This window comes from Dipteris shenzhenensis, chromosome 29 (genome assembly GCF_047967505.1).
Source record: "Dipteris shenzhenensis isolate YYH24624 ecotype China chromosome 29, Dip_SZ_1.0, whole genome shotgun sequence".
In the NCBI taxonomy this organism is placed as follows: domain Eukaryota; kingdom Viridiplantae; phylum Streptophyta; class Polypodiopsida; order Gleicheniales; family Dipteridaceae; genus Dipteris; species Dipteris shenzhenensis.
Window position 1 is genome coordinate 30,691,992 of NC_141624.1, and position 144,179 is coordinate 30,836,170.

Genomic DNA, 144,179 nt, shown 5'->3' on the forward strand with positions numbered 1-144,179 from the left:
CTCATGGGATACCTTCCGTACAGCTGTCAGTAACTCTGCACCTGGTGGAGTACTGAAATTTGATGATGTTGTGGGTAGCTTGTTGGCCGAGGAGATTAGACAGAAGTCTATGGATGGCAACAAGCAGGATGCAGCCTTAAATGTGCAAAGGGGTAGATCACAGTTCAGGGGGAAGTCCCAAGAAAGAGGGAAGTCTCGTAGCAAATCCAGGGCACGAAACATTGAGTGTTACCACTGTGGCAAGAAGGGCCATATGAAAAAGGATTGCTACAAGCTGAAAAGAGAGCAAAAGGATAAGAAAAAGAATGCAAATTGGGGTGCAAATCAAAAGGAGGAGAGTCCAAGGGAGGACAAAGGAAAAGTGAAGATCGAGGAGATCAATGCAGTCACACATGATAGTGACAATGATGTTCTCTTCATGTCTGCTTTATCTGCAGAGTTGCTTACCACTTCAGATGATGCATATTCCTAGGATTGGATTTTGGATTCTGGTGCTTCATTCCATGTTACTCCCCATAGGGAATGGTTCTCCACTTATGATAGTGGAAAGACAGGTTGTGTGCATCTTGGAAATGACTATGCATGTGACATAGTGGGAGCAGGTGACATAAAGTTTTCTTTTGGAAATGGGTCTGCATTTGTTTTGAAACATGTGAGACATGTGCCTAAGCTAACCAAGAGTCTTATTTCAGTGGGTCAGCTAGATGATGCTGGTTTTCACACCACTTTTGGCTTTCAAAGTTGGAAAATTCAGAAGGGCTCTATGCTTTTGGCCAGGGGTGCCAAGTGTGGGACTTTGTATCCCTTACATGTATCAGGGGTATTTGATCATGTTGTTGCAATAACCGAGCAGCCAAGCACTTCTTTGTGGCATTGCAGGTTGGGGCACATGAGCCAGAATGGAATGAAACTCTTATGCCGTTTGGGTTATGTACCGCATTTGAGTTTCTCTGATTTTGAATTTTGTGAGCACTGTCTCTATGGGAAGCAAACTAAATCAGCCCATAAAATAAGGGGAAAGAAAGAGTTTGAAAAGCTTGATTTGGTGCATTCAGATGTATGCACTCCCATGCCTACACGGTCATTAGGCGGGGCTGAATGCTATGTGACATTCATTGATGATGCAACTAGGAAAGTGTGGGCTTATGCTATAGCTCGGAAGAGTGATGTGTTCCAGGTATTTCAGAAATGTCTAGCCTTGGTTGAGAATCAGTCAGGTAGAACGCTTAAATGCCTACGGACTGACAATGGTGGAGAGTATCTCTCTCATGCCTTTCAGCATTTCTGTGATACACGTGGGATTAAGAGGGAGCTCACATCCCCTCGCACTCCAGAGCAAAATCCAGTTGTAGAAAAGATGAACCGTACCATTCAATAAAGGTTGCAATGCATGCTTTCCAATGCAAGTCTTTCTGGTGGTTTTTGGGTTGAGGCAATGAAGACTGCAGTGCATGTGATCAATAGATCACCTAGTAAGAGTTTGGATGGTGGTATTCCTGAAGAGGCATGGAGTGGCAAGAAGCCCTCTTACTCTCATTTGCATATGTTTGGGTGTGAGGCATATGCACATGTGCCAAAAGAGCTTCGAAAGAAGCTAGATCCTAAGTCTAGGAAATGCATCTTTCTGGGTTATGGTGAAAATGGAGAGATGGGCTATTGTCTCTAGGATCCAGAAGCAAAGAAGATCATACGCAGCCATGATGTGGTCTTCAATGAGAAGAAGATGCATAAGGCACCCATGAGGGATGTGGAAATGAGGAGAATCACTTTCCAGGATGTGAATCCACCTGCATATGTTGATAGACAACAAGCTGTCCATGCACCAAATGTACAAGAAATGGTACCACCAAGTACTCCCACAGGTATACAATCAAGGGTAGATGATGGATCATCTATTGGTGGAAATGATGAGCCAAATGTGGCTGATATGCAAGTGGGACAACAAGCTGAAATGCCATTGAGAAGATCATCTAGAGTGTCTAGACCGCCTGATAGGTTTGTTCCAGGGGTAGACTATGTGATGCTTACTGATTGCGGGGAGCCTTCTTGCTATAGAGAGGCTATGATGCGTGAGGATCAACGCAAGTGGGAGTATGCTATGCAATCAGATATGAGTTCACTTATGAAGAATAAGACTTGGGACTTGGTTCCTTTGCCACATGGAAAGAAAGCATTGCCATGTAAATGGGTCTACAAAATGAAGGTCACAGGTGATGATGTGCCTAGGTACAAGGCCCGTTTGGTTGCTAAAGGGTTCAAGCAAGAGAAGGGTGTGGACTTTGATGAGATATTCTCTCTGGTTGTGAAGATGACCACACTTAGATGCATGCTTGGACTAGTGGCAGTAGAGGATATGGAGCTTATGCAAATGGATGTCAAGACAGCTTTCTTGCATGGGGATTTGCATGAGGAAATTTACATGGTGCAGCTGGAAGGCTTTGAAGAAAAGGGCAAAGAGCATTTAGTTTGCAAGCTAAAGAAGAGTCTCTATGGTCTTAAGCAAGCGCCTAGAGAATGGTATCAGAAGTTTGATGCTTTCATTCGGTCCCAGGATTTTAGGAGGAGTGAAATTGATCACTGCCTCTACACTAAAAGGGCTAAGGATAAAAGCCTGATAATCTTGGCACTATATGTGGATGATATGCTATTGGCTAGCAAGAATACTTATGAGCTAGATGCATTAAAGGCCAAGTTGCATGAGGCCTTTGATATGAAGGATTTGGGACTTGCAGGTCATATTCTTGGTATGTGCATCACGCGTGATCGGAGTAGGAAACTCCTTTGGCTTTCACAAAAAGAGTATGTTACAAAAGTATTGCAGCATTTCAATATGGAGGGGGGGAAGGTAGTGAGTACTCCATTGCCTCCATATGTGAAACTGAGTCATACAGATAGTCCCAAATCAGATGAGGAGAGGGCCATGATGGCCAAGATTCCTTATGCATCAGTAGTTAGGAGTCTTAGGTATGCTATGATAGCTACTAGACCAGACATTGCATTTGCAGTGGGAGTTGTTAGCCGGTATATGGCTAATCCAAGAAAGAGGCATTGGGAGGCAGTTAAGTGCATCATCAGGTACATGAAGGGTACCAAGGAGATGTGCATTTGCTTTGGTAAAGGAGACATGCATGTACTTGGGTACACAGATTCAGACTATGCAGGGCATGTGGATAGTAGGAGATCCACTTCTGGTTATGTGTTCACCTTTGCAGGTGGTGCAGTGTCGTGGATGTCTCGCGCACAGAATTGCGTTGCTTTGTCTACCACAGAGGTTGAGTATGTTGCAGCCACAGAGGGTTGCAAAGAGGCTATATGGCTTGATCGGCTAGTGGGAGATTTGGGGATTCATACAGGTGTACCGACATTGCATAGTGATTCCATGAGTGCTATTTAGCTAGCACGGAATCCGGTCTTTCATGCAAAGACCAAACACATTGAGGTCAGGTACCATTTCATCAGGGAGGTACTTGAGGACAAGCGCATAGAGCTTGTCAAGATTCATACAGATGATAACCCTGCAGATATGCTGACGAAGAGTCTACCTAGTCAGCGGTTTGAGTATTGTCGTGTATTGATGGGCATTGGATAGTATGCTCACTGGTTGTTCTCCCTTAAAGGCACATTGTCCTTTAAGTGGGAGGTTGTGCGGGTTAAAGGTCATTGTGCCTTTACCCCGGTTATGTACAATACTCAAACACATATATAAATGAATGAAAAAGAAGATTAGGTTGGTTCTGCACCCACCAAAACTTGTGTGGCTCTCTGTCTCTCTCTCTCCTTCTTCCGTTCTTGCTTCCGTTGAGAGCACTCTCATAAACTTGCACAGCTTCGCTGCACCCAATGCCTTCATGAGTATGTCAGCTACCTGATCCTCTGTGCTGGCATAAACTAGATCAATAAGACCTAGTAAAACCTTCTCTCACACATAGTGATAATGCACCTCAGTGTGCTTTGTTCTAGCATGATAGACTGGGTTATTTGCCAAGTGTATACTGCTCATGTTGTCACAATAAATGACAACTCGCCCATCTGTAGACTGATGCATATCATAAAGTAGCTTATGCAACCAAGCTACCTCACATGTAGCCATTGCTGCACCACTATACTCAGCCTCTGTGCTCGACAAGGCACTGTAGGTTGTTTCTTGCTGCTCCAAGTGACTGCAGCACTCCCAAAAGAGAACACATATCCACTGGTAGATTGTCTATTAGAAATACTACCAGCCCAATCAGCATCAGTGTATCCATGCAACTGTATTTGAACCCCAGCCTCATAAAATAGTTATACTGCAATGTGGACTTCACATACCTGAGTATGCGTCTAGTCGCATCCAAATGCGGTTTCCTTGGAGCCTGCATAAACTGACTTACCAATCCAACAGCATAGCTCAAATCTGGCCTGGTAATAGTCATATAAATCAAACTTCCTACTATGCGTCTGTATATAGTAGGGTCTTCCAGAAGCTCACTTGCATTTGCACTCAGCTTCACATTCTACTCCAAAGGAACTGAAATAGGCTTACAACCTGTCATCCCATATTTGGACAGCATGTCCAATCCATACTGCCTCTGCAAGAGATGTATCCCACTTGGTGATCTAATCACCTCAATGCCCAAGAAATAACACAGCTCTCCCAAATCCTTCATCTCAAACTTCTGCTTCAATAGCATTTTCACATGAAGGATATCCTCATCACTATCACCTGTGATGATCAAATCATCAACATAGATGACAAGCAGCATAATACCTTTCTCTTTTTTTCTCACATAAATTGAGAAATCTGCCTTGGAAATCTGAAAGCCAATAGTGACAAGATACTGTCCTAGCTTGTCAGACCATGCTCTAGGTGCTTGCTTCAAGCCATACAATGCTTTCTTCAACCTGCAAACAAACTCAAGATGGACAGCATGAACATAACCTCGTGGCTGCTCCATAAAGAACTCTTCTTGCAAATCACCATGCAAGAAGGCATTCTTTACATCCATCTGATGTAAAGACCATCCCTTTGATGCAGCCATAGCAATAATTGCTCTTACGGTTGCCATCCTTGCAACCGGACCGAATGTTTCTTCATAATCAATCCCATATGTTTGTGCATACCCCTTGACAACTAATCTTGCCTTGTATCTGTTCACAGAACCATCTGCATTGTGCTTCACCTTATAAACCCACTTACAGCCAATTGCATTCTTGTCTTTAGGCAAAGGCACCAATTCCCATGTAGCATTTGCTTCCAAGGTATCCATTTCTTCATCCATGGCTTTCTCCCATTTTTCTTTTCCCATGGCTTGCTCAAAAGAAGTGGGTTCTAGTTCCTGTATCACTTTGATCATATAGGCATAGTGAATGGCTGTAAATCCATCATATTTCAGCCTATCCACATGATACCTAGCTCTGGTAGACCTGCGCAAAATAGGCTCACTTCCAGGTGCTCTCAAAACATCCCTGATCTTCCTTACTCCAGGTATAACAATAGAAGGAATACCCAACTCATCATCAATGCTCTGTTCTGAGCCACTGGATTCACCATCCACATAATAGTGACCTGCATTCACATCAAACATGGGCTGATCTACCTTCTCTTTTCCTTTTTGTGATACCTGCATACCACTATCTGCATTGCTTTGAGAAGATTCTCCTGATCTCAATTTACCTGTCCATGGTGAAGTATGTGAACCACTGCTAGAGGACACTGCAGGTCCACTAATATTTTATGATTGCTGCTGTGAATTCTGTGCAGCATTACCATTTTGTGCATCTATATCATCAATCACATTTACTGGTTTATACCAGCTGCTCATCTCATAAAAAACAACATCTCTGCTCACTATAAACTTACGAGTAGAAGGGTTATAGCATCTATACCCTTTCTGCTGCAGAGAATAACCAATAAAGATGCACTTCTCAGCTTTTGGATCCAACTTGAACCTCAACTCATCTGGCACATGAACATAGGCAATGCAACCAAAATTTTTCAAATGAGAAATATCTGGTTTCCTACTAGTATACATCTCCTCTGGCGTCATGCCATGTATTGCTGCAGTGGGAGTCCTGTTCATTATGTAAACTGCTGTAGCAACTGCTTCAGCCCAATAATAATCTGGTAGGTATTTTTCATTTAGCATGGCCCGAGATACCTCTCCAATATGCCTGTTTTTCCTTTCTGCAAGTCCATTTTGCTGTGGGGTATGACTACATGAATATTGTTGCTTTATGCCATGCTCCTGCAGGAACCTTGCAAACTCATTTGAGAGGTACTCTCCCCCTCCATCTGACCTTAGGCATTTTATTTGCAGGCCTGATTCTTTTTCAACCTAGCTTTAAAAGCTTTAAAATGCCCAAACACTTCACTTTTCTTTTTCATAAAATGCACCCAAAATTTTCTGCTGTAGTCATCAATAAAAGTGACAAAATAATGATAGCCTCCAACAGATGCAGCTTTAGTAGTCCATACATCAGAGTGGATTAATTCCAATGGCTTCTTACTCTCTTGAACATGCCTAGGAAATGGTTTCCTTGCCAATTTTCCAAATTGACAGGCTTCACATACCTTATGCATTTTTGCAACCTTGAATTTAGGCAATCCTGCAATAATATTTTGGGCCTGCATTGATTTAAGTCGCTGTACATTAACATGACCAATGCGTTTATGCCAGATATCAATATCTGCAACTACACCGGTCCCATGTGCAAACATTGCTGCACTCAATTCACGCATGTCCGCATCCAACATAAACATCATGTCCTTCTTCTTTCCTTTTGTTATCAAGCGACCATGATTTTTCATATCCTCAACAAAGCATCCATGAGGGTTAAATCTGACCTGCAAGCCCCGCTCAACCATTTGACCAACAGAAACTAGATTCTTGGTGATGTTCGAGACATGAAATACATTAGACAGGTATTTCTTTTTCCCACATGCATAGACAAAGGAATTTTACCAATCTGCACAATAGGATGTGCAGTATCATCACCAGTCTCCACCAATCCTGGTCTTTCCATTTTCCTTGCATCCTGCATCCATTCTGCATGACCTGTCATGTGGTTTGATGCAACTGAGTCAACATACCACACATCATTTCTTTCTTCTGCACTTGTCACAGAATTGGTCATGTGCTGTACCATAAACAGATGCTTATTTCTGTCATCACCTTGTCTACTAGAAGATGCATAATTCCCTTGCTGTAATTTTCCATTCATGATGTCATTCTACTTTTTGTAGTAGTCTTTAGCCGTATGACCCATTTTACCACAATAGTAGCATTCAGCATTGTTGTTTGCATTTTGACCTCTCTGCCATCCACCACGGCCTCTTTGGCTCCCCCTGCCTCTAGAGTTACCACGTCCTCCTCCATAGGACTGGTTTTCTTGAGTTTGCTGCATATTTTGATTTCTACCACGGCCTCCAAATTGGCCTCCTCTACCTCTGCCTCTGCCTCTGCCTCTATCTCTTCCAGCATTTGAGTAGAAGACAGTTTCTTTTGAAGTTCCTCCTAAAGAAGATGCACCACCATTTCTCTGCTCTTCAGAAATTAGAAGAGCAAACAACTCCTCAAAATCAAGAAATTTTTCACGAACAGCAATGGATGTCCGAAACTGTGCATAATCCTTTCCTAGACCACTCAAGGTCACAGAAACCAAATCATCATCTTTCGCTGGCGACCCAATGGAAGCAAGTGCATCTGCAATTTTCTTCACCTTCATGTGGTAGTCATTGATGCTCATATTTTCTCTCTGCACATTGTGTAACTCCTGCTTGAGCTGCATTTTCCTGGCTTGCATATTTGTGCCGTACATTTTTGCCAAAGTATCCCATGCCTCCTTTGGCGTACTTGCATCCTGAATATGCACAATCATAGAATCTGAAATACTGATAGACAGCCAATACATAACTTTTCTGGCTCTCTCATGCCATCCTTTAAATGCCTGCATTTCCTGTTGATTGGGAACATTAGGAAGAATTGGTTCTTCTTCATTTCCTGTAATGAACTCCCAATAGCCTTTTCCCATAAGGAAATTCGTCATTCTAAACTTCCATGCTTGGAAGTTGTTCTTGTCAAGCTTTTCGTGACAATCTGTGAAAGAGAATTAGACGCCATTACATAACACTGCAAAAAAGTCTGTCATTGCAAAAAAACACAGCTTCTGCGTCGCACAGGCAAATCTGCAAAACTGACAAAAGTGGTATTTGACCACACAGTCACTTCCTAGTGACGATTTTGCATGAACAGGCAATAAGGATGATTCTGTAACTCCCAATATCTCTGCGCATAGGCATATGATGCAATTTCTGCGATAACTTTTCATTGACCTACAGAGTAGTGGTCGCACAGCAAAAACGACGCCTTTTTCTGAGTGCCTGCGAAGAACTTCCACCTTCAAAACAGGCCCCAAAATGGCCTCGAATAAAAAAAATAAAGTCACCAAGGGCGTCGCCCTCTCCCCAGCATATAAAGCCCTTTCGTCACACCGTGAAGGGCGTCTCAATCTAAGACAGTGCACTCTTGCACTTCCAGTTGTGCTACCTGTAGAGATTTTCTCCCAAACTCAAAAAAAGGAAAGCAACACTGGTCCTCTTACCAAGACACTGCGAACTTGGTTTGCTTTCTTGAGCTCCTTACCACGAACCAGGCTCTGATACCATGTGAAGATAGTGGGAGAGAAGAAAGGAGTCTCACTTACAGCTTTCTCACATACACAATGGGGGAATACATACAAAGGTAGAGGCTGAAAACAGTTTTCCTCTTCTTAGTTGTGAAAGCCAAAAGAACTCTAGTACAAAGAAATAGAAGAACCCTATATGTGGGTCTCAAACCAAACTCAGCTAACTAAGGTGGCATACTAACTGAGCCACGAACTAGAGTAGATAAGGATAGCTATCATCTAGCTATTATTCATGGGCGGTGTACCAACCACATCTGCAGCTAACAAGTCGGTGACATAAATACACAACGGTTACCCTGGCATATCACGCGTGGAGCTCGATATCTCAACACCAACTACCACCACCGGACTTGCATGCATGATTACTTCGAGTGCAGTAAATTACCAATCACCGAGCTTGCATGCTCAGGAGAGTACTAGAGTGCATGGTAATGAGGGATTAGAGATGATTAGGCTTCATGATTTACTTTTGTGGGAATTACTACCCCGTGGTGGTGGCTATCATCAGCCACATCTATTGTGGCTACAAGTCCACTGGGCTGGCAGTTAAAATTACTAGCCACCGCTCACCCACCACCAGGCTTAAGCATGCATCTTAAGCATGCATGATCACTATGAGTAGTAAAACTTACCAGTCATAACCGGGCTCGCATGCTCAGTAGAGTACTAGAGTGAATGGTAATGAGTGATTATGGTCACGTCTATTGTGGCTACAATTCTAGCAAGCTGGTAGTTAAAATTACCAACCACCGCTCACCCCACCACCGCGCTTAAGCATGCATGATCACTAGGAGTATGGCTAAGATTCCACCGAGCTAGCAATTTATTACCAGCCACCAAAGTGGCCTGCTCACCCACCACATGGCATCTGCTTCATGATTACCATCCCATCTAGGGTGGTGCCTAAGATTCCACTGCAGTGGCCTGCAATTAATATGGATGGAACCCCAGGCTCCAGCCACCACAATAACTCGAATTTTATTATATATATAAGATCCATGGCATTTGGCATTTTACTACATTTCTCTCATCCACCCCTATTCTGCTACTTTGCTCCACACCCCTCCTCCACCTCTTTTTCACCCTTGCTCTACTTTGGTCCATGCTCCCTCCTCCAACTCTCGTCACTCATCTGCTCCCCTGCTCATCTGCTGCTCACCCACTCATCTTCACCATGTGTACTACCACCCACCCTTGATGCTTTGTGATCCTAATGTTATCTGCCTTCTCATATAAAGTGATTGTGTTGCACTCACTTGGAGTAGAAATCCTAGCACTAGTGGAGACCCTTCGTTCTCACAGTTGATTCCCCCCACATCTACATGTCACCACCTTAGATGACATGCTAGCAGAGGGCCTCTTTATGGCTGTGCTGTATGGGTTCCCCCTAGATGTTGACAAAGGCCTCAGTATTTTCAGAGCATAGTACTCTCGACTTGTTGGGGGGGGCATAATCTGAGTCCTAGCAATGTGCATGGTCTTCGGCCTCTCCATCGTATCCTCCTTTTGTTCGCTAAAAAATTTTGATGCAACAACATAGATTGGCAGAAAACTAAGTTGTTCAAATTCCCTCTTGCTTAGACAAGGCTCTCAGCAATGGCTGGATGTAATCTTTTGGCCTCTAAGGCTCTCAACGATCTTTTGGCTCACTGGATGTAATGTTTTGGTCTCTAAGGCTCTCAGCAATTACTGAGTTTTTATTACTTTTATGTAATCTCTTTTTGTTCAATTTGAGGCTCTTAGTATGCACTATTGTTTACTTTTATATCTTTAAGGCCCTCAGCAATTACCGAGTTTTTATAAATGTAAGATCCTATGTTCAATTTTTTCTTGGTATAAGTTGTTAATTTTTATATAACCTGTTATTGGATGTAGATGTACATTGTAATCTCTTTTCTCAATTTTCACTCAATAAATTGTATTTTTGCCCTCATTTATATTTACTACAAGGAGGACTGAAATACCAGGAAAGAAGGACTACAATCTCCTTGGTTTATGACCAAAATTTGAGGCTCTCAGTATGCACTGTTGTTTACTTTTATATTTGAATGGTTATGGTTGCTAGCTGTAATTTTTTGGCCTTTAAGGCTCTCAGCAATTGCTGAGTTTTTATAAATGTAGATCCTCTGTTCAATTTTTTCTCAGTATAAGTTGCAGTCTCAAAGGGTGTGATTGCTTTTAAGGCATTGGTTGGGAATGACAAAATATGAAGAGGGGAGAGGAGAAGAGTGGAGATGAGGAGAGAGGGCACAGCTAGAGAGCACACCACAAATGAATAACTGTACATTAGATTTAGTTGAAAAAATAGAATATATACAAACCCATTTAGGGTTAGGGTTAGGGTTAGGGGATCTAACCCTTTCCTTTATAGCACTCTATAAGGTTAGTGCTATGCACATATGATCACGTGATGGTGCTATGCACACATAATCACATGATGTTGAGCGTGAACTCTCAACACCTTCCCTCAAGATCAACATCATGAAGTAGGCCTTCCCTCAAGATGATGATTCTGGGGAATCGAAGAAGGACTGAGCATTACATTCCATCACACCCCTTTGATGGGAATGTCCTTCCTCTACATCAAACCAAAAGCTAGTCGGTGTTTCTCGAATAGCTCTTTACCGAGTGGTTTGGTAAAGATGTCTACAACGTTTTCTTTGCTATCACAATGCTGCAGTGTGATGTCACCAAGTAACACTCTTTCTTTGATAAAGTGCTCTCTGACATCAATGTGCTTTGTCTTGGAGTGATATACTGGATTTTTGGCCAGTGCTTGAGCCGATTGATTATCACAGTATATTGTTGTTGGCTTTGACTCATCAAAGTAATCTATTGCTGACAATAGTCTTATGAGCCATATAGCCTCACATGCACCTGTAGTGAGTGCTCTATATTCTACTTCAGTCGAAGACAAAGAAACAATTGGCTGTTTGTTAAACAACCATGATATAGCACCTTAACCAAGGAAAAATGCATATCCCTGTGTCGATCTCCTGGTCTCATGATCTCCGACATAGTCACTGTCACAGTATCCATGCAACTGTGGATGACTTCCTCTATATTCTATCCCAAACTATCTTGTACCTCTTATGTATCTCAAGACTCTTTTGGCTGCATTCCAGTGAGACTATTTTGGATTTGCCATAAACTGTGCTAGTGAGCTTACTGCATAATAAATATCTGGCCGTGTGATTATCAGATATATAAGAGATCCGATGAGCTGCCTGTAGTATCTGTCATTGACTGTAGGCTTTTCTGAATCTTTAGGAAGTTTTAAAATTTGTTCCATGGGAGTGGCTGCAATCTTGCAATCTGCCATATGAAACTTCTTCAAGAGACTGTCAACATACTTGAGCTAACTCATGAATGTGATATCTGAATCTCTCCATAATTCAATTCCAAGACAATAGTGCATAAGTCCAAGATCTTTCATGTCGAACTCTACAAACAAGACTTCTTATGAAGCTATCCTTGTTTCCTGTCACAATCAGATCATCTACGTACAAAAGTGCAATAGTAATGTCTTCCCCTTGAACTTTGTAGTACAGAGTATGATCTGCATTGGACTTCATGTATCCCAGATTAGCAAAATACTTGTCGATTCTGCTGTACCAACTTCTGAATGCTTGTTTTAAGCCGTAGAGACTTTTCTTGATATGGCAAACCTTATTCTCCTTTCCTGGTTCAACATAACCTATTGGTTGTTGCATGTAGACTTCCTCGTCTAGATAACCATTGAGAAATGCATTCTTGACATCGAGCTGATACACATTCCATCTACTGAGTGTCGCTAGTGATATCAAGAACCATATGGAATCCATCTTTGCTATTGGAGCATAAGTCTCATTATACTCTTGACCATATTGATGTGCAAATCCTTTTGCAACTAATCTGGCTTTGTATCTCTGAATACTACCATCTGGATTGTACTTCACTTTGTATACCTATTTGTTTACTATGGCCTTCTTTCCTGGTGGAAGGTCACATAATTCCCAAGTATTATTTTTATACAAAGCATCCATTTCTTCATTCATAGCAGTTTGCCATTCTGGCTTGTCTACTGCGTCTTCAAAGTACACTGGCTCTTCTGTAGCCATGATGGTAGTCATAAGAGCATAGTTGGTGGTTTCCACCTGAATTGCTTTGCCTTTTTGAGCATATGTCAATCTGGCTAAAGGTCTGCTTTCCCTAGTAGACCATCTGAGCTGCTGTGGCTCTACTTGGGGTGTTGCTGGCAATTCTTGCTCTTCTTCATCAACTTGTTCTGTAGATGACTGTGAAGTCGATGCTTCTATCTCCTGTGTAGGTGAGGTTTTCCATTCTGATTCCTCATCATATATTACATCTCTAGAGATAATGACCTTGCAGTTGATGGGATCATACAACTTGTATGCTTTGCTTTCTTCACTGTAGCCAACCATGATGCATTTGCGTGACTTTGCATCCAATTTCCTGCAATGATCATCATGTATGTGGGCATATGCTATGCAACCAAATATGCGGAGATGCCCAATGTGTGGCTTGTGTCCAGTGAATGCTTCATAAGGAGTCATACCCTGTATCGGTTCGGTAGGAAGCCGATTAAGCAAGTAGTTTACTGTAGCTATTGCTTCTGTCCAATACTGATCCGAAAGATGCTTTTCACTAAGCATTGCTCTAGCACTGTCTACTAAAGTCCCATTCTTCCTTTAAGCTCTTGCATTTTGCTGAGGAGTATCTACACATGTGAATTGTCTTCAAATGCCGTGATTTTTGCAAAAGTTCATGAATGCTGAAGACATGTATTCACCTCCTCTATCTGATCTCATGACCTTGATCTTTCTGCCTGTCTAGTTTTCTACCATGGCTTTGAATTCTTGAAATATGGAAAACACTTCAGATTTCTCTTTTAGAAAGTAGACCCAACAATATCTATTGAAGTCGTCGATGAGAGTCAAGTAGTAAAATTAACCATTGATGCTACAGGTCTGGGCATAACCTCATACATCTGTATGAATCAAATCAAGAATACCTTGTGCACGAGAGGTACTTCTGACAAAGTTGGTTCGCTTTTGTTTGCAGAAGTAGCATGCTTCACAAACTTTTCCAAGAAACTGTAGCTTTGAAATCCCAATTGCCATATTCTGATTCCTGAGATCTAACAAGTACTTGAAGTTGACATGACCATATCTCTTATACCATTTTGTAGATAGTGGCATCTATTGCGGTTGAGCTGACATGGCATGCTTATCTGGTACTGTAGCTAGCATTCTGTATAAGTGTCCTTCCTTGACACCTTTTGCTACTAGCTGACATCTTTTGGATTTATCTCTGATAGTGCATTCATCACCATCGAAGATGACTTTGTAATTGTGTTCCATCATTTGACCTATTGACAAAAGGTTCTTGCTGAGCTTCGGAACATAGAGCACATCTTTCACTAATCCTTTTGTACTAGTGAAATTGCTCATAGGGATAATGCCTATCCCTTGAATTGGATTCGGTGTATTGTCTGCTGTGTAGATGACATTTTTCTGACCTTCTAATGGTTTCATCTCTGTGAACCATTCCTGATGATTTGTCATGTGAGATGATGCACCGCTATCGATGTACCAAGGATCCTGTTCCACTTGGTCCACTTGATAGCTGAAATCCTCTTTGGGATTGAAATCAGTGTTGTCTAGGTACACTGTATCACTCTGATTTAATTACTCGCTTGCAAGAAACATATTTCCATGTTCATTTGCAAAATGACTGTGACTAGAATGTCCACCACGATGATTTCCTCTGCCTCAGGAATTCCCTCGATTACTGCTAGATTGACCACCTTAGTCGTACTGCTTCTTGCGGCAATCTCTTTCATAGTGTCCAAACCTGTGATAGTAGTTGCACTGAATGTTTGACACATTGGTGGATGCATTCCCTCGTCCTTGGAATCTTCTTTGATTGGAATGATTTCCTCTTTGATGATTTTGATGTTGCTAAGGATGAGATCCTGATGCTGATGCTGATGCTGATGCTGATTCTGATGTTGATGCTGACTTTGATTTTGTTGCTGATGATGACCACTTTTTTGATATGATCTACCTCTACCTTTGCCTCTACTTCTGCTTCTATTTGAAGTAGAACTGACTGAAGTTCTTCCAGTGTCAAAATTTGCCATTGAATGGCAATACTCTGGACTAGATTCTCTTATCCCTCTCCTAGTCCATTCAGAATGACTTGAACCATTTTTGTGGGGTTCATAGACTCTCCTGCCTGCAAGTTGATTGTTGTAGTCTTTTATGCGAAGTACATAAGCATGACCGGTTTCACTGCTGTTGTAGAAACTCTGGTTGATTTGGTTTCTCAAGGTGAGAATCCTGGATGTGTTCTTGGACTCGTAGAGAGCTGCGAACATATCCCATGCTTCTTTTGATGTCTTGACTGTGTTGAGCTGTCCTAGCATGACATCTTGCACATTCTGCTTGATTAGGTGATAGGCATACTTGTCTTTCTTATCTCATTCTGCCTGAGCTCGGGCAATGGCAGGATCTGCTATTGTTGCGAAAACTGTTTGTGTAGATGTAGATCCCATTGCTGGTGTTGTGACAATAGATGGAGTAGAGCGACTTGTGGCTGGATCGGCCAATGGTCTAGGTGTAGACCCATCGACATACCCCCATTTGTTCTGAAGTACAAGAATGGTCTCCATTCGGTATTTCCATGTACCATAATTGGAGTTGTCTAACTTAGCAGATGCCTCCATATTGAGGTTGCTAGTCATAGACATGGTGCAAGAAATGTACTCAAAAGTGTCATGAAAATCTATGTATGAATCAACTGCAAATACACTAACTATGCCAAGTGAAATCTCTGAACTGTCGATGAAGATAGAACTGCAATATATAAAATCTGATCTATATTACAAGGCTTGTGGCAATGATGCCGGGAATAGCCAAGAGGCTTTACAAGGATGAAATGATCTGCACGATGCTGTGAGATAGCTGAATAGGCTTTACAATGGTGACATGCGTGTGTGAAATCAAATCCTATCTGCCCACTGAAACAATCTGCAATGCCTTTGAACTCTAAAGTCTGCTCACTGAACTGATGAACGTAAGGTTTTAGGTAATGTAATGACGTGAAACCGTATGTGAGCGTATGGACTGACTCCGAGTAGGTACTAGCCACGAATTTCGGGCATGGCTTAGATTGGCAACTTGGGGAAATTCAAAGCGTCCCCTCTATGGCGATCTAGTCTACTCTAATCTAGATCTATACCAACCGTCGATCGATGAAAGAACAGCAAATAATTCCTTTTGTATTGTTCTTTTTAAGTGCTGGGTCAGATGCGTTAATGTAGAGGCAAATGTGCGTGAAGGAAGTGGTTTTGTCGGCGAGGCCCAAATGTGAGTGTTACTTGCACTGAAATGTGCATGTGATGTGATGAGCGCGTAGAGCACAAAAAAATGAGCGACTTTTCTTTTTGGAGCACCCTCAAATTCTTCCTATATCAAGAGATATGACTTGATCTAGATGGAGGGGCAAAAGGAGTGCAAATGTGCTCAATGATGATGTGTCACTGTGGGTCACATGCAGTGATGATGTGGCACTGTGCCTAGTAAGAGGTGTGCCAGTGAAGCCCTGTGCTGAGGTGGTAGAAGTGGTCACATGCAGTGACTGTGAAGCACTGTGTGTGCCTGCAGAGGTCAATGCTGACTGGACAGCTGAGGTGGCACTACTGAGGTGGCATAGATGATGATGTCAACAGATGATGTGGTAGATGGCGTGGTAGTGATGACGTGGACTGCTGACGTGGTAGTGATGACGTGGATTGACATGTGGCAGTCGGTGACAACTGGCAAATAAGATAAGATTGCCACGTGGCTAAACTCTGACCATTGACCAAAACCAGGTTCCACTGACCTAACCCGGGCAAGGCCTATCTGCCACATGTCAGAACGTGAGGCACCAAAATCTTTCGAAATTTCAACCTGTGGATTTTCGTCAATGTTGGCTCCCGTGGATCGCAGAGGGCCATTTGAAGGTCGTTGTAGACTTTGGCACTGATCGTTGTGCTGTACACGTTTGTTGCAAGGATGCGTTAGAGCAGCCGTTGAAGCTTCAGGTGTGTGAAGACTGCCCGTCGTTTTAGTTGTTGGACGTAGCCTTTGGGAGGCTCGTGGCTATGCTTGCTGGCCATCGCTGAGCTCTGTGAAGCTAGTTTTGCAGCACGGTGTAGGAGCCTTGCGCACGAGCTGTTGTCGAGAGGTCACGCTACTAGGGAGCCGATTGAAAGAGACGTTAGTGGGCTGCCTTAGAGGTGCTGCAAGGCCTTTGCTGTCGTCTGTTCTCCATTGAAGGAGAAGGTCCGTGAGTACATGGTGGTAGTCGTAGAGCTTGTGTGCTTCGTTGAGGTTGGGCATAGGCGTTGAAGCTGTAGATGGCGTTGGCACTGTTCTGAGTTAGAGGCATTGCTGGTCAATGAAGCAATCGTTGGAGCTTGGTTGTGTCGCTGCAATTCGTATAGGTGGCCGTTGAGAGGCTCTATGGAGCCTTGTGCATAGAATGGCTGATTCGAGCCTGTACAGGAGTTGTTACGTGCGCGCTGCCTCTAGCGTGATTGGAGAGGCCGTTGAGCAAGGCTTGGCGAGTGGCTGTATGTGTAGTTCGCCCATCAACTAGGAGTTGAGGGTTAGCCGTTGTAGGCTGCTAGTTGTTTGTTATTGATCACTTTGTTGCTTGCTTGCTGCAGTTGATGTAGTCGCTTGGTGCTATGTCTGGGTCGTAGTAGGCTAAAGGTAGATGCGTGTTGTTGTAGGTCACATGTAGAGGCTACTGTAGGTCAAGTCATTAGATAGGAGGATTGAAAGGCATGTTAAGCCGCTCCTCCCAAAGACAGACGAGCAACAAACGGAGAAAAAGAATGGACACCTGAGAACCAAGAAATCCAATCCCCCTCAACAAGATCTCTTAATAATCTCTCAAGAGAATGAAGAACTCTTTCTCGTAAGAAGAACTCTCAAAGGCTCTTGGAAACTCTCTCAAAAGAATGGAAATGTATTTCAAAGAACTCTGAAGAATGAAATGAATGGAATAAGAACTCTCACTACTGTCATACAAAGAAAATCTCTCAAGAATGAGCAAAGGAGATTAATGGAAATCTCTCATGAACACAAATGGACGGAAATTTCTATCATCAACGGAAAGAAAGAATGAATGCTCAATCTCTCTCAATCTCTCTCATGCTCTCAAGGATCTCGATGTCTCAGCGGAAGACAAGGGAGCTCTGATACCATGACAAAATATGAAGAGGGGAGAGGAGAAGAGTGGAGATGAGGAGAGAGGGCATAGCTAGAGAGCACACCACAAATGACTAACTGTACACTAGATTTAGTTGAAAAAATAGAATAGATACAAACCCATTTAGGGTTAGGGTTAGGGGATCTAACCCTTTCCTTTATAGCACTCTATAAGGTTAGTGCTATGCACATATGATCACGTGATGGTGCTATCCACACATGATCACATGATGTTGAGCATGAACTCTCAACAGGGAACCCGTTCAAAATGTGTATAAAATGCATAATGTCTTCCATATAGAGTCTATGAGGCAATCTTCTAGCATTTATCCTCCACCTAGCCATCTCCATCATAGATCGATTCTTCCTCTTAACAACACCATTTTCCTAAGGTGTATATGGCACTTTGCAATACTGGATAAATGTTTTTTTCCTGAAATTCTTGACATATACTCCCCCCTTTGTCTGACTTAGTGTCTACACTTATAGTGTGATTGGTTTTGGCAACGGACTTCTAAAAACACATCAATACTTCATAGTACTACTCCCTCAAAGGATAGACCCATGTATATCTAGAAAGTAGTCTAGAAAATCACAGGATACAAATACTTCCCCATAGATGGTGTCCTCATGGGACTACACACGTCACTGTGTATAAACTACATTTCTAATAGCCCAAACAGATGCATCCCTTGGAGAGGCATTCCTATGGATCTTTCCAAAATGATTCCAAAACACAATTTCTAGAAAATTAGTCTATAAATGTCACAAGGTACAAATACTTTCCCATAGATGGTGTCCTCTTGGGACTACACACGTCACTGAGCCCAAATAGATACATCCCTTGGAAAGGCATTCCCATGCATTATCCTTCATTGACATGTTTTTTAGGGGTCTCTAATGTCGGCATAGTCAAAACCTTATGATGTTTTTGTAGAAGCTTCAAACTCCCATAGTCTAAGTGGCCAAATTTGGCATGTCCCAATTTTGAATCTCTCATTTTAGATGTTATTGTTGCTAAAAAGCATTTTTCTTATTGCTATCATTTGCATCCAACTCATACAAGCCATGACAAAGAGTGCATGTGGCTCGCATGTGGTAACTATTTGATAGTCCTTTGTCATATCTATAACAATGCACTAATCATCCTAAAAAATGATAGCATATCGTCTTCTACCACAAAAAAGAAAAGAGAAAGAAGATCTTCTTTATGCATGAAACATAAAGGACATGTAGAAGACACAAGTCAATAGCATGATGATGATAGATAACCTTTTAAACTCGTTTCATAGAATAAACAAAAAACTTAGCACATGTCATGGTTTTGCCAATAGGAGAAGGCTACTGATAGGAGATTCTTCTTTATGGCTAGAACTTAAAGGACATATAGAAGAAACAAATCAGTACCATCTACTAATGTTAGAATAATCTACCCAACTCCTTTCATAGAAAAAGAAGAATTATTGGCACAGGACACAATTTTGCAAATATGAGGTGGCAAATTTCCAAACAATTATTTCTTGGAATTAGCATGCCTTGAATGCACCACACTCAAAATAAAAAACTATTTTTCTAGTACCACTCACACTAACTGAATTGTCCTCTAGATGGGGATTATAGCTACATACAAGAAAAGACTACTCTTTAGCCACATAGTTTGCTGAAGCATTGTCTTTGTCAACATTTGAAGCATTAGAAACTAACTCTGACATTCCAAGTCCTTCTCCTTTTCCAATATTTTCTTGCATTCATGGGTAGCTTATTGTAGTAGTGGCATCCGACCTTTCTTCTTCCTTTTTCCTACTTCATCCATTCGATTGTGAGATGGTTGTCTAAAACCAACTTTAAACTATGCACCACCTTTAGGCTTGCCACTACTCTTCTCACCGGCAACAAGTGCTTCATCCATGTTCGAGGAAGAACTATTCGTCCTTGTCTATTCCTCTTGTAAGAATAAGCCTGAAATTATAGATGTTGAGCATTTCCTCTCAAAGATAGTATGAGAGAATTATAGCAGCTCAGGTAGGAGTATTGATTGCAATGTCCTAGATTTTTTTTTCCTGAATTGATATCATCAATATTGAAGATTCAATCTCTAGGATCTGCAATCTTAGTCACATGATCTGATATACAATCTCCATCATGCATACTCAAGTTCTCAATGTCCTTCTTGAGAAACAAGACTCTTGCCTCATTCTTAGTTTGATACATTGTTTGCAAACATCCCATGTTTGTAAAAGGGCTGGCAACACACTAATGCATCCAACTCATTCCAATCATCCTCAGAAATATTTGCAGGCTTAGCTTCAATCCCTGCCAAGGGTTTAATCTGCTTCTCTTGAACGAGAAGACAACTTCCTACCAACAAGATCTCCATTGATGTCTTAGTGACACTTCTTCCCAGTTATTATTAGACTAATATGATGATGCTCTTGATTGACAAAGAATTCAAGGCTAGAGCTTGTGCATCACATGCATCCCATCGTCTATGATCACTTATAATAGGAGCAACAATTACTATATGGTAGGTATAGTGGATTCAAGGAGTTGGATGGAATCGATGACTAGGACCATGGAGTTAGGGAGCTAGAGCAAGATGGATTTGAGGAGCCAAATGGAATCGGGAAACGATATGGGACAATATAAAAAACAAATCTAGATGAATTTGGTAAGTCTAGAAGCAAAATCTAGAAGAATTTGGGAAGAACCTAGGCATTGCCTAAAAATGTAGACAAAGATAAAGGTAGCCATAGAATGAGCCTGTCAATGCTCCTCCAATGATGACCATGCAAAGAAAGGCCTCAACAATAGATATGATTCTTCCAAGCATTGTCTACCTGAGCTCGAATGGTAGCTAGGCCTCAAGATGAGCAATAGCTTGAAAAACGAACCAAGAGCACACGCAATTGAGACGGAATTGCTCCAAGTAGGTTTGCAACTGAGCTAAATAGCAACAAGAACTACAAACTAGTTCTACTAGTCTACAAATAGATGCAAAAGCTCCAAAATAGTGATGAAATGTTGGTCTTGCTAAATTCCCAAGAAGTAAAAACAAACAAAGCTTAGTCCAACAAGCTAGATAGAGATAGCAGGTCAAACCTTACAAACAAAATCTTCTCCCAATTGATAATGTGATGAGTGATGCTGAGCACGAGACAGATGGAGTTAATATACATAACCCTACTCTGATATATATAATGCTGAGAATGAGAGAGATGGAGTTAATATATATAACGTTGCTCTAATACCAAATGTTGGAAATATTTCTGAATACATCGAGAGATGAATATTAATCCCAACGTGTGTGTTACACACAAAAAAACCAGAATGGGATATATCTCCTCTACATAGGTACGCTAACCCTACAGAAAAATACCTCCTAAGTAGAGAGGAAAAGTTCCCGAAGGGGAGGTTCACACTACACTACTCACAATTAAACATGACACAGTAACAAAACCTTGTACTTGCCCAAAAAATAATCAATAGAAATTTGTATTTATTGCTAATGAGAACACATATGCAATGTGCATGCTTTAAAAAATGATTTAAAAAATAAATAAATAATGTGCATGGTTGTCAAAGTTGTTTTGTTGCAAAGACACACGCTTCCCTTCTATGACTCCATTAAATTTTGTATCCTTCAAGATCCACCTTTGAAGAATGCCAAATTTTCTCTTGATTTTTTACTTGATTGGGCCCAATATTCTCTTACTAGACTAGCAAATAAGGTGGACCCCCTCTCCAATAACTTTTTAGGTGGGTCAAACTCGATCAAATGACCTATATCCAAAGATCAACCAATCCACCATTAGTAACAAGTTCATAAACTTGGGACATGTATTAATTATGTTAAAGTATTTTAATGAACGATATATTTGATGCATTCAATCACATTTGTTAAAAGACTTGCATATTACGATCTGATGAGAGGAAATCATGTAGTGCATTCCACAAGATTGGGTATAATTTATTGAAAAGTGTAACAACATAGGCAAGAGAAAAATATAGATAGAAAAGGGATAATTCAATATAACTAGAAGGAAACTAAGAGAGATGAGAATACCAATGTGGTGTGCTTGCATGTGTGCATGTATGCACATGCATGCATCCATCCACATGTGCATGGGTGTGCATGTGCGTGCGTGTGCACGAGTGCATGCGTGGGTGCGAGCACATGCACACATGTGTATGTGTGTATGCGCACGTGCACATGCCTATGCGTGTGCATGTTGTGTGCATGTACACATGCATGCGTGTGTGTGTGTACGGGTGCACATGCGCATGCACGTAGCCTTTGTAAATTACCTTTTCATATCCCATGTAAAAGGGATGTAAAATGATTAGATTTGTATAAACTTTGAATAAAAATTATAAAAACTCAAGGTTCCCTCCCAGTCGAGGATCTAGTGTGTGTGCTTTCATGGAAGCAGCAAAGACATTTAGTGAACCGCACGGAGCATGAACATTGCATTGTGCAATAATATCATGTAGTGGTTATTGTTGGTTGCAGTCATTGCACAAGCAATTGGTGCACAAGGAAACACACTTTCCTTGATTTTAGGACTTAGACATGAGCAACTTCAAAAAAATAGTTCACCCTCATACGAGTCTATAGCAACCTCATCAATTTTTTTGAGATAGATGAGAATGGAAGCCATGAGAGGGGAAGAGGGAGATCTATGAGCTGAAGTAAAAACCTCTGGGTACCATGTGTTAGGGTCATTGTCTCCGACCCTAACATCACGCATCATGCTCCAACGTCTAGACGGCTCATTTTTCAAGCAGAGTCAAGATCGTTAGGAGACAAGATCAATGTAGGATTTGCAGGACCCCTGGGAACTTTTCCAGAGATTGCCCAAGGAAGAGAAAAAGGAAAAGGCCTAAAAGGTCCACGGGTGTAGCGCCTCATAGCACCACCTAGGCTGGACCTACTTCTTGATCTACTGCACATCCGACCCCTTCTCGGGCTACTGGACCTTCCACCTCTCGCCCAAGACTGTCGGCTATAGTCTCTCATCTTGGACCTTCTTCTACAGCGCGACTAGGTTCGTTAACACATCATGTTCGAGTCATCCCCCGTTGGGTGCTAGTCAAAGTTGTTCCTCAGGAGGCTGATGGCGCCATGGACCCTTCCTTGCAAGTAGGAGATATTCCTGTCATAGTTCCTAGTGCTGATGTGGTTACTCCTGTCCCCTCAAATATTCATGTGAAGGAGCTTCCATCTATGGAAAAATTTGTTGCCGAAACCCGTGCCATACTAATAATACTCCATGCTAATAATACTTATTTGGCCGAGCTTCATCAGCACCAGGCCTCAGCAGCGCCCTTCAATACCCTCTATTTTAACTTGATGTCGATTGTAGCATGAAGAAAATTGAGGCAATTGCAATGGTAGCATGACTCTCAAGAAAAGCATCAACTATTGGAGTTACCGTTAGCAATTCAATTCAACTTTTATGATTATCACCCATAGGGTTGGAAAACTTTAACACAATCATGCAAAATAGTGACTAGCTACTATGACATCCCCAGCAATGTCATCAATGCCGAATGATGGGTGCAAATCAATGGATAAAGTTAATCTCATAAGATCATGTCCACATATCCATGAGTAGTTGTCGATATAAAGGACTTCATGCCAAAGTTTCTATCAACACTTGAAGGTGAGATGCAAACTCAACCATGATGAAGGCTAGCATCCAAAAGGGTGAGAGCTTAAAGATGGGTGAGATCATGAATAAGTGTTGACAAGTCAAGTGAGTCAAAGTTGGGCATTGACAAGGTTGATCAAAGTCAACCCTTTGACGTTTTGAACAAAAAAACACAACACGTTGAACTTTTGACCAAAAAATCAACTTCACATATTTTTAGGTTCTTAGGTTCTGACATGTTTTTAATGTTTTGGACTCCTCCCAAAAGCTAGCTTAGAAAATATATTGTAAGACTCCTTAATCCTTGATGAATATGAAGCTAATAATATAGGTTTTATGTGAAATATGTGTTCATGTGTATCGACATATAATACTTATACCATGTTGGAAAATGTGGCTTCAATAAGAGGTTCACATATAATAAACAACACCGACAATCTATGAAAATAGCAACTCTTATTGGAGGTGATAAAATAAAAGCTAATCAATACAATCCAAGGTTGATAGATAAAGGCCTATCACTACTCAGCCTTTCCTACTCAACCCTTCCACGAGTATAGGCTCCCCAAGAGATGAGAATCTAATCGATTGAGAGCCATGAATAAGAATCAAATAAAAATTTGATGGACGCTTTAATAGCAAAGAGCTCACATATGTACTTGAGAAAAGGACACAAGAAAGACAATGTTTTGAACTAAGGATTTAAAGCATGAGTTTGGCATTAATTCATATATTCTAAATCATCCTTAGCTTGTCGATGTAAACATTGAATAAATATTATAAAAACCCTAAAAGGGAAAGCACCAATCTTCTAGTATCTACTAATCACAAAGAATAGTTTTGTTTTTTCGTTTTTGTTGCGGGGGTGGGGGGTGAGGGGATGGGATGGGGGGCTTAGAAATAATATATTGAAAGGCCCAAGTAAGGAGGTTTCCTCTTGCGTTTTGGGTCTTTTGGCATGATTATGACTCTATAAGACTTGGTGGAAGTAAATGTTATGTAAATTGAAATTCTAAGCAAACAAACTGGTGGAGTGAAACATATTAGGCCAAGTTGTAGACATGGAAATATTTGAAGTCTAACTTCCATAGATGATAAGATTGCAAGACCAAAAAATCCAATTTTCTTGCAATATTGATGTCTTTCCTTGCTTGTGGCATTCCACCCTCGCGTAATCCATTTACACAAATATAATCCTATGGTCCTAATACTCAATTGTCAATTTAATGGGAAAACATAAATTGTTAGGATGATGCCTTATGCCTTTGAAAAGCGTAAGGTCGAAAGATGATGTGTCTCTTACCTCACAATTTGTGGATTATTTTGCCATGTTAGCATTTTTAGAAAGTCAACTTGATGAGTTTTAAAAGCTAAGGTGATGCATTTCCATAGCTTTTGAAAATACAACTGTGATGCATTCACCTTGCTACTCTCCACGCTTGAGAATTGCATGGAATTGGAGATTCTAACATTAAAGATTGGAGATTCTTACTCTGTTTTGGGACCATGTGGGTGAAATGTTTCAAATTCCTCCTTTATAAAGAGACAACCTATAGCTTTCCAAAAAGGCTAATGTGGTGAATGTTTGAGAAGTGTAAGATTGAAGCTTTTGGCTTTGCTTTAACACAACACATGGCCAAGATCTTCTTCCTTGGCAATGCTCAACTACATAGAGGTTTAGGGTATGGAGGAGAAATCTCCAAAATCCAGCTTAGGAATATTAATATGCAAAATTGAAATCGAGAGTGGACAAGCAATCTCCACCATCCAATGTACGGAGATTCGATGCAAAATTTAAATCAAGCCGCAATTTTATTTTCTCTATGGTGTCATCATTTTAGTTCTTGCATCGCTTTTTCATTTTCCATCGCCCCACAATATTGGATCCCCTCACTCCTCCAATTCGTGGCAATACATCTTGGGAGTAGGGAAAGGCGAGGAGTAGGCCTCTCCTCCTCAAAAAATGGCTAGTGGGAGGTACCCATGAGCCAATTTCTAGGGGGGAGAGTTCAACTTCCATAAGTTTTCCAACCGTTAAGGGCTTGGGGAGGTGAGTATAAGCAAATGATAAATTATGTTATGAACTTGATTGTGTTTATAGAATTAATGGGTAGCATTGAGACAAGTGGTGTTGAGCACTGTGTAGTGACAATCATCAATGACAGTGTGACAAGTTGCAAATTAGGATAATGAAAGAGTTCAAATCGGATGGTGTAGATTTAAACTCCACCAACCCAAGCTTTCATGGAGATTTAATGGCCTATCCTTTCCACCTCTCCCAAACCTTGAAGTCAGGAAAGGATTCCTAGTCAGCCACCTAGGTGCCCAAGGCCTATGGCTACTCACGCAAGCTTGGAAATTTCTAGGATGATTCCTCTCTACATCACTACCACCCATTTGAATTCAAAATTATAGTTGCCATGTTCATTTGTGCATGTGTTTTTTTGGTTCACATAAACCCCCCACTCACACACCCATGACTAGCTATGAGGGGCCAACTACTCTTCCCTACGTTGAAAGCCAGTAGAGGAACTCCCTTGATAGATAATGGAGAATCGCCCACGCCGAGCACAAGGGAACTTCCCTCTGGAATGGAATGTGGGTAGCAAACTCAAGTGGGCGAACATCCAAATCGCCTAAGATGTGCAATTTTTGCATGTGTTTTACAAACATCACAAGGTATTTGTGCACTAATCAAGCTATTGGAACGACACTATGTGTGATATTATCATGAGACATCATTGTTGTAAAACTGGGCGCAGTGATGATGGATCTATAAGCACAAGGAACGTAAAGGTACGAGGTTGGCCAAGATTTAATCTTTGCCATCCGATCCGAACACATTATTAGACAAAAAATGCTTCTCAAATGACAAACCAAATTCCACCTTACTAAACTACTCTTAATTATTTCTAACTAAGGAAATCCACCGCCCACAATTCAAGTTTTGACCAGGGTTGATTATTCAAGCCTTCGCTCTGGGTCTTCACATGAGGGGAGGGTCGTGGTCTTTTGAGGGTCTTCTTGGGTCAAAAATTTGGCTCACGGTGCCACTTGCCAAATTTTGGCAGTTTCCTTCCCGCAAAGTCCTCCCTTGCTCAATGGAGATTTAATCTCTGGGTAATTTCATAGAGGGAATGTGGCTCCTCGATTCCTATCCTAACTAATTCCATAACATCATATTCTAACAAAAGTGGTTTTCCACAATTAATTTAACTGACATTGGACCCTTAATAAGAACCCTTAAATCACCGCCCACAATCACAATTTTGACCTAAGATTAACCATTCAACCCCTTCCTCTGGCCCTCTAGTTGGGGGAATGGGTATTGGTTGGACTTTTGGGGTCAAAAATATGGCTCGCAGTGTCGCTTGCCAGATTCAAGGTACTTTCCTTCTCAGAAAGTCCCCAATATGTAAAGTGCCAAAGTTGGCTAAGATTGAATCTCAGTCGTTCGATGATGGCACTTCAGAATGGCAAAGTGTTGGCCCTATTTTTTATCATCGCGAAGCCTGTAATTGGTCTAAGATCGAACGGCCCAAAAATACGTGTTGCAAGCGCACTATCCAATGGAATTCACAAAAATATGGCACCACGTGAGCCATCATTCGACCACAACCTTCTTTTAATCTTGCCCATACATGCGGCATATTGACATCTCCCCATGGCCCTCTACGTGGGGGAATGCACCATGGTTGGGCATACTCCCTTAACGCATTCCCCAATACATCATGCTCTAGGTGTACAAGTTATTTTTTTGGGGGGGCAAAAGAGGAACCAACATTGTATGAAGTCAAAAAGGAAAATTCCAGCCTCCCATAAAGGTAGGCAATTACATAGCAACTTCGTGAGTAGGCATCTTGTCAAGAACTTCATAGGCTTGGCAAAGAAAGCCATTTCTTTTGCCAAAGGCTATAAAATAGATGCTCAAATCATCCAAAACTTCCTGAATCAGAAGCTCACTTCTATGGTGGTTCCTTAAAGCATTGTTGTTGCAATATTTTCAGATCCTTTGAATGACCACACTTTGACAAGCTGCCAAATCTCATACAGAGCCGCATAGGAGTCTCATTTGACTTTCCTCTATCCCTTAGCAGAGCTTGGTGTAACAAAAATGGAAGCAATCATGAGCCACTTGCAAACTTTCTTCCATATACCACGTTTGACGTAGCATTCCCACAAAACATGGTAGTGAGTCTTGCAAAATAGACATAAAGGGGAAACTCTCGAGTTCCATTTCACCAATCTGGTTTTAGCACTGGCATCTTTCCCAGTAACACTTTCCATAAAAGCATATTCAGTTTGAAAGATGGTGTGGCATTCCACACCCTTGCTAATCTATGTAATCATGTTGCAATCCGATCAAATGGTGCATTATAAGCCACTGCCTACATGCCATGCAGGCAAATTCCTTTCATGAATCTTTAGGCTTGCATTTTTGTAGCAATTTACCTGAGCAATACATGAAACCTTCGAAATCATTGCTGTCTTTGAAAATGACACTAGTAGGCCATTCATCCTTAATCCTATTCATCAATTCATGCATAAATTTTCTTTCTCTACGTGCTAATACAAATGTTGTTTAACATCTTGCATTTGCAACCAACAATCCCCACTAGGATCCCACACATCATTAAAAGTTCGTATGCCTTTGTTAAACAACTCTTGGGGACATCTTAAAAGGAAGGAATTCATCCTTAAGATCCCAATTTGATAGCCATGATGATCTTCCTAATGAACCATCACCATACAATTTGCAGTAACTTCCAAATTTGAGCCGTTCTCGATAGCAGCTCTGACTGAGGAATCTTCAAGCGACAGCCACTTAAAAGCACATCTTGCTAGGGAGGCCTAATACTATAAGCATGAGTTGGCAGACTGAGTTGGCGAGAGGTCATTACCAGTCTCGCCAACTCATTGAATTTATGGTAATGCCTTGGAGATTTGCGTCTCACTATAAACATTACCATGAATTCAAAACATCATAGTTTTCAAGGATAACTGGCCGTGTTTCTATTATGCTAGATAAATGCTCAATTAGCACTTCAACAATCCACTTATCATCATAAACGGGGTTCTTTATCGTGCACAGATCATGATGCTTCCTTAACGCCTATTATCACGAATAGCCTTAAAGAATAAGGCTAAGGGACTTTCCCCCTCTTCTAGCCATCTAAACCCCTTCTAAACCTCGTTTGAACTATGGTTGCCTACTAGTTTCGCGTGCTCTATGAACTGCCGCACTTGCTTCTAATAGGTAGCACTGTGCCCACCTAGCCGATCTTTCCTCCTTTCTCATCGTCTTGCTCCGCTTTACCAAATTCCTTGGCAAACTTGATGACTGTGTCCACACACTTAATCTATCTCACAATCGGACAGACATATTTCCTCGCTTTTATACACCATGCATTCACAATCCTTGCATCAAATCTTTCCTTTTTCAGAAAGTATGTATATTAATTTGAAAGGAATAGGGTCCTTAAGAGTCGAAGAGACAGCAACAAGGTTAAAATTTATCAACAAAGGAAAGTGATCAGAGCATACACTCTCTATTATGTCTCTATCTTGTATCTCCAGTCTTAACGACCATCCTTTCTGAGTAAAATAAATACTATCAAGGTGAGCTGCTCTCCACATCTCATTCGAGTGTCTATTATGCTAAGTAAAGACCTTATGTCCACCAAGGGCTTCAAAATCGACCTAGTCAACAAGGAAACAAACAGAAACTAAGCTACTCCATGCTTTTACTTCATGGATAGACATTTGCACACCATTGTGAGACTGATCCCCAAGGTCTAGAATGTTATTTGGTCTCCACGACATATAGATTGCTTATCTTTCAAAAGACTCAACTCTTTTCCCATAACTCCATCCGTTTCAAGGGTTGATTAGGAGCATAAATTGAAAGCACAAAGGGGAATCCTAAAATTTTACCTTTGTTAGGATGAACTCTCTGTCTTCATCACAAGTCTCAGATATCATTGCTAAAGAGGAATGAATCAGCAATGTAGTAGTGCCGCTCCTCCCCTACCAGGGAAAAGGCAATTAGTCACCAATTGGTATCCAGGTACTTGTAAACCGTTGATATTGTTAGAACATGCCTTGAGTTATTGCAAAGTGAAGACATGTGGCTTAAAAGACTTATCCGGGCCACTCCACCTCTCTTCCACTCCAAAAAGACTCCTCTAATGTTCCATGTCATCTTGGGGCATTTTCGTGAATCACTATTCATTAAGAGGAGCATCCTCTTATTCCATTTCCTCAACGAGTGGCACAAATACGTTAACAAACGAATTACCTTTCCTAGCTTTACCCTTCACTATTCTAAGGGTTTCGTGCTTAAAGCTGCTAACTAGAATGGGACCCCCTTGTATGATCGCCACATTGCTATCATGCTTCAGCTTTCCACCTTCTGTTCTAACTCTTGCTCGACCAATAGATGGCTCCTCGTTTCGACCCTTAGATTGCTACTTCTCACTTCTGTTCAAGACAACCGCCCTGTTTTGAGCTTGAGACTTTTTTGGCTTGCCTTTCAAAGCTTCACTTTCATTCCTTTTTAGAGACTTCCTTTTGTTGAAACTCCTGCTCCTTGCCTTCCCCAAGCATTTCATTTTGTAGAGGTGGAGACACTGATTGGACTTCTTTATTAGTCGCACTAGGCTTGGACGCCTCCACATTATCCTATTGCTTTGACGAACATTCTCTCGAAAAATGCTTGCAACAATTACAAAGGTAGCAAGCATTTGGAAAGATTCCAAAACGCACTTCAACAAAAGCATTCTAGCCATTGGGGAGTGTAAGCGCAAGTGCAAAGTGTAAGCTGAAGTCCGGGTCTTTCCTCTTGTCCCACAGAATACAAACCCTAGGAGATGCCTTCTTAGCTAGAGCCATTGGAGTGTACAAAACCCTTCCCAAAAGAGAAGCGATTTTCTCCAACTCAACTAGAAGCAACTCCTTAATGTTTTGAAACTGTATCCACACTAAAGGCTCAGACTAAAAGACCTCATCAGGAGCGAACGAAGCACTCCATGGTATGGCATACACATGTTCCCCCTATAACTAACTGTATTCAATACGAGCCAATCTCATTCACCCACTGGACCAAAAGTTGCCAAAAAAACCCATGACCAATGAAACAAGAGAGCATGTACATTGGTAGGTAGACAGGAACTAGCTCTTCCAATGGCACTCTCCCAAGAGAGAACATTAAGAATCCACAATCTTGTAGTATGTTATATTCCTTGCACAGAGCCTCCGGCTAGATATTGATAGGAAGTCACAATGCACGTTTTCTAAATCTCAAAACAGTCGAATGCGATGCCTTGCAGAATCATAATTTGCCCACAGAACTGCCCCACTGGCTACGCTCCCCATAATGTGTAATTATTATGCACATCACCCGTCCATCACAGGCGTCATGAGAAAACCACGAAATCCACTCCTGTCACCACCACATGGCATTGGTGCGCCATGTGCCCGGCGTTAACGTGCGCACACGATGCACACATGTGCCCGCCGCCTCACCATCCTGCCTCCCAGTGTCGATGATGGCCGAGAATTTGTGCTGGTTGCCATGTACAGTCATAAACTGGCAAAACTTGCTTTTGGCCTAAAGGCCGATCGCCAGGTTTGCCAGTTTCCTCCTGGTAATGGCTACTGGGAGCTGATTCCCTACTCTGTCAATGGCTGAGGTTGATGGAAGATCAATCCCAGCCGTCCCCGAGAGTCTCTGTAATCGGAGTGAGTCTCCCACATGTTGACCGTCGCCATCATCATCAACTGGTAAAATAAGACCGCTTCATCTAATGGTTCGCAATGACTAGCGCCTCCTTACAACCATTAGATCATCAAAGGCACATTAAATATGGCGAGACTAGCTTATTATAAACTGTGTTAGATTTGAAGATCTAATGGCACACGATCACTGCCATTTCCAAGCTGTTAGATCCTCATTAGATCTAACGACGAAGGCCATAATTCCGCTGACGCACGTTGCGGAGTACTAAAAGATATGACCTTGAAATTGTGTGATCCGTCCGATGTTTGCCAAGTGTCCGTTGCAGCCTCCCCAACCGTAAGATATGACCTTGAAATTGCATGATCCAACCGATGTTTGCCAAGTGTCTGTTGACGGTCGGGAATCCGAACGGGGCACCGATACCGATGGGAAACATCGGGGGGTGGCCAGGAATTCCTCGAGGTAATTGGCTAGGGTAAAGGGGCCAGCAAAGAGGCGGGTGCCTTTAAAATGTCATCAACCCCCCCGATACAGAGGCAGGCCACCCGATGCTCTTCATAGAAAAAGATGATGTGTCAAGCTCTCCTTTCACCATTTTTTGGACACAGAGTGCCTTAGGGCCTTAGCACATGGATGGGGCTAGCATGGGTTTAGGATGAGAATATTTTTGTCATCATTACTCCCATCCTACACCAAGTGGTCTAAGATGGATTTAGAATGGGAGTAGCCACTTTTTCTCCCATCCTGGACCATGCCCTCTGGTTTCCCTTTTTTAGGGATTCAAAACATGGAAGGATGACATGTGTCCTTGTCCCCACCTCTTAAACACATGAAATGATGCCATGTGTCCTCTTCTTCCTAAACCCATCTATAGTTCTTTTTTGTTAGCACATGGTGGGATGGGAATAGGATAAAAATATGCATGGGACCACTTGGGACCACCTTTTCCCATTCCCATCCTATTTCTTCCCATGTGCTTATAAGCCCCTTAGTACTGGCCCTCACGTGAGCTAAGCACTAGCACTCATAGATTTCTATCTTCCACAATTTTTTTTGAAAAGTTTGAAAATAAAAATTAGCGCGCATCAAATCTGAATTCTGATTTTAGGAAGGCCAATTGCAGTGGCTAAACAGTTAGAGTTGAGATGGCTATTGGGTATTTTCAAACCAAATCGAAAGATGAAACCAAGAAATCAAAGTCGAAGCGATGGAGCATCTGAAGATTACCGTCTTGCAATCCCACGATCATGTCGCTTTCGATCACCGTCGGAATTCTGTGAGCTACCGTCATCACTGTGCAGTTCGCGAATTCCTCCCTTATCACCTTCTGCAGTAGCGCATCCGTTGCTGAGTCCACCGACGCTGTCGCCTCGTCCAATACCAGAATTCGCGTCCGCTTCAGTAACACCCTCCCCAGACAGAAGAGCTGCCTCTGTCCTGCGCTCCAATTGTCACCCTCGTCGCTCACTGCATTCTCCATCATTGACGCATGTTCATGTTTCTTTTGTGCCCACAATTCTAAGTTCAAAGCAAGCGTAGAGTATTACTTGAGAGGAAAGATTTAGTACCAGGAGACTCAAGCCGTAATGGTAGCTCACGGATGATATCTCGCAACTGGCTTTTGTCGAGTGCCTGTTTCGTCAACGATTTGATCACAAGCGAGCTTTTACAGGAACAAACATCACCTCAGAAAGGCCTCCAAATTTGGGCTTGGAGAATGCCATACCTCCCAGATGTCCGAGTCTGAATAATGTGCTAAAGGATCAAGATTACTGCGGACGGTGCCTCGAAAAAGAACCGGCTCTTGCGGTATGATACCCAATCTCATGCGAAGGTCGTGCAAACCCAAAGAGACGAGATCCACGCCATCAATGTGGATCGTGCCACCTGAAGGATCAACGAGTCGAAAGAGTGCACTTATTAGAGTTGTCTTTCCGCTTCCAGTTCGACCCACAATCCCAACTTTGTGACCTCCTTGAAAAGTGCAAGTTATGCCTTTGAGTACCGGTGGAGAATTAATTCTGTATCGGATCTGCGACAAGATAGAGAAACCATTATCTTGAAAAATGGTGTTCCCAGACTATATCTTTTTTGAAAGGCAAAAGAATTGTATCACTTAACAAATATTTTGTTATCTATTGAAGCTTACTATGAAACTGAAGCCCTTTTAAAAAACAACAGACTTGGTTATTTAAGCACCAAAAACCATCAATCCTGGTACTGCTCATCTACTCAATATCTAAATTGCCTCCCTGTGGGAAAACCACGTTCACTTCATTTGATATGTCAGATAAATAAAATCTTGTTCAATATTTCTTTACAGGATGTGTAGTTTTCCTTTTATGTTCAGAGATGCTGAAATTAGAATGTTTAAGCTCTTGGAGGCTAACTTGGAGAATGCTTTTGTTCTGAAGATTCTTGTGACAAGCTTTAATTTATATTTGGGACTAGTTAGTATCCGTGGCTCAAGGTCACATGCTGTTATAGGATGTGGCTGAACTTTCAAGGTCATATGCTGTTATAGATGTATTTATAGCGCAGGAACACAAGATTTTCTTTGACGTGGTGCATTTTCATCAGAATTATAAGCATCCCATTGGAAGGCTGTATGGGCTATATGCTAAGTTTTTTCTATGGTAGATTTGGATGAATGAGATTGTAGGTTTCGTATTACTTAGCTGTGCTCTTTGTCTGCCCTGCCCCTCTTTACAGAGCATGCTGCTTTATACACAACTCTATAAGACTAAGGCAACCGACCTGTCAGCCCACAGCTGGTTGTAGGTGCATCTTTTGTCAGGCCCAGTCTGATGTCCTAAGCCCGCCGGGCATAGTGGCCACAAGGCTGGCAAAATACTGCCCAAATAGCATTCCCAAGACGGTATTCCAAGGGCATCCATGTGGGAGGCTATTGCAAACTTCACAGTTCTACATGTGGACAGCATGCTCTGCCCATGTTGCAGTATCCCCAACAAAACCATAATGAGGGTCACCTTCGGTCAAGCCCTGTTGTCCTCCTCATATGGGGGCCAATAGGTAGGGCATTGACCCTCCCCTAAATCTAATAGGCCCTCTCAAGTACCAAATGTGGGCCTATGCCTATGCCATGTGCGAGATGCTTCATGTGCCCAGAGCTCTGATAAGCACATCGAGGTGATGTCAGGCAGAAGACTGCCTGCATTGTTTGTCCTGGCACAGCTCCCTGATGAAATGGTGATGAGTCTCTATGTGCTCCATCTGAAATGTTCAGGTGTAGTGAATCACCACCCTGTTTTCCGTACCGTCTGCGCAGGACAGAATTGCATTGCATCGCTCTTAACTCTGTTGAAGAAGTATTGACCATCTGATGTCTCTTGCCGAAGCCATGTGATGGCCCCTAACTCCAGCCAGGCCCTCTGCGTAGTCACAGATCTGTATGAATATCTCAGATGCCAACTTTTGCTGTGCTGTCAATCCAATTAGTCAATTAAGGATGAACTCACTCCCAAGCCATCGTCGTCGAACATGTGCAGGACCATCCATCTATCCTCCTTTGAAAGTAGGGAACAGGCTGGAACTTGACAGACTACCAGAATGAATGATCCTTGTAATTGTCTGGTACCAAGCAAGGGTGGGCTTGTTTTTAGCCCATCCACCATCTAGCAATGCACATACTTAACATCCTCTTTGTTGTTGCCTCATTGTCTTCAACTGTATCTATCACAAGAATCTCACATCTTATGCACTTGAGAATCTACGGGATGGCCTCATAAACAACTCTCTCTGTTAGAAACTCCATTGTCTTGAAGACCATGTCTCTGTGTCCATATTCTTCTTGCAGCAGGCATTGAATGGCTTTGCAATGAAGCCTGGCCCTTATGTCTGTCCTCAGTGTCCTCCCTCATGCCCCGAAGACTTGACAATATCTGAACAAACCATGTACCCAAAACATGCACTACTGAAAGCACCAATGAAAGTGAGAGACTACTGACCCTGATGTAATGTTCAAGTGGGACATTGGCTAGCGGTGAGCCTTGTTAAAGAACAGATTCCACTGTTGCCTACTACCAAACCAGGCTAGGCACATATCTGAAGTGCCCACCAATCTTAAAAACATCCACCCGATCAATCTGCTGTACCTTTGAAGCATTGCAGGAGCTGATGTACCCAAGCCCGTCAAGCATTAACCTGGAGCGATCAGCCTGATTCTAGACCAATGCAGTCGTAACTTTGTATAGGTTTCTCTCCTTTGTCCCTTGAGAAAAAACTCCCTGTTGTCTTTTGACCTGGTGACCACTTCATACATCTTCTACTTTGTCAAAGCCTTCACAGGGTTCAGGGCCTTACAAACGTCGAGTCCATGAAAATCTTTGTCACCTTGACAAGTAGTGACTTGGATATTACCAATTCCATTTACTTAGCAACTCCTGCTAGGTGGCTCAAGTATGTCTAAAGATTCCACAAGCGGAAAGTGTACACATAGTCAATAAAAAGCTCTTTAGTTACAACCAAATGTGCAACATGTGAATTCGACCCTCTTCGGCTTGTCTTCACTTTTCTTGTTCTTGGTCCATCTTCTTCTTGCATCTCTTGCAAAGTGACCAGGTTAGTCACAATAGAAACATGTCTTTTTCATCTTGTCCCCACTGTTGCAGACTTATCACTTGTCTTAAGAATTATTGGCTTGCCTTGTTGGGGTTAGCCTTGCCTTTGCTCTTGCCAGATGCAGCAAGGGCTTCCCATCCTCTTTGCCGTACATCTTTGGCTTGCTTCATCCTATAACAGAATCACCACCATCTGCTAGAAGATGGTTGGCCTCGACCATCGAACATTCTACTCTTGTGATGCTGTGGTTGCAAATCCCGTGCAGCTCCATGGAAGCATGCTTACAAAGCATCACTATTACATTACTGTCCATCTTTTGGCCTACTATAGCCAATTGATCTTGTACCACCTTAACCTTCGTGGTGTCATGAACCATGCCCCCTTCCTCCATCCTCATTCATGCATGCGGTTGTGGGGGTTGAGCACCCGTGTAGAGTTGTTCGCCTCACAAGTTGGATTGTCCATGCTTCGAAGTATTGGAGTTATGTGCATCTCATGATGAGGGCTGATTTATGGGTGTGCCTGCCCTGTTCAGGCTAGGTTTACCTCTGAGTGCAGGCTTATTCCAAAGCTGTTGGTAGGGCTGAATGGCTCAGCCTCTAGGGCTTAGGGCTTGCTGACCAGGTCAGTTTAGGGCCTGACCCTGATCGGGCAACCGACCTGCAAGTCAGCTCAACTGACCAGACTTGGGTCGCTTGACTGACCCTGGGTCGGCCACATGGCAGGCCTATATAAGGCCCTGCCCTACTTCTTTGATGTGTATCACTTGGAGCATTCTACTCCTCCTTGTTTGGTTGGTTCCTTCACTGTATATATAGTTGTCATTGCCTTATACATGTGTCGACTCTCCCCCCTTCTCTCTCTTCTTTGATGTATGCTTCCGCACTGCACCACTCTCACATGATATCACATGTTAGGTTGGCCGGTTTTTTGAAGCACATTCACATGTGCACAAGAGTGTACGAAGGATGTGCCACTCCAATGAGAAGCAGGGTCACTTGGCACGGGATTGCTGGAACAAGGGCAAATTCAAGACTAGAGATAAGTCTTCCACAATGTACAGTGACCCGATCGAGGATTCGAGTTCCTCTTCAAGGGTTTCTGTGTTTCCACAAAACAAATATGGTTCATTTTGTATGTGTGTAGACTATCACACACTAAACAAGATGACCATCAATAACATATTCTCGATTCTGCGCATCGATGATGTGCTGGAGCAGCTCAATGGAGCCTCAATTTTCAGCAGGATTGATTTGAAGAGTGGTTGTCATCAAGTTAGAATACAGCCACAAGATGTGCCCAAGGCATCGTTTCGCACTACATTTGAGTTGTATGAGTATTTGGTTGCCTTTTGGGTTAACGAATGTTCCAGCTACCTTCAACTGAATGATGTATCTTCCGACCTTATAAACTATTCATAGGTACCTTCTTCGATGACATAATCGTCTTCTCTAAATCCGAAGAAGAGGATAAAGAGCATCTTGCTATTGTTTTCCAAGAGCTATGAAATCTCTATGCAAACAGCAAGAAAAGTGATTTTTTGGGAAAAGATCCACTATTCAAGGCATATAATATCCAAGGATGGAATTCGGATGGATCCGGCAAAGATCAAAGCCATCCAGGAATGGCTAGAGCTGAAAACTGTGCATGAAGTCTGTAGTTTCCTAGGCCTGCACTCATACTACAGAAGATTCATCAGGCACTTTGTGGATCTGCTGCTCCACTTTCAGCCTTTTGATGTGGATTGTAATGCCTGTGGAGAGTGTGTAGGGGCTGCATTGCACTAGAATGGTCATGTAGTGGCTTACGAAAGCCGGAGACTATGGGATGCCGAGAGATACTTGGTAATCTACGAGAAAGAGTTGTTGGCTGTGATTCATGCCATTAATACTTGGAAGTACCTTTTGGGTGCAGATTTTACTGTAAAGACCGATCACCCAAGTCTGAGATATTTCTTTAACTCAGACTAAGCTCTCCGAGAAGCACATGAAATGGGCAAGTATGCTGTCAATGTATCATTTCAGATCGTGCATACTCCAGGAGCACAGAACAAAGTCGTAGATGCTTCGTTTCGAAGACCCCAGGTGAATAATGTGACTATTGGCTATCATAGGGATCTGGAAGACATGAGAGACAATATGCCAATGACGCAGATTTTGGTGAAATTTTGCAGCAAGTGCAAGAGGGGCAGTCCACCAGTCACTATTCCTTAAAAGATGGGTATCTAATGAAAGATGGCTGCTTATGCATCACCCGAGAGATGAGGCAAAAGATTCTGGAGGAATGCCATGCACCTCCATATGCTGGGCATAGAGGAATTGCAGCCACTCAGGCTTTAGAGAGGTATTTAAATTGGCCAGCGATGCGCAAAGATATACACCAATTTGTCATAGAATGCCTCACTTGTCAAAAGCTCAAATATGACAGGCGAAAGGCACCTGGCCTACTTATGCCTCTTCCCATGCCTCAGGCACCATGGGAACGTATTGCAATGGACTCCATTTTTTATTTGCCAAGATCAAAATCAGGGAATGATGGGATTTGGACTATCATTGATTAAGCAGGCTCATTTCATTCCAGTACACAAAACTATAAAGGCAGATCATATGGCTAAGGTTTTCATGGCACAGATCTTTAAGCAACATGGTATGCCCAAGTCCATTGTTAGTGACCAAGATCCCAGAATGACCAGTCTATTCTGGAGAGCCCTTTTTGATAATGTGGGGACGAATTTGATTTTTTCTTTTTCTTTCCATCCCCAGACAGATGGTCAAAGCGAAGTAGCGAATTCAACAATGTTGGATTTATTGAAAGGCTACGTGGCTGACCAAAAATCAGACTGGGAAAACTACAGCTCACAACTCCACAGGGAAAGCCCCCTTTGAGGTCATTTATGGAAAGGTGATTCTGCTACCTATCCCGAGACCAAAGATGAGATTTTTGAAGCTGATTAGTTTGTTAGAGACCTCCATACAGCTTTCAGCCTGGTCCGGACACCAATAGAAAGGTCTCAAGAAAAGCATAAGAAGGTTGCAGATAAGCACAGGAGATGGCGGTACTTTTGAAGCTCGAAAAGGCTAGGCTCCGCAAGCTTAAGGGCAAAGAAAAAGTGCATGCAAAGTTATCTGTGAGGTATTATGGCACTTTCAGGGTTACAGATGAGATTAATGAGGTTGCATACAGCTTGGCACTGCCAGAGCATTGGAGGATTCACAATGCCTTTCATGCGAGTCTTCTAAAGAAATATCAAGGATCGAAGCCTACAGAGCTAGTAATAGAGGATCAACCAAAAGTGGATGAGCTGGAGGAGGTCCTTCAGCCAGAGCAGATTGTGTACCATACTGTATGCAAAGGCCCCCAAGGCAAGGAATTTTATAGGGACCTTGTAAAATTTAAGAATTATTTGGCATTGGATGCCAAGTGGATGGATGAAGACATGTTGTCTGATCATCCACAACCCCTGGATATTTACAAGAAAGCTATTGGGGTCAACTGAGTAGAAGCCGAGGGGAATGTCACCAAATTGTAAATACTCCAACTCAAAGTTTCAGTTGATCATTTATTTGATCATAATTAAAGAGTTCTTCGTTTATTTAACTATGTTCAAAAAGATATCTTTTATTGGTCAAAGTATTGACTACGGTCAAAGATACTTAACTCTGGTTAAGTAACCCTAACCCCTGTTAAGAAGATTTGGCTTAGGCCAAGAGGAGGAGCTACGGTTACCAAAGAACCAGAGCGCTAACCTTGGTTAGAGAGTGTTGACTTCGATCAGCGAGACTTTGGCTTATGCCAAGAGGGCTAACTATGGTTAACCAAGATGTGCCAACTTCAGTTGGCGAGACTTGGCCATAATTAAGGCTCTTCAACTGTTGGTCAAGTCTCAATTATGATCAAGAGGGTTGACCTTGGTCGACCTGAGAAATTGTAATAGGTTATGTGCAAGTCCACAAATATTATAGTGCTAACCATTAATGGGTGCCATGGTTGTGCGCTTTAGTTAATTGTTGTAGGTACTAAGAGGGATTGAAGACCCAAGCAATATGGAGCTTAGCAAGCAACTAGGAGATCCCCCGCATGACCAAGTGCTTCGAAGACTCTAGAGTTGCCCTTAGGTGGCATGTAATTAGGAAAGTTATTTAAAATTTGACATTTGGCATGTTGCCAAAGAAATGAGCTATGAGCTCCTTTGTAATTGGATTCACAAATGAATTTTTGTAAGCAGCTAGCCTGCTGAAATCATGTACTCAAAAATTCTGTTGATAATAAAATCCTTCCAAGGGGGGGTCCAGCCGGACATGATGTCCTCCTGGGACCTAGTGCTCTGTGTGTGTGAGAGAGAGAAATAGAGAGAGAGAGATTGACCAAGATACACACAGATCCACCTCCTCCACTCCATGAGGATTTTGACTGGGTAGTTCTGGGTCTCATCAAACGGTCTCCGTATTGAGAGTGGTGGGGCAATTCTCAAGAGATCGAGTCAGAGAAGCATTTTGCTTTCATTGCCCTGTGTACTACGAGATCAGGGGTTGGTATCTTTGCCTTTTCAAAGACGGTTTGGGATCCCTACCCAGCTTCTTGTCCTACCCAGACTAGAGATGCTTGACAGCCTTCATCCATGAGGCCTTACGACATAGGGAGCGGTGGCTTAGGGCACGCAGGGGAGATCACGACAGACAGCCAAACTCCACTCTGAGCATGATCACTAAGTTCTTCCAATAAGACAGCACTGACCAACAGGACTCACGGAGGCTGCGAGGACCCAAGCCAGCGTTTGAGACATGCCAAACTGGTCAGCGTACTGAGGCACATATCACATTAGGAGACCTTCCTTTCATGCTCACTAGAGCGGATGCATGACCCATAGCAATGATCATGGCACTTGTTCGCTACAAGGCTACAGCTTGGCTGCACATGTTGATAGCCGCCAGCGCTCTATTACCAGGTCTATGTCACCATAAGAGCCCCACACATTGACGCCCTCCTCCTAGGGTTGATGCTCTCGTTGGCTTTCATTCATGAGCTCAGACAGTTTTTCTCTTTATGTATCGACGCCGTTGATGAGCAGTATGGATTTTCTTTTGTATTTGTTGTGGGTGTTGATGCCCGCTTAGTGGCCCCACTCCTTAGCTCATTGTATCACCTCCTTTTAGTCTCATAGACCCTTTTTGGTCTTCCGAAGACTTCTAATAAACTTCTTTCTTTCTTTGCATTCAGAAGCCATGTGTACTGTGAGATCTGTGGGCGACATCATTGTCTATTCATTAGCGGTTTTGGCCCACTCAAAGATTTTTTGGCACATCTTGTTCAATAGAGTGTGGCCATTTTTCTTCTTGAGGCCTGGAGACATAGAGATCAGCTCATATGAACATAGAGGAAAGCATAGGATGGCCAGGCAGAGCCCAGTCACAGCATGACCACAGTTTTTTCCTCTAGTGACCAGAGTAAGAACAGCAAGGGATCATATGTACTATAGAGGAGAGGGAAGGAGTTGAACAGGTCGAGCATCAATAGGATCCATCTCTGGTTTTCTTCCTTGATGCCAGCACTCACCAGACCCAGATCCACTATCAAGCGAGCTCCTCTTGTCTCTTCTTAGTCATCCAATGGAATTGATCCCACTGAAGAATATACGTAGGCCCGGCCACCCAGATGAATAGCTATCCGATTGGGAGATGACCAGGGCCCCCCCTTGTTGTTTGTCCCTTTTGGGGGTTTTCCTTCTCGTGCAGCAACAGCGTATTGCATCTACTTTTTTCTCATCACAGAAAGAAGCCTTGGGTATGGGTGCCCGTTTAGAGGTCCTACCCTTAGCTTTCATTGTATTTGGTTTTTTTCAGTTTCGTTGACCCTTCGGTCTTTCATAGATGCTAATAAAGTTTCTTTCTTTTTTTTTCTCTCCCCCTCTTGTTCCATTGTCCTTCCTTCCAACGTGCTGTGTTACTAGACCACAGGTTGCAAACTGTTCTGGCATAGGTTACCAAGCAAAGGAGAGAGCATTTAGCAATTCGTCAGACAGTAATTCAGCCATGCAGCATCAAAATCCAGGACTGACAAGACAAACAAGAAAACAGAGATCGTCTCTGTTGTTGGAGGTCAACATCTCTTGATGTCACATTGTAGGGAGAGGGGGCCTTGCTTGTGGGTGTTCCCGCCCTGTGAGAGGTTAGGGTAGGCTGAGTGAGAGCCTTTGTTTTGGGTGTGCCTGCCCCCCGTGAGGTTTAGCCTACTGCTGGATAGGGTATTGGAGGATCCAGTACCCCTTGTTCTAGGAGGGGTCCGCACTGTTCAGGGCCGTCCTTGGACGCGCTTGCAGGCTGCTTTGATGGCGCACAGGAGGCGGATGCCTGGGGGGGGGGGCAGGTCAGGTCGTGGCTGTAGGGCTACCCTTTGAGGCAGGTTATCAGGCCCCAGCAGCCCTCTTAGAGGCTGAGGTGGTCTGACCTGCAGGTCGGCCACCTAGGCCCTTGGACCGGCTTGTAGGCAGGGGGGGTCAGCCCCCTTGAATGGCGATGTGCAGCCCTCATGTGGGGCAGGCTGATGCGGCTTGGTCGGCCCATATTGGGCAGGAGGGGAACGAATGTCTTTATTTTGGAAATCATATTTATGTGAGATGATTGTCTGTTGATTTTCAAGCCACATTAGGTTGGGAGAATGTGTGTCACATTATCTTGTAATGATCGACAAATACATTGCTCATATCTGGATTTGCTCATCGATTTGTTTTTTTTATAGCTACATATGCTATTTGCCTGTTGAAAAATAGGACTGCATATTTTATATTTGCGACATGTAATTTAATAGCAGCTAGGTCACAACAAGTGAATGAATGAATTGAGAATAACAGCATTTTGTTCACCTCTAAAGAATTTAATTGTACTTCACCCCTGCTTGGCCACTCTTGTGTTGGTCTGTTGTCTTCAATCACAACAGGACCTTCAGTAGGTAATTGCATGTACTGTTTGATGCGTTCTACAGATACAATATAGTTTGAGAAATTGCATTGCCACCAAACTAGAAGGACCAGGGTTTGATTGAGTCCAAAAGAGTATGATATAGCCAATCCAGTGTAGCCTGCATATTTTTGGTACAGCTTGTTAAAACTAAATCTTATTTGATAAATCTAAAAGCATGTAAGTACTAAAATCAAATATATTACATATCTCACATACCAGGGGATATTGAGGGAAGCAGTACAAGAAGAAGTGTTGACACACACAAAACTATATTTCCGATTGCTTCAAGACGCATTGTTAACCATTCTATGGCTGCTTGAGAGTGAAAATATAGACTCGTATCCCTGTCAACTAGCTGCGAATTATGTGCCTTAAAAGCTCCCACCATCTGATAAGCTCGAATCGTCACTGCACCACTGACTGTCTCACTGGTATAGCTGACTATGGGTGCCTTCGATACTGCATTCATTCTCATCAATTCCCGAGAAGAAGCCACATAGAAGTTCTGCACCGTAGGCATCCTACAGGTTAATACATTGGTGTGATTTTAAGAAACATGACAAAGGAATCATTACATCTTCTCTACAGTTTTGGGGGAAACCTGTATTTTATATGCAAGGACTAGTAGAGGAATGGCAATAATCAAGATCTCCCATGTTACAGCAGCCATAACAATTAGAATTCCAGTCATATCAAATATTCCCGCCACCACATATCCAAAACAGAATGGGATGTCAAGATCCACGACACTCATATCTGCAGAGACCTATTGAAAAACCAACATATTATACGGTATCGTAGCATGGCCTGCCAAGTTTTAACACTGCCATAAATAAAGTATACATTTTATTATTTTTCACATTCTTGAGTACGATTTTTCAAAATTCAGTCTGCAAAGAGAGTTAACTTACCCGATTAAGTATTCTACCTGTAGGTGTTGAATCAAAGAATGCCATTGGTGCCTGTATTAGAGAACTCATCATACCCTCAAAAAATGCTTTTGATGCTTTCAGACCCAGAATCACCGTGAATTGGGTCCTCACAAAGATAAACAGCACACAAACAACTGAAAGTGCTGCATAAACACCTACAAGTAGTTGGGCAGAAATACGCCTATTGGAAACTTCTCTGGCTAACCAAAAGTTACTTGCAATTTGTGAAGTAACAAATGTTCCTTGTCCGATCATCATTGCCAAAAGAGCAAATAATCCTCCTGCAACAATAATATATTGCTTGTATGGCTTGATACCCATCTCCCCACTTTCCATCTGTTCTTCTTGTATCAACTGGGATTCTCTTGGGACAATACTTGCCATGCTCTTTTTTCTAATTATTTCGACTCCACTGTATTTTCTTTCAACAGTTGACACCTGAGTTTCAGAGTTATCTTTCTTGCTTCCCTTAGTGGCACTTTCTAATGCCTCTTCATGTGCGATTACAAGCTCCTGAAATGTGGCAGTTGTTCTAAGAAGCTGCTCATAAGTTCCTGCCTGTTTGATTTCACCTTCGTGCATTACCTGTGGACAAGGGAAATGTCCAGAATTCCTAAGCTCAAGAATTCCAAAGCATGATTTAAAAAACTGTTATGTAAAAAAACACCTTTACTTTGTATTTGGACAACCTTTACAGTTTGAGAACAGCAAAAGCAATTGGTATCTGATTAGTTCCCACTTCTTTTTTTTTTGCGCAAAAAGTAGTGCTAGTTATATTACTTGAAAGCGAGAGTACAAGAAGGCCTAAAGGCCAGCGGGCTGCAATCACAAAACGGATTCAGCCCGAGGAGTCAAAATGCTAAATACAAGCCTCTCAGGGCATAATCATCGGAGAGTGGACAAACAGCCACGGTGGAGGGGCGTAATGCCACTGAAGACTCTGAGTAGAGTGCTGGAAGAACAACTCCTGGTGGTCCCAGTCGCGAAGGAAGCGTCGTCTCTTTTCCTTCCCTGCCCGGGACTCTCCCTGAATCTGATCCCACTGACCCTTGAGCGTGTGAACGATCGTGCTCCAAATGTCTGCTAGGGTCTGGGTAGCAGAAGTCTGAGCTCCTACAGTCTGCGCGTATCTGGAAGTCCAGATATGCCAGCCTGCAATGCTCCCTATGATCTCCCAAACTAGGTGCCGAGGCATCGCTCTTGCATCTGTCTCTGTCAGATGCCAAGGGAAGCTGTCCATGTATGCCCAGGTGGCCTGCGTGATGAAAAAGACGGGATCCTGTCTAGAGAACTCATAAGCCAAGTGGTGTCCCGTCTCAGTGCTGCACCAGCAAATGGCTCCCCAAGTGACCGGTCCTAGCTCGGGTGTAGCCCTCGCTAAGATCCCCATGACTCCCTTCCAAACCGTCTGCGCATGCGAGCAGCTCCAAAGGCAGTGCTTCAGGGACGACGACTCCTGAAAACACATCTGGCAATGCCCCTCCTGCCCCATCTGCCTCAGCCAGCTGCCAACTGGTAGCCCCTTGTGTGCCACCATCCAAAGGAAGTAGGAGATCTTCCTCGGCCGCCAGCTAGCCCAAAGAGTCTTCCAGAAAGTGCGAAGAAAGACCAAAGATATCCCTTGGGCATACCATCTAAGTGCCTGTGTGGGTAACCCGCGTTGGAGAGCCCCAAGAGCACGCCTACCCGTGCGTGCACTGTAAGAAAAGAAGGGGGTAGGGTTCTCTGAGGTCTCCGATGGTGGCCAGCGCCACTCTCCTGGGTCCCACTCCACCTCTGTCAAGGAACGGCCCTCCCATATCCAGAGTCTCCAATCCTGGTCCTGCATAATGAGGGGGTCTATATGCCGCGTCTTCCCTTGCAGCCCTACAATGCGAAGGCGCTGCTAGGGAAGCTGGGGGTCGATCACGGCCTCTCTGCTCTGTAGGCGGCTATCATCAGTGACAGAGAAGAAGTGTATCGAGGAGTCCGAGAAAAGGCCTGCAACCACCAAAGGAATGCCTCGTGGAGTAAACTGTCCTAGCCACCTCTCATCTCCCGGGAAGAGCTATCCGGTGACTATGGGAATCCTCCAACCTGCAGGAATGGCAACATCAATCTCCGCTCGTCAAGCCTGGATCCCACGTGTCGTACCTACTGCTGCTGCCAGCTCGCCTGGGCTCAGCTGGCTGTAGACGTCCCTCCAAACTCGGAGCGAGCGCGCGGGTCCACGCGCCCAGAGCGCCCAAGGGATATGGGATCTCTCTCCAAGCTGGCGACCTGTAGCATCTGTCACCTGGTTGCTCCAGATCAGGGGCTGTCTGTCTATCTCCTCTCGGCAGCTAGGGGGAACCTGGGAGAGGCTGTGTCGCAACTTCCTCCAGACCGAGATGAGGCTACGGAGGAAGGGGGAACGGGGCTGAGTCAAAGGAGCAGAGGTGAAGATCCATCGGATAGAAGGCTGCCAAACACCCCCTCTCTGGGGAGTACACGCGCTGAGACCATGCTGTAGCGAGAGCTTCCACGTCTGCCCTCCTGGGGTCAAACCGCGGATGACTAACTTGCCAAGAAGTGCCCGACTCTACAGTTCTGGATCTATGATGCTGAGGCCGCCCTCTGTCTGGGGGAGAATGACCGTCTGCCAGGCGACCCTGGCTCTAGTGGTGCCGAACCATCTGAAGCAGACCATAGGAAGTTCCGCACCAGTCTCCTCAGCTGGGCTACACATGATCTCGAGAAACACCAGCAAGAGGCCACATACCAAGCAGTGGCAAGAAGGACCTGGTTGACCACAAGGGCCCTGCTTGCCAAGGAAAGCCGAGCCGTGCTCCAGAAAGCAAGCTTTCGTCGTATGGAGGCTAGGACCGGCAAGAACTGCTGAACCGGTGTGATGTCCAGGCCTACCTGGAATCCCAGGTAACGTGTCGTCTGTCCTCTAGGGATCCAGCGAAACCCCAGGAAAATACCCCACTGTGAGCTGGCTCCCGGATCCGTAAGAAAACCAACTGACTTATGCCAGTTGATTTTCGCCCCAGCCGCAAGGCAAAACATCTCTAGGGACAGTCTCACTCGCTCCAGTGACTCGACATCATCTTGCACATATAGGGCTGTGTCGTCTGCATACTCGGAGACCAAATGCTCTGCATCATCTCAAATAAGGAGACGCATCCCGCGAAGACCAGTGGTACGGGCTCGAAGGAAGTGGGTCATGGCCTCTGCAAAAAATAGGAAGAGGTAGGGCGCTAACGGACAGCCCTGACGCACCGAGCGCTCGAGTGTAAATCTCTCCCCCATCCTGCCATTGATGATAACCCGATTGGAGGCCGACCTGTAAAGGCTAGCAATACCTCTGATCCACTCGTTCGGGAAACCAAACCGAGAGAGTGTACCTTCCAAGAAGGACCAGTCTACCCTGTCGTACGCCTTCTCAAAGTTGAGAAGGAGTATGGCAAGGTGCTGGCCACTGTGCTGGGCCCATTCCATCGCCTCTGAGAAAGTGAAGATGTTGTCCAAAATGCTGCGATCTTGGACAAAACCAGTCTGGGTGTCATGAATCAAGTCGTGTAGCAGGGGGCGGATGCGGCTACTAATCATCTTGGCGAGGATTTTGTAGGCGGTCGGGAGGAGGTGCTTTGAGTTGCAACTTCTCCAATGTCACAAAGCACGACACTGCTGCCTGACCTGAATCGCCTCCTGCTGGCAGATGAGGCTAGACTCAGCAAGCGCCTGAGCTACTTGTGCTGCCATATCCCTGGTGGGGTCCCAATCCTGCTCCCACAGGTCCACTATCCTGCTGTGAACCGCTGCTCTGGAGTAGATGGAGTCTGGGATCCGGCATGAGCGTGGAGGTGAGGCTGAGTCCAGGACTAGGATGACTGGGACATGGTCTCAGAGTGTCGTCCCTAGAACCACTCCTGACTCTCCTCCTCTGCCAAGCGCCCAATCGCTGACATAGAAACAGTCCAGCCGCTCCAAAAGTCTGCCTCCCTTCCTCCTGTAACCCCAAGAGAAGTCCAGACTCCCTGACCATCTGCGAAAGGAAGGCTCCCTCCAGCTGTCCCGACCTCCCACTGCGAAGAGGAAGGAGTCCCAATTTGCCTGCTCTGCTTGAGCTATACCGAGGAACTCTGGGCCCCGTCCCTGCTGATCCTCTAGGGTCTCAAGGTTGTTGAAGTCCCCTCCTACAATCCAAGAGTCCATCTCTGGCAACAAGTCTGTCAAGGACCTCCAAAAAACGGCTCTCGGTCTGAGATCGGTTGGGGCATAGATATTGAGGATGCCGATACGGGATCCCTCAATATGCAAGCCCACCCAAAGCGCACATCCTGGGATCAGAGTGCCAAAACCACACACATGCTGAACTAGAGAAGCGTCGATGGAGGTACAGACACCCCTGCTCCTCCCCTGCTCGCCAATCGAAGGTTCCCAGTAGGTGTGGGAGCAACCTGTGAAGACCTTCCCACAAATACTGGTCTGAGAAGCCGAAAGCTTGTGTTCTTGTAGTAGGAGCACATCTACCCTTCCCACCAAGGCTGGCTGGAGCTCCTGTCTGAGCACCATCTTCCTGGGGCCACGGGTTCCTGATGAGTGGAACCCGTTGACATTCCAAGAGATAATGCGTATACTCATGAGGAGGGAAGGTGGGCCACAAACAACTGTCTGCTTGCGGTCGATGTCGAAGTGGTCGGAGGATGTCATGTGTGGAGACGAAGGCGCTTCTGTGAAGGTTTCGAAGGAGAGGCCGGATCATCGGACCCATCCTCTAAAACCTTCAGCAGAGGGGAGAGGCCCTTCGTCCCGTGGTGGTAGGCTCTCTCTAACTAGCTCGACGCCTTTGCCAGGGAAATACCGTAGAAGCCCGGAGGAGGTAGGGAGTTCGCAGGAGCAGCCGGGGTAAGCCGTTGTTATTTCAGAGAAATGATTCAACTAGTTCCCACTTCATAGTTTTCATAACGCTACATCTTCAATAGCAAACTTGGATCCTATGTAACAGCACCATACACTTCCAAGTTGTAATTACAACAAACGCCTACCAGAGCGTGCTTGATTTGCGTATCCAACTCTGCTCTGCCTCTTGTTGGAAAGGTCACATCCCCATCTGTAAGCCCCCATATGAGGAGAGCATGGGGGCGGGAGACCTAGGGCATGTGCCCAAAAGAAAAGGTTAGGGAGGGGGCTGCCACATGGGCAGCACCTCACAAGGAAAGGACAGCCATAAGGGGCTGCCACATGGGCAGCACATGAGCTGTCATGTGGGCAGCACAGCAGCCTGGCAGAGGTGCTTCAAGGACTGTCTGTACGGGCTGGCCGACTATTGTGACCCGCCTACCATTTATTTGCCCCTTCTGATCCACATACCACTTTCTTCTCTTTTTATTTATATTTGCAGGCCATCACAGCTCCAAACCACTTGCCTCTTACTTATGCTCAATGACTTGTTCCCACTCCTATCACCTTGTGTCCCTCTTTTACCCTCTTTCCGTCATTTTCCTCCTTCCACTTTATTCCTGTTCCCCTTGCTGGCTAAACCCTTGGAGGACCTTTAAAGAGGCTCTGCCCCAGCCAGATCCCTTCTTTATACATTGAGGCCCTCTGCAACATGTCTGCATATTCTTTTCCCACGCTAGATTTCATTTGAAAGGTATTCAGCTGTTCTCTTCTGTATTGTTACTTCTTCTTTATGTGGTTTTTCTTTTTCTTTTCTTCTTTTTCAAAGTTTATTCTTTCTATTTCTTTTCTCTTATTCTCACCCTATTTCGTACTTACTATAAACACACACTTTTTTTTAGCAATATCCAGTGCAGTATATTTATATGCTCATGAATGTACATGATGGGAGGTCTCCGAGATGGAGAGTATCCCAAAGATACAGAAAAGCTCTATGCAAGAAGCATCCATATCACCCTCATGGCAGGCATCATATAAGGATTGCCGCAATGAGGCTCGGAAAGATTCATATGACTTGTGAATCTGCCGACCCAAGTAAGTCAAATTATGCTCACTCCAGATTGTCCAAAGAGCCCAATATCTCACCCAAGAGAGAAATAGTGAGTATTGAGACAAAGACCTCATAAATCTGCCAAAGAGCCAGAAATGTTTCCCAAATTTGTGACTCGGGAAACGGAGCCGAAGATGATCTGAAATTCTCCTGGGGAGGATCCTAGAACACGGGCAGTGCCAAAGCAAATGAAGAACAGTCTCTGAAGGAGCCTGACATCTTAAACATGTGGATGGTGCAATGCGAGCAAGTGTGACCCCCACTGACAATGTGCCTGTCATACATCTCCCAAAAAAAAGTCTTTGTTTCAATGGCATTTTACACTTCCATAATATCCTGAGATTCTTCCGCCACCATGAGAGGGGCTTCCTTATATGCCACGGAGAATTAGCATATTGCTGAATCCATGGAGCAGGCTGAAGAAGCCTGTAGGCTTTGATGGAGGTTAAGGCAGAAAGAGGAACAGGATGGGTGCATGTAGTAGAGGGTTGCAATTGCCAATCCGTAAGCCTGTCTGTGTCAGCCACAGGAGGAATAGGTAGAAAAGGATGTAACAAATCAGCAATTTTCTTCCATATAGACCTATGATGCATTCCCAATGCATAGGAAGCAGTGGCCTGAGGAAAAGATAAAACATAGCCCTGATCATCTACCACATCATGTATGTATCTAATTTCCAATTTCATGAGATTGTATGCCCGAATAGGTTCCTGTAAAGCGAGTGGAATGTCAAAGAAGGCACTCCAATGAATACTTTCTTTCCTCATTGAGTTTGTCCCTGAGCAATTATCAGGAGCCCATTTGACCTTAGAAAGTACTTGTTTCCAGTCAAGTATCAGAGCAGTAGAGAAAGGACAGCCATGTATCTTCCCTATAAATCTCCCAATGACAACCTCCCAATGATCAGTAGTCCAATGACCATAAGCACAAGTCCTCATGTTGAGACACATGGATGCTAGCATACAAGTCCATGGCTGTTGTTGGCGGAAAAAAGTATGCAGCATAGTCGCCTTCCTTGCAAGTACATGATGTCTTATATTGAGGACATTAAGTCCACCATGCATCCTAGGAGAGCACACCATTTCCATCTTCATCAGTCTCAATGCTTTCACAACAGTTTTTGTCCTCCATAACATCTCCATAGCTTGAGACATAAAGGCTGAAATATCCTTGGAGGACCAATGCAGCAAAGGCAAATAGAACTGGACATAGGACATTACAATGGACTGTACTATTCTGAGCCTGACATGAAGAGGCCAAGTAGAAATCTTCCAGTATTCCAGTTTATGTTGAAGTCTTTGGAAGATCCATTTTAGCTGCTGCTTCCTGGTGATATGCCATCCTATGGGATATCCCAAATGCCTGACTACATCTTTGGAATGCACCACCTGACCTCGCCAAAGAATAGAATGCCAGTCACATTGTTTCATGGGAAGTAATTTAGATTTGTCAAAATTGACATGCAATCCCGCTGCCAAACCATACAATGAAAGAGTGGTCATAAGCATGTGAACTTCCCGAGGAGAACTCTGTGGCATAAAGAAGGAATCATCAGCATATGCTTGTGCCAAAAAAGATGCAGCCCCAGGGATTTTAAGACCAGTTATCTGTCCTGTGTTTGTAAGATGATCAAGATACATTAAAAGGGGATGGGTCGCAATGGCATAGAAGAGAGCACTGAGAGGGCAGCCCTGTCTGACTGATCGACCCAATGTCCATGACCGAGACAGATGACCCCCAAGAATGCACTAAAAAGTAGAGCCAGAGTAAAGCCAGTAAACTGCATTTGCTATCTTGGGACCAAAGCCCAACTTTATCATGATTTGAGAGATAAAATCCCATTGAACAGTGTCAAATGCCTTAGCAATATCCTCCTGCAATATGAGCACATCTTGATGCGAATACTTAGCATATTCAATTGCAGTCAAGGCATTGGATATATTGTCATGGATTTGTCTTCGCGGCACAAACCCATACTGATGAGGATGAAGTCTTGCATCCAGTATCCTGTGAAGCCTATGCACAATCATTTTGGCAATGAGTTTATAAACTACAGGCATCAAAGTAATAGGCCTCCAATCTGACATATGGTCACACAGATGTTTTTTGGGCACAAGTTTGACTATGCCATGCATCCAAGAGTGCGGCAACTGATTTTCTTGCTAGGCAACATTGATCATTTGCAAGAGGACTTCTTTCAAATCATCCCAAAAAGAAATATAAAATTCCACCGTAAGACCATCCCAGCCAGGGGACTTGTATTTGCTGAGGTGGAACAATGCATTATCAAGTTCTGTGTCAGTAAAAGGTCTCTCCAAGATAAGAGCATCATCCATTTCCACTATTCCAGAAACATATTGGAGAAATTCAGTCCTAGCATCAATCATTTGATTTGATGGGGAACCAAGAGCAGAGAACAATTTTTGGAAATAATTTTGGCATTCATCTTGGAGATCAGAGAAAGAGTGCGTCCAAGAGCCATTGAGCTTCCTTACCCTTAGACATGAGTTTTTCTTTCGAGTAGCATGCAAGCCCTAGAAGAAGGCTTTTGATGAACAGCCCTTATCCATGAGGGGCTTCATTCTTGCCCTAATCTGCCATTGGTGCAATTTCCTCTGATCATTAACAGTCAATTTAATCTGAGCATGTGAAAGGGAATCGTTTTCTGAATTAGAGAGAGGCCTTAACTGAGAAAATTCAGTCAATTGTTGTGCTGTCCTTTTTGCCCATTTAACCTCATTCCTCCATTCAGTCATCTGCCAGTTGCCCATACTCCCTAATGACATTCTGCATACGAGAGACAAAACTGTCCCAAGCATAATCCATGTCCTCCTGGGCATGCAAAGACAAGGGATGAATTGCAAGTCAGATCATTTGCTGGAAATAGTGATGTCGGAAATAAGCCTGATTAACATGCAATAATCTACTGGAAAGGGGTGGCAAATCATCCAGAGGCATGCCAAGCTGCAAATTCATCCACAATGGGGCATGACCTGACAAGCCCAATGAGAAATCTATAAGGAGATGAGGGCTAAAATCTGCAAATTGTTGTGGGTAAAACAAATACCATCTGTCAAGCCTTGCCCAGTATGTAGTAAGTGCATTATGATGAAAAGTATATCCAGGCACTGACCCTTGGAGAAGCAGCCATAAATCTTCAGCCTGCACAGAAAGAAGCACACACACACACACACACACACACACACACACACACACACACACACACACTATCCCCAATTACACATTATTCAGTCTTCTACACTTGTTCTCTCATTCTTATCACTTATACATCCCAATGCTCTTTCCTATCCTTTTCTCTCATGACTATTGGGCATAATGCTTAATATCCTTCTAAGCTTTGATCCTTGGGTTGTTATAGGAATGCCCACATTTCTTCATTATGAGTGGCATGAATATAATCCTCAAACGACTTCTTGCTTTCATATGCTAAAACTCCATGGCTTTTTAGCACCTCCACTAGCATTTGCTCCAATTAGAAATGATTGAGGGAACCTTGGCGAGAGTCACAGTCTAGAGAACTCCCACATCATTGACGTATTTTTGCTACGAGGAACATACTTTGAGGTGCGCTTTGTCTCACTTGAACATACTTCCATGGTCAGTCTTATTCTTGAGGCAGTCACTCTATTAAAACCCATATAACACGCAAGCCACTTGCATGCATGTTTTTCTTGTTTGGCAAAGCAATGAACTTCTATAAGTATGACCAAAATATGAAATTAGGATAAAATCCTATGAAAACCCTCAAATACAACAAGTAGTCATGAAGTGTGGCTAGCGTAGCCAATCTGGAAAGTGGAATTGCCATAAGGCCTTGTAGCTATGAATGTGAAGAATAAAGCATAAAAGCCACTCTCCTAGCCACTGCTATTTGTGAAGAACCATGGAATCTACTCCAAGGCCATGAGGGTGTGTGTATGATATCTTGCATGTGGAAGAAGTCAATCCAAAATCTGTAGATGTACAAAGGCTGGAGTGATAGATGCACTCGAGGAACCGGTACCCTTCCCTTGTGATCATTGAGGGAACTTCCTCTAGTAGTGACCTTTTTGGCCACAATTGTTGCACACAACATCAAATTTCTTCTTTGAGGGAGTTCCACTTCCCTTTGCTCCGGCTTTCATTCTGCAGGGCGGCCAATGCCTTCACATCTCCCCCTTGCAGGGGATTCTAAAAGCGCTCCTCCTAAGCAAGCACCATTGGCACGAATTCTTCCCACGTGAGAGTGTTTAACCTCCCACTCATGATTAGGGAAGAATAAAAAGCAAAATAGTGGGAGGAAAGATGAGACAAGAGCGTAATGGCCATGTCCTCAGAGGAAATCTCTTCTTGGCCTGAAGGACATCTTGCTGTAGTGCTTAGAGCTTGTTGATGTCTTACCGCATCGTAGCAAACGTGGTAGGAATCGACACTGGCATCTGTACCTCAAGAGGCACCCTCTTCATGGGGGAAACACGATTGTAGAGTGACATCAGATGGTCCCATATCCCTTTCGTCAATATCATATGCTTGATGTGGTTGACGACTTAAGAAGTGCAACTCAAGAAAATAAAAAACTTACCCATGCATTTACCCTATTCTAGAGCTGAGCCATTATCTGGGCGTCCTTTTGCTTAAGGCTTCCAAGGTTTGCATCAATTGGATCTGGCTTTGGAACTCCCACGAGGATGAAGTCTACTAGGTCGTATGACTACAGAACTGACTCCATCATCAATTTCCATCCATGTGCTAGTCCACTGGAGAGGTGGGTAAGACCATGGATCTTGACCTTGTTCTCAGCCATCTCGAGTAAAGTCGAGATCTCGAAGGAAAGGGTGAGTGGGAAAAGAGGAGTTGGAAATAAACCAACAGGGAAGAGAGGAGGTGGCTCAAAGAGGAAGAAGATAATGGAAGAGAGGAAGCAGTTGCTCCATTGCTTCTGCCTTCAATTTTGTTGATCCACACACTTGCTTCCTCTGCCTTTGGTATCTTTGCACAAAATTGTCTTTAGCTCCCTTGCTTGATCTGCTCCAATAGCTCCTGCGATCGCGAAGAGCCCACCTCTTCCAGCAGCTAACTCTGTCAGCCCCAACTGGATCTTTATACGATCTTGTTCAAGACACAATCGATGGTTTCGTCCATGCGTGATGCAGTAATGGTGGGTGTGATGTAGGCCATAGTAAGGGTGGGTAGGATATGGGCCAGAACAATATCCTGAAACGCCCGTGAACTATTCACGCCTCAAACGCTTGCAAGCAGCACTCTCCGCTAGTCCCTCGATGACCTCCAAACAGCAGCGAATTCCCTTCGTGCTGGTCGCTTGCTTCTGCAGCTCTCCTAGTCTTAGGTTCTAGTTGTCTTGTCACTCTGACACCATGTGAAAGTGCAGCGGATTGTAAAAAGCAAACCGAGAGCAAAAATAGCAAACTCATAGGCAATAAATTATGATGAGGGAGAGAGACTTTGACACCCGATATCTAGGAGAAACCCTGCTGAAGTGTTGAGAAAGAGACCCTGGCATAGGATGCTGAAAAGAGGGTAGGGAGGGGCCTATATATAGGTCCCCAAGCCCTACAATCCGTAGAGTCTGATTTGACTCGCCCTAGGAATGTATACAACCGCCCAATTGTCACTAGGTTGGGGGCCAACCAAGTTCCCAACCTAGTCAATTGAACCGACTAGCCTAGTTAGGTTAACTTGACCCGACCAACCCTATTGGGTCGGGTTAGGCTGACCCAAGGATCGGTCCAGGTGGTTAGGCTGACTGCAGGGTTTGGGGACCTGTAGGCTGTATATAGGCCCCTCCCTACTCTCTTTCCAGCATCTTGTGCCAGGGTTTTTCTCAGCAGTTCAGCATGGTTTTTTCCTAGATATCGGGTGTTGAAGTCTCTCTACCTCCATGGCAATTTCTTGCCTGTGCGTTTGCTCTCAGTTTGCTGTTCACAAAGCTGCTGCACTTTCAGACAAACATTTTGAAGATCGTGGCCTTGGTTTTATCAAGGTTGATCGTAGATCATGTGTCTCATTGATGTTTGGAGTGCATCCAAGTGTCACTCCTAGGTGCAATCAATAGCCTTTGTGCATCTAGCTCTCCAACCATTTCATACCATAATTCTCGCTAAGCTCTCTCACCAATTATCCAATGAGGTATGTGCAAGTTTGTAAGAAGCGAAAGCAAGAGTTTCACTAAGACAAAATCTGCAAGGAATGTGGGCGAATATCATTTCAGCAGGTGCATGCTGATTTGAATGATAAAGGGCTAACTAGCTAGTGGTGCAAGTTCTACGGGCCAGGGCAACAAATTGCAATTTCACAATCATTGCCAGGTATAGTAGGCATGAAGGAGGCTTCTGGACATATCAACAATGAACCTATTTCATTGAAACGTCAAAATAAAGTGCACATTTTAAAACGTTTTATGTTCACAAAACGTATTTTCCCTCTCCCCACACACACAAAAAAAAGTTATGTATACATGTATACAATGTACATACATGTATGTATATATACATATGTACGCGTTTATATAGGTACATATATAGATGTACATGTGTGTGTGTGTGTGTGTGAGAGAGAGAGAGAGAGAGAGAGAGAGAGAGAGAGAGCGAGCTATGGAGTTTGCTTGCTGCTGCAGCCCCGTCTAGGGTTTTTGTGCCCTCCTTGAAGGCCCGTCTAGGTTTCCGTGCCCTTCTCCGCGAGCTTGTCAAGGTCCAGTGCCTTCCAGCCACCGTCGCGACCTTTGCAACATCCCGTACTTGCTGTATGGCTACCCGTATGGCTGCTCCATACAAGTCCTAGCTTGCCTTTGTTGTTCTGTACAGCTCTGCACCTGTTGTTGCTCTTCCGTATCTGCTGTACGATTTCTCCTCGGTGTGTGTGCATTGCTCGCTGCTAGTCAGCAGCCCTTCTTTGCTCTCTCTCCCCTTCGCTTCTTTGTTTTGTTCCTCGCCAGTGCTGTGTGTGGTTTTTCTTCTTGCTTTTCCTTGCTGTCTTCCCTTGCCCTGTGCATAAGCTTTGTGTCTACTATCCTTTTTCCTCTCCTTCTGGGTTTTCTTTTCTTGCTGTCTTTTATCCTCAGCTTGTTGTTCTACATGGTTTCAATGAAGACTTATATGGACAAGAAGCACTGTGCATGCCTCGCTTGAGGCTCAACTGGTTTATGATGTTATGCATGAGGGATTTGAAGATACCCACAAGGATTGGAAAGACTCCGGTCCCACTGTTGGGATAATGGTGGAGGTTGATGATATTGTGGATCCGATGCGTGAATATGCCAAGCACGCATTGGTTATTTTCTTTCCAGGGCGTATGCCAGTTGTTGCAGCTGATGTGGGTAACTAGTTGACATGCATGTTAGGTGGTGGTTTTGTTCGCAAAGTGCATTATGTAGCTAGGGGATTTTTTGAAGTTATTAGGGTGGATGAGTAGCATAAACAGATGCTCTTGGAACACTCCACTTTTCTGTGGACAGCAAATGTTCTCCCATGGACACCCACCAGGGACTATCAAGCTTTGATTAGACATCGCTGTCCGATGTGGGTGGATGTAGTGGATTTTCCTCAATGCCTAGCTTCTTTGTTGCCAAAAATTGCAGCCTCTTTGGGCAAGGTGGTGTGTCCACCACAGCCAAATGGCAATTCCAATAGATTTTGTATCTTGTGGGACACTGATAACCCCACTCCAGAATCTTATTTTGTTACTGTCAATCATGTTGTGCCTTTAATAAGCTTAAATGGGGATTATTTACATTGAATGCAAGAAGCTTGAGCACATGGCCTCGCAATGCCCTCTGGTTTTACACAAAATGCCTCTAGATGCTATGCCTGCCCAGATGCCAAATAAGGACACTGGTGGCACTTCAACGGTAAAAAATAAGAGCAATAAACCAGTCATTGCAGCCCAAGATAAGGGGCAAGCGCAGATTGTTTTGAATGGGAATGTTTCTACCCCAATGCCTTCCACATCTCAATCAAAAGGAAAAGAAAAAACCTTGCAGGCTTGGCAGACTCCAAGAAAAAGTGTCCTAGTCAGAAGACCTTTACCTCCTCACACATGGAATGGTACTTCCTCTACCTGAAGAAAATTCAGGTGTTGGTATTACATGGGCTGCTGTGATAGCCAATTGTACTCTCTTCCCTGAAGAGGATATTGCAGGTTTGCTGTCTTCTCAACAAGCGCTTGTGTCACCTCAGGGTAGAGGCCCTGATCCTGAGGTGGATATGCAGACTTGATTCAGCTTTGCTTCAGCTATATATAAACTGTAAATATGCTGTCACAAGCAGATGTTTGACACTTAATGTATAGGGTTTGTGTGATGCTAGGAAATGGAAGCTAGTATGGGTGTATCTCAATAATTTGCAGCCTGATATAGTGGCTCTACAAGAGCACAATCAGCATATGTATGCAGGACAACACGGTCACTTTGCTGGCTATGACATCTTTTATGCGGGAGAGCACTCTTTTTCAAGTGTGGTCTTTTTGGTGAAGCATGATCTTCAACCAATTGTTGCCTTTAATGATACTAAGGCAGATGGATTGTTATGCAGTGTCTTGTTCAGGTGAATTTGCTTCAGTTTATGCACCACAATCGTCTCGTTGTAGAGGGATGATTTGGGACGATATGCAGCGGTATCCCTGGAGACACCATGCTTTCCTTTGTGGAGACTTTAATAATGCACCTCAACAGGGAGATAATACATCTGGTTGTACTCATATGTTGACCTCCGAAAGGCATTCTTGGTCTCAATTACTGCTTCGGCTTAGTTTAGTGGATCTTTGGAAGGAATCACAACCATGTTTGCTAGGCTACACATTTCAACATAATGTGCATTCTTCTTATCAGGCTCGCCTAGATCGTTGGTATAGGGTCAATCTGCAACATTATGATAATCTCACTACCAAACTGTGGGTGGATTATGCTTTTACGCATTCTGACCATGCCCCTTTATGGTTGAGTATTTCTCTACATGAGATGCCAGATGATAGGTTGTCACAAAGAAGGCTGCTCATTGTAAACAATGGTTATTTGGAGCGTGATGCATATAAGACAATGGTTTATGATGCCTGTCAACCTCTTTCGCATCAGAGTCTCATTGATATGGATTACGTTTGGGATGCTTTTATTGCTAGAATGCAATCGTTATTCGGGATTATGGAAAAGATTATATAAACTTCTTGAGGGACACTGTTGCTCGGGCCAAAAATACTTGCCAATCTTTGACTGAGCTCAGTCATCTTTGGCCTTTGTCCAAGGAAGCAAGCACACCTCTATGTAGGCTAGATACTGTGTACAAAGTAATGATCATAGAAAAATCACTAAATGGGAGACGAGCAAGACAGAGGGCTTTCCTGGGGATAAAGGTTATTCATCCAAAGAATTCTTTAAAAGCCTACATTACAAGAGACAATCTGCAAGTATATGCCGTGCTTGTATGCCTGATGGTCTTTGAACTTCTTCTCAAGCACAACTTGCTGCAGCATGTGTTTCTCATTTTTCTAGACAATTTGGGATTGTAGAGATCTCTTCACAAGAGGTTCTTGTAGCACGGTGCCAATTGTTACAGCATGTATCTCCCATTATCTCTCCTCCACATGCTCTGGAGCTAGAAAGTCCTTTTACTGAAAAAGAATTATTTGATGCGGTAAAATCCTGTGGCAGATGGAAATCTCCAGGATGGGATGGTCTCACAGTTGAATTCTTTCTTGCATATCAGGATATCCTTATGTCAATCTTGCTACGTATGATCAATTTTGCTTGGGAAAATCAACACATGCCGGATTCCTTGAAAAAAGGGCTTGTGAAACTTCTTCCCAAGAAGCAAATCTGTGAATCCTTGGCTGATTGGAGACCTATCAATCTCATGCCTATTATTTACAAGATCATCACTAAAATGGTGGTTGATCGTATCAAAGGGTATTTACATGATGACCTTCATCCCGTTTGTTTCTCGCAGGCATATCATAGATAATATTGCGAATGCTTATATTGGAATAGAATATGCCAAATACCCAGAGCAAGATGTGCTAAGGCATTCGACACAATCCAATGGGATTTTATATCGCAGATTATGCATGCATTTGGGTTTTGGCCAGAAATTACGGCATGTTATTTATTGGCTCTATAGTGACAGTAAAGCTGTCGAGATATTCTGAAGCATGGACACTTCGTTGTTCGGTTCGTCAGGGCTGTCCACTTAGTGCACTTCTATATGCCATTGCCACGCATCCCATGCTTCAATACATGGATCACCTGGTAGCCACATACATGCTGCATGGGTTAGAGATTCCTGGAAGCAACCCTATGATTGCTCAGGCCAATGCTAATGATTCATTTTCTACCTCGGAATACTGAGCAGGATCTATTCTCCTTGATGCATGCACTATCTTTATATGGTTTGGCCACTGGTCTTCATGTCAATTTTCAGAAATATAAGTTGTTGCCTTTGCATTCCAAAGACTGGCATTTTATGGCCGGGGGAAATTGTCCAACCCACCATCCTGGTTCACCATCTTGGTTATTCTTTAGGTTGGATGATTACTCGTCACCAGCAGTCTAACTGGGTACTTGCAAAGTTGAAAAAAACCCTTGAATACTAGAAGTTAGCAACTTGGCCATTGCATGTCAGACTACATATTATTCAATCCATTTTGATGGCATATATTCAGTTTTATTTGCCTTTGAGTATGTTCAGCAAGGGAGATCTTACAACTTTCATGTCTATAGTTATGGAAACCTTCTGGCGCTCTAAACATGGCAAGAAAAGTTTGACATTCCTTTCGGTGCAACATCTCTACTCGCCAAAGATGCATGGGGGTCTGAATATTCTTAACATTCATGTGCATATTCTTGCTCATAATGGGAAAATGATGCTGCAATTCATGCAAGGTTCTTAAGCCTTGGGCTGCCATGATGTGCCATTTGCTTTTACAACTCTCCACCCGTGCCTTTGGATACTGGCAACCCACTCACTGGGATTTTTGGTTGGGTTGTATTGATAGTAAGATCAAAGGCTGTCCCCTGGTCTCCAACATGTTGATGGACTGAAAACATATCCTCTCGCATTTCGAATGGCATGGTCGGGATTCCTGTGCAAGAAAATTCTCTGAGGGCTGAGAGCATACATTGGTCAAGGAATTTTGCCCCTTAGCTAGCTTTGCAGGAGCCTAGACGTTTATACTTCCTTAGTCTGAAAGGGATCCACTCAGTTGCAGATGTCATTCATGATGATGGAACCCTTCTTTCTTTTCCTTTGGCTGCTGCAAAATATGGTCTTGGCATGCACTATCGTCCTATATGGCATACTATTACTCATATGCTTCATCTTTTTCACCCAGTACCGCCACTAGAGATTGAGGATCGGCTTTAGGATTGGACTCTTCATTCACCAGCGTCGACATGCCGTCCTTTGAGGCTGTCCCACATTACTATATCTTCTTTATATAAAATTCATTTGCCCCACACAGGGCAAATCATCTTTGGTAAATGAATGATCTTGCAAAGTGGTGGCGAAAGAGACTGCAAGTGATTTGGAATTGAAAATTTTACCTTCGACAATAGGTTTTCTTGTGGAGAGTTTTGCTAGGGGTCTTTCGTCTGGGCAGCTTTTGGCATGCAGCCATATTGCTCCGGCTGTTTGCCGCAAATGTTTGGCTCTGCGGGAATCAGTGCCTCATGTTCATTGGCATTGCTCCCACACTCCGGATTTCTTAGGCTTCCTTGGGCACCATTTGAGAACCAGATTTCCAAATGCTACTTTTGGAAAGTTTTTCTATCTTTTTGGGATTCACCCACCTAGACATGAGTTTGATTTATTTTTCGCTTGGGTTCGTTATTGGGTATTCTGGACTCTATGGAAAGATAGAAATCATAGAGTCTTTGGTGATCCTACTTTCTCAACTTTCTTTTTTTTCAGGCATGCTTTGTAGCAATCTCTTTATGATTGTCTTAGACTCTGATGTATAGATGTCATATATTGAGATCTTCTCTTGATGTATTTTGCCACATCCCATTTTGGGATAGTTACTCTGTAATATAAAGCATCAAAATTTTCACACAAAAAAAAATTGTGTGTGTGTGTGTGTATACAAGGTTTTGAATCCACCTCCTTGGATTTCACATCGGGGGAATCAGCTTTGGTCTATGAATCGTAATGCCAAATGATGGCGTAAAAGATTGTTGCAGATTTGGTCCTACAATCTTCCTCTTCGTCAACTCAACAGGTTTTTCTATGGCAAGTGATGCTTGGCATTATTCCCTTTGGCCAGCTCTTGGCACGTAGACATAGGGCTCCTTCTATTTGTCACAGATGCGTGGCTCCAAGGGAATCCTTGCTCCATCTTTTCTGGCGTTGCCCTATGATCCGTGACTTTTTGCTTTTTCTTCAATAGCATCTCTGAGCCTGGTTTCCTACTGCTTGCTTTGACAAGCTTTTTCGGCTCTTCAGCATTCACCTACGAAGACACGAGTTTGATCTTTTTTTCACTTGGGTTAAATATTGGGCACTCTAGACTTTGTGGAAAGACACAAATCATAGAGTCTGGAGATTCTACTTTTTCCATGTTTCACTATTTCCGGATGTCGCTCAGGCTATTCCTTTATGATTGCCTATTTGTTCATCAGATACATTACTTTGTTTGTGTGTCTTTCAATGTAATTGCATGTCTCCTCTTTGGGGACTGATTTTCGTAATATAAACATACATGGATTTCACCAAAAGAAGAAGAGTGTGTGTACATATACATATACAAATCTCACACACACAAAATTATGTATATCATAATACATAGCTATAGCCCAAGGGCCATCAATATTGCCTATTTATTTGACTTTTATACCGGAGCACAACCCATTGTTATGTTTTATTTAAAAATCTTTGAACTTTCTAACACTCTTGTGACAGCTGACTTTGGTATTTACTCTTCAGGTATAGACTGTAGTAACTAGTTCAGACACTTGTCATTTGATGCTTTCAGATTTGAGTATCCAATGTTTTTTAAATCTTAAACATTGGAATGTGGATGTTAGATGGATCCCAAATGACAGAATCTATGACCTAGTGCCTCAACCTAAGACTTAAAACTGTTGATTATTGAATCATGGATAGTTTAAAACGTGTTATGGAATTTGGACTCTCGAGAGTCTTTACTGTGCAGGAGTTAGAATATATGCTTTGTACTTTCAAGGATTTTCTAAGACCACACAATAAAAATGCTGCATGGATTGCATTATTTCAACATACCATATAGATGTGGAACATTTGGGTTGCTCTCTGTAGTCTGGTGATGAGCGAATCCCTCGTGGAGTGAATATGTGAAAAACTCCTACAGGCCAAGCCTTGCAAAAACGTGCACGCCTTGCGACAGTTGTCCTAGAGCCCGGGGTCCCACGCTCCCAGGTGGAGCGCGGGGTGTAGATGATATCCTGCCAGATGGCGACCAAGGTAGCCGAGGGTGGAACTGGATGCTCACCGGTTGTATAGTCCCCCCACTTGGCTGTTAGCCTCTATACCAGAGATTCCCTAGGCAGTGAGCTGGGTTTTTATGGAACAGGCTGGATTTTTCTTCTCTCAGCCTTTATCGATTTTTTCCATACTCAGCACCTTCGGGGCTGCTGTTTTGTATGAAGTTTTTCAAGCATTAATAGAAGGTTCCTTTCTTTGCCCAAAAAAAAAAAAACATTTGATTTTATGGCATGGACCTTCTATTGGTATTTTATGACTATTGCTTCGAAACCCCTATGTATTTTGTGACTATTGCTTCTAAACCCCTACAGTTAAGTCTGAAGACTTCTGCATTATGTTCTAGGTGTTGGCCTTGATTGTCTTTTCTAGTACCATAGGCCAATGGCCTCAGATCTGGTTTCTAATCTGGTTGGATGGTTGGTTCTGAATATGAACTCAGGTGGGGATTTTGTAGACTACTTAACGTGAATTTGTGTTCTTGAATTAGGCTTTGATTTCAAAACCTAACAGGCTGACTGGGTCTATCTTGTCATGTATCCTTTCAAATGTCCACCCCTATGCGGTATGCTCCATGAATATGCCTTAACTGTGGGAATAAGGAGATGAACATGTGTGAATAAGTCTTGTTTCTAATAAAAAGAACCTTTAGAGAATTTAACATAATAGGTGTAGAGGAATAACAATTATCATAAATAAGACATGTGGATGCAATGAAGGGTCATGATAGTATTTTCTAGTTTGTGCCATACAATGGGGCATTTTCCACATGATTGCCACAACAGCAGGACTTCGACAAGAGGATGCTATGTAAGAGACACCTTGCCATGCTTTGGAGGAAGAGGAGCATAGTAGAGGGAGAATTGCTATAATATACTGAGCAAAAGCTCAATTTCAGGCAACAATCAGAAAGAAAGTTCTGACCATTGTCTTTTGTCCATGGGAAGAGGCTTCTAAGATGGCATGTAGTGAGCGACAATAAAAATCAAAGTGAAGGACCTGGTTCTCAATGGTCGTTTGCTGGCTCATCAACTGCAGCACAGTCATGAGGGTGATGCCAAACCTGCCCTGCATTATGACGGACAGGAATTTCTAGTTTTGAATGCCCTATGGAGGATGTTCTTTGTTCTTTTACTTCAATGTGAAATTTTCTCTCTTGTTTCAAGTTTGGCTGAAGGACTTTTCTATGGGCCTTGGGGTGAGCTTGTATAGGGTAAATGAGGATGGGATAAGGGAGATAGCAGTCATGGTCTGCTTACTTTCACTTTATAATTCACTTTTTCACTGCATGTGATAGTACACGTTTACATGCCAGGTAATCCTTAAACAGTCTGTGAAAGAAACAGACAATGCAAGCCTGCCACATGAAGGAAAAAGTAGATGATACAGTTTCTATTGCTTGTAGGAATTTTCATTGGTGTTAAGAGGAAAAGTTCAAGAGCAATCGTGACCTTTCCAAGTCCAGCATCAGAACATTACACCTTAACTGTGGCTGATTTAACTGGTGTAAAGTTTGATGTCCATGTTAATTTTTTTCGAATTCATGTTATGGTACAGTTTTTTGTATAAGTCAGATTATTAATCCCCTTCACGAAAAATGGAATGAATCAAACGAAATATAAAAGTTTCGTACCAACCAGAATGAAGTCAACTGCTGGCAAGAATTCTACTTGATGCGTCACAAGAATAACCGTTTTGTGCTCCAATGCTCCCAAGATACAGCTCTGAAGTCAGAAGAAAACTTCATAAGGTGGAGTTTGAAACTATAATTTTATTGCTCAAAAGTAATTTCTTTGTATGTGACTAGGTTCAACGAGACTTGTGGTGAAGGATGGAGAAGTGATCAAAATTGCCAAGAAGCTTACATTAAATAGAGCAGAAGCTGTCTGTGCATCAACTGCACTAAAGGGATCATCCAAAAGATAGATGTCGGCATCACGATAAACAGCACGAGCTAGTTGTATTCGTTGCTTTTGACCGCCACTCAGGTTGATACCTCTTTCACCAATTTCAGTCAGGTCTCCATGTGTGAAGTTCAATATGTCCTTCTCTAATGCACAGGCCTGTAGTGTTTTCTTGTATCGGCGTTCTTCGAGAGGCATGCCGAATAGAATGTTATCTTTGATTGTCCCAGTTGCGATCCAAGCTGTTTGAGCCACATAAGCAATTCTACCATTGGAAGTTACCTGATTAAAAACAGGAAGCCCACATAGCATATTTTATTTGAATGTAGATGAATTGAATATTTGGAATGAAGCACATTGGTAATGCGAATATTTGGCTGAAACATCAAGGTACTCACCGTTCCTGACACTTTTGGCACCTCTCCAAGTAGAGAGTGAAGGAGTGTTGACTTTCCAGACCCTATTCTTCCACATACAGCTACTTTTTCCCCACATTTGACAGAAAGATTGATCCCCCGTAATGTAGGTCTTTCACTGTTAGGATTCCAGCCTAGAAAACCATCAGTAATTTGGAGAGCATTTCCATCGATTGTGAAACTTCTCTTGACAGCATCATTTTGCAGCTCATCATCACTGAGGAAATTGTCTAGACGTTGCACTGAGACTTTGACCTGAATTAATGTTGCTAGCAAGTCCGATATCATTCTGATAGGCTCTTGAATTATGCGGAAGGTAGCCAGTACTGTGAATACTACGGTGGAAGTGAGAGGTATGCTAAGTATGATACAAGAATAGAATATCACTGAACCCACTACGAATGGGGAAATCCAGTACAAAACAGAAGAAAGAGACCTTATTTCTTGAAGAGAAGCAAGAGATTTGAACTCTTTCCCTCTCAAAATTCCAATATTTTCTTTGAACTTGGTTTCCCATGCTTGCAGCTTGATTACTTTCATTCCATTCAATAACTCTGTTGTTGCTCTAAGTCTTTCATCTTGAAAATCCATGAATTGTGCTTGTGACCTTTGCAGTGAAAAGGCTAGAGGTGAGTTTAAAAGGATTGTGATAATGATAAGAATCAAGCCTGGGATTGCTGCCAATCCGACAGTGGTAAAGAAAATTGCCACTGCCAGAGCGATCTGATATGGGATGACCCAAACCCAATGCATCCACCATGGAAATTCACCTATTCGATAGGCATCAACTCCTATGTAATTTACAACTTCACCAGCAGCATGCCTGCACTTTCCTGTGCTTGATAAGGACAGCTCTTTCTCATAAATTGCTGCCATCAATGCAGATCGCATCTTCATTCCTAGTCGCCGAGCCCCAAAATACCAATGCCTTTGTGAAAAAGATTCAATTGTTTTGACACAGAAAAGTGCAGCTACAAAAATATATCCTTCGTAACGGTACGCAATTCTACCAGATGCAAAATTAATAAAGAATCGAATAAATAAAGGCAAAGAGCTCATTGCTGTAGCACGGCAGAATGCTAACACGCCGGTCTTTAGGATGTCCTTCCAGTAGCACTTCATCAGCACATTGAAGACTGATGGTTTTTTTAAAGGGTTTTTCGTTTTCTCGATTTCCCAGATTTCTTTGAAGTGGCCATGATTCCATTCCGAAGAGTCCTCTTGCATAATGGACGGTACATCATTTTTCTCTAATGGTTTTGAATACCCCAATCGCAGGAGAGAGCCAAGCCAGGAAAAAGTTGCAAAGCTTAGGAAGCCTGCTGTTTTGTATAATGTGACATTGCCATTTCCGCTTGCAATGGAAGCAGATAGAAGTGGTTTAGTCAGGTCTCCATTAGAGCACATGTCTGCTGCATGTGTATATTTCATGTTAGAAAGGCCTCTACCAAAGGATGACGATAAATAGATTGTCAATATTTTATTGGAGATTACAAATATTAATTTTTAGCGACATGTAATATGACTTTAACATGAAAGTAAAATTTCTCTAGGGTAACCCACCTGGAACAGATTTTCCCGACATTGCAGCATCACAAGTTCGTGTTCAAGAATCGATGCAAATCATCTGTATGAGGAAAACGTCTGTGGATGGACAAAAGCAGTAAAGCCTAGACCGCCTTCAGAGCCACCCTCATCCACATTTAAAGCAAGTGAACAATACTATCAGAAGGTAAAAGGCATTCATTCAACATCCTTGTCTCTACACCCCTTTACATTTAATTCATACACTGGCCACATTTCCTCCCAAGCCAAACAACCTAAAAAACCCAATGGATTACACAGCTCAACACAAGCTCTCCTACTGACTGAGATCAAGCTCAGAAAATACATAGAAGACCCATGAAACTTAAATCCAGAAAATGACGACTTCAGAGCTGCATTACTACCACGAACACTTTCAGATAACTCAATGTATAATCAGACCCATGCATACTACAAAACCACAACCCACGAGACAGCCACTATCAACCGTCATCTTCATCATGAATTCAGAGGGGACCGGCCCGTCAACTACAACTAAGAGCACCATGCTTCCATGCCAAAATGTTGATCCAATGCAGCATTGCAAGATAGTCAGCACCCATGCTGTGAGTGCCAAACAAGAAACAAAAGTCGACTCCTTTGGCTCAAGCCATAAACTGCAAGAAACTCCAAGTGGCTTGCACCAATAGCTCGATATGAAAAAAGATCATCCAACACTGCTGCAACAGAATCTACTTCATCCTCATCTCCTGCACTTATATATTGAGTCCTTCCAAGGCAACACACGGCTTGTCGAATCCCATGGTCAAACATTTCGTGGTAGTATGCTCTCCACGCTTCTCTGAGCCTAGCATATAAAAAACTCCACCATCTGATACATGGTGATCAAAACTTCCACCCCTATACCAATGTTATTATAGAAATGGTAGAAGACGACAATGGGAGTGAAGTAGCGCCTGAGGACCTTGGCCTGCTCATGGTTGCATTCACGACCAAGCTCCTTGCTGCACCTCGCTGCCCCTAGAGATCCTACAGCCAAGGTCTTTGCAGGTGTACCCGGCATCCTCCTGTGGCAAAAGGCCTCACTATCTCCAGCCTCTAAGCAGTCGTATGCTCATTTGACGACTAGCTAGCCTATGCTCTCACTGCAGCACTTCCATCATCTTTCCTTTTTCATGAATACTGCCTCGTGGCTTCTCAGCTCATGGACTGTTGTCCGAGGCACTCCCTCTTGTAATGATAGTAGCCCTGTAGCTTCACTCATGATCTCAGTGTATATTGCCCTTTTCCCCATCACCGAGTACTCCCAACTCACATAGAAGTGATGCCCATAATCTTCCAGCTTCCTAGTAGAGACACCACGTTCGTCCACTTCAAGCCGGATCTCTCTACCACTCCCACAGCCACTATCTTCACGTACTAATAATCTTGTTAGAAGCACCTAGAGCCAACTCGTGATCTCATTGTCGCACCCTCGTTCGTCTCCTTCATCAAATCTAGTAGCTCCTAGTGAAGGCCACAGAGGACTCTTTCAGGACTCTCCAAGCAAGCTCACATGCAAACGATGATCATCCAGCTTATGAACCCGCTCTGCATCCTCTATCTTCACCTTCTCGTTATCAGAACACTGCTACTTCCCTCCTCCCAAAGAGCGCACAAAGCTCACGGATGGCGCCAGCCCGAGCTAGCTAAGGAGCTCTACACAAATGTAACAAACCACCTCTCCAACCCACATCAATGTGATCCTAGCAAGCTGATTGCTCTCTCATCAGGATTCATCAACCTCCCAGCAGGATCCATGTTCCCCCGCTCGTCACATCTATGCCAGCCAAATCCCAGAGCTCTCTCACACACTGTTGTCAAGCCACAATGATTCCCAACCTTCTCTGGAAGTGCAACGATCTGGACTTATGTCGCCATGCAGAGAGAAGCACCAGAGAGAAGCCCACGACCCAAACTCACGTCCTCCTACTATCACTCATGCTTTAGCCATCTCAGAAGCTCCCTCTATGCAAGGTAGAAACTCCAGCTCTTGTAAGACTCTCCCACTGCACAAAAGCCATGCGATCACCCCCAACCTGAAACTCCCCCCGCACACAGTAGAGATCCACACCAGATCAAGAAGCTCCCTGCAAGAGCAATTGCCGACCCTTCGAGCTGGATCCTAGACTCCCACTCACAGCCGCCATCCCACGTACAGCCATCTCGTCAATCCAGAAGCATCCCCTTCTCCATCACGTAGCCACCTTGCATGCACATGTACCTCTTGTATGAACCACGTCATCCTTAGCTATCCACCTCATTTTTGCCTTTTACCACTCTCCAAGTTTTCCACAAAACTTAGACCAAGGCCATTAATGCACACATTCCCAACCTTAGGCTCACCGGTTCCCTTGCACATACTCTTCCATCAAAGCCTTTAAATAACCACACATCCATGACGCCCACACAAAGTACAGGAGTGCCCCATGACTTTACCACAATACGGAACTCCACTCACGACACTATAAACACTTGGTAAAGGACTACTATGATGGACATATGCCACCCACGATCAACACCGTCACATTGGATACCATGCTGTACTCGAAAGCTGCTTACACAAGATCTGATTGAATGCCATCAAGCACACACACAAGTTGAACATCACACATGTACATATGTACAAGACGGGTTTGGGGTTTTCATAAATCTTCACACGCCTTTAGCAACCCCACTCTTCTGCTGTGACATTCATGTCCAGTGGCTAAAAGGAAAAAATCAGCAAACCTCCTGGATCAAAAACAAAGCAAGCTTGTACTCTATGCCTCTGCTTTCCTTTTCCCGGATCAAAAGGATAACTTTGAACCCTCCACTGCCATATATATGCATAATCCACCATCCCCCTGGATCAAAAGGAATCAACAACACACCAAATCGATATAGGCACCAGCTCCTTCCATATACCCACATCCTGACTAAGCCTCCAGGATCCCATAGCTTATCCTGCCAAGGCATCACACAACTCCACTGGCTATTAGCCATCACAGTTGTATCATGAGTCTTGCTTATCTTCACATGAGCCACATCTTTTGAGGTCACTTCCTCACACATAGATCTCACGAGCACAACCAGCCCATAATCTGTGATTAGGGACTGAACAACAGACCCTATTGCCTCAACCTTGTAAGCTCCCAAACTTAGCCCATCACATGAATTATCAAGATCACCCAAGAGCAAACAAACATTCTTTCCACCTACAGAATGCTCAAACATATGAGCACACTCTTTGCTATGCATCCTATCCTCACTGATATTCTCATTCTCTGAACAGTGATGAGAAGTACATTTTTTCTTGTCATTACCAACCACACAGGCAAAATCCATGAGGGTATCATCAAGTAAAGTCTCTAGCTCGTCATCAACCACACTATCACTACCATCCTGCTCAACATGCATACTGGTGTTTACATTCTTTTTCGAAGAGATCAATGCTAACATATCACCCAGTGCATCATCAAGAATACAATCCAGCTCATCATCTGAATCACCATCGTCCTGTAAACATTGAATCTTAACCTCATCATACACATCAAAGTCCGCATGCACACAATCAACACTTGCTGGTCCCACCCAAACTAAGAGTTCTAACTGTAGGTCTTTTACTTTATCAGTAATAGCCACATCAGCTTCATCACTGTCAGACATGATTGAGCTCTCATCTTCACTGCTAGTTTCAGCTCTCTCTTCTTCACTTGTTGAATCTGAAATCTCAGCCCCTTCGGTATGCACAATCATAGTGTCAACCACGAACTGATTGCATCAGCCATGTACTCCTTTCAAGCCTTGTCTTCAAGTGGCTGCATATCTGCTGTAACATGACCAGCCATCATATGCACTTCATCACACAACACTGGAGCATGATCATCATCTATCACTACACACATAGACTTATCCTTAGCTGCCTTTAATGGGCTCTCAACCTTTCTGCCATCTATGGCAGCAACCCCTTCGCTCGAGCTCTCCTCTGCCACCTCACACAGATCTGGTTGAGCAACACCCTCCTCCATAGCAACTGGCAAGCCTCCATTCATAATAAGTGTAATGATTTTCAGCTCCCCTACATCATCAACACTATATGCATCCGGTTCCTTCAACAGTGAAGACAACTGACTCTCTTCCTTTGATGAGATGCTCTCTTCCTCTCTCTCACTCTCTGTCTCTTCGTCTGTGACTGTCTCCTTAGATTCCTCTTTCAACTCTTCCCAAACTTCATAGGGCTCCTGGATTGTGCAAACCGTGCAAGAAAGGCTGCTCGCACCACTGTATACTCGGATTTTGCCTACTGAGGATGAGCAGTCCAACTTGAGTCTGCAGCCATACTTTTGCATCTCCCTGCAAGCACTAATTCATGATTTGAAACAAAATCTCAGGGCTTGCCCTATTTTTCATAAGTGCTGTAAATTCCATCTTTTCCAGAAACCTGGTTGCATTTTCATACGGCAGCCCCCAAAACTCTGGAAAGTCTTGTGCCATCTCTCTCACCTCTTCAACACTACAATTGACTACACAACTTCACACTTGTAAACTGAAGTGCACAATCCTCCGTGGAGGCACCAAAACGTGGATGGACAAAAGCAGTAGAGCCCAGACCGCCTTCACAGCCACCCTCATCCACATTTAAAGCAACTAAACAACACTATCAAATGGTAAAAGGCATTCATTCAACATCCTTGTCCGTACACCCCTTTACATTTAATTCATACACTCGCCACATTTCCTCCCAAGCCAAATAACCTAAAAAAACCCATTGGATTACACAACTCAACACAAGCTCTCCTACTGACTGAGATCAAGCTCAAAAAATACATAGAAGACCCATGAAACTTAAATCACAAGAAAATGACGACTTCAGAGCTGCATTACTACCACGAACACTTTCAAATAACTCAAGGTATAATGAGAGCCATGCATACTACAAAACCACAACCCACGGGACAGCCACTATCAACCATCATCTTCATCATGAATTCAGAGGAGACGGTCCCATCAACTACAAGTAAGAGCACCATGCTTCCATGACAAAATGTTGATCTAATGCACCATTGCAAGGCACCATTGCAAGATAGTCAACACCCATGCTGTGAGTGCCAAACAAGAAACAAAAGTCGAGTCCTTTGGCTCAAGCCATAAACTGCAAGAAACTCCAAGTGGCTTGCACCAATAGCTCGATATGAAAAAAGATCACCCAACACTGCTCTAACAGAATCTACTTCATCCTCATCTCCTGCACTTATATATTGAGTCCTTCCAAGGCAACAAACGACATGTCGAATCCCATGGTCAAACATTTCATGGTAGTATGCTCTCCACGCTTCTCTGAGCCTAGCATATAAGAAACTCCACCATCTGATACACGGAGATCAAAACTTCCATCCCTATATCAATGTTCTTATAGAAATGGTAGAAGACGACAATGGGAGTGAAGTAGCGCCTGAGAAACTTGGCCTGCTCACGGTTGCATTCACGACCAAGCTCCTTGCTGCAGCTCGTTGCCCCTGGAGATCCTATAGCCGAGGTCTTTGCAGCTGTACTCGGCATCCTGCTGTGGCACTATCTCCAACCTCTAAGTAGTCGTATGCTCATTTGACGACTAGCTAGCTTATGCTCTCACTGCAGCACTTCCATCATCTTTTCTTTTTCATGAATACTGCCTCACGGCTTCTTAGCTCATGGAGCTCACCACCTCTGTCGTCCGAGGCACTCCCTCTTGTAATGATAGTAGCCTTGTAGCTTCACTCATGATCTCAGTGTATATTGCCCTTTTCCCCATCACCGAGTACTCCCAACTCACATAGTAGCGATGCCCATAATCTTCTAGCTTCCTAGTAGAGACACCACGTTCGTCCACTTCAAGCCGGATCTCTCTACCACTCCCACAGCCACTGTCTTCACGTACTAATAATCTTGTTAGAAGCACCTAGAGCCAACCCGTGATCTCACTGTCGCACCCTCGTTCGTCTCCTTCATCAAATCTAGTAGCTCCTAGTGAAGGCCACAGAGGACTCTTTCAGGACTCTCCAAGCAAGCTCACATGCAAATGATGATCATCCAGCTTATGAACCCGCTCTGCATCCTCTATCTTCACCTTCTTGTGATCAGAACACTGCTACTTCCCTCCTCCCAAAGAGCGCACAAAGCTCACGGATGGCGCCAGCCCCAACTAGCTAAGGAGCTCTACACAAATGTAACAAACCACCTCTCCAACCCACATCAACGTGATAATCATCTAAGGAGGTACCTCCGGCACAAGAGCTTCACACCAAAGACTCCATAATCTCCCGAACTGAATCAGGTAATGGTCAACCTTCTGCTCCTCCTCCTGTCTCACTTTGCACAGCTCTTCCCAAACTTCATTAGAGCTCCTGGATTGTGCAAACCGTGCAAGAAAGGCTGCTCTCACCATTGTATACTCCGGATTTTGCGTGCTGAGGATGAGCAGTCTTGAAGGTAGAAACTTGAGTCTGCAGCCATGCTTTTGCATCTCCCTGCAAGCAATAATTCATGATTTGAAACAAAATCTCAGGGCTTGCCCTATTTTTCATAAGTGCTGTAAATTCCATCTTTTCCAGAAACCTGGTTACATTTTCATATGGCAGCCCCCAAAACTCTGGAAAGTCCAGTGCCATCTCTCTCACCTCTTCAACACTACAACTGACTGCACAGCTTCACACTTGTAAACTGAAGTGCACAATCCTTCGTGGAGGCACCAAAACGTGGATGGACAAAAGCAGTAGAGCCCAGACCGCCTTCACAGCCACCCTCATCCACATTTAAAGCAAGTGAATAACACTATCAGAAGGTAAAAGGCATTCATTCAACATCCTTGTCCCTACACCCCTTTACATTCAATTCATACACTCGCCACATTTCCTCCCAAGCCAAACAACCTAAAAAAACCCAGTGGATTACACAACTCAACACAAGCTCTCCTACTGACTGAGATCAAGCTCAGAAAATACATAGAAGACCCATGAAACTTAAATCGCAAGAAAATGACGACTTCAGAGCTGCATTACTACCACGAACATTAGAGGGGACGGGCCCGTCAACTACAAGTAAGAGCACCATGCTTCCATGCCAAAATGTTGATCCAATGCAGCATTGCAAGATAGTCAGCACCCATGCTGTGAGTGCCAAACAAGAAACAAAAGTCGAGTCCTTTGGCTCAAGCCATAAACTGCAAGAAACTCCAAGTGGCTTGCACCAATAGCTCGATATGAAAAAAGATCACCCAACACTGCTGCAACAGAATCTACTTCATCCTCATCTCCTGCACTTATATATTGAGTCCTTCCAAGGCAACACATGGCTAGTCGAATCCCATGGTCAAACATTTCATGGTAGTATGCTCTCCACGCTTCTCTGAGCCTAGCATATAAAAACCTCCACCATCTGATACACGGTGATCAAAATTTCCACCCCTATACCAATGTTATTATAGAAATGGTAGAAGACGACAACGGGAGTGAAGTAGCGCCTGAGAACCTTGGCCTGCTCACGGTTGCATTCACGACCAGGCTCCTGCAGCTCGTTGCCCCTGGGGATCCTACAGCCGAGGTCTTTGCAGCTGTACCCGGCATCCTGCTGTGGCACTATCTCCAGCCTCTATGTAGTCGTATGCTCATTTGAGCACTAGCTAGCCTATGCTCTCACTGCAGCACTTCCATCATCTTTTCTTTTTCATGAATACTGCCTCACGGCTTCTTAGCTCATGGAGCTCACCACCTCTGTCGTCCGAGGCACTCCCTCTTGTAATGATAGTAGCCTTGTGGCTTTACTCATGATCTCAGTGTATATTGCCCTTTTCCCCATCACCGAGTATTCCCAACTCACATAGTAGCGATGCCCATAATCTTCTAGCTTCCTAGTAGAGACACCACGTTCGTCCACTTCAAGCCGGATCTCTCTACCACTCCCACAGCCACCGTCTTCACGTACTAATAATCTTGTTAGAAGCACCTAGAGCCAACCCGTGATCTCACTGTCGCACCCTCGTTCGTCTCCTTCATCAAATCTAGTAGCTCCTAGTGAAGGCCACAGAGGACTCTTTCAGGACTCTCCAAGCAAGCTCACATGCAAACGATGATCATCCAGCTTATGAACCCGCTCTGCATCCTCTATCTTCACCTTCTTGTGATCAGAACACTGCTACTTCCCTCCTCCCACAGAGCGCACAAAGCTCCCGGATGGCGCCAGCCCCAACTAGCTAAGGAGCTCTACACAAATGTAACAAACCACCTCTCCAACCCACATCAACGTGATCCTAGCAAGCTGATTGCTCTCTCATCAGGATTCATCAACCTCCCAGCAGGATCCATGTTCCCCCGCTCGTCTCATCTATGCAGTAGCTCGTCACATCTATGCCAGCCAAATCCCAGAGCTCTCTCACACACTGTTGTCAAGCCACAATGATTCCCAACCTTCTCTAGAAGTGCAACGATCTGGACTTATGTTGCCATGCGGAGAGAAGCCCACGACCCAAACTCACGTCCTCCTACTATCACTCATGCTTTCGCCATCTCAGAAGCTCCCTCTATGCAAGGTAGAAACTCCAGCTCTTGTAAGACTCTCGCGCTGCACAGAAGCCATGTGATCACCCCCAACTTGAAACCCCCCCCTTGAAACCCCCCCTGCACACAGTAGAGATCCACACCAGGTCAAGAAGCTCCCTGCAAGAGCAATCGCCGACCCTTCGAGCAGGATCCTAGACTCGCACTCACAGCTGCCATCCCACGTACTGCCATCTCGTCAATCCAGAAGCATCCCCTTCTCCACGTAGCCACCTTGCATGCAGATGTACCTCTTGTATGAGCCACGTCACACAACGTCTAGTCATCCTTGCCCAAATTATAAATTACAATTTTGTGTGTGTGCAAGTTTGGCACAGAAGTTCCTCGGGTTTGGCATAGAGATGCTGCTATTGGGACTAATTGATGCATTCACGATACAATCTAGAAGAACATTAAAGAGGTTCCACACCAGGGGAGAATCCATGGCACACCTCCATCCTTTGTGGTAGAAATAGAGTGTCTAGAATCTCTTTTCTTTTTTGGTGAAATAGACCTCTATTAAGAGCAAAACACTCAAGGCGCAAATACAACATGAGACAATGAGAACACTGTGGTAAAGTATACTCAAAGTATCTAAGGATATGCAAATCTTGAGTGACTGAAAATGTCACTCTAGGCTAGTAGCTTTGATCAATGCAGATCTCGAAGTTGCTTGCATCCTAGGCCAAATGGCCATCAAAGTGTACAATATTTGTCCAAATGCTGGCCATGATATGAGATGGGTACACTTGGGTGCCTACTAGTCCCTGCTATGCAGGATGGAGTTTATGGTTTCCAATCTTTTTTTTTTCTTTTTTTCAAAGAAAGGAACCTTCTATTAATGCTTGAAAGATTTCATACAAGACAGCAGCCCCGAAGGTGCTGAGTATGGAAAATTTTGGAAAAGGCTAAAAGAAAGAACTGGCCTGTTCCAGAGAAACTCGGCTCATTGCCTAGGGGATCTTTGGAACTGGGGCTAACAACCAAGTGGGGGGGACTATACAGCCAGCAAATCCCTCGCGGGGTGAAGATGTAGAAAACTCCTGCAGGCCAAAGCCTTGCAGAAACGAGCACGTCTCTCGATAGTCACCCTGGAGCCTGGGGTCCCATATGCGAGTGGAGGGGCAGTGCCATCGTTGCTCTGACTATCTCACACTGCCTGTGGAGCTGTCATAGCGCAGCGAGGATCTGGATGGGAGCCCTCAAGATCATGACACGTATGCAGAGTCTTCATAGAGACCACCTGGGGGATGGTGGCTTTGTTGACAGAGGAAGGACAAGCGTTTCACATTGATGAGATCTCCCCAGCCTACTGAATACAGGGTCAGAGCATCCAGAGGATTGCACTCCATGAGGCAATGACTCTTGACAGCCTAGCTCCCCCTCCTCCTAGGGAGAACAGTGTTTGGGAGGTGGTAGCCAGCATCACGGCCTAGAACATTTGGGTGGCTTTATGCAGTCTTGTGATGGGTAAGCACCCGATTCCACCCTCGGCTACCCTAGTTGCCATCTAGCAGGATATCATTTACACTCTATGGTCCACCTGGGAGTGGCTGGACCACAATCGCGTCCAACGAACATCTCGGGGCACTCTCTGGGTCACCCAATGCCTCTCCCTCGAGGAGCCCTCGAGGGGGTCCACCTCAATGAGTCCATCTAAAACCTCCTGTCAATCCGTGTGGTGTAGGAAAAGAAGGGCACCTCATCCACCTACTCAGCTAGGTCGGCCCCAGAGGGCCAGAACCACTCTCCCGGATCCCACTCGACCTCCCTCAGGAGTCTACGCTCCCATAGCCAAAGGCGCCATCTAGAGGCACCCTGCTCTGATATTCTTGGTCAATGTGCCACTCCTTCCCCAAACGTCCCACCACTCTGATCATCTGCTAGTGAATCCCATCAAGACTCCCATCCATCTCGGGGTCTCTCAGTGAGTGGCTGGAGTAGGTCTCCAGGTCCTACACGGAAGAAGCTGGGGTGCGTGCTGCCTCGTTGCATCAACATCCTCAAAGGAACACCAGTACGGGAAAATTGCCCCAACCATTTGCTGTCTCTCCAAATGTGAAGTCCTTTCCACCAAGACTCAGGAATGGCTAAGTCAATCTCGCCCATCCGTTGCCCTGCCCCTCGCAGATGAGATGCGCTAGGGTGTTAAGCCTCGCCTCTACCTCCATAGGTAATTTGCTCCAATGGCCAAAGGACCCTACTAGACCACTGTCCCACTGTGCCCAACCAATGTGAGTCCGTTGTCTGAGCAAACGTCCCTCCCAATCTCTGATCTCTGGGTGCCACATAAGGGGTTGGCGCTCAAACTCCTTTTTGCATCTAGGTACGGATGAGATCCTTTGCTAGACCCTGTGAAGGCTCCTCATCAGTGGGGAGGCCTTCCCTGTAAGGGGGGCCTCTGAGAAAATCCATCTATGTGAAGGCTACCATTGTCCCCCAGTGCATGGGGTGTTCCTTAGAAGCCCTCGCTGTAAGAGGAGTTTCCAAGGCTTTGCACCTGGGGTGAGGCCACAAACCACCAACTTGCCCAGAAGGGCTCTGCTCTACATCTCTGGATCAATGATACCCAAGCCTCCTAGTGCCTGCCGCATGATCACCGTTTGCCAGGCTACTCGGGCCCTAGTGCTCCTCGTGCCGTCTGAACTTGCCCAAAGGAAGTTTCGTACCTACCGTCGGAGCTGCCCAAAGCATCCTCTGTGAAAGCACCAACAGGAGGCGATATACCAAGCTGTGGCAAGAAGAACTTGGTTCGCCACTAAGGCGAGACCTGCTAGGGAGAGTTTGGCCGAGATCCAATATAGAAGCTTGCGCCGAACACTGTCAAGGTTGGATGTCTTACCTATCTCCCCCTTTCGGGATCAAACAAATCCACCCCTGCTCAAGGACTGAGGGAGAAGGCCTGTGTCAAAAATCTCTCGGCAAGCTAAACGGAAAGGGGTGGAAATAATCTCCTAGAAGTTCCGGAAGAAGGCCGGAGTCAAGCCATCCTCACCCGGGCACTTTTGGGTCGGGAGAGCCTTGAGGGCTTCCCAGAGCTCCTCATCTATGAAAGGCTCCTCAAGTCTGCTGCATAAATCTTGCGAGACTACTGTCGGAACATGATCCCAAACTAGCTCTCAGGCCACAAGACCAGCTGGGGTCATCCTCTCTGTCTGAAAGAGCTGGCTGTGAAAATCGATGGTCATGTCCAAAATCTCCTATGGATCAGTGTGCATGATGCCCTACGAGTCCTGGAGACACTGCAGCTGTGTGCCTGCCGATCGGGGCCAAGCGGTCTGAAAGAACTGCCTCGTCATCATGTCTCCCTGCTACACCCATTGGGCCTAGGAGAGTGATAGGAGAACTCAACCTGCTGCAACTCCGTGTCCTGGAGCTCGAGACGAGCGCTCTCGAATCTGTCACTAAGCCACTGAGAACCTGGGTCATGCTCCCTGAGCCTCTCGATGGAGGTGAGGTCTCTCCTCAAAGCCTGCTCACACTCCTGAAGGGTCCTCCTCTGCCTAAGGGTGTGAGCTTGTAGCTCCTCACTGCTCCTCTGAATCGCATCGGCTACCCACGCAGCTTATCCCTCACATGGTGTCATCTCCGACTGCTCCCAAATCTCTGCCATGACCTGTTGGATCTCCTCGTCCTGCAGGAGGTCCTCTGGAATGCGGACCCCCTTCTAGGGGAGACCTCGGAGGGGCTACTCTAAGTGAAGTACCACTGGAGAGTGGTCAGGCATCGTGGTACCTACCAGAATCCCGGTAGATCCGCCTCTGTGTAGTGCCCAGTCCCCAGCATAGAAATGGTCTAGTCCCTCTAGTAATCCATCGTGTCTCCTCTGTCCAAAGGAGAAGAGAAGATTGCCAGGTTTCGTGTTGAAATCTAGCTCCCTCCACGGTTCTCTGCCACTAATCATGAAAATGAACTGCTCCCAGGTGCTACGCTTTGCTATTGGCATCTCAAAGAACGAGGCGCCGCCCTGCTTGTCTTCCCCGAACTCCAGGTTGTTGAAGTCACCTCCAACAATCCAGGAGTCTACATCTGGAAGACACTTTGATAGCCTCCACCAAAAGGCCAGGCGGTGCTGTCTACACGCTGGGGCATACATGTTTAGGATCCCAAAAGGTCGGGTGGTGTTGTCTACATGTTGGGGCATACATGTTCACGATCCCAATCTTGGACTCTCCCATCTGAACTCCCATCCAAATTGCCTGTCTTGGAATGAGCTTCCTTTGATTGTAGACCTCTGGAGCGAAAGTCTATGAGACTAAGATGCAGACCCCTACGCTCCGTCCTACTATGGGGGACCACTCCTCTGTACCTCTCCCTGGGATAAGGTGATGACGTCCTCTAATGTCTGTGGCTGAAAACATGTGCTCCTGAATCATAAGGATGTCCACTGCCCGCCCTACCACTGCCGTCTGCAACTCCTGCCAGAGTATCAGGTACTGTAGCTAGCTACGAACACGATCGTGGAGCCCGTGTATGTTCCAACTCACTATGGTCCAGCTCATGAGGACAGGGAAGTCAGGAACAAGGCTCTCCTGTGAGTGGGTGCCTGTCCCAGAAAGACTACCTTGTGTGACTTTGCCTAGGGTTTGGAGGGCGAGTAGTCGGTGTCTCTGCGGCGCCGTACTAGGGTGGATACCGGCTCAATACCGATCTTCCATGCCCACTTCATCATGAAGGAGGCTTCTACCCCGAACAGTTCCGCACACTTTTGGAGGGACCAGAGGCTCCACCTTTGTATCCAGCGGCAATCTGATAACTCCCATTGCCAAACCACACAATGGCTCCTCGCGTATAAAGCTCAGCTGAAAGTTCACCTCCACGCCATGGGCATACCAGAGGTCTAGTCCCTGTGGCCCCATCCACTCGTCCATCATAAGTGTAATATGATTCCCCAAAATAGCATCGAACACCTCCAAGGACCACTTCTCCAACCCTGTGGAGGCAAACTGAAATCTCCAAACGGGGTGTGTCTGAGATCCCACTGCACTGACCAAACCCCCCTTCCGGGGCTGAAGGACCATGAGCGTTACATCCAGTGGTAGAGGATATGAGTCTAGAATCTCCAGATAGTTCCAGGGTCCTCACCTCCAAAAGTCCTGCGGTAAGGGACGCCCAGGCTGGGAGTTGGCAGCTGCTGACCGGGAGGATGAGCCTCGTCCCTCAGGATCCCTCCTTGAGCGGACCTGCTGCTGCAATGAGGAAGTAGAAGGGAGCGTCATCGTTCCCTTGCCCGCTGGCAGGGGTGTCGAAGCAGAAGAAGCTACTGCTGAGGTGAAGAGGGGGTGGCGGGGGAGGGAGGGGTAGGGACACGGGGGGGTAGAGGGAGGGGGGCGGGTGATGAGGGTGACCATAGAAGGGGGGGCTGGGGGGGGGGGGAGGGAGGGAAGAGGAGGAGGGGTCTAGGCAGGGAGGGGGAGGGGGAGGAGGAGGGATAAGGACGACCTCAAGCCCCCCCTACTGATCAGGCTCATCGGGACTCTGGATCGCGGCTCCTCCACGGTCGCCGTTGGGCTATCGTTTGCGGCCTCCGCCATCGTCGCATTTGAAGCTCCTGGGGCTCGCTGCTGCTGCAAGGGTGGGTGCGAAGGCTGGACCTCCGAAGCTGGAGGATCGTCTAGATGGGTAGTGGCCCCTGCCACTGGGGGAGGTGGTTCCTAATGTTCCTCCTTCGAGGCCTCTTGGTTAACCCTGTCCCTCTCTCTGCGATTGGATCTTTGCCTGCGGTGCTTTCGGGCCTGCTTGCTTGGTTTCTTTTTCTTTTTAACCTTGGTGCAGTCCCCTTCTAAGGGGGTAACCCATGGGGTTTGAGACTCCTGCTGCTCCTACCTGAGAGGACGTTGGACTCGAGCCTGCTGACTTTGTCTACTCTACAGGGGGAGGTGCATGGGGGACGCCATGGGGACAATCTCTGGCGAGGTGACCCATCTGTCTACACTGAAGACACTGGCCTGGTAACCTGGAAATCTCCACCCGCTGGCAAAGTGTGCCCCCTTCAAGGGTCTTGAGAAGAATCAACTCTGGGAGGGACTCTGGGCTCTCAACCACCAGTCTGATCCTGGGGATTCCATCATCTGCTAGAACTAAGGAGGTCGACTCTGGCGGGGACTCGAGTAATGTGCCAAATGCCCGTGACCAATGGAAGGAAGGATGGCTCGATACTCCTTGGGGAGCCTTGGGAAGCGGAGTGTAACCGGCAAACCTGGAACATGGTGTCGTATCCATGTCCTCCATTGTGAACCCATGATACCAAGGAAAGAGGTAAACAAGATGTGGGCCAAAGAGGATGGGGCTCTGCTCCACAAGTGTCGAGGCAGTGTCAGGGGAGCTCAGCTAAATGAGGAAAACGCCTCTTCCATAGATGGTGACCTCCTGGATGTGGTCTCCCTCTAATGCCAAACTCGCCTAGATCCACTATCGCACCTATCTCTGTGTAGGCGTGAGGCCCCCAATTCTGCCCACAAGCGCCTTGTCCTGGAGGGACTAAACTGCCTGCTGTACCTATTGCTTGTCAGCTGGGGAAAGAAGAACCTTAACGGCTATGGGATTCGAGGGTGCTGCCATAGGGCCCCTCTGGCCAGACCAAAGGTCACCACCAAGATCCTCTTCCTTCTGATAAACGCGAATGCTCCTGCTGCTAGTGGAGAAAGGAGAAAAAAGGGGGATGGGGTGAAGGGAAGGGACAATGCGGGAGGGTGGAGACTAATAGGGCGGAAGAAAGGGAGAAGCGGAGGGGGGGGTTTAATGAAGCAGCAGCGGGGGGGAGGGGGGGTCAGGAAGAGGGCAGAAGGGAGGTGGAGGGTGAAGGAAGCCTAGGGGGCACAGGAAAAGGGGGGGGGAGGTGGGATGAAGAAGTGAAGGGGCGGGAGGGTGGTGAGGAGAAGGCGAGGGAGGGAGGGAGGAGGCGAGCGGGAGGTGGAGCAAAGGGCGGAAGGGGAGGCGCAAGCAGAGGGAAAGGCGTTGGGAGGAGGGCGGGGAGGCAGCAGGGCCGAGCGGCGGATAGGCGGAGGGGAGGCGAGGTGGAGCGGCAGCCTAGGCGGAGGCGGGGGTGAGGCGACGAGGAGGCAGAGGGGAGGTAGAGCGGCGATGGCGAAGTCGGGCAGCGGAAGCAGCCAGGTCTGGGCGTGAGCAGCCAAGCCCGCTGAGAATGTGTCTGTTCGCTTATGCAACTTAGACAACACAAGTCTACTTTTGAATCAATCAGAAACATGGTTTCCAATCTTACGAGTGACTATCATGAGATTGAAACTGCACTGTGTTCAATTTTAGAGGATGAGTTTGGGCATGTTCTTGGATTCATCTAGATATGCCCTTGGGTGCCATTCATAGCCTATGTAAATCTACAAAAGTAGTAAGCAATGCAATAGGCTCCCAACTCTCGTCTGTTGGTGCGGGTGCAGGTCTATACTAAGTAGTGTCAAGTCTATTGAACTCTACAAGATGATCCAAGACCGTCAAAGTCCAAGAGGAGAGCTGACCCTCATAGAAATGCTAGGGCCTTGTCAAAGTGTTACGTCAACCATAATCATGGAATCCTGAAATTGTGAATTAGCCTAAGCAGTCGAATTGCCTCTCTACCAGGTAACAACGTAACTTACAATTCTCCATTGCCCGTAGGAAATCATGAGTTTGCGCTGCTAGCATTCCTGCCTTCATCGAGGGCTCTCCTTACATTAATCACCAAGCCATCAGTCTCTAGCTAGCCATGCCTTATACTTGCCATATGGCAGTAATATGTCGCACAAGGGACCCTTCCATAAAAGCTCTCTCATGAACTTTCCTTTGCATTAATGCCTAAGTCTAGGAATAAACCTAGACCCCATCCCTCTAAGCCCCACTAATGCAAGCACTAGCGGGCTCTCATGGATTCCCATCTTACCAGAACTATTGATGGATCTGCAAGGACGTGGGTTTTGATTTTGGGTGGAGTCTTAACTCTTATAGTACTTCTATTAGCCTTTCAAATAGCCAGCCATTGAATGATAAGTTGAAGCTAGCAAGCAAATGAATGATCCGTCAGGGCCATTAGGCGAACAATCAAAAGAATACTGCTTTTGATCATTGCTGGAAGGAAAGAGGGCTGACGTAAGGGATGTTGAAACCCATAGGAACAAGAAAAAAAGAACTAGACCAGAAGAAGACCATTGCTACGCACTGCCGTTGACCTACACGCAGAGAAATTAAAATAGAAAAGAAGAAACAGCCAAATCATCTCAAAGGTCATGAGGCCTTAGAAAAAGCCATGTCATAGCTTTGATTTCAAAACAAAGAACCATTATGTAAGAGATTGGGACCGAGACGACCGGAGGTAGGAATCAAGAGGATTGACATTGAAGAGCAAGATCAAAAAACAAATTCATGTATTACGATGAGATCGAATCGAATCCAATTTTAAAATTCAAGACCATGAACAAATAAAATTCATCTTATGACGATGACAAGTTCAATTATTAAAAGTGAGAAAAGAGTGAGGAAAGGAAAACATGTTGTTGAAGAAGTTACTCATGAGAAATGTATGGATTTGGAGAAAATAGACTATTGCAAATACGGAATTCCTTTTTCGGAATTCACAAAACTAGAAAACCAAACCCTTGATATAGAAACTCAGTTAGAGTCTATTATCAATTCATTAAACCCTAACTAAAGCAATCTCCAAGTTATCAGAGTCTCAATCTGTAACTCTTGTTGAAAATCACAAACTCCTCTATTTCAAATATCTTAATTAAAAAAAAGACTCCTATTAAGTATGAAAGAAGCCCCGAGAGCAATGCTCATGGGAAAAGTACATGGGAAGACCTAGGAGAGAAGGCTGAGACTTCACCATATGCAGCCCAATATCACGCATTTCTCGAGGCATGGGGAAGTTCTCCTTGTCGGGGTGCTTTTTCCCATAAAAAAGATTACTATTAAGAATGAACAAAACCTGCGAGAGCAAAAACTCAAGGCGGCAATACATCATGCAGTGCATGAGAAAACACCTCTCTAAAGGAGGTAGAAAACAACCAAGGTTGAGGTTGAAAATGCCATCTCAACCCTATAGTAGTCTCAAACAAGAAAGGGGAGACCCCCCATTCTCTGAAAGATATAGCTCTTCTAGCAGAGGCTTTGCCCAGATGGCCATCAATGTATGTATAGTGTCTATCCATATACTGGCCAAGGTAAAAGAAGGGTGGACCTGAGATCCATCCAAAGCCTCTATGCATATGGCTCTCCAAATACGCCACGCTGTAATACTCGGCAGTATCTCCCAAGAAGAATCCACTGACGCATGTTCAGATCTCAAAGGTGAAGCTGGAACATCATCCAAAGAGCATGGCTCAACTAAATGGCGACGAATCAATAAAGCCCAAGATGAGTCATGTCTCTCTTAGGGGACCTAGGGCCTTGAAAGAGAGAGCTAAGCAACTGAGCTCCAAGTCATGAAAAAGGGGTGATGAATAAATGTACTGAGAACCTTGACTATCCTTTTCCAAATCCCAAAGGCAATGCTAAACTAGCTCATAGGAGAGAGGCAGTGAGAACAAGTAGGGTCAGCTCCAAACTGGAACCCCCAAAGGTTCATGGCAATCCCGCCATGAATAGAAAGCCAAAGAATAGAGTGATTTTTCTATTCCTGCGGGATTTCCAAAGTCTCCTCCAGAAATTCTTATGTATGACAGCTGAAATCTCATCACACTCCCAAGGGGGTGCTTTGGAGGGCCTCCAACCTCTATAGCTCAACTAGAATCTCTTGGCGTTACTAACATTGTAACGAAATAAGGGAAGTCTCTTCTCTCGGTGCCCTTCATCATCCATTCCCATTCCCCGGGATCCCACTGCAAGTACTTTATGTGAACACCCCCATAAAGCCACAATCTCCACACTCCTAGGGTAACATGACATGGGTGAGGGTCTAACTAGAACTCTATGTCTGAGCCATTCTCCACCAACAATCCTGACTGTTGAAATGGAATCTGTAATAAAACATCATCAGTCGATTTGGACAGCCTGCCAATCCCAAGGTCATCAAAGACCAAGGCATCCTCATCTACTCCAGCGACTGCAATAACTTGTAGAAGAATGCCTACTCCAGTGAATGCACCCATCCAAGTGGAACAAGAAATAGGCATATCATATGTTTCCATCCAATCCATTGGAATGGCTGCATCACTTTGCTGAATTCTGCCTGTGCTCCCTCTGAGATGGCTTACTAATTGGGCCTTCCCCTCCTTTGGAAGCTTTTAAAAGCTGTCTAGGATCCCTCTCCCACTTGGACCATTGCATATAGTGTGAGGCACTAAGTGATTTGCCATGATCATCAAGTATGATGTCGTTCCACATGACAGGTTGCATGTCTATCCCTTCACGAGAGGAAGGGGAAACTTTTCAAAGAGTACTCCTGAAGCCAGCCCAAGCCTTTAGGATAGTAGCCATAAGAGGGGATGAGGGAGACTTGAGGAGAGCTGAAGTAAAAATCCATCTAGTATTGTGCATCCAGTCTCCTCCCGAAGTTGGCGTATAGTTAGCATGCTGCACATAAAGAAATCCTTCCACAGCTCTTGTCCTAGCATAAGTCTTCTCACAAACATCTTGTAGAGCAAGGCCCTACACTATAAATCTAGATCTATGATGTTAAGCTCGCCTTCATATATGGGGAGGATCAATGTCTCCCAAGCCACCCTGGCTATTACATCTGTTGTGCCATCAAGCCCACTCCATAGAAAATTCATTATAGGTCTCTTGAGCTGAGTGATACACTCACGGCACCAACAAGAACAAATAAACCAAGCAGTGGCTAACAAAACCTGATTGACCACCACAACCCTGGATGCAAGATCAAGCTTGGATGAACTCCAAAAGAGGAGTTTTCTCCTTATACTCTCTAGGATCGGTGCAAACTGTTGTGATGGAGAGATACCCATACTGACTTGGCACCACAAATACCTGACAGGAACACCCCTCTGAATCCGTGAAACCAAAAATGTCATGCCCCAATCAAGAGGACACATCTCTTTTTATCTGACTACCCGGCCTTCCTCAAGTGTACCATCGGCACCTTGCCAATATTGCAGCCTCCTTTGGAGTGGTCATAGAGATCCCCCCCTTCCAAGCCTACCTTCTTCTTCAACGGAGGCGGTTAAGGATGATGGGTTGCCTAAAGTTAGGGTCATCGTCTCTGACCCTCGTCTCTGACCCTAACATCACGGATGACCACATCATGCTTGAGCAACCAGATGGATTCTTTTTCCGGCCAAATATAGAGATTGCCGGTAGACAGGATCAGTGCAGGACATGCAGGACCCATGGGCACTTTACTGGAGACTGCCCAAGGAGGAAAAAAAGACCCAAAAAGTCTAGCACCCTCTGTTCGTCCTCTGCAGTGCGTGCTACCAGAACCTCCTTTAGCACGTCCAAGAACCTCCTCGTGTCCTCCAGCTGCCGTTCTGCATTGGGTTGTGGTTAGGGTTGTCACTCCACCAGCACAGGAGGACACCTCTCATCACTCGGGGTCTTATGATTCCAATAGGAGACATTCCTATTTTGGTTGCGATTGAGGCTCCCTTCCCTTCAGTTACAGATCACGAGAGGCCTTTAATTGCCATAGCTCTTGCTAGAGTTATACCTTGGTTCCGGAAGAGGTTAGGACCAGTGATGGAACTCATACAGACACGTGGACTCTTAGACCTCTACTCGAGCAGCCACCTGCCTCTATTGCACTTCGGACCTTTTTCATTGTTAAGAGGCAAGGGTGTTTCCTCTTCTACTTTCTAGAGTGTAGGGATTCTTCGCACTCCTGTGTCAGGCCTAGTACATAGGAACTTATATTTTGTCCTGGCAAATTTGGCGGAGATTGAGGAGGAGTTTGTGCCCTCCACATTTGGGGATGCTGTTATTGGATTTCCTATCGACAGAGCATTTCCCTCCACAGGGGTGAGGGTTCTTTTCTTCGTGGATTTCCCTCTACTTGACACATTTGGGAGGAGGTCCCCTTCTTAGGAGAGATTCGTTTCTACCACCAAGTCTGGTAAGGTATTCCATCCTATCTTTTCTTGCCAATGAGGATCGTATGTTGGAACAAACAGGGCCTTGGTGGAGTGCCACATTGCCACCACGATAGTTGGTTTGTAATCAGCTTCATCCAGGTGTTATTGGGGACACTATTGACATTCTCTTTATTCGGGAACATAAATTGGATGCTAGGGATTGTGCTAAGTCAGGTAAGATGCTTTCAGGCTACACCTTTTGGCCACCTGCAACTGGCACTAGGGGTGGTACATGCATTTCAGTTTTTGCATCTTTTCTCCCCTTGGTTGTTGGACACAGAGTCATTATCCCCTCTAGAGCTCAGTGGATCCTTCTTTTGATTGAGGGACGCAAGGTTGGTTTTCTAAACCTATTCGCCCTCAACCACAGAGGGGATCGTGTCCAACATGAAAGGATATGCTCTTCTGGGCCCCCATTGCAGATTCATGGGTCATTGGAGGTGATTTCATTATGGTGGAGTTGCTTGATATGATGAATCTAAAAGGAGGGTAGCCAAAATTCTCTCTAAAAAAGATCCCATGCAAAATAAGAATCTTGAGAGAGGAGGAGTAAAATTAGAGCGAGAAATAGACTAAAAGCCTACTTTTTTTGAGGTCCCCCCACAAAGTGGAGGGACTCGAGGTTCCCCCACAAAGTGGGGAAACTCAAGAGGTTCCCTCACAAACTATAGAGACCCAAGAGGTCCCCCAAAAAGTGTGGGGAGTCTTATCTAAGAGGTCCCCTACAAAAGAGGTCCCAATAGTATATTTTTTCCACTTGAGTCCTTTATCACCAACCTATGGTGTGTAGCCATTTCCATGCGACGACTCAATGAAAGCCTCTCAATTAATTGGATTGCTTTCCATTTTCAGAGAAGTGAGGATCAAACTCACATTTTCCTTTAAGGACTCTAGGAAATTTTGGTTCACTGGCAAAGATACATGGTTTGATGATTCCTTTCACACACAATCACACTCTCTCCTATTTTAGACTACAGATGTCCATCCATGCATGAATTCACTTTCCAATGGTATTGATTATTTCAAAGCTTCAATTGAGAGGACAATCTGCTAGTCTCAGGATTCCAGATGCATCATATGCAAAAGGAGGGTCTCACAGAGGCATCATTGCAGATTTGGGTTTCTGATGCTCAGGGTGGACAGCCGTCCCCTTCACATGTGGCTGCAGCCCGCATTGCTGTTAGTGATTTCTACCACTCGGTCGCTAGCACTAGGAGAAGTGACATTATCAGATGGGAGATTGGAGTTCGCCGGCAGTTGGCAGCCCTATAGAGGAAAGGACAGAAGAGGCCTACAGATGCTTGGATTTAGTAGCACCTTGTTACAGCAAGGGCTTATCAACAGACACTGCTAGATCAAAGAGAAGAGTATGCCTTTCATGCACAAGAGTCCTTTTTGGACTCTGATGGGAGGTAGAGTCAATAAGCACTTCTTCTCTACTCTTGGCCCTAGACAGTAGGGAATGTGTTTTGCAGCTTATTGACTTAGGCAGGGTTTTATAGACTGATCTTGATTCTGTCATGCACATAGCTACATATTTTTATGCCTCCCTTTTGACAACAGATTACAACACACAGGCTAGAGATGATGCCATATATGTTGGATAGCAGTGTATTCCTATGTTGGTGAAACAAGATATGTGGGCCTCACTAGATGCATCTTTCACCAACATAGAATTCAGGACTGCACTTTTTGCCCCTCATAAGGGGGCTTACCCTCTCTTTTCTCATTGCTTTTTGGAATATGATTGGGGATCACATTACCTCAGCCCTGCAAGGTGTTTGGGATTTTGGTGAGATTCCCAAATCACTTACAAATGGTCTCATTCATCTTATTCCAAAAGGGGACAGCAGGAACTTAGTGTCTTAGTGGAGACCCATTACTCCTTTGGGCACTTGCTACAAAATTCTAGCAAAAGCGATGAGCCTACGCTTGCAGCCCGTGCTTTCAGATCTTATACATGATGCTCAGACGGGCTTCATTCATGGCAGGAGCATCTTTGATAACATTTTCTCATTTTGCGGGGGCACACATCAATTGGGATAAATCCAATGGCTTCTGAAAAGAAATCTGGGCCTCAGACGCTGTAACAGTAGGATACTCTAGGGTTAGCAGTCAGCCACTTAGATGGGCCCAGTTAGCCTTAAAATGCGGGTCCCATTCATTGTAAATACTTCAGGATTCTCTTGTACTTTAATAGGTTCTAGGCTTCATTGTCGCAATGTGTTGTACTTTAATAGGTGTTCTAGGCTTCTCTTGTACTTTAATAGGGGTTCTTTGCCATGTGGCAGCCTGTCTTACTTATCCCATAAGCAATGGTGTTGTTGGCCCACTATATATAAAAAGGGGCTTCAGCTGGAATCTCCACTCATATTCTTCATGAATGCAAGTACCACCTTCCTTTAGACTGTTGGCACTTCCAAGCTTCAGCCCACACGCTGTACAAGCAAAGAAGGACAGCTCTAGCAATGATAGTCAGCCATCAAGGTAGCTATTGATCCCTTGCCCTCTTCCAAGTAAGAGATACCTTCTCCTTTACCCCCATTTCTGTGCTTCCTGCTAATTCTTGCTATTCCCAGTTATTTTAGTCCCCTAAACTAGTAGCATATAGCAGATTTAGTTGCCTATGTTTCAGTTGGTTTCAGAGCGCTTTCTAGGGCTTTTTGTGGGGTAAATCATATCCTTTTGATCTGAATCTTGGAGCACATCATCTTGAGGCCAACATTCTGTCACGGCCAGGTGTCTAAATCCCCAGATATACACGTGGCAGCCCCTGATTCGACCAAGATCCAAAGTGCTCTGATTTGAACAATGTTTACATCAATGTGGTCAGCTTGATCTCCTGATCAAAGCCTTAAGTATGGCAATGGAATTTCAAAAATTCACCTAGAATTGGGCAAGATTCTGTGGTGCTGGCAGAAACCAAATTCTGCAACGTTCTGGCAATTGATGGCTTCAAAAGATAATTTTACTGCATACCTCACCTCTGCCCATGGGACACCTGTACCAAGTTTGGTACTGATCAGATGTCATTAGCCCCTACTTCTGCCTCGAAATTGGTTCGAGCAGGTGCATTTCTCACTATCAGGAGTTATGGTTTCCCTAAAAATTGGGGCTTTTGAGTTTTTCTAGATAATCTGACCTATTCTATTCCATCTATACCTAATCTGAATGTTTGGTTGGGAATTTAGCCCCAAATTGGGCCGTGGCAGTGAATCTGTTGCCCTGATCAGTGACACTTTCTGATTCTGATAGTATTTTTCTACACAGTGGGCAAGTCAGTGCTCTAAATCTCACACAGTGCTCTTAAACAGTGTTCTAAGTTCTGCACATTGTTTCTAAACAGCTTGGTTTAAGCAATTTGCAAATAGTGCTGCTATAGAGCATCTGACAGTAAGTTCTACCCAAACAGGTGCTAAACAGAGATTTCTGTCCAACAGTGTTCTAAACAGAGATTGAAACATGGAAGCTCAATTGATGGGTCAGGCTGAGGCAATAGCACTCCTAGATAGAGATCCAGCCAGTGACCATGAGCAGGAGGAGAAATAACAGAGTTCTTCTCAAGATGCCCTAACCAATCACTTTCCAAGTCTCCTCACCCTAGGGCTAAGCTTGATTTTGAAGGCTTCCTGGCAATTATGATGGAGCAGCAGGAATTAATGATAGACAAGCAAAGCAAGTGAATGCAGCAGCTTGTGGACCAACAGTAGAAGCTGTTTAGCCAAGTAGGGCAACTCAATTCCAAGCTGGAACAGAGGGTTGAAGGTATGGAGAGAGATTCTAAAGCTAAGTGTGACAATGCCTTCACTCAGCTAAGGAATATGAGAACTGATGTAAACTTCATGAGGAGCAGGGTTGAGCAAGGGTAAAGAGATTGCTAGGGAAGACCTATCTAAGAGGCCCATGGACTTAGGCCAGGTTGGAATGAATCCCAACAGGGGTGAATTTATGGTTGAAGCTAGAAGGGCATATCCACATCACTCTTCCAAACCCATACCTTCATGGAATGCAGCTCAGTCAGGGGGTTCAGAATCTAGCCCAGCTCATAGGACAGGCCATGACGGTGTGCCTAGTTCTTCTAACATGTATCAAGCTGCCCTTAAGAGAGGTGAGCTCCTATTCCAGCAATTATTGGCCCACAACCATTTAGACCCTGATGTGAAAGAAGCCATGACATTCACACAGTTTGTGAAGGCTACATACGTGGATATTCAAAAAGCGATTGTACAAGGGTCATGTTTGGGCAAGGACTACAACGACAAGATTGCTCTACAGAAGTTCAAAGGAGAGACAACATCACCTAATGAGCTGGAGGAATGGTTAAGCAAGTTGGAGGATTATTTCAAAGTCAGCCCTCGAGATGATACAGCAAAGATTCAATTTACAGTGCTACATTTGGAAGAATATTCCCACACATGGTGGAGGCTCCATTCTACAAGAGGTAAAGATTGGACTTAAACCAGTCTTAGCTACTTGGGATGAATTCCGATATGAAATGGTTGATACTTTCCTTTCTCTTTTGGTTGTAGACCAATATGCATGCCAGTGAAATGACCTAAGTCAAATTGGTTCAGTCAAGCATTATATAAAACAATTCTGTCCACATATCCCTCTCCAACCCATTCTTATCACCCAAACCCTCCCATGCCATTTTGGCTGACGCCCTAGCTCGAGCTCATGCTACATTGCAAGCATTATTGTACCTCTTGTCCGTGTCCAGCGAGCACTGGGTGGAGCGGAAGCTTTCTTTGTTTGTGCTTGGAGTTGATAAGAAACAGAGAAAGATCAAGTTTATATATGGCTTGCATCCATCTATAGCTTCTAATGTTATGGCCGCCAAAGCCAAGTCCTTGCAGGAAGCAATGCAGCTGGCAGAATTATTTGAACCTACGTACAATCCTAAAGAAAATCTATTGGAATTGGGACCTTCCAAAAGCCATCTACTGTGGATTATAGTGGGAGGAAGACCATGGGACCTCAGGCAAGGAATCTAAATTTGAGGATAGGCTCTAAGAAAATGATAAGGATAGGAAGGAGGCTCATAAGCAATTCCCCCACTCTCTAATGGATGAAAGGAGGAAGAAGAGGCTCTGTTTCAAATGAGGGGAGAAGTGGAGTGTGGACCACAACAAGGCAGGTAAGGCCATATCGATTCCAGGCAAGCTGAGTATGATCATTGAGGTTTCAGAATCTGAGGATGAGTCTGATGTAGAAGAGTTACATGATTGTACACAGGACAACCCCAGATGATGAGACGGTTGATAAGAACTATGTGTTCAACCCCGGTGGCTTCAATCATGGTGCGCTGAGAGCCATGAATGGCTCAAGGACTTGGAATCTTGAGAACAGTCCAATGGCTGGAAGGCTTGATCAAATGGAACGTGCTATTAATGTACTTGTTAAACATCTGGATTTTGATGCACCTACTATGGAGCAGGCTTCACTTCAGGTGGAAGATAAGAAACTAGAGGAAGGACATGCCACTACAGGCTGCTGAGCTTGAGAGTGGAATGGGCCATCAGTGACGTCTTTGGAAATGGGCATATTTTTCTGCATCTGAGAGAACAGCTGAAAATACTGATGAAAACAGATATGAAGCTGCTCTTTTTGCTGTGCAATGTGGGAACTTGCACGTCTTCATCCTGTTAAAAGAGACCAAATGAAATCCAGTGGAGATGCTTCCGACATGAGTGAAGCCATTGTGGAGGTTAACATGGAGGCAGTACCAGGACCTTAGTCATGGCCTCAACATGTGCTGTATCAACAACCACGTGATCTATCCTCCCATTTTCAAAATTTGCAGTCAGGAGGTCTGGTGCATGAAAATGTGAGTTGAAGTTGTAAGGATCAGCAGCGCCAAATTCAGATGTGCATAATGCTTGAAGATGTTTGGCACATTTTGGACTTTTTAAGGGCGTGGGTTGTTCCCCCTGAAGATGGGGTTGACTAATCTAGAAGGCCTTATGGTCATCCTCAAATGGTTCGGTTTGGAGCTCAGTTAGTCCTTGTTCTGCATCATATTCTGGCTCATGATGTCAAAGAGCAGTTTAGGGAGAAGCTCTGGCTTGTAGGTGACCTGATCTTGAACATGTATGTAATCCTCCCCTCCATTGGTCGGGCATTTGGCACTGTGCTCGAGTCTCCGCTAGATTCGGCCATTTCAATGGTAGCAGATGACGGGGTCCCCAAGATCAGCAAACTGGTGATTGAGAACCCAGAGTTCCTCCCAGAGTTGATCCTCCTAGAGACCATGCCAGTGTCTTCATTGTAGACAGATGAGTCACCTAGCCAGAGATTGCTCCTGCGATCGAGGCCGAGCACCTCCCCCCCCACCCCCGCAGAGAAGGCAGAGTCAGCAGGCCAGAGCCCAGCACCCCCAAGACAGGAGCAGCAAGAGTCTCAGACCCCCTGGGTGACCCCCTCAGAAGGGGACTGGACCCAGGGTAAACAGAAAAAGAAACCAAACAAACAAGCCCGCAAGCATCGCAGGCAGAGGGCTAGATGTTGAGAGAGAGAGATAGGGCTTTTCGAGAGGCACTTGAGGAGGAGCAGAAGCAGGAGCCCTTACTTGGAGATCCACCTCCCCCAGCGGAAGGGGGCACTACCCAACCAAAGGATCCTCCCGTGATGGAGGTTCAGCGTCCGCACTCACCCTTACATGACCAGCGAGCCCTAGGAGCTCCTGACTCTGCAATGGCGAAAGCTGCAGACGTTAGCCCAACCAGCAGCTGAGGAGGAGTGAGTCTAGAGCCCGGGCATCAGCAGGGGGGGCCTGTGGTCCCCCTACTCCCCCCCGCTCCCCCCCCCTCCAGATCTAGCTCCCTCTCCACTCCCCCCTCTCCCTCCTAGATTCCCCCTCCCCCCCCCCCTTGCCCCTCTTGCTATGGTCACCCTCACCACCCGCTCCCCTCCCTCCGCCTCCCTCTCTCCTCCCTCCCCCTCCGCCCCCCTCTCCACCTCCTCAGCAAGTTCTTCAGCCTCCCACCCCTCCCCTACCTCGATACCCCTGCCAGCAGGCAAGGGTAAGACGATGTCCTTCCGCTTCCTCACCACAGCATCTGGTCTAGTCAGGAAGGGAGCTAGAGGGAAGGGGCTCGTCCTCCCAGTCAGTAGCTCCCAATCTCCAACCTGGGCATCCCTTACCGCACGACTTCTGGAGATTGGGACCTTGGAATTATCTGGAGATTTCGAACTCTTATCCTCTAACCTAAGTCACCAGTTATGGTTGGGTTCAAGGGAATTCAAATGATGCTGCAAGGACATTCTTGCAAGACATGCAAGAAATGTTGAAGTTTGCCAAGGAGTTTGTTAGAAGTGCCTAAGATCGGGAGAAATTTTATGCTAATAGACATCTTTCACCCAGAGAGTTCTCTGAAGGGACGATGGTATATTTACGTATTCCCAAGGAATCCAAGAACCTAAGTACTGGTTTGGTTCCGAAGTTATCTCCCAAATACTGTGGTCCGTTCCAGATTATTAAAAGAATCGGACCAGTTGCATATAAACTAGAATTACCTCCTGATGTTAAAGTACATCCAGTGTTTCATGTCAGTAGATTGAAAGAGTTACTGGGTGCATATGATCAACTTGTTTCTCCTCTAGAAATAATAGAAGTTATAGATTTGACTTTTATTCCACACGAATCTGAGAGTATTCTTGAATTTTGTGAAAGACAGATTCGTAATAGAACTATCACGGAATACAAGATCAAGTTGAAGGATCGTGTTGAGGAGGATGCAACATGGCAGACATTACCGAACCTCCAGAGGACATTCCTGGGTTTTTTAGGAAACTCAGGTGTGAGTTCTTAGAGGAGGGGAAGTATGTCATCTGCACGGATTGGTATATGACGTGTACTAGGGTACACAAGACTAGCTCAGGTAGCCTGGGGAGGCTTAGGGCTAGGCAGGCTTGATTCTCGGGTTGAGTGGCAAGGGTACGAATCAGATTTAGGTCTTCGCTATTTTTGGTGCATTGGGCCCGAGTCTATATAAGGGGCCCAGAGGTTCAGTTCTCAGTGAGCCGATGGGAGCAAGTCTTGTTCCCAGGTGCTAGGTCTGATCCTGCATTGAGTCGCGGACGTACGCCTGCATCTTAGCGTAGCCCAAGGCCCAGCAGCAAATCCCAGGCCTCTAGGCGCCACCTAGTGGTATGGGACACCAGGTTGGGTAGGATCTGGTTGGGAGTTTGTGCCAGTAGCTCAGCTTGTGGCTCGGAGGGGACATTTCCTAATTCAGGATCACATCCCATAAATGTCATGGTTGGGTGGTGAGCAGCCTGCTCAGTTTCCTCACGTTTGGTGTGTTCTTGTGTTTGCTTGGAATTCAAAGGTTTCAGGAGTGCTGGGGACCTGTCAAAGTGGTAGAGAAGGAAGATGAATCATCTGCTGCTGGAGACCCTTAACCAGATACTAGATGATGTTATGAAACCATCAAAGAAGTCAAGTGATTGAATAACCCTTAACAAGTGAGGCTGGACTTACAGGGTATTCTGTGTGTGCATCTGCGTTTGGGGTGTGGGTGTGCATGCTTACTTTCGAAGTGATATATGCTGTCTGTTACTTAAGCTGAAGCCTAGTTATGATGATGGAAGCGATCGAGAAGGATTTCCTTCTTTCTTGAAACATGTCAGTGATATTTGGGATCCATGGTATTTTGAAATGCTCACCCAGTGAGCCTTGGGTTTGAATGGTTTGAAAAGACTTCGATGGTGAATAAAGCTTCTTGTTCATTATTCCCGCATTTCCCATTCAATCTTTTTCCACACTGTAACAATGTAGGTTCAGTACTTCAATTTGGGTGTAGCTATCAGGACAGCAACCTCTGTGGCAACTGTGTCTGGAAGATGCACCCACAGGAGGCTCAAGTGCCAAGTCTCTAGAAATGGGTCCCTAGGTGGTATGGTGTCAATATTGTTAACTAAAGGTGCATGTGAAAAGCTGCTGTTAGAGCTCTTGTTTGAGCTCATATGTTGTTTAAACATCATTTGACAGTTCTGCGGGAAAATTAGTGAAGGTAAACCTTAGGGCAAGCTTTGCTGAACCGCACCAGGCAGTTCAGCATTGTGAAACTCATAGACCTGCTTGGTGAGGGGCATAGCATCCATAAAAATCTTCCATGAGTCATTGGAGCTGGAATGGGTACACCTCAGAGACCTCACTGTTGGAATTGATTTTAGTGTAAAGAAGCCTGACACACTGTCGAGCACATGCGTGATTTCCACGTGGCTTTCCCCTGGCAATTTGGGGCCAATGAACTGCATGCATGGTGGGAGAAAAGTGCTGCTGCTCTAAACAAGCCATGTGTGCAACGAGTTATTTATGTCAGTAATGTTGCATCAAGCTGACTGCCCATTTCAATGTATGATGATTGCATGGAATTAGAAAGCTGCACCATATGCAAGTGGTAGTAGGTCTGCTGTACACCCTATTTACAAAGCCAGCACACCAAAATGGGACAGCTAACCACCTCTGGTGTGTACTAGGGGAATGGGAACCATGCATGAACTGCAGGTGTAGGCCTCAACGCTTTGATCATTGATAGGATTTTAGAAGAATTCAGCAAATCAGGAAGAGTTATAGGTTCACATTTGACATTGTAACTTTATGTGTCGAAAGCGATGCATTTAACTAGTATGCATGGAGCTGAAGTAGGCATCAATGCATGCACACACTCTAGATTTTGGTACAAGTCCTCATGCTCTTTCATTTGGCCACTCTCCCCAGGCATCTCGACATGCAGCGATTGCATGACTTCTGTATGTCAATTGTGTGCTATGCATCCCTTTAGTAATCATTTAAAAGGAAAAAGATTTATTGCTCTTCATTTTCTGTCTCCATTCTTGGGTTCATATGCCATTTTACCATCAAACCATCCCACAATGAGTCTCTTTAAAAGTTTCATCCCCACCAGTGTATTCATAAAAGTTTCACCACAAAGATTCTCTTAAAAAGTTCATCTTCACCAGTCTATCATATTCGTAGCTGCCTTTTTGTAGGTCAACCTCATCTATCAATTGAGCATAGCATACAGTCTATTGAGGAACGTGGCTTTGTATGAATAAAGCTCTTTACTCCACACTACGCAGCTCTTTTGGAGATGGATGGAGACCAAGGAATAGTCCTTTGATCATGTGTATTGGTTCTTCCTCCATTACATAAGTCTGTTTTGACAGGTTGCTTAACTCCTTGCCCAGGCTGCAACATAATGATCCTCCCGAGCATGTTTATGGTTTCTTTTGATTTGGTGTATTGGTTCTCCGTCCAATAGGTAAGTCTGTTTTGACATATATCTTGAACTCCTTGCCCAGGCCACAAAGAATTGAACTTTCAAGCGTGTTTTATGCCTCTTCTCATAGCAAAATGCAAATTCATCATTCACACTGTGTTTACTAATTTGAAGGTTTCAAATAAAAGGTATTTATTTTTTGCAGTCAAAGGGGATATGGTATGCTGTAAAGATCTGTAGGCATGTTCCACAAATGACGAGTTGTGGCAGATTTGCAGCATGAGGAGTGAAAGTGGTGGTGGCTGATAATGTAGGGCCTCAAGCCAACTGGTCTCATAGGCTAGAGTCATGACAATTAAGGTGAAATTAATCGTCAAGCCTCATCACATCATGTATCGAATGGAACGTGCATGCTCTCAGATGTGGCCCTTGTGCCCTAGGGTTCTTTCATAAAGCCAAATCAATGTCACGCATTCTCACTGTTCTTAGATGACAAATTCTTGATTTGATACACACCCTCACTAATTTCTCAAAATATGTGCTTGCTTAGAGAGTGATATACAATTGAGAAACTATATAATGAAATGATGACACCTCGAGGCATTAAGCTAAAAGTTCTGCTAGCTGCCAAGGAAAATTGTAAGTAATGTTGTAATTATTATGCTTGGCATTGCACGTAATTGATTTTTCTGATGTCTTCAGGCTGTCGTGAAAGTGGAGCCACTGCAAGGTGAGATATATTGGCATAAGATGGATCACTTGAGAGTGCAAAATCATGGGGTACCCAAGCGATGCCCAGCTTTAGGTCCTGGGCTCAGGATTCTGTTTTTGTGATTGACACAAAAGGTCTGAAAATTGCTCTTCCCCAACATGGTGGTTGGTCATCTAGGGCTCTCTTTTTGTTTTAAAGCACTGTTTTAGGTTGCTTTGATCTTCGGTTGTGTAACCACAAGAAAGACCAATCTCAGATTGAGGCCCATCAACCAAGGCATGCAATTCACTTACCATTGTTGCCAATCAAATGTCCAAATGTGTCCAACCTGTATAATTTTCGAGCCCTAAATGGAAAAATATAATATAAGAGTAATAAAATGCACAAACTGTATCTATGTATGGGCAAGGTTTAAGTATTGCCACTCACAAGAGGGCTGATAATTCAATAGTCCCAGATACCAAGCTGGATCTTTGGCATGTGGAGTGAAAATTTTATAGTTTAATTGTACTTCCACATGGCAAAAGTTTCCAAGGAAAGATCTCACATCTCTGTCACTTGCACATAAAGTTTAATTGTACTTCCACATGGCAAAAGTTTCCAAGGAAAGATCTCACATCTCTGTCACTTGCACATAAAGGTGAAAACTCTAGCATCGAAGATGAGAAATAAGAATGAAAGAGACTTGTTAAAATTATAGGGCATAAAGAACAAATAAGAAACTTTTTAGAAAATAGAAGGCAAGAAACCTTCAAGGGAGAGAGGTTGAACTATAGGTAACAAAGGCTGTAAAGGAAATAAAGCTCAATGATATCTTTCAATTTACATCTAATTGACAATAACAAAAGTATCGATTGACTTGTGTGGTGTGATTAGTTAGAAACATCAAAATGATTAAGTAACCCTTCAAATATGATAGGGCGTCTACATTTTGAAGATCAAATTGATAACTTATAATGATTATGGAAATTTACCCTTAGTCTCACTCATAAGGAACTTCAAGATGGATAAAAAAACATTAATGTATGATTTACATACTAAAATATGCCCCTTTTTCTGGTACCCCGATTGAGGAGAATTTACTTGAAAAAGGGAAAAACTAGGATGTGGTCTGACATCTCAGTACTGATAAACGTTCTTTGTTGCTAAAGCTAAAGGAGAGCGAGCTTGGAACATTTATATGCAATTTTCACATCTATCTTACTCTTATGTAGAATATAATCTAAAAAAGTAAATGCTTATGTTTAATGCATAATTAATCTCTCTCTCACATCTAATACCACAATTAAAAAAATCATCGGCGAAGTGAAACTTTACTAAAAAGTTATCACCATGGCCAACTTGCAAAGTAAAAAGAATGAAGGTTCTCCAAACATGGCTAACTTGATTTTCTCTTCGAAGTGGAATAAGAGAATATATAGGCATGGCCAAGTTCTCTTGCAAATGCGACTAGCAATAATGTTTAAAAGGTGTAAAGAAGTAATTACAAGAGGATTAAGGATGCAAATTTTTAAACGGAGTAAGGCGATGGTACTATTGCATTGCAACATTTTGTATTAAAATCGTATATGTGAAATTACTAGTGCTACTTAGTAAAGAAACTTCATGAATATAAATATGATGGCAAAGTAGACGAGAATTATGAAGGGTATACTTATGTCAATTGACACATTTTAGGTGAGAAGTTCTTGTATTTCAGATTGAGTGCCCACCATTTGTTAACAAAGATAGAGTTCGCCTTGCTAGTTAACAAACTTACCAAAATTTTGCTAAAAGGACAAGTCTCCAAAATTTACTAGATACTCTACTTTTCGACCTTCTTACTTTCAGCCTACTTTTTGCCTTATTACTACAAAATTATAGTGTCTTAAAATTAAATTTTCAATTGGAAATATTTTTTAGGCTCTATCCAAAAATGATGGAAAAAGTCCATAATTAGTAAAATGGGTGTTTCTACTTGTAAAATTGTTTACTTTTAGCAAGGCTTATGACACTTAATTCTTTCCTAGAAAAAGAGGAAGGCAAGAAAAAACAAAACTTTAAAATATTAATAGAATTTTCATTTGTATGGATTCATTATGCAATTGTTCTCTAGCCTTTAAATTGACATACACTTCCTTAGTTGGTTCCTAAAAGATTCGCCGAGAAGGACCTAAGGTAGTCCTGTGGGGCATGGAGATGACCTTTGCATGAATTAGCTCCCTTAGCATCTGCTAGGCTTGCACAACCCAAGTAGCATTGCAAAAGCTAGTAGGGCTAAAATGGGTAGTATGGATAAATGCTCTCTCCTTGGCTACATTCTGGTGGCACCGAAAAAACTCTTTTAGCACCATGAGCTCTACATAGGGAGCAGTATTAGTGGAAAACTTTTTTCCAACTAGTCAAGATAAAGATGACAGTCCAAGCCAACCAATTTCTGCACCTAAAAACCTATGGGTTTGTTGGCTTTTAATCTAAATTACTCAAAATCTTAGTAATTAATTTAAAGACAAGGTAAAATCTCACCTAAATTTTCTTAATTTCAGCTTGTGCAAAATCCATTAAAGGGCGGTCCAAAATATGTTGAAGGGCATTTTTTGGCTTGCCCTTTAGGGAAGGTCTTAGTGGCATTCATTTTGAAAGCTGAAATTATTTTATGGGACTTTATTTCGTCCATCCAGTGTGGGAGACTAGAATAGGGTCTTCTTTTAAATAAAAATAGCGAGGCCTTTATTAAAGCTAGTGCTTCTTTGCTTCATATGCACCTACGTTGGCTGTCAATTCACCTTGCCACCTTTCCTTCTTTTGCCGTGTGAAAGATGAAAAATGTAAAGCCTTAAGTTGCGCTCTTTTAGCTTGCTATCTTTGAGTGATGTTTCATCTTTTGTGAATTTACATGTTAGGACGCCTTATCAATGACAAAAGTCATTCATTCTTCTTCTTGTTTACTAACATTGGTGGGAAGCAATCTAGAGGAACTCCTTCCCTTATGCAGCACTAGATGTAGTCATGCATCAAGCTCAAAATGTAGGAGGGAGCTCGTTAAAGCTTGTGCACATGCACAAGATGAAGTGCCCTTAGGAGCGCGTTGGATTTTGTTCACGCACGAAAATACAGAGGGCACATCTGTGCACCCTCATGAGTCGTGATGGGCACCTTGGATTTCAGGGTGCCAAAAAGGACACCCGTGCACCATTTTCGACGACTGACAACAGCCAATCACGGGAGGGCTGCCAACCCGCACGTGCTTGTTGGGAGGTGAAAAATAAAATAATTTCAAAGAATTTAATGCACCGGGTCTTAAGCCTCGCATTGGGCTTCCAATCCCCAGGTCACGAGTTTAAATATTGGAGGGTGGGGCATGGTGTCCTAGCATGTGGTTGGGTGAGTGTGTGGTGTCCTGGGTGTGTGTGAGTTGACCACAGCTGTGGACCTTGTGCCCACCGGTCTGTGGACCTTGTGCCCACTTGATAGGGACGACGGGTGGGTGAGTGGTTCATTTGCCATTTGGCACGCTTTCAAAAACCGTGTGAATCCTCTCCGTGTGCCTGTGCACAGACTCTTTAGTCCATTACTATTTGGAGTCTCTTTAACCCATTCGGACTTCTTGTGCGTGAAATGGTAGTCTCTTCACGCTGCGCAATTCAGAAGAAGGCTTCTTGTTCATGCAGTGGTGGCGTCGGTACGCCCTCGGAGAGCAATTCAGATTCAACAACCCGTATACGATCTTGTCCAATCTTTCCCGTGCCTCGAAACTTGAGGCAAGTTCTCGTGTGATGTTCTTCAACCTGTCCAAGCTTACCACGAACATCATAAGAAAGTTCTCAAATGTAGAAGACCGGAAACACTAAGCCGTTTCCTGGCACGACGTAAACAGGGGATGACGCTGCGAGAGAGGGAGAATCATCGGCTACATGGACTTATTATTAGTTACTAGTGCTTTTCGAATGGTTTTGCAGTTCGCATTCAGTCATTCCGAACTGTTTGCTCGTCCCTCGCGCATTGGTTCACTCCTATGTCAACCCCCCAGGTTCACCTCTCTGTCACCTACGTTCACCTCCAGGTCACCCCTGTTCACCTCCTGGTCACCCCTGTTCACTCCTAGGTCACCCCTGTTCACTCCTATGTCAACTCCCCATGTTCACCTCTCTGTCACCCATGTTCACTTCCAGGTCACCCCTGTTCACTCCTATGTCGAAAAGGATTGGAGAGAGAGAGAGAGAGAGAGAAGCCAACCCAGGATGGTAGAGTGATAGCTTATGAGAGCAAAAGGCTGCATGATGCAGAAAGATTCATGGGTGTGTACGAAATAGAGATGCTAGCAGTCATTTATGTGTGGCATAGTCTCCGGTTCCGGCGAAAACTACGTTAGACGTCAATACACAAATTATATCTATTTGTAAAGCAGACGACGACGCTCGGACAAAAACGGTGGAACCGTGGAATGCTTAAGACAATATTGCAGAGCGTATCTGTGCGGCCCACGAAGACGCTCAATTGAACGAGCACGTTGCACGACGTATTGGTACACGCCACGAAGCAACTTGTGCTGTCGATGAACTTATGCTAGCACTGCGACGGTGCGTACCTGGATCACAGTCGAGAGGCACGCTCGCGCAGCTCGTCGACGGCCATGCACATCGTCTCTCTCTCGATGAGCTTAGCCGCAGTGGTGGTGCAACAGTGCAAACACTGCAAAGGCTTGGAGAGTGACGACTCGCACAGCAGCGCCCAAATAATTCGAAATATAAAAGGAGTGGTGTTTCCAAGCAACCCATGCGAGCAAGCAGATTAATCGTCTGCGGGGGTGTAGTCTTTATTCACGCTCATGCAGACATTGCCGTGTTAATTATTCACGCTCATGCAGACATCGCCGTGTTAAACTGTAGCTTGCCAACGAGGCTTAAGCCTTGAAGCTACAAACTATAAAATCATGCACATGGACGCTCACAACGTCCGGAGAATTCATATCGTAATCTTTCGGTCCCGAATTCGTACCGTAGTCTGTAATCATTGAGACTGCTTTCAAGTCCAAGGCTCACCCACGAGATTCCTGCGGGATGCATTGATGGTCGTTCCCGCTAGATGCTTCCTGTCTACACGTTGATATGATTTTGGTGACACCAACTACAAACCACGCAAAAAGCAACCCCATTGATATGATTTCCGTGACAGCGACTACAAACCGCGCAAAAAGCAACTTCATTGATATGATTTCGGTGCCAGCGACTACAAACCGCGCAAAAAGCAATTCCGCAAAGTGCATAGTCCAAAGGTTTGATATGTCCTTTGGACTGCCGTGCTCCAAAATTTGCAGTTCATCGATGGAACTTGCCAATTCGTCGTTTGTCTTTGGCCATTGGCACATATGCCAGCCCATCAGCAGGAGTGCATAGTTAAAATATAAGAGGGGACCATAGTTATGGAACTCTCGGTCATTGGCTAACATGTAAGATGGAACCTGGTAAGATGTAAAAGGAGAATGTAGCTATGGATAATGGAAGTGTAGGTCAATCTTTCAAATCATCGGAGAAGCTTTCGCCTCGCACTCATCCCTTATGTTAATCACATCTTCCATTAATAATTCCAAAAAGCTTAAGTTGATGAAACCCCCGGCACCCGCAACTAATTAATTAATATGGGGTTTTTTCTCACGGGTCCCTATTAGGGTCCATTTCAGTATTGTTTATTAGGAGACATTGTTGGGATCCCCTCATTGTTAGCTTATGTTTGGCAAATGGTAAGGGCACATGCGTTGTTTTCTGTATGGTCTTGCCAAATATTAGTGATCTTTGAGCACAAGAAGCGAGCAAGAAGCTGGTGTGTAGGGAACTAGAGGTGGTTTTCTCTCAGGGAGTTCACCTGCCAAAATTTTAGTATACCATGTGCATTCAAAATCAGGAGGGTATCTTAATTCCACTTTTGGAAAAAATTTAATAGGTTTACAATAACAGGAGGGGTTTTTTAATTCAACCTTAGAAAAAAATATGTTAGTTCATACGTAAAGAGGGTTTGCTTTATTAGGAAAAAAAATTTAGCTGAGGGTTTTTTTAAATACCTTTTGAACGCACGTTTGAACGCACGTGATACCTAGGATTTCTTAGTGGTGCATCCCTTGAGGATTTTCTCTACGATCAGGATAGATTTATAGTGTCGCACGTTTGCTATTGGAAGTAAATTTATGGAAGTGGCTTCTCTTAGTTTGACTTAGGTTGTTGAAGTTGAGGACTGGGTTGTTCGTTTTAAAGCACTTACAAGGTTACATCCACTACCTTTTACGCATACGTGCATATGCACACACGCATGCACGCACGCGCGCGCACACACACACACACATCCCTTTAAGGACCCTTGTGTGCTTCAGGCTTGTCAACATACTGATGGCCCATGAAGATAGGAAATCATACTAAAGTCTTTCATAAAGAACATGATGTTCCACTAATGCACAGGCTCAGTTATAATGGAGAAACATGGCCTTGACCATATGAAAAATTGAGTGTCAGAAGGAAATTTCTCAAAGTTTCCAAGACCTTCTCATTGATTTGCCATGTGGCATTTGGCTAAGGTTCATTTTTTGCAAGTAAATGTAAGAATTGACTGGTTCTTACTCCGTCCTTGGATGAGATTTTAGAGTTGTGGCAGAAGAGAGATATTTGCAGATTGTCTTGGTGAGTTCAATTATGCAGTGACACCCATGTTTTCATACATCCTAGGTTCTTCTTTCATAAGCGGTCGTTGCTGAAAGGCCATGATTTCTTGGATATACCTTATGCAGATCACTTCGGTTGCAGTATGAGCCATGTGTGCTCATTTGTGATTTGGATTGGGTTATAGTGGATGCTTTACAGGCCATTTGGATGCATTGCAATCCTTGTTGGATGCGTTGATAGGCCCAGATTGCCTTGTGGGATGCTTTATTGATGGATCTTTAGCACACGAATGCTATTTTATGCTGAGGGACAGCTTTGACATATTGCAGTGGATGCACAGGTTGTGCTGGGTTGACATTTTCTTTTGGGCCAGATTTGCTCACATGGATGCATAGTATATGCACATGAGTCATATGCATTTTGATACTTTGAGCCTTGAGTTTTGGTGACACTATCCTTTATTAAAGCAAACATATTGGGTGCACTTGGTATTTGGTGTGATTTCTCTTTTGCAGGTACTAGCGTTTGGCATTTTGTTTCATTTGCATCATGGCATCCTCTTCCATGCCTGAAAAGGAATTTTTTAGCATTAGAAAGTTTGATGGGACAAACTTTTCTTTGTGAAAAGAACAGATAAGGGATGTGTTTCTTCAAAAGAAGCAGATTAAACCCTTGGCAGGGATTGAAGCTAAGCTTGCAGATATGTCTGAGGATGATTAGAATGAGTTGGATGCATTAGCAAAGTCTACTATTAGACTTCATCTTGCAGAGTTAGTTTATTTCATAGTAGTAAATGAGCAGACTACGAAAGATTTGTGGAACAAATTGTATGCCACTTATGAGAAGGAAACTATCTCTAATAAAGTTTACGTCATAAAGAGGTTGTTTGAGCTGCAGATGAAGGAAGGGGTCTCCATTGCTTCTCACTTGAATGAATTCAATATTATTTTCAGCCAGCTTCAAGCTTAGAAGATGAATTTTGATGCGGAGACTAAGGCAATATTTCTCTTATGTTCATTGCCATCCTCATGGGATACCTTCTGTACAGCTGTCAATAACTCTGCACCTGGTGGAGTACTGAAGTTTGATGATGTTGTGGGTAGCTTGTTGGCCGAGAAGATTAGACGGAAGTCTATGGATGGCAATAAGTAGGATGCAGCCTTAAATGTGCAAAGGGGCAGATCACAGTTTAGGGGGAAGTCCCAAGAAAGAGGGAAGTCTTGTAGCAAATTCAGGGCACAGGACATTGAGTGTTTAAACCACTATGGTGGCAAGAAAGGCCATATGAAAAAGGATTGCTACAAGCTAAAAAGAGAGCAAAAGGATAAGAAAAAGAATGCAAATTGGGGTGCAAATAAGAAGGCAGAGAGTCCAAGGGAAGACAAAGAAAAAATGAAGATTGAGGAGATTAATGCAGTCACTGATGATAGTGACAATTACATTCTCTTCATGTCTAGTCTACTGTAGACTTGCTCACCACTTCAGATGATGCATATTCCCAGGATTGGATTTTGGATTTTGGTGCTTCATTCCATATTACTCCCCATACGGAATGGTTCTCCACTTATGACAATGGAAAGACAGGTTGTGTGCTCAATCTCTCTGTCCTCTCTCATCTCCCTCAGCTCTCCCTCCCTCGCTTTCACCCTATGAGTGCAACTTCAAGATCTGTAGGGAATGCTACATTGATGCTTGCAAAGCCACGGTTGCAAGCCTAGGATGGAGCGCAAGCTGTCTTTGATGAAATTGTTGATGATGAGCTGCTCACTGACTGTATTAGACCAAGGGGGCCTCTAGGTTTGGAAATGCGCTATGGCCCAAGGAAGTCAGTGTTGGGGGGATGGAAAATCCTCTGCCAGACTTCAAAGAGAGAGCCAGGCAGCCTCTAATGCACAAGGTTAATGGAATGAAAGAGAAAGGGGGAAAGATAGAGAAATTGTTGACCAGGAGGATCAACGTGGTGAAGGGGAATACATTTTGGAGCCATTGGCAGGTGAAGGTGAAAGAGATACAAATGGAGGAACTTTAGAAGCATGCTCGACAGAACTATTTGTGGATGTTCCTGAAGCTGTTGGCTGAAAGCAAAGTACTTGTCAATGATCCTGCAAGACCAACTTCAGTGATCCACTATTTTGTGCGTCTCTAAGCTTGAAATACATACGTTAGACCGAAGTTTTCCTTGCAGGTTCCCATCGTATTCCATGAAGCATCATGCATTGGTCATCCCTGCGAGCAATCAATATACAGTGGGGATGGAGCTGAGCAGAGGGAGTGGAGAGATGTGGAACAGGGAGGGGAGCGAGCATGAGAGCTGTGGAGAGGGAGAGCAAGGGGAGCGGAGGGAGAGGGCGAAGGCAGAGAGTAGGGCTCTCCCGACAGCCATGGGTGGAGACAGATTGGCATAGAGATGCTTTGACATGGATCGTAGATGCAACCCAAAATTGGACGAGAGAGAGAGAGAGAAAGAGAGAGAAAGAGACAAAGATAGAGAGAGAGAGGAATTAGATTAGATTAGGAGGTTAAACTTACGCTAGAGTGTTAATTAGATTAACGATTAATTTTTCCAAATGAATCTTACAAACACATTAACTTTCGTAGATCAAATGCAATTTCTAAAAGCAGACTTGTAACACAAAAATACAAACGAATGCAATTTCTGAATGCAGAGACAATTGTAACACAAAATTAGAAACTTGCTGGAGCAAATCCCTTGCAAATCCAATGCTTGAATGTGTAGATCATGAATTTTTTAGATTAGGAGACCCATTAGTCACGAATAGGGTGTTTATTTAGAATCACTTCAATTTTCAAAATGAATTGAACTGAATTGCGAATGGCCCGGTGTTTAATTAAAATCAGTTGAATGCAATTGAATATATATGCTTGATTTTTCTTATAATGAGACACACAGAGCGAGCGAGAGAGATGGAGACTCACTTGTGTCCACTTAGAACAATTCATAAGGCTTGCCAAAAGTTCAAGCATTTCACAATCACCCACCTCCTATCAACAGCATTTCTTTTCCACGATCACATTGCTGCGGCTCGCCAATACAGACCCCCCTTGATGGATATTGGAACCTGTCTTTCAGAATGGCGTCTCATCAATCGCTTGATGACAAGCTCTGGAGGTCTGTCGCCACATGCCACCGACCCGAACTGACGGTAGCTCTTGATAGCCGAGACTCTATTGTCCACCACTCACCAGATTAATATACGCCGAGGTCTGTCGGCACATGCCACCGACCCGAACTGACGGTAACTCGATAGCCGAGACTCTATTGTCCACCAGATTAATATACGCCGTGCTGCAACCCAGTCACGTGAACGTTGACAGCAATCCCAAGATCATTGGCGGAGTATAGCTCGCACGATAGGATGTTTATTTCACAAAAAACCAAAAGCCAGAAAAGAACACGAACACCAGGGCCGTCGAGGTTGCAGCACGTAGTGATTAGGCAAGCCTGGCAAGGTTTGAAGGTGATAATTGGAGAGCAAGTCCGATCTGGAGTGGATGGCGATGTCTTCTTCAAAATTGTAGATTGGACATTTGTGGTAATCACTAACCAGTTTAATGTAATGGATGGGATGTCTTCTTAAAAGTTGTAGATTGGACGTTTTTGGTAATCACCAACCAGTTGTTTGGGGATCGTGCTCGAATTGAAACAATTCACAACATAAACCAGAATACGAAAGATAGAGTTCAGAGTTCTTTTCGTAAAAATTACGTAGAATGTATACATGCTCTTATAGAGCTTGATCTCTCAATCATCGCCTATGATTTAGGCAGCAGGCTTGTGCAATCTTTGAATGCTCAACCTCCCTCCATGTGATACAGGGTGGTGCTTGCAATAAATACGTGCACGATGTCATCACGTGAAGTTCTATCATCCCCCCCTCAAGCACCACCATCTTATATGTGATTCGTTTATGTGATGCCTTCAGAAGAGGATGGATGCAATCCAAGAAGAGATCTCAACATCTGAAATCGTGGACGAGGGAGTGGTTTGGTTAATACATCTGCTGGCATATCAGCTGTGGGAAGATGTTGAACTTGAAGAAGATTGTCCTTCACAAGATCCCTAATATAATGAAAATAGAGAGCAAAATGCTTGGTTCTTGAATGAAGAATTGGATTCTTGGTAAGGGCAATAGTGCTCTGATTATCACACCACAAAATTGTGGGAGTAGATAGAGAGCCAAGGATGTCTTCCAGCAGTCGTCTAATCCACACGATCTCACGAGAAGCAGTAGAAGCTGAAATATACTCAGCTTCAGTAGAGGAGAGTGCCACAACCTTCTGAGCTTTGCTGATCCAGCTGACAGCAGTACCATTAATCAGAAAACAACATCCTGTAATGGATCTACCTGTGCTCTTATCAGTTCCCCAATTAGCATCGGAATAGGCAGCAAAATCAAATGAACTCTGACGTTGAAACAGAAGCCCAAAACTGCGTGTGCCATGAAGATATCTGATGATACGTTTAAGGAGTTGCCAGTGAATAGTGGTAGGAGATGAATTGAATTGAGAGAGAGTGATGACAGCAAAGGCAATATCTGGCCTACAGCACACCATAGTATAAAGAAGACTACCGACCAAACTTCGATAAGGAAATGGTACTGAAGGACTCAATGTAGGTGAAGATGAGTGCAAATGCGAAAGAGCACTAGGATCCATGGGAATAACAGCTGGATTGCAATCAAGCATTCGGTACTTAGATAATAGATCTTGAATGTATTTACCTTGAGACAAGTGAATGCGACCATTAGAACGATCTCGACTTATCTGCATTCCTAGGCAATATCCTAGTTCTCCTAGGTCAACCATATCAAAGTGAGAATGAAGCTGCTGCTTAACTCGTGACATGGTAAAGGTATGATTGCTAAACAAGATGATATCATCAACATATAAAGCTAGGAAGAGCATGTGTGATGACTGTCTGAATAGGTAGAGGTTGGAATCTGCAGATGAAGACACAAAACCTAGACCATGCAAGAAAGAATCAATCTTTTCAAACCAAGACCGGGATGCTTGTTTGAGTCCATAAATGGATTTCTGAAGTCGACAGACTTGATGTGGGGATGTAGAACTTTCATATGCTGGAGGTTGGAGCATATACACTTCTTCACGTAGCTCTCCATGGAGGAATGCAGTCTTCACATCCATTTGATGGATGTCGAGATTTGTCTGAGCAGCATATGCAAGCAGAATCCGTATAGTTGTAAGCTTCACTACAGGGGAGAATGTCTCAAAGTAATCAAGACCAGCCACTTGTGAATATCCCTTTGCAACCAACCGAGCTTTGTACTTGGACAAAGATCCATCTGCATGAAACTTTTTCTTGAATATCCATTTGCATGGAATGGCATTCCGATCATGAGGTAATTCAGTCAAGACCCATGTGGAATTTCGAATGAGAGATGCATACTCCTCGTCCATAGCTTGCTTCCAGCAATGAGATTCTGGTCCATTAAGAGCTTCCTGATGATTGACAGGATCGGGTGCATTGTCAATGTTATCAATGCTGTAATGTACTTGAGCTTGAAACCAAGGACATTCAGCTGCATAGTAATTGCTTGCATTGTCAATGATCTTTGCAGAGGGCCTTCGAGATCGAGGTGGCAGAGTTCGTCGGTCAGATTCTGATGCTGACTCTTCCAGCTCACGATAAACATCATTAAATTCTGCATTCGCATCATCATTTGAGGAATCCGAGAGAGGAAGCGATGAAGAAGCTGATGGCAATGAGTTTTCGGATGACTGAGTAGAAGATGACAATTGAGAAGATGACGAAGTGCTCATATCTCCCATTGTAGCGGAGTCCTCAGAATTCATTACAGCATGTATATCAACAAGATCTTCTGATGAAGGAAGAAGTCGATCTGTTGTATCATCCAAAAAATCATAACTGGAAGTCGAATGAGGATCATTAAGTGTGCCAGGAAAAATTTCTTCTGAAAAAATCACATCAGTGCTGAGAATCATGCATGATTGTATTGGATCCCATAGCTTGTACCCACATCTATCAACAAGATATCCAACAAAAATACACCTTCGACTTCGTGGATCAAACTTGGACACTTGTGGAGATATTACCTTAGCAAAGGCCTGACATCCAAACACTTTAAGAGATGATACATTTGGTCGATGTCCCATCCATAACTCATATGGAGTAGAGTGAGGCATAGATGTTGAAGGAAGACGATTTTGTATGTAAACTGCAGTATGGACAGCTTCTGCCCAGAAGCTTGCATCAAGACTACTCTCAGTAAGCATTGTTCGTGCTGAATTATTTGTGGTTTGATTCTTTCTCTCTGCCAGTCCATTGAGTTGTGGCGTATAAGGTATCGTCAACTCACGTTTGATTCCAGATTGCTTGCAAAAACTTTGAAATTCAGAGCTCAAATATTCTCCACCATTATCAGAGCGAAAAACTTTCATTTTGTTTCCAGTATGTAATTCTGCCATGCTCTTGTATTGAAGAAAACATTGGAATGCTTCAGACTTTTTCTTGAGGAAGTATATCTCTGTCCATCTACTGGCATCATCAATGAAAGTCATATAATAGTGGCTTCCTCCCTTGGACATTACTGGTATCGGCCCACAGAGATCTGAGTGTACTAATGCCAATAATTCCTTAGATCGAGGTACACTGCGGTGAAAAGAACGTCTCTGATGCTTGCCAAAGATGCAAGCTTCACAAGTGCTCATGGTGGGACTGTTATCCAAGCTGAGACCATCAACTAACCCTTCAGAATGGACTTGCTTGATTAGTCTGAAATTGGCATGCCCAAGGCGTTTATGCCAGAGATCCGCATTGCTGTTGCTAGTGGCAATAAGAACTACATGCTTGATTTCAATTGCTTCTGTAAGATAATAGAGTGATTGTCTTCTCATACCTTTGGCAATGATGCTGCCAGTTTCTTCTTGGCGAATGAGGCAAGAATTTGCAGTAAACTCCACTGTCATGCCCATATCTGTCAACCGTGCTATTGAGATCAGATCTCGCTTGAGGTTGGGAACGTATAATACTCCTGATAGTCGAAATGTATCACCAGTAGAAAGTCGGAACTGTATATCACCTACTCCAGCGATCACATGTTCAGAGTCATCTCCCATTTGTACTGTGCGTTGAAACATGCATGGTTTATAGGAAACAAACCAATCATAATGGAAAGTCATATGTTGATTAGCACCGGAGTCAAGAATGAGATTGTCGACAAGATGAATATCACAATGATGATCTTCCTTTGTATGTACATTGTGCATACGTGCCTTTTCATGAGATTGACTGAAACCTCCAGATTTGAGTTCTTTAACCTCCTTCTCTAGATCTGCCAGTTTCTTTCTGCATTCAAATTCAAAATGGCCATCTATGTTGCAATAATGACACTTACCCTTGCGTCTCATGGGCCTGGGATTCATAGATGTTCTCGGTGCTGTATGGGAGATCATTGCATGATCGTTGCTTCTCGGTACTGTGTTAGAGATCAATGCATGATCGTTGCTTGAATTGGCTGTCTTTATAATACCCAAATCGATCCTCATAGTCTCTTCCTCATAGAGAGCATCTGCCGTTTGCTCCCAGCTGAGATTCTTGTTAGTCATCAAGGAACTTCTGAAATTATGCCACGAACTAGGAAGCGACTGATACAACTTGAGCTTCTGTTGCTCAAGGGGTACTTTGTAATCATCTCCTGAACAAGCTAGCTGATTAAAGAGTTCTTTCATCATGCGTATGTGGGTACGCAAATCCTTGCCATCTTCATAATGCAGATTATCAAGCTTATGAAATATATGCAATATTTCAACCTCAGAGTGTTTCTCATACCTCTGAATGAGCCAATCCCAGAGGATCTTGCTTGTGTCGCATGAAGCCTCCAGAATGATCTCCTTTTTCAAGCTTAGCCCAATTGCAGCTAAAGCTTTATCTTCTCTGGCCTGCCACAACTTGGCTTCTCCGTCAGCGTTAGGCTTCAACTCAGTTCCACTCACAATGGCGAAGTATCCTTCACCCTTGAGGTATAACATCATCATGCGTTTCCAAGCATGAAAGCTTGTTCCATCGAAGATAGGAACTAGGCGATGGAGGGAGCTGGACGTAGAGGACGACATGGCTCTGATACCAATGAAACAATTCACAACATAAACCAGAATACGAAAGATAGAGTTCAGAGTTCTTTTCGTAAAAATTACGTAGAATGTATACATGCTCTTATAGAGCTTGATCTCTCAATCATCGCCTATGATTTAGGCAGCAGGCTTGTGCAATCTTTGAATGCTCAACCTCCCTCCATGTGATACAGGGTGGTGCTTGCAATAAATACGTGCACGATGTCATCACGTGAAGTTCTATCACGAATGACTGAGCCTCAACTTCGCCTTTGGAATTTACTCCGTGCTTTGGTAGTGAGCATACTGTGGAAGACTCAAAACAGGATCGTTTTTATCACGTTCGGTTCCCTTCCTCATTGCTTTGTGATCTTTGTATCGAGATTTTATCGGTTTTGAAGTATTTTAGCAGGAAGTCTTGTGAGTTTGCTGTCGCTTACGTGGCCTTATCCAGTGCTTAACCACTCATGCATTTTTAAACTTTTGTAATGTAATGTGAATTCCAAAATTTTCAGAATTCACAATTTTCAGATGAACCTACTCAATTTTCAAAATTTTGGGTTTAATGTAATGTCAATTCCAAAATTCTCAGTTTAATGTAATGTGAAGTCCAAAATTTTCATATGGACCTGCTAAATTGTTTTGGGAGGCCTCCAAATTTCATGCCATCCTAGTGATATTCTACATTAAATACCTACAAATCTATGAAGAAGCCTCCAATATGTGACTTAAGAGTTTTTGAATTTTTCACAAAAAGATTTTGATGAAAATACAAAAGGCTTTCATAGAGCCTAGGTGCCAATCGATTGGGCCAATATGTGAGTTTGAAGAGTTTTTGAATTTTTCACAAAAAGGATTTGGTGAAAATTGAACAGGCTTTCATAGAGCTTAGGTGCCAATCGATTGGGCATAATCATTTGCTACCACTAGTACAAATCTAGTAAGAGAGTACCAAATACTTCTAATTCATATGAGTCTATTCTACTCCTTTCATGTGATGTCAAGTGGTATTATATTGCTTTAGTAATATGCTCTTAAGAGAGTGGAGGTGTGTTTTGTGATCCACATCTAGCCTTTAAGTCTTAGAGAAGTCTTACAACACCATATTCAAAAAAATTCAACTTGTTCTATTATTTTGGGCCTTTTTCCAATACATTCATCTCATTTCATATTCACCTAGCACACACTAAAATGGGTGAATTTGGAATATTACATAGGTTACATCCATTAAGCCTACAGAAGCAACAATAGAGATATGGGTGGGGAGAGAATGTGAGGGGGAGGGAAAAAGGGTTCCTAATATAGTGTTTTGCACATCTATCTATCTATATATACTTATTTTGAAGAAACCACGTGGCATTTAAAGGATCATGCCACGTGGCGCCTCTCCTTGCATGCCTTGCCAACACAGTAATGCTCTTTTTAAGGGAGGTGAGAAATGTTAAAGAGGGCAGATATGGCCTTTCCTACCCGAAGAAGTTTTTTTCATAAACTCCAAAACCCCCCAGCCAAAAATCTAGCTCCTCTTTCGACCTCTCTTCCTTGATCGCCATCGCTAGTCTCCAGTTGCCCCATATTTTAGACTCTCATTTTAGTCTCTTCCTCCCTTAGCCTTTCCATTGCTTCCTTTCATTGCACATCCAACATTGTAGCATTGCCACATAGCTTTTCCCCATCTCAAGCTGCATCATTGTTGCCCTTTCACGAGTTCATGAAACAAATTCCTCCTTCTCCTTCCCTCTCTTTGTCAAGGCCTCTTTGCAACTCTAGACACTGGGCGATAGCCCTTAGATTGTCTTCTCCAAAGTCCTTTTCTCCCCATGCATTATATGGAATATTGTTCATGCTACCTTAGATAGACACGATGGATTCCAAATGGACAAACAAGTGTCTAGATTGCAAAGCTCAAACATAACAAGTCAACCTTGCCCCTCGAACATAAAACTCGTAAGATTGTTTGCAACCCAAATCTCCATTTTCTCTTGCTATGCACCAATGGTGCAAATTTGTTCTTTCCAAAAGTGTGTTAACGCGTAACTTTGCATCGATGTTTGACATAAAATGGAAAGAGAGAACGGCAAGACAAGCCATGAAGGATGAATATGAATCGCCAATCATAAGGCAAGGAGATGGAATAATTGTTGTTCCCTTGCACAAAAAGAATGTATCATTTCATCAAGAGCAGTAATGGTGGATGTGGTGGAGAGAAAAATGTGGTGAGGCGATAGTTCCCACTAGCCCCAAAGTAGAAGATATTTGAGCCATCACAATATCCCTCGATTTGGTCGCATTCCTTTGCTAATTTGGTTATGCCAAAGATGCAGGTCTATCACCAAAGTTGTGGGAAGACCACCAATGAATAAATTCAAAGTAGTCTCAATCTTTACAACATGCCTAGCTTCGATAGGTAGCTCCTTTGCGAAGGTTGTGGGAACACCCCCCATGAATCTAAATAAAGCATCAAACTTCTAGCATGGCATAGTAGCAATTGGCACAAGATGGGAGGGTCATAAAGAAGGTCGAGGGTGCAATCACATAGAGAAAAATGGGGGGTTGTCCTTGCTCTTAGAAGAGATATCACCCCCTAAGCCCTATTGTTGGGGAAGAAGCTAACCACGGAAGTGATAGACGGGAACCACACAACGGAGACCTCACCTCCTGACAGACATGAATCAAATGTTAGGAGAAGATCAATTGCATGTCCGTTTCATTCGGTTGGGATGCTACCATTTCTTTCCAGCATTATGTCAATGAAGCCTAGCTTTTCCTATCAAGGTTGGTGTGTTTATGTATGGCATAATGAATGAAAAACTTAGGAAAGACTCTTGCAATTAGAATTCAACTCTTGAAGGGCTTCTTTCTTTCAAATATTGTAAGCCCACTATGTACTTTTTCTTTGGTTCAGATTGGGTTTTTAGTCTTGACACCATCATAAAAAGGCATCTATGATGGAATTGCCAAGCAGGTTGTGCATGGGGCAATGGGAGGTTTGGATCTTTTAGCTTAAATTTAACTATTTTAGAGCCAATTCACAAGATACAATAGGGGACCCTTGATTAGAGGAAAATAGATTGGGAAAGAATGAAGGGTTAACGAATGTAAAGTACAGGGATGGATTAGCAAAAAGGCATGAAATGGTGGTAGATGAGAGGGTTGAAGAGAAATGCCAAATGAGTTAACATAAGGTAGTGAGATCAGCGGGAGGAGGATGGAGATCATTGTGTTGAGCTTTGGAAAGATGGATGGTTTATTGAGGATTTTGCAGATTTGGATGTGTGAAACTATCTCACATGAAGGATGTTGTTTTAGTACAAAAGATTTTGGATGATTAGCCCCCCCCTCTTTCCTTGCCATTAAAGGAGGAAGAATGTAATAGTAATAAAAAAAATGAGGATCTTTGTGAAGAGCTCAATGAGGAGAGGTAGCAGCAAGACAAGCAAGAGAGGAAGTTCTCTTTGTCATGAGCATGGCACGCATGCGCACACACATGCGCGTGTGTGTGCACGTGCGCATGTGCACACACACACACACACGATGCACCTAAAGAAGATTGATATGCAACCTTCCAAAGAAAAGGTAAGACCTTTGCAATAGGAACCGATAGAGAGAAGGGTATGTTTAGGTAGGGTTTGCGAGTAAAAATTTGGTGATATAGGGATTTAATTTAGGCTTTAAAAAATATTCCTTCTTGGGACAATTTTGCCTCACAAAAGAAATGGAGCGGACTAAACTTTATAATGAGACACATTGGAAGGGAAAACTCAAAAAGGCATGTCCAGTAGGCCAATCGGGAGAGAATGTGGTACCTTGGCCTTCATTCATTGTGGTGAGATACCAATAAGTGTTGCACAATGCAATGCTTACATTTACTACCGCATTCCACATGATTGAGAACACACTACAAGGTGTGTCATGCACATGGATGTTCATGAGCATCCAGTGTAATCTGAAGGTTGTAGATCGAGGCCAAAAATTTGAGGTTGCTTTCTCTTTGACTTCTTTCTTTGCTTGTGGTGTCTCCTAGACTGGTCCTTTTAATCTGATCAGTGCCAAAACTTGTCCTTTTAATCTAGTCATTGCTAAAACTTCCATGACTGGTGGTTTTTCTAGTATCATTTCAATGAGAATACACCCCAAACAATCACACGACTCATGTATGTCATGTTGCCTACCCCTCTTATATTCCACTCTTCCGCCTCTTAGTGTATTTGGTAGTTCTTTTATCAACACTATAGTGGCTTGCAGAGGCTGTTGTGATGCTTGAGGTGGTGGTAGACCTTGATTACCAAATTGAATAATTGAAATTTCCCTTTCAACCTGGTGCTTCACCCATAGGGCACAGTTGTGTCCTAAATGGTGACCATCCATTCCTAGGCAATAGCCACAATGTTCTAATTATTGTTGATTCCAATTAGTTTGTTGGTTCTAGTTCCTTTGCCGTCCCCAATTTCTTTGTTATTGTTATTATTCTTGTTGATGATGTTGATGTTGCTACGCAATGACTGCTGCATTTTCTCCAATGGCTACCAATTGGAGCCTATTGCGAGAGTTCTCTGTGTGACTGTTGCTATGGATTTAGGGTTGCACTAGCATGCTGAAGTTGGATGACTCTTGTTGCAAATCTCACACTGCAATTGTGGCCGGTTCTGATTCACCCCCAAAATTTGCAACATTTGATCCACTAATTTCTCCAAATCAGAGATTGAAGGAATCTTTTTTTACTTTTGCTTTTCTTTCTTCATCTATTTTCTTCCTTTTTTTCTCATTGTTTCCTTGTTTTTCTTCTTTGAGTGAGTTTCTGAATCACTTTTGGACTCATTACTGCTGAGTTGGATTCGGATTTGGATTCACTGTCTGATACATCTGAATCTTCTTTGGATTCCACCTCGCATTTCTTCTTTTTCTTCTTAATTTCCCATGCATCTTTTAGCTCTTTTGGTTGCATGAGCAAGGGTATTGAACCCATTTGCACCTGCTAGTAGTATGAGACCTCCAACTGAACTACAAATTTCTAGTTTTAGTTCCTTTAAATTATTCCACGATTGTTTCAGTGGTCAGTCTTGATGCTACATCCAATCATGCATTCAATTTCAAAAATTATTGGACGTAGTCTTTTTAGGGATAGTTTCTTTTGTTTCAATTTCCTTAGCTTTCTTCTGAAATCAAAAGGGTTTTCCTCTTTTTGAAACCTCTCCAAAAACTATGTCTTTAAGTCATTAAAAGTGACAAAATTTCCCACTCCATATGGGCTAAACCATCGCATAGCTTGTCTAGCTAGTGTGCCCATGAAGTGTTGCAAATTTTTTGGATCCCCAGTTTCTAATTGTGCAACATGACTGTCTAGATCAATTTATCTTTACCATGAAACTCAAAAATTTACATTTCAAACTTGCTCCCTGTGGCTGTGCTATTAGGCGGCGGACTAGTGTATTTGGCATATGTGTTGGTTGACTTACAGGTGATAGTGGTGGTGAATTTGTATTCTGATTCCTTGGATTTTTTGGTAAAGTAAGAAAAGCTTAATTCTCTTCGTCTTGGTTGGATTCTGCGTCCAAATTTTATTTTATTTTCTTCCTTGGATCTTTCATTTGAATTTGTTTCTCTATTTTTAAATCTTTTGTCCTAAACTGCTTTTCTTTCTTTGGATCTTTTGGCTGAAACTGATTCTTTTTCTTTCAATCTTTTGTCTAAACTGGCTCTGTCTTTGAATTTTTTGTCCAAGTTTCGTTCTCTTGCATTGGAATGTTCGTCCGAGTATTCTTCTTTCTCTTCGGAATCTTTATCCAGTTCTTTTTCTCTATAATTGTTGTCTATAACTATGTCTTTTGCTGCTTGTTCGAAATCTACTACTGCCTTGTCCCCAAGATCTTCAAGCTCTAGAAGATCTAGTGGTGATTCATCTACGTCCCCTTCATTTGTTTAAAGGAGACCAAATGGTAGCCAATGATTGATTCTTGCTGGATTAGCTTAGTTTACTCCAAGAATGCTCTAAATCATGGGATCTCCCCTTCATTCATTCTATGGACTTTTAACCCCAGTTTCTTCCCATGTTGCCATTTGGATCACATCTTCTTAGCTTGATAAATGTGTTAGAGCCATTTCATCACTAGATTTTACTTCTTTATCGTGCTATTGTTGCTCTTGCTATCCCCGAAGTCAAAGTTGCAAATGCATACAATAAGATTTGGGGTTGTCGTCTTGGCTATTTGCAAACATTCATCCTTTTGTGTATGCATTGCCATGCCAAGAATGGTAGTGTACTCAATTCAAATGACTATGCATTGCACCTGAGTCAAAACTCGTTTGAGACTATCGAAGCCCACCACTTCCAAAAACATCAGATTGAGGTGATCTCGTCTGCCAAACTAAGTTTTCTGCTCTACCATCCTAGATGTGGTATACATGCGACGACATTTTCCCCTGAAGTGTCGAACATCTTCATGGCTCACAAGCCACCAGTCTTGATCTTTAATTACTGGTGGATAGGTTGATGGGTATTTTAATAGGCAAGATTGCCAAGGTTAACGGAATACAAAACTCTACTCTTGGGGGGGGTTTAGAAAAATAGAGAACTGAACTAGCTATACATTGCTAAAAGATAAAACTAAGATCTATGAGAGAGTTGGGGTATTATTCTTGGGGGGCTTTAGAAAAATAGAGAATTGAACTAGCTATGCATTGCTAAAAGATAAAACTAAGATCTATGAGAGAGTTGGGGTATTATCACTATAGAGTAGAATACAATTCTCTCTCTCATTGCTAAAAGGAAAGTAAGAACATTAGGCAACATTGCACTCAGAAAAATAATAATGGAAACATAATGTATAGAATGGATAACAGTCAGGATAGTATTCATCATCAAATAAGCTACTACAAGAACATCACATTGTGTATTCCTCTCTCCCAGTATGTCTCTTACATTCTTGCTATATCCGACTTTGTAGTTGGTATTTTAGTTACAACTTCTAGAGTTGCTCATACTCTTAACCATTCTGATACTAAAGTTGGGTTACTTATTTTACCCCTTAACATATATGAGGTTAAAGGAAATGAGGAACTGGTATGCTTGTTGAAGAGAAGACTATATGAGTTAAAGCAAGCTACACTTTTTGTAAAGGATTCGAATAGAAAAAAGGTATAGAATTTGATGAAATATTCTCTTATTGTTAAAATAACTTCAATCAGAACTATCTTGATTCTTGTGACCACCACAGAAGACTTGCACCATGAACAATTAAATGTGAAGTGGTGTGCAAGTTAAAGAAAAGACAACATGGCTTAAAGCAAGCTCCAAGGTAGTGGTATTTGATGTTTAACAGGTTCATGGTAGAGCAAAGCTTACAATAGATGTCATTTAGAGCACTGTGTTTATTCTCGTGGTAGAACAAAGTTACAGTAGATGTCTTCAAACCAATGTGTTTATTCTCAGTATACTAGACAATTGCAGATACATGATCTTATTATTGTTACATGCTAATGACATTCTTATTGTAGGTTTTGACATGCAGGATATAAATGTTCTTAAGAGAAAGTTGGCAAATACATTTGCAATGAAGGATTTGGGTGCTACAAGTAAATCCTTGGCATGAGAATAACAAGAGATAGGAAAAAGTGCAAATTGACATTATCTCAAGCTTAGTACCTTGAAAAGGTATTGGAAAGGTTTGGAATGTAGAAAGAAAAATAGTTCTACAACTTTGGCTAATATTTTTAGAATCCTGCAAACATGCTGACTAAAGTGGTAACTAGGGAGAAGTTGAACTCTTGCTCAATTTTAATTGATCTTTAATAATGAGAAGCAATATGAGAGATAGCCTTGGGGGGTGCACCACTAAGAAATCCTAGGTATCACGTGTGTTCAAGGGGTATTAAAAAGACCCCTCAACTAAATTTCCTCCACCTCGAGGTGTGCACCACTAAGAAATCCTAGGTATCACGTGTGTTCAAGGGGTATTAAAAAAACCCCTCAACTAAATTTCCTCCCCCAATAAAACAACCCCTCTTTACTTATAAAGAGCTTATAACCTAACAATTTTTTTTCTAAAGTTCAATTAAAAAACCCCTCTTGTTATTGTAAACCTATAAATTTTTTTCCAAAAGTGGAGTTAAAACACCCCTCCTTTTGAATGCGCATGGTACATTAAATTTTGGGAAGTGAACCCCCCAAGAAGATAGCCATATCTAAAGAATTTCAATGAGTGTAGTAGCAATGTAGTTATACTATGATCAGTCTCCAAGTGGGAGATTGTTGTATGTGGAGTTTGATCCTTTTTTAGAGGGTTTTTTAGTTGTGCTTTGGACTTGAGCGTGTTTATACCCACTCTATAAAGGGGGTTTTATGGGGGCGATGCCCCCTACTACTGTCACTAAGGGATTCCAAATACACTAAAATTAGCACATGATTTATGTAGTCAAATTTGTAAAATAAGGGTGTGGCTCACATAGCATGAGAGTAGTGGATATACTACATGTATCTTGTATCTTGTCATCACTGGTTGGATAAGAAAATGTAGGACTAGCTATTTGTCCATGGATGTAGCCCACACAGGGTGAACCACGTATGTCGGTGTCTTTCATTTTGTGCGCTTCCTCTATTATGTATTTTATGCATTCCACTTCATGCATTGTTGCTATATTATCACATTGCTCCTAACAAATATATGCAAAGTATACGTACATGTGGCTTGGTTGTAGCAACATGTACACAATTAAGATTGAGGAGTTCTTCTTAAATGCTTGTTTATGTTGATTCTACTGGTTGATTTTTTGGGTGTAGCATTATGTGTACATTTAATATTGAGCAGTTGTTAAGTCCTCCTTTATGTCAATTCTCCTCGTCAGTTTCCCTTGAAGAATTGGATATGTCTAAAATTCTATCCAGTGATCCTATTTTTTTAAATTGTTGGATATATTTTAGAGTTTTCTAGATTCCATGAAAGACTTTGAAACATATTTAATGCATGAAAGAAAAAACATCTATGATTGGACATTTAAAAGGCTTTTAGACATATCCCAACTCATGAGCCTTTTGGTTGTAGATGCTAGGTTGATTTTATTTGTTTCTCATTTCTGTTCCAACCATAGGTCTAGCTTAGGACAATCACTAGGAATGTTTAGGACAATCATTAGGCATGTTTAGGACTCCAACCAACCCGATGCTTGAACCTGACATAGATGTATTTTCTCTTTTCTTTTTAATTTTTTCCTTTTACCACAAAAAATATGGTGGGAATTCAACAATAATTAAATGGTTACAAAACAATAAATTTAGCTATTGGGTTGGTTAGAAAACCTAGGCTATTACAATGACATTTATTGACTTGCATTGTGTCAAGCATATGCATGATGTGCTTGCCAAACTACTTATGCTCATCCCCTTTCTGGAAGAATCTGATGACTTGGAAACTCTCGTGTTATTGTGCCAAAACAATGTCACTTAGCAATGAATTCCTTTTGTTGCATTCTATTAATAAACTCATCACATTGGGATGGGAGCTGCATTGCTTCCGCTCTAGGCCAATCACTAGAGCTGCATTGGTCCATCTAATTGACAACATCTTCAATTGACATGATGTTTCTCATTTGTTTCAAGGGAACCAAGATAGCTAATGTTGCCCTCTTTGGAGTTATTTGATCTAAACTATGTACTCCTTTCACTTTGTAGAGGCGATCTCTCAAGTTAGAGAGTACAATCACCTAGGTGTGCATCTCCCAATGTGCTGCTAGGGTTGTCACTCTACAAATATTTGGATGTAGCTAAAGCTTTTGAAGAAGTCCTAGATTGGTAGTCATCATAATGGCCTACCATTTTTTCCTCAAATGGTCCCACTAATAGCTAGTGACAATGATTGTGCATGAGGGACCATCTAATTCAAATTAGCATTCATTTGGAATCAAACTGTAATAACAATGATTGTGCATGAGGGACCATCTAATTCATAGGCTCAAATTAGCATTGAGCCGGAATTAGACTATAATAACAATGACTTTGCATGGGGGACCATCTAGTTCACAAGCTTAGATTAGCATTGAGTTGGTTTATCAAGCTATAATAACAATAGTTTAGAATGAGAACTATTGTTATTACAACCTGATGAACCGACTCAATGCTAATCCAATGTTCTCTTTTTATCTTGCCTTTCTTCAGTTGACTATAATAAAAATGACTTTGCATGAGGGGCCATCTAGTTTACAGGCCCAGATTAGCATTGAGTCAAAATCAGACAGTAATAACAATGACTTTTCATGAGGGACCATCTAATTTGCACGCTCAGATTAGCATTAAGCTAGAGATAGAATGTAAGAACATATCAAACTGTTAGAATTTTTTGATGATCGAGAAATTCTCCCATGGCAACCATCTAATCACACATCATGGCTAGATGATGATGTATATGACCACCTATGCTAGGCCGGGCTACCAACAAAGCTGCGTGTATGTGCCACCGCTCCTCCCCCCTCATCCCATTGAATTATTATGATCTTGGCTCCGATAACCAAGAAATTCTCTGGTGGCAACCATCTAATTGTTCATCATGGCTAGATGATGATGTAAATGACCGCCTAGGCTAGGCTAGGCTACCAGCAACCTGGGTGCATGTGCCACCGCTCCTCCCCCCTCATCCCATTGAATTATCATGATCTTAGCTCCGATGTCCAAGAAATTCTAGCATGGCAACCATCTAATCGCACGTCACACAAACACACATAAGAAACGAAGGGCAAAAGAGTGGGAGGGTGGCAATTCTATCTATATAAAGGCCTTAAGGGCAGAGAAACAATTCACTGCACCCAGGAAATTTTGTCTCCTACCCCCTTCCACTCTCTCTCTAAGCCCCCCTCTACCCCTATGATGAATCTTCTGTTGCAACCTTGATAGCCCTTCATAATGCTACCCAAGTCATGGGATCCATTGTTTGCCTTGGCTCTCCATCCTGCAACACTCCACTAGCCATAGCCATGACCAAGGGAGTTGCATGATGGGGAGCCAAGGGAAACGGGTCATCATCGTTCCGTTAGAGGCATTGGTAGAGAACTCAACTTAGTGATGAGACTCTCGTAATTGAGCACAACCTTCGGCACTAGGGGGAAGGAGAACTCAACTTGGTAATAAGCTGTGATAGATTGAGAGCATGCATCAGTGTGCTAGAGCTCACTACTAGATTGAGTTCCTTGTCCACTATTAAATGTTGTGCTCGATTGAGCTCACCTCCAAGTTGAGTTGTCTCTGCCAGTGCCTTGAAAGAAGTTACTATGAAAGAAGGCAATTCCTTGAAAGACTTGAAAGAAAAACCTCATTACCAAGGGAGTTGCAGGATGGGACATTGGGGAGCCAAGGAAAACGAGTTGTCATTATTCTGTTAGGCACTAGGAGAGAACTCAACTTGGTGATGAGCCTCTCGTAATTGAGCACAACCTTTGGCATTGGGGAAGGAGAACTCAACTTGGTGATCAGCTCTAGCATACTGAGATCATGTGCCAGTGTGCTGGAGCTCACCACCATATTGAGTTCCCTGTCCGCTGTCAAATGTTGTGCTCGATTGAGCTCACCACCAAGTTGAGTTCCCTCTTCCAATGCCTTGAAAGAAGTTGCTATGAAAAAGGTTATTTCAATTACGAGGTGCTCGTATTGTCCCCTACATATGAGGAGTTCCAGGTCAAAATTGTAAGAAAGCCCTACCTACGATAGCACTACGAGGTTCTCATATTGCCCCCTAGATACAAGGCACCAGGTCAAAATTGTAAGAAAGTGCAGTGAAAATGGTTCACAAATGCCCTCATTTAGGATTTACAGCAACCAATGCAACCAGTGCGATTGCTACACAAGAAATTATTGTAAAAGGACTAAAATAGCTCTAAAATAGGACTACATTTTTCTGAGCTTGGAACTAAAATAGCACTAAATAGCTCTGAGAACTAGGAAAAATTGTTGCACAAGGATTAGTAGGACTAAAATAGCTTCAAATTAGGAGTATGTTTTCCTTGGTTTAGAACTATTATAACTCCAATAATTAGTGCAGTGGTTTAGAACTATAATAACTCCAATAACCAATGCGGTGGTTGCAAGGAAACTTCAAAATAAAAGTATATGCTCCTTGGTTTAGAACTATAATAACTCCAATAACCAACACGGTGGTTTAGAACTATAATAACTCCAATAACCAACACGGTGGTTGCAAGGAAACTATCATAAATTGCAAATGTCTACATTTTCCTTAGCTTGGAACTAAAATAGCTCCAAGAACATGTGCGGTGGTTGAAAAATTGTTGCATAAGGAGTAATACGATATCTCCAAAATAACACTATTTTCCTTGGTTTAGAACTAAAATAGCTCCAACATCCAACGCGATGGTTGCAGATATGGATCTTGAGGGGTCCCCTTTAGAGATTGACATATCATGGCGGTCTTCATGCCAATGTGGTGGTCTCTCCATGCCAACATCATTGCTTGAACCAGCACGGTGGTCAGCGCAACAAAAGATTGTGTTGCGCAATGATATATGGTGAAGCTGTGCAATGACAGGTGGCAAGGCAAAAGTTTTGTGCTGCAATCAGGCTAACGTGGTTGCACTCGAACCAACACGGTGGTCAATGCAACAAAATATTGTGTTGCACAATGACAGATGGTGAAGCTACGCAATGACAGATGACAAGGCAAAGGTTGTGTGATGTAGTCAGTAGAGCAACAGTCTCTGTGCTCATGAGTAAATGCATATAGTGCCATGTGTCGAGCTCTACACTATTGACCATGATAAAATTGAGTCTCATCATTACACCAATGTGGCAATCATGATGTCGGAAAGACTTTCGATGAGAGTGCAGTTATGCGCAAAATTCAAAATCTCACCCACCAACACGTCGCATCACGATCCCAAAATAGCCTCGAAAATAGTTCTACGATTGGTCCCAAGCAAACGTTGACCCTAACTTAAGTGCAAAATCGTCTTGAGCATCTAGTACACATGTAGTCCTCTTTTCTCCAAAAGCTTCTTAACAACAACAATCTTTGTCACCATTAAACTACTTGTGTACACGATGCCCAAAATGTTGTTGCACTCTCAAGATAGCATGTGCACAACACAGTGGACTCAATACTAAAATTCCAATGCATAACTTGTCAGCAGCAATTCAAAAGTATATTAAGCATAGTTTACTCATGGCATGTTGTTAAATTCATCTCACACTCAAGATTTTGATAGGTTTTCTTACTAAAGGGAGTTGGCGCCCTAGGCTAGATGCACTTCTTACATTGCCCATTCTCTTCATTCTTCATGTCTATGTGTACCAGTATCACCCTTGTACTGCTTGCGAGCATACCACCTATGTTGAATGAACCCTAGAGAACCTATTAAACAAATCTTGTACGTGTGGTTCCATATCCTCCAGATCCAATCCTCTCTCCTTGAAATATCTCCTCTCTGTGAGTCTACACAGATAAGTCATATTTCCTATGTTACTAGCATAATGTTGTAATGTTTGCATGACACCTCCAAGCACCATACCTCTCAAAAATGGAGTGCCTTCCTCCCCCAAGTGCGTAGCTCGTTCCTCTGCAATTCCATATCTCAATGATGCTTTCTTCTTCCAGGTCTCAACCCTATGTTGTCTCTTGTCTGATCGAAGCACAACAATTTTATGATCATCCCATATTTCGTCCCAATTCTTCACATTTGTTACACAAACATGACTAATAAGAAATGAATCTTTATCACGCAACTCCTCGAACAGTGTGGATGCATTGCCTATTATGGAATCGATCTATATAAATGCAATTGACTCCCAATCGATCATACTAGCTAACTCACAATTGATGGCATCCTCTTTAAGCAATGTCTTTGTGAAATGTAAAATCTGCTTCTTGAAATAATTGCATAGCTGATCCGTGCTTTCTATTATGGTTCACATCTCTATCTCTGGAATGAGCTAAAACACAAGGACATGGAGATGACGGATGACTTGATAAGAAAATGTGGAAGGCAAGTCGATCGCCGCAAGGAAGGTACAGTATGCTCCATGGTCAAAACAATGTATGATTGGAAGAGCTTTATTCTACCTTTCATTCAAACAAATGGTGATGCCTTGACAAGTCATAGCAATCCACACTACTTCCATCTTTTTTTAAAGAATGAAAAACTAGTGATGTCGTGGCAACAATATTCTTATGATACAAAATGGGAACTTGAAGAACCTTATAGTCTCTTAACTTCAATTCCAAGAAAGGATATGTACTTCTATAAACGAATTCACCGGGAAATCTAAGTGTGAAATAGAAGGCTTAAAAGATTTTATTACATTCAAAGGAGAATTGCTTTGGAGATTTCTTGATTGGAAGCCTTCTTGGAAGGAACACACTCCTATTATAGTTAACAAGACCTACAAGTTGAAAATGTGAGAAGAGGATGTTGAGGAACAATGCCCCATGTTTTGGCCAAATGTTGGTAATAATTTGCACCCAGATCAAGTCTAATGAATTCAAATCGCTACTCCCACATCCATATTATGCACCAAAGAAGAAAGAGTTCATGCCACATGTAGATATAAAAGTCCATTATTTTGTCATAGTTCAACCATCGGATGATGAATGTTGAAGTTTTGGGTTGCAAAAGTGGTGTACATGAGCCTGGATGACCAAGGGAGAGCTACAACATTTACAGCAGTATGGTATGAGCCAAAGGAAAAGAAGGAGAATATGGACAACAACACACTGTATGCTCATTGTATGAAAAAGGAATGGGTCCCAAAGCAAGAAGCAATTTCAGAGAGATATTGCAATTTTTGCATTATTAGTGTAATATCATAGAGAGATATTATTAGTGTAATATTATAGAGAGAGATTACAATTTTTGCATTATTAGTGCAATATTATAGAGAGATATTGTGAAATATATTATGTGGAGATGACAATGCAAGAGAGAACTTTTGATTTTCAAATGATACTTTCATTAACTAAACTTCCCTTTTGTGATGGATTTTTTGGATTCGTCCAAAGATAAAAAATTAGTCCAAAATTAATGAAATATGTGTTAAAGGAGTTACAAAATCTTCAACCCATCTTAAGTTCTTTTCTTTTCATGCACTGGCTATCTAAGAAACCCATCTCCATGGATGGTTGCCCCCCTTTTCTCATCATAAGAAGATTCTCATGGTCTATGACTCCGCAAACTCTGACTCATATTGCAATGTTCTTCCATTTTCAATATGTGCACGTTTATGCCTTCCATTGATAGGATCTAGACACTAACTCAAATTATCATCCATTTGAATGCAATCATCATCTTTGACATCAATCCTTAATAAATAAGCATTTACCACCCTCATCACCTTTGTAAATATGACTTTCAAAAAGTTAATGCATCAAGTGGGAGACAAGGACAAGAATCAATGTCTGAGTCAGATGCTAAGAAATGTTGCTTTATCCGAGTACCACTACTAGGAATTTGAATCATAATGTTTGCATTCTATATTGAGTTGATGTGAATACTTTTCTTGACTTCTCACATATGACCATATCTTACCTTTCACCATGCTTTTAAGTTTGCCACCAACAAGAAAATATTTTACCAACTCATCTTGCAAGAGCTTGTAAAAAGAGAGATTGTTTAACAAATGGGCCATTGCAAGGAAGCAACCCATGCTGTCACAATCAAAGGGATAAAAGGGAAGGCTATAGAGGTGAAAAGGGAGAAAATAAATACTAAAAGAGCATTTTTTAAGGAGAGGAAAGGGGAGAAGGTGGGGCAAGTAGGGAGCTAGAACTTATAGAAAGAAGTGAGCCCAAACCTCAATGAGTGGTTGAAATGTCAGGCACACCATCATCTAGAGCGAAAGCATTGGTAGTCAAGATGTTGGTATAGAGGAGAATGTAGAGACACAAGGTCTAAATACCATTATTAGTATTGCGAGAGCTTATAAACACCCTTGGTCATGGCAACATCTATTTTGCATCTATTGTGATACTTGGAAGAGTTAACTCTTGAAAGTTGACGAAATACCTATCTGACTTTTGAAATACCCTCAAAATACCCCTTCGTGCAGCTCGTCTTCTTCTTTTTAGCTAAAGAGGTGGACCAAGGACTATGCCATGCTAGATTGTTGCATCCTCGAATGGGCAAGCTGAATTTACACAAATGAATTCGCCTCAATTTGCATCATTGGCTGTTGCCTCTGTAGGACTTGTCTGGCCCCCTCTGCACCTCTCGAGAGATCCAATTGCCTGTCATCCGTCCTGTCGGACTAGTTTTTTCCAATGAAAACCAATCTGCGCAGGGGTGCGATGGTTGGCACCTCCAAAATGCAGTATGCATTTTTTAGCACTAGCCTCGTATTGATGCACCATCCTCTTCATGCGTGTGCCCCTAACTAGTTCGCCACACAGAAGCGCTCATGCAAGAGCATGTGCACTGGCATTTAGAGAAACATTCGTTTTTTATTCAGAGTTACACGGGCGGTAAGCACTTTGAGAGTAGATCCTAGAAAAAGAAATTAATTCATATATGGAAGATGATGTCTATTTTCATGCAAGAATGTCTCGAAATGCTTTATTTGTTATGCGAAAATCAACTAGAATGTCCCGATTCCCGAATCAGATTTTAGTGTGCTAGTACAAACACAAATCTAGACAATTATCACCTGACTATGTATTTGAATGCAACCCAAGGCCATGCAGCACACCTGCAAATTGACATAGCCCAATAATACATACAAAGCAAACACGCAACTTAGACACCGAGCAACAATACAAACAAAGCGTAACTTAGACAATGAGCAACTGCATGCAACCTCTCCAGACCACACATGCACACCTCACAAACAACAAAACAAACACGTAGAGCTTGAGAACATGAACCCGAACACAGTACAAACATTGGACCACAACAAGCAATCAAGCAATAGTAGACCCAAAAAACCATGCATATTCACAAGAAAAAACAACCAGCTCACAAACGTATGCAACGGTGCAACCCAAACCTCTAGCGATACCGAATAACAAGGATCGGAACAGACACACCCGTGCAGCCAACTCATAGAAAGAAGTGTAGTACAGTAGTAGCGAAGGACACACAGCTCGTGAGAGCAAAAGCAACGACCGAACAAAAGCAACGACCGGACGTACATAGAAAGGACATCTAGAAGACAAACAGAATGAAAACCACTGTGAGAACTCTACACAAATAAGGCTTAAAGGCTGCAAGCCATCCCACCATACCTTTCTGCCGAGAGCATTTCTGCTCCAACGTCACATATAGATAATAGCAGTCGCCACGGATCTCTTTACTGCGCTTTGTGTCCAGTCATCAATCGCTTCATGACAAGCCTCAGATTGTCTGCACATGCTACATTGTGTTTAGAAATCAGAACGCTGTCACATCAAGCCCTTCATGATAAGCTCTCGGATTGACAGCACATGCTACTGACGTCAAATGATCCTGACTGCCTCGTTGTGGATAGTCCCACACTCCCATTGTTTACCAGACTAACCAGAGACCTAAATAACGCCGTGCGCAGCTTTTGAAGCCTTTCTACAGGGAGAAACCTTTTAACCCATATCCCACCATCCATGGATCGTGCTAACTGTTTTGTCAATTGCCCATTTTGTCAACTGCACCTCACAGCAATCACGTGGACGCTGCCAGGAATATCATGACCGTTCGTCGAGCAAGTCATGTGAGAGGAACGAACAGGACGCACGATTGTACCTTTCGGAGCACTGTAGTCTGTACACAATCACGCACAAAAAACCAAAGGCGAATTAGGCGATTCAATAACAAGAAAGGGTGACGCACTCCTGGGAACCCCAGTGACGAGTGGGACACTTGCCGTCAGTTTCCGATGGTCTGGGACAGATTCCCAGGTAAGGTTGTTGGCTTTCCAAAGGTAAAATAGGTATTTCTTTTTTTCCCTCCCCTGAGGAGGGAAGGCTTTAGTAAAGGTGTTTCTGTTTAAGAAAGGGAAAATGATACATTTTTTTCTCCCCCTTGCTCTCTCTTCTTGTTCCATTTTGGTTCCCATCTTTTTCTCCCTCTTTCTCTCTCTCTCTCTCCTCTTCTTCTTCTTCTTCTTCTTCGTAACTTCCATGGAGTACTTTATTTCACGAAAGAGAGTTAAAGGCATCGACATCGACATCTACACGTAACAGCTATAATGAAGAACAAGCACTATTCAATAAAACATCAACGAAGTGCTACCATTGCGGAACGATGGGTCACCAGACTGAAGAACAAACCAAAGTGTCACCATTGCAAGAAGCTGGGACACAAGGAAGAAGATTGCAGATCGAAGAATCAGCAGGTCAACTACATAGCATCGTCATCAAGCCATGAGCCAAAAGGTGACATCAATGGAATGTATTGAGAAACAAAAAACCTTGCCAACCTTGCCTATATTTTGTAAATCAAAACCTGACCACCTGAGAGTAGCCATGTAGGCACCCAGGGGAGGATTTGATCTTGTAACTCACATCTGACCACCTTGCAGTAGCCAAAGGATCATGGCACCAAGGGGAGGTGTTAAGAGTTATGGTGCCATGAGCACATGTAGAGCAAAGGTATGAGTAAAGGGCAAGCTGCCACATGGCATGGAGGAGATATCCCACGTGAGTAAGCATATGGATGTAAGTACCCTCACCTATAAAAGGGAGGTTCATTTGAAGTAATATCAATCAAGCACTTTGCACTATCTCAAGATTCTCTTTATGAGTCCAAGCTAATCTATCTTGGAACCTAATTGACTTGAGTTATAGATCATGATCACTCTTAGGATTCATCCACCTTAGATTAGTGTTGTCATTAGAGTAGATTAGGTCCATAGGAGAGCTCGGTCCATGTGCTTTAACAACCTCCAACATTGCTATCAGTTTCTTTGGGTTCGTGACACTCTTGTATGTCACAACCCACCGGATCACATCTTCACGGGCTACATTGACTAGCTTCACATTCAAATGCCTCTTTTATAGAGTATTTGCATAGTCCACGGCAACTTATGACATGTTTAGCATGCTGCAATACACACCAGGGGTTTTTTTATCGAAGCTATACTTATATATTAATATAAAATTATGGCAAAAGTGTAAATTGAGCTAATTTTTTTAGTTTCATAATATTGATAGAGCATATTACAATTTTACATATTTTCTTTTGAATTTCAAAGACAAGGTTGTAAATCATGGCGAACTTCAAAATTTTTCTCATAAAAGTTTCAAATCTTGGTGAATAAACCTTAGTATTTTTATCAAAGCATTAAAATTTTTGACACCAACATAAAATTTTCACTTCTTAACGAAACTAAGAGGGAAAAATCATCCATGATACACACAATTCTCGACGTAGCCATATTTCGATCGGCCAGTCTTTGATCGAGGTGGACTTTACTTTCTGCATATTTCCATCCTCTTCCCTTCAGCCTATCTTCTGAGTTTTATTCCCAAAGGCAAAGGATGGCTCACAACTTAAGAAGGGGAAATACACATTTATGTATAGGATCATAAGTTGTACTCATTGTACAGGCTTCCACTATCTAGTCATTGTGCTCACAGATGCACATACTACTCTGATTCTTTTCAGTTTTCTTCTTAGAGAAAAGTAAAATAGAATGTTACCTTTTAAAAGAAGCATAGTTCCAAAAATTCATGTAGGCACCCTACTCATCATAAGAGAGTAAATTTGAATTACAAAAGAAATTATGGGGCCATCCTTAAAAGATGGCAATGCTAAGTGAATTAGTACTTGTGGAAAATGTCTTTTCAAAAGGACAAGCTTACAAAATCAAGCACTCCTTTGGGTTTGGGATAAAAATTTTGGCGACGATGGCATTTCAAACTTTTTGGAAATATGTGTGTATATTAAACAAAATGACAAGGCATGTTTTATTTGAATATTGTGTTTGTTGAACTATGAAGCATAGCTATGATTATGAAAATAAGAATATTATTGAGTTATAACTAAGTTTTTCCATTGAAAACGTAGGGCAAAGATATCTATGTTAGGAGCCTATCATTTTTCAAGGGAGCATCTCCCAAAATCAAAATCATTACTTGTAGGTCTAGTGAATGTATTATGAAAAGCTCTATTTTATGTGGAAGAATCTGGGGATGGGATGATATATTGCTCAAATTGTACCAACCATGTGCATTTTGGCATATACATGCATTGGGTTACATGTTATATTTAAGACTTTCTTTGGGGTTGAGAATGCTCTTTATTAAGTTACATGTATGCATACACACACACACACACACACACACACACGTACGTACATACATACATACATTAGTGATTCTTTTATGATGTAAATCTAAAAACTAGTATTTGTGAGCTTTGGACCTGGTTTTTGTAAATCTAGAATCTAGATTTCAACATCTAGAATGTGCCTAGAATTTAGAATCCAGAATAGGTCTCAAGTATCAATCCTCTTTTTTTGTTTTCATTCTAACACAATAGTCAACCAGTTCTGTTATGCACTTCTAGCATCAAAGCATTCTTCAGTATGGCCATTCTCTCAAAGCTTTTATGGTCAATACTTACACAAAGGCAAATCTTTAGACTAATCTCCCCTTACCCATCATCATACTATAAAAGCATTGATACGATGTTTCCTCTCTTCCTCCCTACAATTATTGCATTGGATTTGGGCTCAGGAGTAAGAATTCCTAGAATAAAAATCTAGATTGTAGATAAACGTATCTCTTTAATGCAAAAGAAGTGCAAAACCATGACCATTCTCAAAAAAATATGCAAATAAGTAACATAATTATAAAGCGAATTGATAAGTTTTAAGAGAATATATAGTTTTGTACATGTAGTGGGTCACATTTCACCCTTCTTCAATCTCCCAAAGTTGATGGTGCTAATTGTAAGCTAAGTTTTGAATTTGATTCTTCTTGCTCCATTGCTAGCATTTCATTCTTACCGCTTTTTCTTGTTTTCCATGATCCCGCTATGGGTGCTACTTTGCGTTCAATAGTGGGTCGGGGGTCTGGACGCTAGTGTTACTGTTGACAGACTAGTCTCTTCATGGAGGACACCAAATGGGTGTATTCCTCCCATAGTGTTTATAGTGCATCTATAGTCTTACCTCAAGCATGTACACATGTACATCCAAAGAATGTTGAAGGTGGACCAACTCATGTACTCACATAGTCCTCATGTATAACCATCCCAAAAACATACAAGTTTGTATCTTTTATACTTTCTTGGGGAAGATAGGATTCCTAGCAATTCTATGATTGTTATTCCCATTCTCAACCATCTGTACTACAGCTATGAAATCTCATAACAAATTTCACACACTCTTTGGTAGTTCTATGTGCTTCGGTGCCCATTGTATATCTTTTATGCATGTTAGTATTGGAGTAACACATAACACTGTTGAATAGTTTCACTTCTAACCTATAGTCATCCACCATATTTCCACTAAGTTAGCATAAGTTGACCAGCATCAATATACTCAACTGTAAACTTTGTAGCCAAATTGTGCATTCTATGAGGCATATCCCATTGTAGCATATAAGTATAACTAAACCGACAATGGTTCATGAAAAGATGGGGGATGAGTGGGGGATATACTCCTAATCTCTTTGGATGCAACATCAATAGATTGTAAGGAGTCCTTTTTTTACTAATATTGTCATATAAACCTCATCATTTTTCCAAATAAACCATTGTCATCCTTTCTCGGGGCTCATTCTAGCACAAGTGGGTTTTACAATCCCACAATAGCTTGATTACATGCCCAAGGTATAATTGACTACTTCATAGTGTGGATCTGCAGCCCACAAGAAAGTTGGCTATTTCGCCAAGTAACCAACCGATAGCATAGCAATCTGACATGTCTGACCATGCACCATTTGGTATAGGGTATGCATCATTTCTCGCGTGCAGCTCTGGTGCAAACCAAGGAAATCATGACTTGGAGCAAGCACCTAAACTTGCTCGACTTACTCTTAGTCTAGTGGATACACCTTCCCTAGTCAATAATGCTCACATGCACAGATTTCCCATCTGGAGTGAAATCTAGCATGTAATTGCCGGCATTCAAGTCAATGTGTCTGAACCCCCGCTCATGCACTACCTTCATTGCACTAGCAATAGCTGTGCAAATTGGAAGAGCATTCTCACAAATTAGGCATGCTCGCATCTGACTCTGTGTATCATGCCACCCATGCCAAGGTTGCTCGCGGGGGTTGCCTCGTCTTGCCTAGTTTGGATAATCATGATACATGGAAGGTAGACTCATGACCATGTCATGAATACTACCTCCATTGAAGTATGGACTGATTAACCAGAGGTCGCTCACATGTGTGTAACCAATGGCTTGACACCTAGCCCTATATAGGCATTATGGTCATTGCCAACTGTGTCTTAAATGATTTTCTATGAATACTCTCTAATATTGGCATTTCCTAATGTAGTCATTCTTACATATGTATACTCTAATAGAATTTTTTTCATGTATGTATGCATTAATTTCTACCTCCAAAACCCAACGATCATCAATCTGTTTTAAAGATTTGAATGTGGTATTCCTTTCTTGAATCCTCATCAATGAAGCTTCATATAAATTTTATACATGGAACTGTATGTTTGGCAAATATCCTCACAAATATTTCATATTATGAAGGTGAATTACTCTTCATGTGAGACCTATATAGAACATACTAGTCTAGTGTTCTATATAAGTTTAGGACATATAGAACATAATAGACTAGTGTTCTTTATAAGTTTAGGACAAAATTTTATCACCCATACATCTTCCATTGCAGAATCGATCACCACTTCTTTCTCCATCCACCTGGTTGATGACCTCTTATGGTGTATAAAGAGTTTGTAAAGGCCTAATACTTCTATTTGACTTTTCTCCACCTTATTTCATGTCTAATGCACTAAATTGTGTCCACTAATTAGTGTATATGGTGGCTTGGTTGCCATGTATGGTCATTGGACAATTCTACCTAGGCTGAAGTTAATAAACTCATCATTATGATAGCAATGCCTAACCCTATTAATTATAAAACTTCATTTAAGTAAGCCTTATCAAAGAATATATATTGAATATAGGGAACTGCAGAAACTTTGTAGTGGACAAACATATTTGGAGCATTAATATTCTTTTGATATCTATTATAGCTAGATTAAGCAACATTAAGTTAGCCATGAGTTTAGAACTTGATTTGGTCTAAGAGAGTCCTAAGTAGAAGAATGAAGATGAAAAGAAGATGATAGTTTCCATAAATCAAATGCCTCTTTAATGAAGTTCACGTTCATCCTTGGACTCACTAAAGGATAGTTTGCAACAAGGAGAGTCTCACTCTAGTTGTATCATTAAGTACCAATGTACAATTCTCTATAGTTGTGACTTACATTTTGTGCTAGCCTAGAGTGCATTATTTGTAGTCGACTCATAATGGGTGTAAGTCAACCTACACATACTAGCATAATGTCACTTTGTTTCAAACAAGCTACAATAACCAACTTGCAATAATTTGTAGCAAAACCTAACAAAATCCATACATAGTGACTTATAAAATTTGAAAGGAAAATTTAAGCAATTTTTCAATTGGAACAAGACTTTGTAATTATTCATGTGCAAGTTTACAATGTGCATGTTTCATTGAAATCATAATTCACTACTTTTATCAATCAAACAAGATGCATACGATCAACAGCAATGGGGTGGGTGCCGTGTGCATGGTATGTACATAAAAGAACATCAAGGTATAATGAAGGCAACAAAATTTGGATATGCATGTAGAGATGGTATCTTAAGAACATTCCTTCACAACTTTTAATTAATCATCACTACTACCACTAGCCTCTTTTCTGACATTGTTCATCGAAGCTTTTCACTTTATTTTGCAAGGAAAATGATGTGCATCGATATAAGCTGAGAGATAGTGGGACACCAAAAGTTTGTCGATAATAACGTCCATATAGATGTCCATAGTACCATCACTATTATTGTTAATGTCTAGAAGTAAGTGTCAATATTAGTGTTGATAAGCTCTCCAAAAAACACACATCATTGATAAAAGTGTCAATAACTATCAAGCACATTGCCACAGTGAATTAAACCCAACATTTGCCAATAATAAAAGCCATTGGAAAATAAATATATATTGTATCAGTGTTGCTCTTCATCCTTTAATAAATTGAAGCCTCAGTGGAGTCTTCATCATAAGTTTGATTCTCATCCTCTTGATCATCCATGGCCAGGTCTCGCATATCTTTAGCATGTAGATCGAGGTCCCCAAAATCAGTGTCTAAGAAACCCTCTGGGGAACTCAAACTATCTTCAAGTTCCAAAACTCTAGTAGAAGGGGTATTAAGACTGTTAGCTTCCAATCCATCTATTTCTTGATCTTCCATTTCAATCCCTATTTCCACGACATGTCAGTTTCTAGGTGCAACTTGAATCACAAACCACCACTCGTTGTCCACTCGATCAAGTTGAAAGACCACCTAAGTCAAAAATCCATGATATGTTCATGCAAGCTTTAATGAAGTGGAAGGACAAATGATATCCATATAAGAAAAATGCTTACTTGTTCATAGTACGTGGGTAGCACAAATGTGTTAGTAACATCATCCCAAATTTTTGTTGGGTAAATGGTGGTTGGATCCTTTTCCATTTGCAGTAAAGGCACCCTTTAAGTTATGCATGTACCTAGTTGGGGTTTTCATACCCACGATAACACTCTTGACCCAGGCCTCTTGCCTACACGGTTTTGTTTTGGCCAAAATGGTCTTTTGGTTTTCATGACTTTCAAGTCCTCTTGTGCTTTTGGTCTATCTCTATCCCCAATCATATGTTTTCACATAATTTTTGACACATTTTTAAATATATGCATTGGGTCCAGTAGATATGTGACTTTATGATGCCTCCAATGAAGAGTGTAAAATATGGGAAGATTTAAGAGTGTGACTTTATGATGCCTCCAGTAAGGAAGAGTGTAAACTATATACATTGGGTCTAGTATATATGTGACTTTATGTTGCCTACAATAAGGAAGAGTGTAAAATATGGAAAGATGTTGCATGCCAAGTCGAGGTGTTTTGACTGTGGATCATGCCAAAGGTGCTCCCAATCACTGGATCTCATGACTGTAGGAGGAATAGGAGCTAGTTCTACCTCCCCAAAGATGGATCCACTCGATATGGATGTTCCATAGGAAGAAGCCGTATGTGCTTTTCATATACCATCTTGGAAATATTTTTGAGTACTGATTGCACAAACTATCTTCGATTTTTTGAGTACCGATTGCACAAATCTATTTTTTGAGTACCAATTGCACAAAATATCTCCACAATATGGAAATGCATTGCATCTGGACACTTGGAGATCTATTAAAATTATGGGACAAAAGAAAATAGTCTTGAGAAGTGAACGAAGAACACAATCATGCAATCCGGGATAATCATGCATTGTCCACATTAGAATGCCTTTTACTTGAGATGGTGTTGGCCCAAAAACTTTGAAATGTCATACTTGCATGCCATTCCATAAAATTTGCAACTCATCTACTAAGGAGGCTAGATATGCATCTATGTTCTTCAACTTGTGTTTGCTTGGCGCAATGAGTGCCAACAGTTACCACAACATTCCTCCTTGGCTGACCATAAACAAGGAGATTGTGACTACTAGCCACGTGGATCATGATGTGGACTGATGTCCAAATTGACTAACACTATTCATAGCCAATCCAAGACGCAACAAAACTCTAGCCACTTATTTTCTATGTGCCTCCAAGCCTTTCCATTCGCCAAGGATCCTTAAGGTTCCATCCATGGAGCAATTGCGAGCATGCCAATACATAAGTCCAACTAATTGAATGAAATAGATGTGAGATGCGTGTTGAGATGGGCATGTGTCATTGCACCTTTCCCATAATATTGTATCCTTGTGTCTCCTACCGGTATCGAAATGCACCACATTGGGGACAAGTTGCAGAGTGCTCATATGTTCCTTTGTAAAGGATGCAATCTTTGGGACATGCATGAATTGACTTATAATCCATGCCTAATGATGCAAGCATTTTCTGTGTCCTGTGGGAATTGTGTTTCCTTTTGGAAGTATTATTTGAAGTAATGTGAGACATCAATCCATTCAATGAATTCAAAGCATCAAATTGGAAGTACATGCAATGAAGCTATACTTTTAAGTACATCAGAATGCTTACCAAAATAGGGATGAAATGCTAGTATCTGACCATCCATAGGTTTCTTGTAAATTTAAGATCACGAGAAGAGTGCCGCAAGATGAGATTTGCTTACCCTTCATATAACATGGTGATTGCTTCGCATCATAAGCTATCCTCTTCATGACTTGTTATCCTCCCTGATCTCTTCAACATCTTCATCTCTTTCATCTTAGGGTGAAGGAGAATTAAAGTAAGTGTTTATCATTTCTTGCATAATTTCATCCTCATTCAGTGCATCCTCCTTTTCAATGCTTGTATTATGTTGCTCTTATGCCTCCTGATCCTCCCTTAGGGCATTTCAATATCCTTGGGTCAAAGGAATCTATAGAGGGAGCACGTGCATATTATATCTCTATGTTATTACATAATCCATGCATGATGATTGTTACTACAGAAGATGCAAGCATAATATCAATACTCTTGCAAATGCTCTGTTCTGTTGCTATTTTCCATAAAAAAAATATCTTAAAAATTTGCCAAAGTCAATATTAGCATCCACAAAACCATCTATATTAGTGTCAAAAGACTACTGGATTGGCAAACAACATAATCTTGCTTCGATGATCAAAGGAATGCTAAGCTACCTCATGGAACTATCAGGGGAAACATAAACTTTGTACTCACAGAGCTTTATGTGGATAGAATACCATTTGATGTGAATTAGATAGCATATCTCCTTGATCTTAACTATGGATGATGCTTGGGGTTAAAAAAAATGCATCGGCATGCTTCTATCCATGCAAATGGTGGATGATGGGCATGATACTTTGCACGGGCCTCTTCTACTAATGAAAATGGTACTCGATGGGCATGATACTTTGCATGGTCTTTAAAATCACCTAGTTTAAGGCACGTGCAGAGTAATATGCCCATTGGGTACCATTTGCATGGGTAGAAGCACACTGATGCATGTTTTTGTATGCACATGCATGATCCATGTTGAAAATCAAAGAGACATGGTATCCTACCCATGAAAATGGCACCTCATGGGCATGATACTTTGCATGGCCCTCAAACTCACCTATTTTAAGGCCCATGTACCATTTTCATGTGTAAAAGCACACCAATACATGTTTTTGTATGTGCATGCATGTACCATGTTGCAAGCCAAGGACATATGGTATCCTACCCATGCAAATGGTACCCGCTGGGCATGATACTTTGCATTGGCCTTGAAATCACCTAGTTTAAGGCTTGTGCAAAGTATCATGCCCATTGGGTACCATTTGCATGGATAGAAGCACACCGATGCATGTTTTTGTATGCACATGCATAATGAATGGAAAAAATTAAGGAAACATGGTTACCTACCCATGAAAATGGTACTTGATGGCCCAGGCAAAGTATCATGCCCATCGGTTACATTTTGCATGGTCAGAAGCACACAAATACATGTTTTTGTAAGCATATGCATGATCCATGTTGAAAATCAAGGAAATATGATATCCTACCCATGTAAATGGTACCTGATTTTTTGTTAGACTTCCCCTATCCCTTTGCCTCTTCTAGCCTACATTCTAGTCCCCACTTAATGTCCTCATCCTCCTCCTCTTCCATCGATTCTCTTCTCATGCAATCGCCCTCCTTCTTTCCCATGGATCCGGAGAATGAATTCTTCAAATTCAAGACAGAGCTCGGCCCCCACCCACAAATTCCACATCCCACTAGCCTCTTCAAATTCCAAAGTAAGGCATGTACAAAGTATCATGTGCATCAGGTATCATTTTCATGGGTAGAAACACATCGATGCATGTTTTTGTATGCACATGAATGATGAATACAAGGAAATATGATATCTTACCCATGCAAATGGAAGCCCATGAGCATGACAATTTTTCATAGACCTTAAACTTGCTTAGTTAAGGTTCATCCAAAGTATCATGTGTACTGGGTACCATTTTCATTGGTAGAAGCACACCAATGCATATTTTGGTATGCACATGCATGATCCATGTTGAAAATCAAGGAAATATGGTATCCTACCCATGAAAACTAATATGATGGGCTTGATAATTTTTAAGGCCCTTCAACTCACCTATTTTAAGACCTGTCAAAGAATCATGTCCATCGGGTACCATTTACATGGGCAGAAGCACAACAATGCACTTTTTGTATACACATGCATTGCTTGTAATGTTAGAAAATAAAAATGGGTAGGCAATGCATGGATGAGGAGTTCTTATATGCATACTATACGGTACAAAAGCTTTGTTCTAATTACATGAAGAGAGCAAGGAATTTGTTCCCTTTTTCAATGTAAGTGCTTACTATGCCCATTTATCATCACATTCTTGAATTGAACAACTATTAGATATACTAACCTCTAACACATGTGCTTCTGAACAGGAGGATGGAGATGATTACTTGGCACAAGCTCGCCAAGAGGATGCCAAAGCTGGAGAGGCAAGAGAGGGGCAAGTGGAGAAAACGATGACAAGGGTGGGGGAAACGAGGATAGTAGCAGTGACTCTGACTAGGCTAGAGTATATATGATGTACATATGAGTAGGCTAGAGTAGTCGGATATAAAACTGCAAGAGAATATAGAAACATGAAATTTGTACTCATAGAAACATGAGATTTTGTACTCAAATTACAAGAGAATAATAGAAGCGCTTATTTTGATTGGAAGATCAACATTTTCTTATCGATTTAATATGGAACCTAATATTGACAGTTAGCAGAATGTAGAAAAATTTCCTCAATGTAATTTGTGTCGAAAAAGCATAAAAAATAGAGCAAATGATTGCAGTGCATCCAAGTTGTTGCTATCATCTAGGTCTTAGGGGTAGGACATAAAAGACCAAAGAAAGGAAGGAAGGTCTTTTGTGGAATGACACAAACGACGAGTATTATGTAAAGAGGTGCTGGAAAATGAAGCAACTGTTACAGATAAAACATGCTAAGGGATGCATCATTTTACGAGCAAAAACCTATGAGCAAGTTATTTGAGTGTGCTTTTCAAGAGATTTAAAAATTCGTAATTCTTTAAGAAACATGGTTTTTACACTTATTTTTACTAAAACTAGATCCCTTTATCATAAAAATATATAGAATAGTCATTCATTTTTACATAACATAAATTTTCTTATTCATAGATATCCTTTATACCCCTGGTATTACCTTTAAAAAAGTTTTGAAAAATAATTCCTTAATGAAACATCTCTCATAATCACTCTCAATGTAATAATATTATACATATATAGTTACTTACTAAACACATTTATATCAATATCATAAGAGCTTTCTAGTGTCTTTATAGCATAAATAACAAGATATTTAAGGATATGTTTCTAAAGAAGTTTAAATTACTAGAAATAAGTATTAACTTAGGCTTATATATCACTCCCATAAAATACATGTAGTATTTAATACTATATATGTAATACATGTAATATTTAATACTATGTAAAATACATGTAATATTTAATGCTATATATGCAAGATCTTTCAAAATATAACCCCATAAATGTGCTCAAATGGTGTTTTTTGGTCAATTTGAGTGGTTGAATGACTATATTTGGCCATTGGATGTGAAAGTTATGTTTCTTTAGAGAAACCCGATTGAATGACTATATTTGGCCATTGGATGTGAAAGTTATGTCTTTTTTAAAAGTGTTGTCCAAGGTAGTGAGGTTTCTTAAGAGAAACCCTTTCATGAAAATAGGTTGAGAGAGGATTTCCAATGTTACCCCCTATTAAGTAAAAGTTGTAAGAATAATCATAAGGGAATTTTCATAGAGAAGTCTACTCTACATGTGGGTTTCTTCAAAAGACATCCCATCATGTTACCATTCCTAAAGATTCATGTAAAGATTAGTGTATAAAATAGGCATTGCTATAATACCTTGCATATTTCTAAGGGAAACTATGTTTTATTCCAATCCATTTTTGCCATATTTTTACATAGTTGGAAGCTTTTATTTTTCCTTCGCTCAGACGCTCAAAATATTTCCCTTGGAAAATGGTCGTCCCCCATGCTATGCTAAGTAAAAGCAACACAATAAACATGCTACGACAAGTCAAGGCAAACACAAATAACAATGAGAAAGCACATAAATCTTAGAGGGGGTTAGGAAGACACAAGTAAAACAGGCTATGACAAATAAGAGATATTGAAACTCAAAAAATTAGCATATTTTACTTCAAGGATGTTAGATTGGATGGCTTAAAGTATCAAGGGTTTCCATGAGAATAAGGCACACAAAACTTGGGATCACATTCTGATAATTGTATAAATGCACACCAAGGGAAATAAATAATATACATAGGCCTATGCATAAAGTTGAACCATGCCTAAGATGAATGGCCCACAAAGATACTACTAACCACACTAGTCAACTATGGGAGCCATGCTATGAAGAAATTCATCTTCTAATGAAATTATGTCATTAGCTGATGCCCTAATTAATGAATCATTGTTGGCCTTTCATCCTTTCCTATATGGTTGAGAGGTTCAAACATTAATAAAGATATGCATTAGACATACTAACGTAAGATTAGAATACCACTTTATTATATTAAATAGGATAAAAACATTACTTAACAAAATAATTATTATCCACAAGGTTAAAAGTATTTAGAAAATAAAAATTCGTAGGCACATGTAAA

General features: G+C 42.9%; 1 protein-coding gene across 3 annotated transcripts; it reads right to left on the reverse strand.

Moving 5' to 3' along the window:
* Positions 1–21,444: 21,444 nt before the first annotated feature.
* On the reverse strand, positions 21,445–103,406 carry LOC147882694 (ABC transporter C family member 8-like). Of its 3 annotated transcripts, none has more exons than XM_087400823.1 (13): positions 103,204–103,285; positions 67,106–67,186; positions 65,525–66,951; positions 65,088–65,408; positions 64,860–64,946; positions 43,768–44,373; positions 43,458–43,622; positions 43,073–43,361; positions 42,760–42,974; positions 33,046–33,351; positions 32,888–32,951; positions 32,547–32,786; positions 21,445–21,710 (listed from the first exon to the last, which is right to left on the reverse strand). In XM_087400823.1, the coding sequence occupies exons 2-13, from the start codon at positions 67,125–67,127 to the stop codon at positions 21,571–21,573; spliced, it is 3,882 nt and encodes a 1,293-aa protein (XP_087256949.1). In that variant the 5' UTR covers positions 67,128–67,186; positions 103,204–103,285; the 3' UTR covers positions 21,445–21,570. The 3 variants fall into 3 exon arrangements, with proteins under 3 accessions (XP_087256949.1, XP_087256948.1, XP_087256947.1); XM_087400822.1 differs by having other exon boundaries at positions 65,525–66,954; XM_087400821.1 differs by lacking the exon at positions 67,106–67,186 and having other exon boundaries at positions 65,525–66,954; positions 103,204–103,406.
* Positions 103,407–144,179: the final 40,773 nt, after the last annotated feature.

What these genes read in the sequence shown, in the direction of transcription:
- LOC147882694 (XM_087400821.1), bottom strand. Translation starts at nt 103,393, where the DNA reads ATGGGTTGCTTGGAAACACCACTCCTTTTATATTTCGAATTATTTGGG. An exon ending in CAGCAGTTGACTTCATTCTG is followed by an intron (nt 44,374 to 64,859) that starts GTTGGTACGAAA and finishes CCTTGTCCACAG; the next exon opens with GTAATGCACGAAGGTGAAAT. An exon ending in ATTACGGCTTGAGTCTCCTG is followed by an intron (nt 32,787 to 32,887) that starts GTACTAAATCTT and finishes TGGAGAATGCAG; the next exon opens with TGAGCGACGAGGGTGACAAT.